This window comes from Zeugodacus cucurbitae, chromosome 4, assembly GCF_028554725.1.
Source record: "Zeugodacus cucurbitae isolate PBARC_wt_2022May chromosome 4, idZeuCucr1.2, whole genome shotgun sequence".
Taxonomy (NCBI): domain Eukaryota; kingdom Metazoa; phylum Arthropoda; class Insecta; order Diptera; family Tephritidae; genus Zeugodacus; species Zeugodacus cucurbitae.
In genome coordinates this window covers 70292163-70436341 of record NC_071669.1, presented here as the reverse complement: position 1 = coordinate 70436341, position 144179 = coordinate 70292163, and the positions used below count along the sequence as shown (strand labels likewise).

Genomic DNA, 144179 nt, shown 5'->3' with positions numbered 1-144179 from the left:
AATGCGGAAATTGTTCGCTACAGTTAATCGTGACACGTAGCCACTCAGCTGAACTCATTTCAAATGCGGAAATTAGCTAGCAACATTTGCGCTTGTGATACATGAACATACTTACATATGTATATCTGTACACTTCTAGTATGAAGATGTATCATTGTGTGTAGAACTAATCCGCTTGCTGCAACAAAATCTCATTAACATCTGCAGCGACCTCGAGAATTGTAACAGAATTTCGTTTAAATATGTATTAAGTGAAAAATAATCATTTCAAAATTTCAAATCATATGTTAGAGTTACCAACCAGCAAGAAAAAATATGATTTTTTGAAAACGCAGTAAAACAAAAAATCCCAAAATTTCTAGTAAAGGAATAAGTTAAGGAATATAAGCTTACTTTACCAAGAGTATTATAATATGCAATGTAAGTTAAAAAAATAACGGGAACTTGATCCAAAAGTCCAAATGTTTTTTTTTATTATGTTGATAAACGAGTACATGCCCCTGAAGTTTATTGAGCTTGGTGGTTTTCGTTTGTTATAGGCTCACATTTCGCAGCTTGTTCTTGAATTCTTGACCAAAACCAATACTGTAACGATGCTCCAGCCTCCATATTCGCCAGACATGGCTCCGTGTGACTTTTTCCTTTTTCAAGAAATAAAGACAGTCTTAAATGGCCGTCGTTTTACAAGAATACGATAAATTATTGAAAGAGCTAAAAGTTATACCAAAATTCGAGTTTAAGTCTTTCGACGATTGGAAGAAGCGCTGGCATATAAGTGTTTAATTTTGAAGGCGGCAACAATGATGTAGACGAATTTATAAATATCTGTTTTCAAAAAACGAGAATTCCATTATTTTGTCGAATAGACGGTTTCAGTTTAGAGATATAGTCTTTGAAAACCAAAGAACACATTTGAAAACCTTTCATGGCTGGTCGTCACTTGAAGGTCTCGGGCATTCATTTTGAGGACATCGCAGAGGACTGGCTCCTCTGGCTCCTAAGGCATATGAATCCGACCTCTAACCTAACCTAATGTAACTTGGGGTCTGGTTCGGGTCCTAAACTTGATTGTCTCTATAGATGATATATATTCAAAGCTATCTTTAGAAGACTTTTTCTGAAGTGGTTTGTAAAGTGCAATATTCGACGAGAATATATTTTTATCCCGAAATTCTTACCTTTCACTTTTTGGCAGTTTTTTTAATTGTAAGGAAGGTGGCCCATTTTAATTTTTTTTCTTGCCAAGCTTTGATACATTTACAATATTTGGTACTATACTCATTAAAGGCGTCCCTCGTACAAATATCCACATTCTCTTTCGCAACCATAACTCTCGTCATCACTTTTATTCCACTTTGCTGCTGTTTATCATAATGTCTTCAATAAGTTGCACAGCCTTTGCTCATAACAACGCAACGTTGCCGCGGTCCTCTTTGCCCACCAACAAATTTGTTGTTATTTTTGTAAATTTTTTATAAAGATAAAGATTTTATGGCATTTTAATTAACTTCATTTCTGCTTGAGTGTGAGATTTACGTGGAAATTTATGAGAACCAACACACACAAAATGTTAGCTCTTATGCTAGTAAAAGTTGGAATACAAAGGTAAATAATTTAAAAATATTTATAAATGTGTGTATTCTAGTGGAAGCCTGTGCATGTGTTCTACTTACTGATAAAATTTCATTAGTGCTTTGTTTGACGTCTGACATTTTGAAAGTGTTAATTAGAGGCAGTGATTATATTTATTTTTGGAAAATAAAAATTATACACAAACATATGGCAGAATAAACAAATTAATTATCATGAAAAAAATGCTTAGAAAATTTCGAAATATGCCAAGAAAGAAATTTTTAAGATATTCAATAAATTTCGAAAACATTCAAATCTTGCCGAATACGTAAAAAAAATAAGTTTTAATTAACAAATTTTCAATGTATGGCAACTCTATCACAGCATAAACGGAAAACTTTTCCATTAAATTTTAGTTTTTCATTTTTTGGATAGGTGGCAACACAATTTCAAATTATAATTATACTTTATATAGATTTATTATTATATATCTGATACCTAGACTGTAGGTAGTCACAAAAACCTTTTTTATACAAAAATTTCTTCTTAATTTCCTACTAAAAATACCGACTTTTTTCTTTCATTCCTTGAATGCGTATACTTTCCATGCAATCACATGCAATCAAACAATTAAAAAAGCAGCTACAACAACAAAAGAGGCAGCGGGCCTTATCAAATATTATTGACACAGTCAACAAAGCAGGAAAAGCGAACTCATAAAAATTCTTTTCAAATAATTGCTACTTTATTTTTTGCATTTTTATTTTCATTCCACTACATCTCGACTGCATGCCGGCAGTCATGCAATAACCAACAACAACTCACTTCCGTTTGTCATTCAAGTAATTTCTCTATTTTCAATTTGATGCCATTTGCTAACTTTCAAATTAGACTTTCGCTCTGTTTTGCTTGACATTTCTGGTATTTCATTTTGCTGTCTTTTTTCTCGCTTTTTTTGTGTTGTGTGCCGTTTGCTGCATAAAAGTTTCAATTAAGTTGAGTCATTTTCATAATTAGTTGGTAAACTGCGCTTCGGCACAAAGGTCATTTGGCACGGCGGCATGCAGCCGGACTTTGTTCCACTACTTTTTCTTCTTCTTCTCCGACTCTTTTGTGTGTTTGAGTGGCAAGTGACCAACGGCTGGTCTGCCGCAATTGCAGGCAGGTCGCCAGTAGTCCTGTATGTGTGCGTGTGTTTACCTATAAGTTAGGCGAATGTGCCAGTAGTTTTTCTACCTTTTCGAGAGCGAAATTCGTTAATATTTTAATTACGACTGCAAAGGTAAACGCTCAGGACAGTTTTGTGTGCAAACTTTAAGTGGAAGTGGACTCTCGAAAAGTTTATTCGAGTGTTAGGCAACAATTTCGGCAAATAAAGCCTGAAAAAGCTGACTGCTTTTTGAGTTGGAAATCTTTTTAAATTGTAATCAAGTATAATGAAACTAAAAATATATATTTTTTAGATAGTTAATTTCTTTTCACCTTAAGTGGTTATTTTTGCTCTAGCACTAGCAAATAATCGCAATTAGCTTTATAATGGTATGAATGTTAGAAGTTTATATGCTTACAGTATAAGGCTGAGTACACAGTGGTGCGAAGAGTAAGGCAATGAAAACAAGTAAGGAAGGTTAAGTTCGGGTGTAACCGAACATTTTATACTCTCGCAATTTATTTATTTAACTTTATTTATATTAATAGTACACAATTTGACCCGCATATTCGTCATATATAGTGCATAAAGTCCATTGAAAGTTGGAAACCATAGTATTAGGTTAGAAGCACCGAGACCCTCGTGTTCGATATATGGGGTCTTAAAAACCTATGGTCCGATTTTGGCGATTTTTAGAACGGGGCTGCCACACTATTAACATAGAATTTGTGCAAAGTTCTGCACCGATATCTTCACTACTGCTTACTTTATATATTGTAAAGTACACGATTCAGATCGACTTCAGAGTTTTGGTATATGGGAAGTAGGCGTGGTTGTGATCCGATTTGGACTATTTTCACAACATATCATTGGGATGTAAGGAAACTATTACAAACCAAGTTTCATTGAAATCGATTGAGTAGTTCCTGAGATATGGTTTTTGACCCATAAGTGGGCAACGCCACGCTCGTTTTCCATTTTGTAAAAAAATCTGAGTGCAGCTTTCATCTACCATTTCTTATGTGAAATTTAGTGTTTCTGACGTTTTTCCTTAGAGAGTTTACCCACTTTTAGTAATTTTCAACCTAATGGGAGGTGGGGATGGTTATGAACCGATTTCTTTCATTTTTGGACTGTATAAGGAAATGGCTAAAAAAAAGTACTGCAGAAAGTTTGGTTTATATAGCTCTATTGGTTTGCGAGATATTTACAAAAAACTTATTTGGGGGCGGGGCCACGCCCACTTCCCCAAAAAAATTACATCCAAATATACCTCTGCATAGTGCGATCCTTCACAATAAATTTTACTTCCATAGCTTTATTTATGGCTTAGTTATGACACTTTATGTGTTTTCAGTTTTCGCCATTTTGTGGGCGTGGCAGTGGTCCGATTTTGCTCATTTTCGAAAACCTTCCTATGGTGCCAAGAAGTAAGTGTGCCAAGTTTCATCAAGATATCTTAATTTTTACTCAAGTTACAGCTTGCACAGACGGACGGACGGACGGACAGACAGACAGACATTCGGATTTGAGCTCCACTCTTCACCCTGATCACTTTGGTATATATAACCCTATATCTAACTCGTTTAGTTTTGGGTGTTACAAACAACCGTTATGTGAATAAAACTATAATATTCTCTTTAGCAATTTTTGTTGCGAGAGTATAAAAATAGGGAGTAATTGTATTGTAAGTTGAATTCCAGGTATGCTATTTGTTTAATCTTACGTTGTTATTTAGTTCACTATATTCTTATCCTAAGTTTTCTTCGATCTACTACTAGATTCACTTAATTCACTCCATGAAGAGGAAGCAAATTTAGAGACAGAGAAACTTGGGAGAAGCTGTTATAGCAGTTTTTGATAAATTATAGTAAAATACAGCTTCTGGCTTATTAATATTTTAATACTAAATAATAAGTACACCCCTAATAAACCAATTTAGCTTAGCTTAGCATTTATAAAAATTAAAACAATTAAAGAGTCAGAAGATAGATATTGTATATAAGCTTACTTACTCTCTAACCACAACTTCAATGAAGCACACATTTATCAACTTGACATATTAATTACCAGAAGTGTCAGAAAAAATCGCTGACAAAAAAACAATTAAAAATTGTCAGATCATTTCAAATAACAAAACAGAGACGAGAACACACGATGTTCTCGCGCTCAAAGCAACAGTCACAAGACACTGCTTCCTTACATTTTTTTTATGTATTTTACGATTTTTGTATAAGCTTCCTCCGCAAACAATTCTACAATAATTATACTAGGAGCATCTTCCCTCTTTTTCTTGAGAATTTATCGCACAGCAAAAATGACGCAAAAGCTTCAGAAAACGTCATCGGCAACAGGAAATAATAAAAATTGCTGCAGTTTCTCGCTGGCAACCATAAATTCACAAAGGACGAGTAGCAGCGAGTATTCTTCTACTTGTTTGTGTTGTAATCATCGTTGGCAACAGTTAGGTAATGATAAATACCAGCCAGTTACAAGGCACAAATACCCACTTATGACAGCGACAATAGCAACAAGAACAATTGCTTGAGTAGCGTGTAAGACTCGCTCGCTACCTTTCTTTGAATAATGATTGCTGCAGTAATGAGTAAGAGCTTGTGCTATGTCCGTGCTTAATTTCCATTATTAGAAAAGCAAGTACCAGTAATGTAAGTTATGACATTCTCAATATTTGTAACATTGTATTTTCTTTTGTAGGAATACATTTAAATTTTTGATTCAAATATAGCGCTTTCCAGTCAGCCGATAAATCAAGACAATTTAGCTTTAAAACAATTAAAATTTATTAAATTTCGAAATATATGCAATGAAATATTATATAAAAATTTTTAAAGCATTACTTAAATGACCTCAGATTTCTTCTCTTTATTCAATCTTGGCATTTATGCGACATTTATTAGCAAGAACAACAACAAAGAGCTCCTGCAAACATTATGCGTCAACAATTTATTTACAGTTTCACACTTCCCACAAGCGGAATATCGCGTAAATGCAAACACGGGTATACACTTCGACCCCCAAGTGATGTTATGTTTAGACCCAGTAACAAAAATATAGAGGGTTTCAAATAGTAGTGATTCCAGAGTAATTCTTTCATTCATAATAATATTAGATTTCGTTCCGGGATCTCTAAAAATCACGAACTCCACTGATTCACAAAAACATTTAAGAAACTCTCTTCTGGATCCCGAAAAGTTTGAAAATTTTAAAAGCCCGCAAATCCATAATTATTCAGCTAATATGGGCTAAACGCAAATAATCTGGCGTAATATCTTTAAAGAATATACAAAATTAAATGAGCGCAATATAACAACAACAATATCAGGGAGAAAAAAAAAACAACACCAAAAGATGATTAAGTAATTTAATCTAATACAAGCAGCTTACCAGTCAAGTGTAAAGAGCATACATACATATAAGCCGACATAAAAACACATATAGAAAAACAAAATGTTGTAGAAGTCTACAAGGCCCTCAAACGCTTAACAATCGTAGGCCTGGCAAATTAATTTTTAAACGTTTTCTCCCAGCTACGAGTATATTGTTTGCTGGCAGTGCAACAATGTAAGCGACGGAAAGTGTAGCGTGTGTTGGATGCCACAAATTCCTGGCATATTTCTCACTTAATGTGTTCATTCGCTCAACCAACGCGGACGCATTGCTGCGAGCATCGTTTGCCCTCACACTATTACTCTGGCTCTTGCTGTTGCTTTGGCTGTTGTTATTTGCTCAGCCAGCTTAGCTTCACTGTTGCAAGTTGTTGTTCAACCAACTGCGTAACAGGAATTTGAAGCAATTCGCATTTTTCTTCAACAGCTTCATATTTGTCTTGTTAAGTGTGTTGGTGTTGTTTTACGTTTCCTCTTTAATTTTTTTCGCTTTTTTTTCTTGGTTATTGGCCTGGTAACGACACTCCATGGCGTTTCATGTGCATTTTTCTTGTTAACCGCTTGAACAAATATTTTTTTCATCTCCCGAGAAATTACAGTAAACAGTACAGTGGGGTGAAACGGAACTGTCGATAACATTTTATTGATAAGATAGACTTCATGTTGACAGTTGATCATTTTGAATATCAGGATTTTTCATGTTATTAAAAAGATAACTTCCTTTTCAAAATTTCTATGATGAAAAATGCTAAAAATGTTTGTTTAATTGTATTGAATATGTAGGAAACAATTTTCCAAAAAGGAGTTCTGTTATTAGGAGTTGATGGAATCACAAGTAGTCAATGAGATTCTCATATGTATGATTATCCAAATTAGAGCTCTCTCTACTTCAATTATCGCATTATTTTCCTTTACAAAGCTCATTTTCTCACAACTCTTCCTATGTATCGCTTTCTCTCTCTACCTACCTATGCCCCTCATCCTATTTAACTCTATCTAAATATCTCACTCTCACTATCTCTGTCCCTACTTATCTGTCTCTACCTATTTATTTCTCTATTTATCCCTATACACATCTCTTTCTCTCCCTGTCTCTACCCATTTATATTTCTCCCTCTATCTACATCTCTGTATTTTTTTCTTTCTCACTCTACCTGTCTGCTTTCTTTGTAAGACATATGCTCTCTCTTTTTTAAATGAGAGCATACCTAAACGAGAAACCACTATTACAAGGATCACTCAACCAACCTCTATCCAAAATACTTTCAAACTCTAACTATGAAAAAATATTTCTTCACTTCTTCAACCCACTAACGAAGTCAAACAATTAAGCGAAAATAACAATTTTCAAACTGTTCCATTCACAGCCTCAACCGGCTCTTGAGTTCACTGTCAATTTGAACGAAATGAAAAATGTGTCTCGTTAAGGCGCGATTTTTCATTCACACGCGTAAAAAATCGCAAAAACGTACGTTAATGGCGGCACGTACGTACTAAAAATAGCGAAAGGAGACGTTAACACCTTAACCTGTGTAAAAGCAAAAATAAAACCGACAAAAAAGATCCAAAAGTGTGTAAGCATAAGCCATCGAACAGGAAAACTGCACAGCGAGAGGGGGAGGCAGAGAAAATGAAATTATTTCACGCATTACAAATATACACGCGCCAAGACAGCAGCGCAAAAATCAAATCCCAAATATCCTAAATGAAAAGCACCGAAATGGGTTGCATGGGAGAATTTATAAAGATTATAAATGCAGAAGAGCAACAAACAGCCTGAAAGCTTACGAAGACAGCCAGCCAGCTAAAGGGATGAATGCCTCGGCGACTAAGCATTAAATGGGGTAAAGATGTAGACGCACTTAAGTGCCATACACCTCGCTTACTCGAGTATAGAATTTGAAAGCGCGCTCTGCTGGGAACCGAAATAACGAAAGGTGTAAATGCATGCAGACACAAGACGCTTGCGTGTGTTGGCGCGTCAGTTTACCAAACTGCCGTTGTGCCGATGCTTTTTAGCGAAAAGCTATTGCCAGACATTGAAGTGTGTGCCATGACGTAGAAGGTGGAACGCAGCGGTACGAGTAATCAGTTATGCAACATTGATTTTCGCCAACATTTGTCGCTTCGCTACACAAGCTTTACTCAACCGAGCCGTTCAGCTGTAGTGTACCGTTATTTTTGCTGGAAGGCATAGCAGAGCGAATTTGCATATGCACAGGTACAAATCTGCTTTGGAGGTTATGACGAGGCCCAATAAGGTAATTTCGAATTATGGGAGCTCTTTTACTAGCAAACATAATTACTTGAAGCCGCGTACCAAATAACGGCAAATATCTCTATAATCATATCTTCTTAAGAAAGAGCAACCCTAACCCACGATAAATACTTTTAAAAACAATTTTTCTACTATAACAGGGTTGCCACCATACAAAAAATCCATATCGCAGGAAGTTAATATTTTTTCATTATAAATCACATATTTTATGTAACACCATTCCGTCAGGATACTCTCCCTATAAATCATGGTTATTCTTGTTTGACTCAGGCGAATGTTTTGCCTAAGTAAATGCTCCGCAGAAGATCTTTGAGTGAGCTAAACTTTTTCGATTTGCTTTTTCTTTCTCACAGCACACATATATATATCCTTTCTTTTTTTGTAATTATTATTCTTACCGTTGGCTGTCTTGCGCAATTCACTTGGGGATTTTTCTGAAGACTACCAACGACAACAATGTTACCACACACACTAACATAAAACATTCAAACCTATATACATAACTACCTCCCAGCGATCGAACAATGCTGGCCTTAGTAGGAAGCGACGTAGCAAAACAATCTTACGCAAGAGTAGCCAAGAACAAAAAGAAGCGAATACTTGTGAAAGCAAGCAGCCGTACACATCAGCAAGGAGGAGGAGAGGATACAGTAAAAACGCAAGTGAAATACTGCAGCTAAATCAGAGCAGAAGTCGGTTTGGCACGAAAAGGTAGCACACAATGGCGGGCCGACACCTAAGGAGCGCGGCGTGTTGATACCAAGAATTGACGCCTTAAAGTATGCTTCGCACTGACGTCGATAGACGGCATTTTTGCTATAGTTTCCACACACACATTCTTATTTTAAATGATAGCACTTTCATTGACTGAGCGCTCTGGCTCACATCACTTTTCTTGTTAATGAAGCATAACGTCTCCAGTGTTCGCTTGCCTCCGGTGAGTGATGAAGCGTTGCGATAAGGATTCTCGGCGACAAAAAAAAAACAGAGGTAGCATAGCTTAAGCAAATGCAACTGGTAATCAGCGTAATGCAGTCGAGACGTCTCTACGAAGATTTCAATAAGATGAGTAGTATATATACTCTGATATAAATTTTTGTGTATTTATCAATGTGTGAGTATGAAGGTGGTTAGCTCAGTAAGTTCTTTGTTTAGTATCTATATAATAAATTAAAGCATACATTTGGGCGAATAAGTATTTTCAACAGAAGCTAGAGCTTTTTTTCGAAAGAAAGTGTAGTTAAATGAATTACGATCTCAAAAGGAGTTGTTGTTTGTATTAAGTAGGCGTGGTTGAAACTTGGGAACGACTTAAAATATTTTTGTTTTATTTAAATATAATATGTTAGAATTCGATGTCCAATTAGACTTTTTCAGTTAGTTCAGACTTGAACTCAGAATACCATTGAGGGCAGTAATCACCTCTTACAGCCAGCTTAAATTCAAATTTAATTAATTAAAGCTGTTTTCATGCTTTCTATCATGATTCTATTAAAATTTGTACTTCTAAAAGTAATATAAAATAAAAAACAAATTTTATTTCTTTACCAAATTCATATGCAAACTTTCGCAAATATTTCTTAATTAACTTTATTGAATGCAAGAACACAAAGCACCATTTAATAAAGCACTGCGAAGAAAGCAAGCAGCTCTCTGCATGGTGTTTATGCCGCCCAAAGGTATGCTAAATTAAATTTATTACTGCCTTTATCTGCTCTTTATCAAATAAGTTTTGCTTTCATTTTACGAATTTTTCATTGTGTGAATTTTTATTTAAATTATTTGTTGCTTCTTTTGTGTGTGAGAGCAATTATTTTGTGAATATTTGCTACAAATACAAAACAAAAGTGATTTCTATCTAAGTGAATTATTTATTTGCAGCAAACTTAACCACTCTAACTCTCACCATCTCTTGCACTGGTGTGATAAAAATGGCATTTTATTGTTTCCTTGTTGTTATTGCCTTGTTGCTGGTCACAACAGATCTTAGGGACGTTGCAGGTTAAAATTCGTTGTGGATTGTCATTTTTTATATTTTACTACACCGAGATTAAAGTGGATTTAGACAGGTATCTTTATGCTATGCTAGAAGACTACCAACTTTCTAAGTTTCAAAAAAAGCAGAAACTCTAAAAGCAAGTGTAACAAAAACTCCGCTTTACAACACTGACTGCCACACTTTCAATGGAAGCGCACTTTTTTCACCATTCAAGCGTGTTAGCATCAAGGAGGCCTCTGGGAGTTGCGCCCGCTAAATGTCAAAAATATTCAAATTTCAGTTCAAGTGTGAATTTTATGAAAGCAACGGGAAATTAAAGCGTACTCTCTCTCACACCAAGTGACTCTCTTTGGCGAATTTACGCACATTTTTTATGACACTTTCCATTGCCTTCGCTTTTGTGCTGCGCTTGACCACGTACAATATTTTATGTGTCTAGCCTTTTATGATGACTCCACCCAAACGCTTGCTGCCCGATAACTTTATGACAGCCAAAGGATATGGAAGCTTCTTTTTTTCTAATTCTAACCTCACTCTTCAACTCTTTGCGTGAGTAACTTTGCCATCGATGCCTGTCTACACCCTCGGGCGGTTGTCCTTCAGCGCTCGTTGTTGTCATACAACTTGTATAACTTGTAGCAACATCATGTAAATTTTCTACGTCAATTGTGGGTATTTATGCCACAGTATGTGTGTGTGTGTGTGTGTGCGTTTTGAGGCAGGCGTCTTTGCCACGTGTCTTCTTCAGGCGCCTGCCAACTACTCAGTGAAATTGTATCCTTAAGTTAAGCGTCTTGCTGAGGGCGATCTTTCTGGCCGCATGTATATACATATGTGTGTGTGTTCACTGGCTGCTTGATTTGGTATTCTGTGTGTAATCCAAGGCGCATACGCCTCCGACAATGTTTGACATAAGCAACATTTGTACATATGTAGTCACAACAACACAAGTATATATGCTAGTCTGAGTGTGTTTGTGCCGATTTGTTATTCAAGAATTGGTCAAAGATTAGTTTTGAGGGAAACATTGTATTTTAGAAAACTTTCATAGAAAGTGTCAACTCACACACACATTTATACTTACATACAAAGAAGAAGAAGAAGAAGAGTGAGGCAAGTAAATTGCTTTTGCGTGCAGAAAACACACATCCATATATGAGTATATAAGCACGTGTGTGAAAAAGTTAAAAAAGTGTTGCATAAATTTCGTTTTTCCGCATAACATTTAGGCGCATAATGGTCAATTTTCTAAATTGACAAGCAAATTGCCTTCGTTTTATGGTCAGCGTCAGCTAGCGTTGAAAACCAATATACATTCATTATAAGGAACGCAAATTTTCGAGGAGGAGTATTCACATTTTTTTTGTAGGTTTTATAACATAAATTTTATATTGTTTGCAAGTTTCCGATTTAAAGTATAATATAAAACATTCGAGGTGTGTTCAAAAAATAACGGGAATTTTAAAATTTCAACAAAAGTGCACTTGTCAAAATTTTCTTGTAACTTTTTCTCTTTCCAAAACTAAAGAGAACCTTAAAGAGCGATCGTATAACAAGCATATGAGAAATGGCTAAAGGCTATCCCAAACATCGAGTTTGAAAAGTGTTTCGACGATTGAAAGAAACTCTGGCACAAGTGCATAATATCGAGTAGGGACTATATTAAAGGCGACAACATTATTGTAGACAAATGAAAAAATATTTATTTCCAAAAACTAAATTTTTTGAACATACCTTGAATACATAAACTTAACAATAAAATCATTAATACCATGAATGCCGTCTTCTATATCATTTCAAAAGAGTATTGAATATAATATCCATTAAAATTATTAATCATCTCTATCATCATCACTATCACCATTCATTTTGGGAAAAAAATTACAAAAATCGTTAAAGTTGAATCTTTGAAAACGTGAAATATCTAAATTATAAATTTTTTTCAAAAATATTTTCCTTCACCCTTCACTTAAAATATTTTCTAAACTCAAAGCATTAGCCTGCCGTTTTTTGTGTGCGAGAAAACTTCACAGACTTGCAAAACTTTTGGCACTATTTTCGCAGACAGTTTGAAATGTGTCAGTGATTTATTAACTTCAACTGATTACGCTTGTAGTACATAAATATTAGCAATTTTCTGCTCGCTTTTGTATAATTTAGAAAACTTTTCAAACTATTCAAGCCATTCAATAATCACTACCTTTAACTGCAATGAGCAATCGTTAGCAATTCTGTGTTATTGAAATCAGCCATTTTGTTACTTCATGCAAATTTCAGTATTTATCTCCAGTGCTTTAGTATTACTACTTCGTTATACAAAAGCGAGATTTTATTTGCGGAAGTTGTGGTGCATTCAATTGTCGCAATAAATTACGTATACGACATGAGATATCCAGAGTAGCCACTATTCTTATAAAATAAGATAAAAATGGTCACTTATAACTAAGGATATGTAATAAAACGACTATGAAAGGTATTTATGTGTCAGTGGTGAATTCATGCAACGGATTTCATTTGAGTGAATTGTATTTTGTTCAAAAAAGCAGGTCAATCACATGAATGCGGTATTCTTTAACATTATTCTAAATGGTGCATGAAGCTTGTTCCACTTACCTCGAATGCCAACAATTGTTCAGGACTCAGTACAGCATTGGGATCCAAAAATAGACGTGGTTCGATGCTACGGCCAGTGGCATTGTTTGCTGTGGCGTTAAAACGATTCATTGCTTTAGCCAATTGGTAGCGAATGAATGTGGCGCGTTCTGGAAAAAAAAATGAAAATTAAACAGGTGAGGAAGGGCTAAGTTCGGGTGTAACCGAACATTTTATACTCTCGCAATTTATTTAACTTTATTTATATTATATAATACACAATTTGACCCACATATTCGTCATATATATTGTATAAAGTCCATTGAAAGTTGGAAACCATAATATTAGGTTAGAAGCACCGAGGTCCTCGTGTTCGATATATGGGGCCTTAAAACCCTATGGTCCGATTTCGGCGATTTTTAGAATGGGGCTGCCACACTATAAACATAGTAATTGTGCAAAGTTCTGCACCGATATCTTCACTAGTGCTTACTTTATATATTGTAAAGTAAACGATTCAGATCGTCTTCAAAGTTCTGGTATATAGGAAGTAGGCGTGGTTGTGAAGCGATTTGGCCTATTTTCACAACATATCATTGGGATGTAAAGAAACTATTACAAACCACGTTTCATTGAAATCGGTCGAGTAGTTCTTGAGATATGGTTTTTGACCTATAAGTAGGCGACGCCACGCCCATTTTCCATTTTGTAAAAAAATCTGAGTGCAGCTTTCATCAGCAATTTCTTATGTGAAATGTTGTGTTTCTGACGTTTTTCGTTAGTGAGTTAATCCACTTTTAGTAATTTTCAACCTAACCTTTGTAAGGGAGGTGGGCGTGGTTATTACCCGATTTCTTTCACTTTCTGTATAAAGAAGTGGCTAAAAAACACGACTGCAGAAAGTTTGGTTTATATAGCTTTATTGGTTTCCGAGATATGTACAAAAAATCTATTTGGGGGCGGTCACACGCCCACTTTCCCAAAAAATTTACATCCAAATATGCCCTTTCATAGTGCGATCCTTCATACCAAATTTTATTTCCATAGCTTTATTTATGGCTTAGTTATGATACTTTAAGTGTTTTCGGTTTTCGCCATTTTGTGGGCGTGGCAGTGGTTCGATTTTGCTCAGCAACCTGAAAGCAACCTTCCTATGGTGCCAAGAAATAAGTGTGCCAAGTTTCATCAAGATATCTTAATTTTTACTCAAGTTACAGCTTGCACAGACGGACGGACGGACGGACGAACAGACAGACATTCTGATTTGAACTCCACTCTTCACCCTGATCAGTTTGGTATATATAACCCTATATCTAACTCTTTGTTGCGAGAGTATAAAAAAAGAACAGTTTTATAAAATGAAATCACATTTGGAATTCTTCGAGGAGTAATATACGAAACTACAAGAAATAAATTATGTTCAAATTACTCCAATAGAGTTTTACAAATGACTCTCGATACACGAGTCTGAAAGCTAAATCGATTGAGCTTTCAAGAGCTTTTTATGCCTTCAATAGAAGATAATGAGAGTACAAAAAATCACATTTTGGAACTTCAAATCTTACGAAAAGCTCACCTAATTCGAATGAGCTTTCATGCGCTTTTTGCGATTCAAGAGTCGAAAATTTCGCTGTGTTAGAACGACGTACCTCAGTTGGAAGGCAATTTCTATCAGCATGAGCAAGAACTTCTTGAAAGAGAAGTTCCTAACAACTAAACACAAGAATAAATTCAGCTCCTCACCGACAGCCTTGAGCAACAGTGTCGTTAACCGACCAACTAAAGGCTTTTATTCTTGCACACTCAACAGCGCTTAAGCCAAAAACTCTATAGTTTTTGACCCAAAAACTGGCGAGAAAGTGCAAATCTAAGCTACAAATCACTTTCTTCACTGCACTTGCAACCAAATATGTGCGCAAGCCGAGAAGAACTGAGAAGCAAAACTGTGAAGATGTTTGTATAAATATTTTAATGACTGCACAGAACGTGTTGAAATATGTGGCAATTTGCTTGTGTAATGATGCCAAGAGTGAACTTGAGTAAAAATATAAATTCTCTTCAAGCTTAAAAATAGTAGAAATGCAAGCACACAAGAGATAGAAGAAGCCATCAACTTGTTGAGTTGTGGTGGTTGTTGTTGTTACTGTTGTTGCTGACAAAACATGTGCAACAACGAGCAATAAACATGCGTGGCAAAAATAATAGTTGCACTTTGCCACACTTGCAACACATGATGACAACAACGTGACGACCGCAACGGCACACGAGTGACAGGCGACAAATGACACTGTAACTGCAACTACATACTACCAACAACAACAACAACACATATATATGAATACATATTGCACACTAAACAAAAGTTGTTTGTGGTTATTGTTGTTGTTTTGAGTATAACATACATATAAATGAGTTGATGGAAGTGTGAGTGCGTGTGTTTGTGTGTGTGTGAAAGTAAGTCAAATGTATGGGGCGTGTCATTTCGCTGACGGCAGTGACATAAAATCTGAAGATGTGCTGCCACACCGCTGCCAACGGTATTGCACTTGAATGTTGCACAAGTGAGACATCAAGAAGCGGCATGCGACCGGAATGATTTTGGGTGAAAAGAAGCACGCGCTTCCTGCAACCGTTATAACGATGTTAGCATGAACAAACGCATGTGTGTGAGTGTGCGGCAAGCCATCAAAACAGCCGTAAAAGCAGCGGCAGTGGCGCCAGTGAAAGTGTCGGCAAGCGCGAAAATTTATTTTTGTTGTCGAAGTGATTGAGTTGAGTTGAAATGTGAACAAGCAGGCGTTGCAAGATCGCGCGCATCGTTACCATCTTCACTTGTCTTGTCTAGTGTCTCTTCTCGCTTGCCTAGTGGCGTGGCGACGCACGCACAATGGCATCTCAAGTGTGACAGCGCTTGCATAACGATTTGATGTGACGACAATTTGGTTTTCGCTAATGACTTTAACATTAACGGCACTCGTTTTCTGCGACAGCAAAGCGGCGTGCATAATTTTCGATGCTCAAGTTGATTTTATTATGCGCTGAAATTGCTGAGAAACAGTTAGAAAACTTAACTGACTTAACAGCTTGCTGCAAGTGGCGAGAGTTGAAGTGTTGACGCTTGAAATTTATGCAGATACAGCTGCATATCAAGCGAAAATAAAATATATGTGCTTTTAGCGGAAAGTACAATATTTAAAATAACTGAGCATATTTACATGAGCGTCAAATTATTTTTGGTTGGTGGAAAATGAAATTGCTGAATTGTGCTACTAGTTCTTTTTTTTTGACATTATGTTGAGTAGAAGAACACAGAAGACCATAAGTACTGCACAGAATTTGTGATATTCTTCGGCATCACAAGGCTGCGCATCAATCAGAAAGTCCTAATAATTGACAATACAATAGATCATCGACTACAAAATGGTTCGAAACAAGGAATATTCTTGATCGGCTTTTACAAAAGTTTCTTAGAACGACATAAGAAACTTGTGTTTCGAACAGCGATTACCCAAAAGTTGAAATAGGCACGGCTTGAGCAACTCAAAAACCGACCTTGAGAGAATATATTCAAATTTTTTCATATAGTAACTTTTTGTCAATACGGCTGTGCAAGTTGACGCTGAGTAACACCAAAAGCTCCGTCATGATTGGGAAGGACCTCTCCGAGCCGTTCGATACCAAACGAGGTTTCAGACAAGGTGACTCACTATCGTGTGACTTCTTTAACTTGATGCTGGAAAATATTATACGAGCTGCAGAGCTAAATAGAGAAGGTACAATCTTTTATAAGAGTGTACAGCTGCTGGCGTACGCCGATGATATTGATATCATCGGAAGCAACAACCGCGCCCGTTGTTCTGCTTTTTCCCGCATGGATAAGGAGGCGAAGCAAATGGGTCTGGAGGTGAATGAGGACAAGACGAAATATCTCCTGTCATCAAACAAACAGTCAGCGCATTCGCGTCTTGGTTCCCACGTCACTGTTGATAGCCATAACTTCGAAGTCGTAGATAATTTCGTATACCTTGGAACCAGTATCAACAACACCAACAATGTCAGCCTCGAAATCCAGCGCAGAATCACTCTTGCCAACAGGTGCTACTTTGGACTGAGTAGGCAAATGAAAAGTAAAGTCCTCTCTCGGCGAACCAAAATCAAACTCTGCAAATCGCTTTTCGATGCAGTACTCGCCGGAGGCGGAGGAAGCCGAGAAAGGGGAAGGCCTCCACTCCGTTGAAGGGACCAGGTGGAGAGCGACCTGGTTACACTTGGGATCTCCAACTGGCGACGAACTGTGAAGAAAAGAGACGAGTGGCGCGCTCTCATCGATTCTGCTATAACCGACTAAACGGTTCAACGCCAATCATATACATACAACTTTTTGTCAGGCAAAGAGATATTGTTTCTTCTTAATCTTATATGTTGCAAAAATTTATTTTTAGATTTCGCCCTTTTTGCAAGAAAGATCTGGTCGTAAACAAATTATTCTCATCATTAAAAGTTTGAAGTATGATTTAGGATCCCAAAACACTGACGCATGTCCCTACAGGGCCCCATTTCAATATGTTAATCTGACTAAAATTATATCAAATATTGTTGAACACATCATAGTTTCTACGAAAATCTTGAGAGGTCTCCAACGAATCTAAATTTACAAGCGACTCTGGAATATCACCTCGACAACATGCACCAAGCGTTAAGAACCAAGCAACGATTGCTGCAATATTCAATTTACATTAAGAGAGGTGATATGAAGTGCTCACCTATAAGGAGGGATTGTGTTTCGGGAGGCATTTCATTCTAGGCTTTACACATTTTTATTCAAATTTTTCAAATAACTGCCATTTTTTAAAGAAAAATGTGTGTGGTTTCATACAAGTGCATTCACACTTCTTTACTTTCACAGCATAAATTCTAATTAAATTGCATTTTTCTCCTACTACTTTACCTATTAGAAACACTTTCTCTGGCGGCAAAGAAATAATTTCCACTCAATGAAATCAATTATTTCGTTTTTTTATTTCTAATGGCATATTTCGTTGCAGGAGCAGCAGAAATAATTGGAGCAAGCCAGAGGTTGGTGAGGTAAATATCAATATTTAATTACTTCAAAGCGTAATCTGTGAAATATTTCATTAATTTCTCACACAATTTTTTCCTCACACACAAACAAGTCCATAACTTCCTCTCCCCATGCAAGCAGGTAATTCTACACAAAACAAATTCCATAAATATTTAATTGCAATAAATCACTTCGAAATCACTTTTAAATCACTTAATTGGATTAACTCAATGTCATCGAATCAGCGGCGCTTACCTGCCATGGGCACCGCATCGATGACGGCTTGTCCTCGTGATGAAGCCGCGTTCTCCGCGCCTTGCTTGGCGCTCGTAACAGCTGCCGTGTCATGTTCCTCTAACGGCATTTTAGCTGGTGTGACTGGCAATGCGGCGAATATGAGCAGAGCAAATGCAAACAAGTGCCGCAAGCGCAATGCAGCTGGTATGGCAACCATGGCGAATATTTGCGCTGTTGTAAGCTGCAAAAAATGAGACAAAAACAATATGAAAGCATTTTTTTTATAATTTTATTTTTAAGCGGATCATTTAGCAATAAGCTGATTTGTGGAACTAAGCATTTAACAATGAAATTGAAAGCCAAAATAATTTGCTTATAAATGCTTGAAATATTTTTCAATGAAATTTGATATTTATAATGTATAAGTATTTATTTCTACTATCAAATTAATTACTAATAAAGCGAAATTTGTTAAAATCTACTGCTGAGCTCCGCTGGCATTTTTCAATTAATTTTTTGTAATAAATGAGTGCGAAAAAATATTTATATTATTATTATAAAAAAAAAAATTAAACCACGCTCCAACACTTCCGGCTGCCAAGCGTTGAGCTCCTTGACATTCGCATTATCCTCGACAGTTAAAGTGGCGTCTACAAGTGCTACTCAACAGAAATTATAGCTAATAGAACGAGTAGCCGGGCATTGTTATGCCAACAACAATCACGGCTTGCCAACAACGGTGTGTTCAACGTGGAAATTGCTAGCACAGGTAGCAGCTAACGGATGTTTCACGTAAACTCAGTCAATCTTCTTGTCGAGCATTTGTTCTGTTGAAAGAAAGCGTACGTTTCTCAAGCAATCAGCGACGTCGAAACGTCAATGCAACTTGATTTGCTTTCACTAAAGTAATTGTAAGGATTAAATGCTTGTTGCTACTTTTCTGTTTTTGTTAATGGTAATTTTCTGTTTGCTGGTGGGTGCAATGCAACATTGTGCTCATTTTGAAAATTGTGAAATCGCAAATGCACGTGAACTCGATATGAATTTATTGGGGGAGGTTGATAGTAGGACACTACACGAGAGAATGTTGAGGGAAATGAGGAACAAGAAATATGACATATTATCAAAATTCCATCGAGTGTAGTCGCAGGAAGTTTAATATGAAAAAAAGAAAGAAGGACAAAAAGACAATTGGATGAAGCTTTCATCAAGATCCCATTGATACCTTGCCTAAATTTATCTCAGTTACTTCCACAACAAAGAACTTGGTAGCCTGTATTCTCATACTTTTAAAATAATATGATCACAGTATGATCCTACAGAAGTGAATGTTGCCTCTGATAACCAGAGTGAGTTCCGTTACAAAAAATATGGCTCTTTTTCCACAGAAAAGCTTAGAAATCATACAACCGTTTCTTCCAACTACATTCAGATTTAAGAACAATGCCTAAGGTACTTTCCAAAATACCTGTGCCGGTAAGTCAAAAAAATGCACATAAATCAACAAAATGTCACACACTTTCTTTCAATATTCTGTCCTCTAAATTGTCTAATAGTCACTTTAAGCAATTCCAAAAATGCATGAGACAATTCCATAGCTGTCTATAATTGAATGTGCAACGAAGCAATTCACATGCATTTCGAAGCAATACCAGGCATGCCAAGTTGAAGCGTACAGTCATGGAAGCATGTCAAATATATATTTATATGCCTCAAGGTAAATACATAAATCTACAAAATGCAGCAGACACAACTGCTAAAGACAGGAGGGATAATAAAAAGAGCATTGGTTCTATACTTAACAAAGAAGTGAAAGAATCTAAATAATTTATCAAACTCATAAATATATTTATTGCGTGTAAAGTTTATCCCCCAGCTATGAGTGAAATTGAGAATTGAGAATACTACATGGATCACATATATACATATTATATTTCTGTGCTGAATGGAAGATGATTATCCTATTTTCTTTCAAGCTTGCAAAGTTAGCTGTGTTATTTTTACTTAACGTAATTTTGATCGAATACAAATATTTATTAAACCACTCTTGCTCCACAATACTACCAAACGTTTTTGACGCAAGTAGCATATATTTATGAAAAAATTATAAAAAATTCCAAAAAAGTATTTTGCAACAAAATCTTACATTACACCCTGATATAACAAAAAAACATGCATACGAGCATTTATCAAGGTATGTTAACTTTTCTTTTGTCAATTGATATTTCTTATCTCAAAACTTTCTATTTTTTATTATATTTTTACCAATTTTGTATGCGATTTTAAAATATTTTTTCCATTTCATTGACATTAACTAATCTCAAACCTTTAAATTTCTGTGTAGGAAGTAACTTATATATAAAAATATTTATTGCAGTAAATGACAGATAACTGTAGTTTATTTAATTAGTTTCAGCACTTTCGTATAAATCACACGCGATGTCTGATGGGAGCATTAACGAACTTCAACTTTACTTAACTGACTGATTGGGCAATTCGCTTGGAGATACATGAAAGGTAATAGTTTTACGACAACAGCAACAAAATCGACAACATTCTCCCTTGTGACAGCACAGCAATCAATGTCACACAAGTCCGTTGCTGATAACAATTAAACGGTAATATCGATATGATGTGATGCTTCTTGAGTGCAAAACAGCAATTACAAGAACAAAAATAAAATATCTACATATATTGGTAATTGGTATGGGCGTGTTTTTGCGTTGCTAATATGATAAGTGGAAGAACGAAAATAGCAAATAACTAAGTAAATTAGATTTGTAGCAAATACGAAGCAATTAATAACTAGTAGAGTGGAGTGTGTGGTTGTGTTTTTGACTAAAATTTACGCATTTAAGTGTTTGTCCGTGCATTTGAATCTCTGTACCCATGAACTCATTTAAATAGATAGTAATGTGGTTTTTTCCTATCTTGAACTTTCTATAAATGTCTCTAAATTATAGATATCAATAATTTAATTTCCTTATCGAGCAATATAATCTCAAAATTTTAATTGAATTTTACTTTTCGCATATCTCAGGTAGTCCAAGTATGTTAAAGAGGATATGAAAAACGACATGCTCACAAATCAATGTATTGATTATGATGACGAAATTGCTTGAATTGTAAAACCATCATATTTTGCGAATGCTCGATGACTGCTAGTATTTTAAATGAATATTTATAATCTCGCAACAAAAGTTGCTAAAGAGAGTATTATAGTTTTGTTCACATAACGGTTGTTTGTAACACCCAAAACTAAACTAGTTAGATATAGGGTTAAATATACCAAAGTGATCAGGGTGAAGAGTGGAGTTCAAATCCGAATGTCTGTCTGTCCGTCCGTCCGTCCGTCCGTCCGTCTGTGCAAGCTGTAACTTGAGTAAAAATTAAAATATCTTGATGAAACTTGGCACACTTATTTCTTGGCACCATCGAAAATGAGCAAAATCGGACCACTGCCACGCCCACAAAATGGCGAAAACCGAAAATGAGGGGGCATATTTGGATGTTTTTTTGGGGAAGTGGGCGTGGACTCGCCCCCAAATCGGTTTTTCTCGCAAACCAATAGAGCTATATAAACCTAACTTTCTGCAGTCGTTTTTTCAGCCATTTCCTTATACAGTCCGAAAATGAAAGAAATCGGATAATAACCACGCCCCCCTCCCATACAAAGGTTAGGTTGAAAATTACTAAAAGTGGGTTAACTCCCTAACGAAAAACGTCAGAAACACTAAATTTCACATAAGAAATAGCAAATGGAAGCTACATTCAGATTTTTTTACAAAATGGAAAATGGGCGTGGGGTCGCCCACATATCTCAGGAACTACTCGACCGATTTCAATGAAACTTGGTTTGTAATAGTTTCCTAACATCCCAATGATATGTTGTGAAAATAGGCCAAATCGCTTCACAGCCGCGCCTACTTCCTATATACCAGAACTTTGAAGACTATCTGAATCGCTTACATTACAATATATAAAGTAAGCACTAGTGAAGATATCGGACCAGAGCTTTGCACAAATACTATGTCTATAGTGTGGCAGCCCCATTCTAAAAATCGCCGAAATCGGATTATAGGTTTTCAAGGCCCCATATATCGAACATGAGGACCTCGGTGCTTCTAACCTAATAATGGACTTTATACAATATATATGACGAATATGTGGGTCAAATTGTGTATTATATAACATAAATAAAGTTAAATAAATAAATTGCGAGAGTATAAAATGTTCGGTTACACCCGAACTTAGCCCTTCCTTACTTGTTTTTATTTCGATTAATGTTTTGGAATTTTGGCTACACGAGCCAGGTTTGTCTTGCGCATAATTCACATTACCACAGATAAGAATGTTCCTTGAGTCACTATCAACAACACCTTCTGGACTTTCGTTCTACTTTGCTTGCATATCGTTAGCAAATTTGCTGCTGCTGCTATCACATTATTTACTTTCAAAGAAGAAATGAAAATCACGCTAAATTGCAAAAAGCTAACATTTTAATCAAATTAGCATAATTTTCGATCGCCTCGAATGGTGTTTTCCTAAATAAAAGCACACTGTTTGGTTAAGTAAATAAGAACTTTGTACTTCATTTTGAATACTTCAGCATTTATTGATATTGGTATGTATAATATTTTTGCTAAAGAAATTTTATTTAAAAAAAATAAAATAAACAAATCCTATTGTTGTTGAAGGTACGAAAGAGCTTTGTACAGAGCCTTTGGAGTATTTCTCTATCAACTCATATATAATTAAAATAATTAAAAATAAGTAAAGCTTAGCAATATACCAACTAGAAAGGATGCTGATAAAATTTAAAAATATTGAAAGTCAATCATTACTATCGAAATTTTGTATATGGGTCGTTTGGGGCTGATATTTCTTTTAAAAGTAAACATTTAATTTTGAAAATGACGTCTAAGTGTAAGTAGTAATGAAGTAATCATTAAAAGACTCATTTTGTCGTTTTTGATATTCGCAGACCCTCACAAATAAGATGATTTAAAATCGGACATGGCGTATGAGTGATCGGTAATGTCCTTTGCTCGCAATCAAATATTACGTATACTCATCGTAGTACGTCACTTTACACAAAAATTATAGGAAATAATGAGAAACGATGAAAGCACAGAAAGTAAGTAAAAAATAAAATTAAGTGGAAAATAATTTTTAAATTAAAAATCAAATGCGTTACAAAATCCGATACCAAGTGTAGGAGAGGGTATAAAGTGCTCCAGAATTTCGTTAAAAATATCGTTTTATTATTAAAGTTGATATTTAGATTCTTTGCTGTAGACGATATTTGATTAGCTAAGAGAATTGTATTTTTTATTGTAACCTCGTTGTAAGAAAAATTCTTCTATATGTACATTTTCTAAAATAAATGAATAAATTAAATGAAATTAAAAATTAATTATTTGTAAAGTGTATATTTTCTTAATGTCTTCTTATAAGTATATATTAATCTCACATATAATTAATTCTTATTAAATGCAACAAGTCACATTCCTTTGTGAGTATTAAAGACATACTTTCTTAATAAATAATTTTCTCTTAAATTTCCAATAATAAAAATATCACTTAGTGCGTATGTATTTGACTAAATTACTATTATTAAATGCTGCTATGAGCTGTCATATCGATTAATACTTCATGCTGACATTAATTGACCAAATTTATAAATGACAGGCGGCAGCAACAAGAAAATGAAATCGATATATACACACACACATATGTGTTATATTTGGACTATGTGGTCATCCAAATTGTGGTAGAAACCGGTGAACATACTTCATTACAACCACAATGTTTCATTTGCAGTGAACTACATAATTATATGTATGTATTTAGTTCTGTATGTGCATAATTCGGGTGACCGCATAGACCATAGGCAATGGAGACTCATTTAAGGACTAAAGCCGCATGAGTGAATAGCGTTTGTGTATAGTAAAAATATACTTCCCACCAAAAAGCTTCTAATGACTAACTGTATATTAACGCTTAGTTCAAATGATGCGTGGCAATTGTGGCATTAATTCGTTTGCAATCATCGTAGTCCGACATACAAATTTATTAATTTATTACTAATGCATTATGCATGCAATAAAATCAATATTTAACAAATCGCATGCAATTTATTTGCTATGACTTATAAAAACTAAAAATAAATGATATAAAGTTAATTGAATTTGAATAAAATATTTTTTCAAATTTCTTTTTAAAAATTCAATGAATAAAAATATGAAAAAAAATGTTAGAAATGACTGGTTTTAGTTCAGTATGATGACTTCAAAAGCTTCCGGAGTACTCAAAATAAAAATTATAATTTTTTTTTTAGTTTAAAATAAACCAAAATCATTTTTATTAATTCTAAAATACAATAAAGGCAAGTTAAAGTCATTAGAATCTCTACACTCCAAACAATATCTACAAATTTCGATTATTATATAATTTTAATAAAATTATTCTTACTATAATATTTTTTACACATTTATTATGCTTTTTTGACTTTAATAAAAAATATTTTTTATTGAACTGCAGCATTGCATTTCACTAACCAAATTAGCAGAGACCGCAACCATTTCCCACGCACAGCCAACTTCGCGCCGCACACAGTTCAATGGCCGAACGGAAGCGCATAACGGATTCCCCACTGACAGCGCCATAACAGTTGGAGCACCAGCCATAAAGCCAATGATAAAGCAAATAATGTCGACTATGCAGTGCACGGTCGGCAATGGCGCCACCACACTGAGCTGTCACTTTGACGCAGTGCTAGTTTAGTACCCCATCGAAAAACGAAGTGTTCTGTGAATTCCAAAGCATAAGACACACAAAAATACATAAGGAATCAAGAAAATACGACATAAGTGACGAGAGAAGAGCAAAAATGAAACGATGGAAAATAACGCAACAGCAGTTAGTTAAGAAATTCTAAAGAATTTCAATCTACGCACGCAGTGAATGTGTCGAATTTGTGATTAATAAGTGAGAAAATTTAGAGTTCTGGCCAGAGCGAGCTAGCGAGCGAGCAAGCATTTAGAAGTGCCTATATAGGTAATTCGGTGAAAACGAAGTCGACCAAATAAGTAGCAGAGTAGCAAGTAGAAGAAGAAGCAGCAGCAGCAGCAGCACAGCGCACAACTAGAACAAGAGACTTAGTGAAGTGAAGTGAAACAAAGTGAGAGCAAGAAAAAAATAATAATAAAAGAAAATAAAGAACATCTAAAATCTAAAATGTGAAAACGCAAGTGAAATGAAATTTCCGAAGTTTTTTCCTACCAAAAACTATTTACAGTTAATTGCGCTAAACAACGACGACGTTGAACGAGGTGTACGTTGCCAAATGCGTTTAGGGCAAATATGTTTTGGGGGCTCGCAATACAATAGCAACAACATCCACAAAAACAACAACAACAACAGTGAATAACTGCAGTGGTCGTAAAGTTATCAGATTGGTACGGCGGAGGGGCGTCCACGGGGGCGAACTAGTGTGAGGATAGATGGATGTATAGGCGATAGAAGAAGAAGCACATCCGCAGTGCCAGAAGCAGAAAACGTCGACAGCCGTTTCTGCTCAAGCCAAAGTGCCGTATGCATGCATACATATGTGAATGTGCATTCTTCATTACAAACACACACACACACACACACACACACACACACATATATATAGAAATGCATACAAAGGCAAGTAGTTGTGTGTGACTGCGCATATGTTTGCTTGGCTGTACGTGTGAGGAATGCAAGAACAAAATTACATTCACAGTCAACTACAATATTCGTACAATAACAATTGAGGCTAGCAAGTAGCTGCAACCAAATCAAGCATAAATTGTTGGCACAGGCCATCAGCTAATAGCCATCAACGGCAGCAATAACCGCAGACCAAAAACAAAAACTCGATGGGGCGAAAGCAGTCAACAGCACCTTAAGCACACTCTCACTCACATATGTAGTGTGTGTGTGTGTTGTTGCTGTTGTTGTTGGCCTGTGACGTGCGAACAGCGAAAACGGGGTCGCCGCATACCGTTTAGCATTTAGACGCACTGTTGCTCAAACGCTCGACCAAAAACGCTCGCATTGTGGCCGTGTGGTCGGCGGGTCGGGCGCCCGTGTGGACGACGATCGGCCGGTCGAGCAGTGGCTGGCTGTCGCTCCTATGGTCTGCGCCACTGCGCGCCGTTAGTTTTATAAATAACGCAACTGCAATAACAAAACAAAAACAACAACAACTAAAGCGAACGCACTGCACTCGCTCGGTATTTGTTGCTTCTTGCCTCTTCATACTTTTTTTCTTTTCTTCTCTTTAATATTATTGTTATTATTATCGCTGTGCAGTTGCTGTTGTTGTTGTCATTACGCCGCCACAGTTGTTATTGTTGTTGTTATACATTTTTAAATATTCCACTGCAGTCTTCCAACGCAACGCAATAAGCAGCGTTGCGACCCACTGGCGAACGAGCACACGAACGCACTAACGAACAAGTGGCGTCAGCAGCACCGTTAGCTTCGACGTCAACGTCGGCAACCGCAATTGCATTTATGAGCGCGACTGCGTGTGCGTTGACTCCGCTTACGGCATACAAATTTTGGTATAAATGCAAGAAGTGCAGTGTTCTCTGCTGCTCTTCAACAGTCTCCTCCTCCACCTACTTCTTCTTCTGCCACTTCTTTCACTTGCCCACTTCTGCATATGCGGCCTGCTCGCTGCACTGTGAACGTAGCAACGCAAAGTTGTTGGTATTCAGTTGCGTGGAGAGCTGATAGCTTCGTCAACGGTGGCATCGTCTTTGTCATCGTCGGCACCGGCCGTGGCAGAAGGAGGTCACAGGAGCTTTCGGACACGAAAGTGTTCATGCGGCAAGCCGAAAGAAGACAATTTTAAAATCATATAAAATTTAGAAATGCGCTACAAAGGCGAGCGAAGAAGCGCTTAATTACATACATACAAACACAAGCGCATAAAGAATGCGAGAAGTGTGTTTGTGTGTGTAGTTGTACTGTGCTACGGACAGGTGCAAAGTAACAAATAGCGTGCAAAGCAGAATTAGAAAATGTACAATTGTTGCTATTACAGGTAAAAGCTGGTAAACAAAGCAGTGATTGTGGCGAAACAAAAGTAGCGGTGGAGCAATACAAAAGTGCGCAAAAGCAAAATAAATAAATAAATAATAGAGAAGAGTGTAAAAAGGCAAAGCGTAAAATATTTCAAGCTACACAAATAAGTGTATGTAAATAAAAATCACGAAAGAATAATTAAAGTTACTACAAAAGGCGAGAAGAATTGTTATAAAGAAGCGTGATAATATGAATTTCATTATGTTTGTGGTACTAAAAATTAAATAAAAAATTGAAAATTAGAAAAAATTTATATAAAATAAAATAAAAAAACAATAAAATATTTAAAATAAAAATTTAAATGCATAACAAAAATAAAACAAAAATGGCGCTCTAAAAATTTAATAAAAAATAGAAATTAGAAAAAAAATACAAAATAATTAAAAATAAAAAAAATTTAATAAAAAAATAAAAATTGAAATTGATTAAAAAAATAAAACAACAAAGCTTATAAAAAAAATTTAACTAAATAAATTTAAAAAATAAAATCATAAAAAATAAAACAAAATTAATAAATATAAAATCATAAAAATTTAAAATAATAATAAAAATAAAATTTAAAAAAATCCCTATAAAAATAAACACAAATTAAATTTAATAAAATATAAAAAATAAAAATATAGTATATTAAAAAAAACACACAAATTAAAAATAAAAGAATAAAAAATAAATTAAACAATAAAAATTTAAAAAAATCATAAAATATAAAAATAAATAAATGGACTCCAGTTGTCTAGTGCATAAAATAACTTAAAATTGTGTTGTATGCGTGATTACAAAAAATTATAAATATCAAAAAAATATGTGTAAAAAGCAAAAATCTTCAAGTGCTCCCAAAAATATCACTAAATCACCTACAACTATTAAATATAATTTTTATATATGCACATTTGTGTATACTGAACATACACATATGTGTATCTATAAGTGTTAAAGGGTTTTTAAGGGTTTTCTTCACACTTCTCAAAAATCACCGCGAATGTGAGTGCATAACGAAATCGAAATTAATTTATTTTATTTAAATATAAAAAGCAGGTTTGACAACAAAAGCGCAGACATCATCCAATACGACCAATGCGCGCATGTGAATTCTGATGAAATGAATGTCTTTGCGGTTGCTGTGAACGAGAAATGATTAAAGCAAACACTTATAAACACATATTAAGCAAAAAAATTCGTGGAAGATTATGAATATAAGCAAAACAATTGCGAAAATACGAATAAAATCTAAACAACTACAACAAAACAAGTGAACACGTCACCGTGAAGCGCAGCAAAGTACGAGTATAACAATTTGTGAATAACAACAATAGTGTAAAATACAGCAGCATTAAATAGTAAAAACTAAAACAATAATAATAATAATCAACAGGCGAGTGATCGAACAAGCAAGCAGTTTGAGTGTAAAATAATACAAAAACAAAAATAGAAAAAAATACTAATAAAATATAACAGAAAACAATCTTGTTTTATCAGTCATTACGCTCCGTACCGCGCCACATTTGCGTCCTCGTACCGCGTGCCGCCAAATACCGCATTGAAACTCGGCAGTAGTACCAAGCCGCGCGCATACACACACACACGCGCGCGCAATCGAAGCGCCATAACTAATACCAACAGCGGACCCCACAACAACACAACGCGCTCCAGCGCTTCGCATCTGAACGCCTTGCCGCGCACCGTTTCGTTGTCACCCAGTCGGCGTCGTGCCGTGTTGTCGCTTAACATTTGATTCTTATATTTAATAAGTATATTATTGCTTGCGCTTTGGTTTGTTTTATTTCTTTGCTGTGTACTTGTGTTTGCGCGCACACACACACACACACACACGCGCGCTCACCGCATTTTTTGCACGTTTTGCCTTTTGAACGCCGTTCGTGTCGCCAAGCGCGTTAGTGTAGAAAAAAGCGCGCGCGCCAATTTGTGAAAACGCCGTTTGAAAATTAAAGACGGAAAAGAAGGCGAGCACACAACGGAATTTCAATATTTAACTACCAGCGCAACACAACAAACTTATCGCAGCAACAGTTGTCAGCGCTGTAAAAATAACACTTTTACGAATATTCATATTTTAAGTGTAGCAGTGCTCTTGAAGTCGCAAGCTTCCATGTGAGTAACCACATACATACATACATACGAGTATATGCTCAGTGTTTTTCTAACTATTTGTTGGCATATAAACAGCTTCAACAGTCATCGCACCGCTTTTGCCATTTCACCCACGCATCATTAATTTTAATAGTCCAATATTTAATTTGTTTGTTCTTTGGTGTTGTTGGTGAAATGTGTTTTCCTAATTGCTTAGTAAAGCTGTCAATCGTTTAATGACTAACCCACATATATTATTTCACGAAACGTGATCAGCAGTTCTAGGTATTTTTCATAGACCTGCTAGCTTATTTCGTTTAAATACTGATTACCCTTGGCGGGTACTAATCATCTGAATCAATAAAGAAATCAAAAGGGAATATCGAAATCAATGACAGAATATAAAGGTTATGTAATTTGGAAATTGAAGAAAGAAGAGAACAGACAAAAGAGAAATATATGTATATATTTCAAGAAGAGGTATTGACTTATGATATGACCGAGATGATTAAATAATATCTTACCAAATCAGGGCCGAATTCATACTGTCAACTTCGAATATGTCTGTATATAACGGTGTACCTCATTTCGACGTTTTTAGTAATTTGTTTGACCTTAAAAGTGAGAACATTCTTTGAAGTGAGATCATTCTTATGTTATCAAACATAACTAGAAATCCCAAGTTGTTCTTATAGAGAGATCAAAGCTGTCAAATTATGTTTCTCCCGACTTCAAATATTTACAATCTAATGTTGTTTAGTTTCAGCCTTTTATAGATACCTTATTCATCTTTGATAGTATTCTGGAACATATCATTTGCGACACTCGACTTCTTGAATTTTTTTTTATACTAGACCAAAGCAAACTAAGTTTTTTGTTAGCCAAATCTTCATACAGTAATGAATATATGCCGCCAAAACTAATTTTCAAATCGGGCATAATCTCTCATATCGAACTTTTGCGACCAAATTAAGACAGAATCAATGTTTTTTGAACAAATTAACGATCTCGAACGACCCTAACGACCCTAACGATAGTCGTCCTATGATGAAATACCGTTAATTGCGTATTATAGAGTCAGCTGAGAGCGGTACGTCTAGTTATGGTTTTCCCTCCATCTTATAACGTCTCCAGCAACCTCACACCTTCACAGAGAGGCTAATAGGATGCCACTATCCATCGAAAGAGGATCTTCAATATCGAATAATCACAAGAGAGTATAAATTGTATTATTCATACAGAGAAATTGTTTTAAAAGAAGTTCGAAGTAATATCCTAAAAGTTCAAGTAGCGATTAATTGATCAACTTTTGCCTTGTTATTTCACAGCAACTCCCATGTTATTAACAGTATATTTTATTTATAATTATTGTAATAATTGCTTTAGTCTTACAGCTAATTTCAAAATGGCTGTATTTTCTCTGATACAAACCACAAATCCACAAAATTAAAACAAATTACTCACTGTTAACGGAAATCTCTTTGGTGATTTTTCGTCATAAAAATTTACAATTTACATTGAAATGTGCCAATTTCACTGCTCAAAATCTTATCGCCATTTAATGGCAGTACTGAGTGCAAAATTAGTGCGGGAATTCTACACTGTAACTTCTGATAACATGTATTACTCATGGAAATCTCCCTTTTTTACAGCGATTGAATTTTTAATTAGAATTTATAATTTGAAACTGAATATCAAATAATCACAAGAGAGAATAAAATGTATTATTCATACAGAGAAATTGTTAGTAATACGAACATTAAAAAAAATTAAATTAATGTAGGCATTTGCATTGCTTATGTGCTATAAATTGTATGTATCGGGTGGTCCAAATGTTGCTTATGAAATATATTTTACTTCATATTGACAGATATTTTGACATTTTTCGAATCCTCAGGAACAGACGAAGCACATTTTCATCTCGAACTCAATTGTAAGCGCAGAGTAGAACTTCTAAAATACAATACCTGACCAGAAACGAATGCATTTTCCAATAGGTTCATCACTGGTTCAGCCTCTCTGCTGTCAAATGTCATTTTTTTATCAAAAATATATATCATATTGGTTGAGAAGACAGAAATTTCTTATATTTTAATTATTAAATTGAAGTTAAACAGCCATATGGACCACCCTGTTTGTATTCATGAAAAAAGTATAATTGTTTAATCAGCAAACGGCTTTTTACAACAGCAACAAGCAAAGTGTGTGCAATTGCTTATTTTAACACGCCCTCCTCAGTCCACAGTTCACCTACCGCCTTCACCCTTTCTCTTTTCATTATCACAGCGGCATGAGTGTGTGAGTACGCGCAAAAGAATTCTTTGCGCTTATTTTTACCCAAATCCATCTATCAAATAGCAAGCCTATCTAAATTTAGCAAACTCTCTTGTGGCAAAACCTAAAATTGGCTCCTCAGCCGACGATTTGTTTATCGCACCCAGCCGCTTGGCCTGAACTCCGCGTATACATTTATACATACATACACTCGCATGCAGGCGAGTACAGCGCAAAGAGCAATAGCAAAATCGTGCTGCGAGCATTGCGCTTCCCCACTCCGCTGGGCTATCGCCTGCTCCGTTGATCTTTCGCCAAAGTGTTGAGTTGTTTTCGCGCGCCATTTCATATTTATTTAAATGAAATTACATTGACACTACTGCTGTTGTTTTTGTTGCTGTCATTAACTGCTTATTTGCGAAGTGTGCTGAAGTGTTGTTTCATATTTATTATTGGACTGCACTCTTTGACACAACAACAATAGCGAAAGAACTCAAGTTTTATATATAACGGTCACCGTGGATATGACCTCTCCCTCCAAGAGGCTTTATATACATATCTTGAAACCACGATGAGATCATTTCCTTTGAGGAAATCGAATCATAACCACATTTCCCTACCTTAGGGGAATAATGTTTGACACTACCAAAAGTTCAATATGCCCAAAGAATTACGTAAGTGACTTCAATTCTAACTGCGGATACTGATATCTCTCTCGTGTGGATATGTTAAACATTATACAATGGTCCACTTAGTGTACCATCTCCTCATAATCGGTTAAAATGCGACCCAGTAACGAATGTTGAATTCACTGACCAAATTAAAAAATAAATAAGAAACAAATAACATTTAATTTTTGGCTGCATCCGAAACTAGCTTTTCCTTATTTGTTTTATTTGTGTTTGATTTTTATTGTTTTTGGTATGTTATTTTCAATTGTGAGTTGTTGTTCTGCATATTGAAATAGTAGTTCAAAAGCGGCAAATGAACTTGTTTCTCTGATTCTGCATTTACCGTACGCGTTTGAACAACTGAGCCACGAAGTATTTGAATTTCTTAACAGCTTAGTTTAATGACGTCAAACGTGTCTTCTTCTTCTTCTTATGCTGCTTGAATGGCGTTCGACAATGAGCGTTGGTGCAGGTAGTGGAGAGTTTCCAGCGTTATTTTTGGATAAAGTAACTTTCGTTTGCCATCTTAATTTAGTTATTCAATAGAAACTTATTTTTGAAACCTGTTTCTAAAACGCAACATTTGGCACAAGAGACCTGAACACACATTCGTGTGAGTGTTTTGGCAAATCATTCTAATTTAGTATTTATATTTAGAAAAAATAAAAAGTGAGACGGGTTTGCTGTGAGCATAAGATAAAGAACACAAGAAGCTAGAAGTGAGTTTTAGTATTCTACAGACTTCATATTAGAGACGAAATATTTATGAAAGAAATAAAGAGTAAAATAACTAATGCCCGAAGCAACTAAAGTGCTGCTGGACCCACAAGCAAAGACTAAACAGTGAGATTTATAAATTAATGTTTCAAAATCCAGTCAAGAGTAATAAACTGCTGATAGGTTTGGTAGATAACAGCAGCTTGGGACTTATGTACCATCTGGACACTATATATAAAACCTGTCCTCACATCAGAGCTCAAGTTTCCTGAAGAAACTAAATGAACCCACGCGCAAATGAGTTCCGAGTAATTAAGTGGGTATCTAGCCTCGACCCTGAGATACTCTATGATACTGAGAACCTCTTTTTCTGAAAAGTAAAATCATTTCGGTTGTTTCGAATTGTCACTTTCTAAATGAAGAATATGCTGGTGAAAAAAGTAGGGCACGGGCAAAGGTAGACAATTGAGTACTTCTAAATAGAGATCTATATAGAATTAGAACTCTTAAAACTAAAGCAAAATTTCCAAAACTTTATTATGGATTATATAATATATATATATAAATATACATATACAGTATTAGAAGTACCATACTTCCAAACATATTCACCTATAATACGCCTCACAGTTTTCACCCAATATACACTCATATGAATAAACCAGTAGGCGAATGATAAGATCGTGTGTAGAAAACAGTGCCAGGAAATCATATCAACGCACACATACGTCTACACATATATTCCATATATTTCCCTCCAAAAATACGCATTTGCTTTAATTAATTGTTCCATTTGACTCATCTGCCTTATCAGTGTTACGGTTTATGGAAGTGAGTCGACATTAAAGCAGTAAAACATTATACAGATAATAAGTCGGTATACAAATGTACGTACGTACATACGTTTGTAGAGATATAGAGATATCAACATTGTATTGCTAAACATCTGAGGCGAAAAGCGAAGTACTTAACACCAAATTGCCGAAAGATTAGAAGTGAAAGAACCCAAAACAATTTAAAGGCAAACGTTTTTAGTTTTATGCCAGATGTGGAAATTTTTGGTAAAATAATGGGAATTTATTTGAGTAAATATCCATTGTTGCATAAACTCGGTATTCATGGACATTTTGGGGTTTAGCAATGATCACCAGAAGTAAAGACCGTATAAAATATGCCATTCGTAGACACAGAGTAGAGCTTTATTAATCGCTTCGACATTTCACCTCTTTATTTGAATCGAAATCAGCTTTCAGGCAGATAGTCACGTGACAATTAAATATTATATAAAGTACGAAAAGATAAGGCGTTGGTTCCTGAAGAGTAGTCTTGTGACTGGGTTACCACCTACTGTAGATAAGCTCTCAAATATTTACAAAATCTCATTCCAAACTTCACTACTTCTTTCTAACTGACCTCACACACGCATTTCTAAAAACAAAAGATTTTTCCATTCCACGCATTTCACAGCCACAGCTTTTTAAACATTTTTAATTAGGAATGTAAGCTCAGTACAAAATCTTATCACTTAACTGATAAAAGCTGCGAAAAGTTTAATCTTCGAACAAATCTCACAATAAACACAGCGCACACTCGTATTTACCAACAAACACTTATGTTTGAACCACACATAGATATACTATATACATTTATATATATAAGTAAATATATGTATGCTTAGCGAACTAACCAACTGTTCAGCTCTCAAGCGGCAGCCAACATGTCTGCCACACAACAAACAAAGAAATAATATAAAATACATATTAAAAGAAAAATTTCCAAAAAAACCACCAATCACGCGAAATTCTTTAGCAAATCTATACTATGCGCCTACATATATACGATACATATGTGTATACAGTATATAGAAAAGCATGTAAATATTGTTGCAACAAAAATGTAAGGAAAACACTGGCGTTGCGTGAATTTCCCAGCAACGCCAAATATTTGTGGCATTTATGCGCCTCGCTGCCTGCCCGTCCGTTGAATTGTTCACAGGCGGCAAAAGTGCCAGCGCAGTTACCCAGCTGACGCACACAGTCACACACCAACAGCAACAGCAACGCCACAACCACATCCGCAGCCGTAGCCGTTCGCAGAGTCAGCGGCACCATTTGTTGCCACGTGTGCGTGAAGCGAATGCATTGGCGTTGTGGGAGTTGCGTGCGCCTCACACGGCAAATGTATGCCAAATCTGTCCAGGCGAAAATTCCATTCAAGAGTTCTAAATGTGTGTCTGTATATGTCTTTGTGAGTGTGTATGACTGTGTGTTTATTTTCTTCTTGCTTTCAATTTCGGTGTGTGTGTATGTGGTGCATACTTAGAATTTTGAAGATGTGCACAAATCTAAATATAGCGGCACAGGGTTGACTAACCTTTTGTGTGTAAGTACTATCTGCATACATAAACACACATACATCTATAAATGATTGCATAGCTTTCTATGTACACATACTACTTTACATTCAGAAGTTGGGAAATAAGCAATCGATTGGTTAGTTGGATTTTTAAATGGCATTTTTTTCATCTATGTTTGTATAACATTTGCTACGCCAGCATAGTTTCGAGGTTATACACGCCGTCTTTAAGAACTGAGAGTCATCACGTTGCTTTCATTGATTATTTTTTACTCAATGGAATAGAAGAAGGAAATTGTTGGTGGATGTGCAGCTCGCTAAAGTTGAACAACGAGGTCACATCGTCATAAATTCGAAGTGAGGACATAGCGAAGATACTACTACAAATTAGCTCAATGAGCTATATTTGAATGAAGTTCGAGAGTTTTCGAATAGCTTTTAATCCAATAAGCCAAAGGTGAACGTTAGTATTTTCACTGACGTATCGAAAAGTTGGAACGCGGTTTGAGTGGGAGTTTTCTGTAAAGAGTTTTCCAAAAACATAATTTCGGAAAACCAGATCACTATAATGTCTCTGTGTCTTTCAAACAGAAGTGTCTGCAATTAAGGTAGTTGAAGTGTAGCCTCCTTCAGGGAGGTGGGTATCCACTCTAATAGTAAAGCGGCCCTGAACTCGCTGAATGTATGCATAAAGATAATTAGGGAAAGTTTAAGGTCAATATTCATAACATCAAGCTATTTCACTATCAGCGAAATCATTAGGAACTGCAGAGCGGAAGAGCTCGCTAGAAAAGGCAACCGTCCGAGCACTAGATCACAGAGTGGAAGGCAAGAGGTCGGCTAAACTACTTGCACTTAAAAATGTTGATGCAAATCGAGAGAATTTGTCTGAATGAACATTAACAGCCTCATAAAATTTCTGATACGGTTCAAAGCGCTTCGGCGATATATAAGTGTCTTCTTTGTGATCCATACTCAAGAGTCTTTTGACAACACAATGAGCCGGTGTCATTAGCTGTCCAATTTAAATACATAGCAACACCTGTCGCGACGGTCAGCCTTTGAACCTAACATACTTTATCTAAATCTGATAAAATGATAACTAACGGCATTTCACTTCTCTGTTAATTGTTCTATCCTTAAGTTTCTAGTTCAGAATTCCAGAATTTAAGCTTCACCACAAACTCGAGTTTAAGGTTTTGTGTTTACTACTGCCAAGGGTTCTCAATAGTGTGTATTCTGTATTTCAGATTAGAGTTTAATGATCAGCAATAATAGGTCCATAAATTGGGCTAAGTTGTACAAGACAGTTATTTTAACCATAAAATCCGCCCAATGAATCCAAAATGAATTTAATTTTACATTATAAAAATACGCAATATTTATAAAATCACGCACGCAAAATGCGTAGATACCTGTTTCCAACCGTGTTGCCTTGTACGAAACTCACGGCTTGAGCGAATATTTTACATAAAAACGTCATTTAATTAAAATACGAATAAATTCTTTGCCTTCTTTGACACCAATAAACGCACACAATACATACACACAAATGCGTATTTACATATATTAGCCAAAAATAGACACAGTAATAGCATTATTGCGGGGAACGGCTGAAGTATCCGCAACAGTTGCTAGGCCAAACAACGCCCGCCCGCCGCTCGCAAGCCATTTACAGACGCAGAATTTAATTATAAGTATTGTAACCTATTAAAATTTTAAGATTCTTTACACGGTCACAACCATATTGGGTTTAATTGTCGCTGCGCTTCCACATTTTATTCAACGCTTGCATTACTCATTTTCACCTTTGCCTCCATCATCATACTCACGAAAAACTTTCGCATTCTCCGTCTAATAAATTAATATTATTTTTGTTCTCTCTTTTACCTTTATCAACACTCTTCGCAATAACACACGACGAATATAAAAAATTTATTAAACAATGGAAATGCAAATCAAAATCACAACAACAACGCCACTACAATGATGAAAACAATACTCAAATTCATATGGATGTTTGATGAAACATTGTGCCGCCACCAACGCCGCATACACTTGTCGACGCCCTCGCACGAAACTCCCGCCGACGCACCAATACACCGTCGATATTCGTGGAATCTCCGATTTGCATGCTTCGCAATTTTCCATTGGCTCTTCGCATGGTTACGTTACGTATTGCGAACCGTGTGTTCGTTTTTGTTATCAATGCGTCGGTTGTTGTCGTGCGGTACGGATGTGCGGATGTGCTTGTGCGGCGTCGTCGGTCGGTCATTGTTCGCCTGCTGTCATCGAAACAAAACAACTTCGATCAACATTATGCCGGCTTCCGCACGTCTGGTATTGACGTTTTCACAAGCAGTACAACAGCGCAGACAAGTGGACCTAATCTAGTAGAGGGAAGCGGCACACGACAGACGCACGCGTTTGTCCCATAGCGGTAACGCCAACAACAACAGCAGCAGCTGCAGTAACAATATCCGCCGAGCTAACATAGCCAAAAGAGCCAACAACGACGACGACGACGACAAATCAGCAGTGAGCGAAGCATTAAAAACAATAACAACAACATGGCAAATCCGCGCAAATTTAGTGAGAAAATCGCATTACAGAAGCAGCGCCAGCAAGAGGGCACCGCTGAGTTCGAGCGTATTATGAAAGAGGTTTACGCAACCAAAATGGATGAGACCCAAGCGAATCAGAAGATATTGGAATGCTGTTTGGTAAATACTGACATCGGCAGCAATCACACCACCAATGCCAGTTTGGTAAGCGCCGCCGGTATAGGCGGAGGTGGCAGTGGTGGCGGAGGTGGAGGAGGCGGGGTAGTTAACACTGCGGATGGCGGTGCTGCCGGCAATAGTGGTGGCGCAGCAAATGCCACCGGCAGTGGCAGCGGTGGGGCCTCACCGGACGGCACACACAATACCAATTCACGTGAGTCTCGAGGGCGCAGCGTTGGCGTCGGACCGATGCGTCGTCCCTCCGAGCGCAAACAAGATCGTTCGCCATATGGCAGCAGCGCTGCCGTCGCTACCGGCATGAATGCGGGCATGAGCAACAACGCGTACCTTAGTCCGCCAATGGATAGCAGTTGGCGTCGCTCCAACTCGGACTCGGCTCTTCATCAGACGCTGAATATGGCAGTGGCGGCAGAGGGTGGCTTCGGTCCAGGCGGTGGCATGGGCGGTATGGGAGATATGAGCGCGCTGCACGCCAATTACCAGCATCACAATCAACGATCTCATTCGCCAAATATTGGCCGCAGCTTCAGTCCACAAGCACAAAGACGGAAAGGTCAGATGCTGCATCATCAGCAACAGCAACAGCAGCAGCAACAACACTTACACCATAGTCAGCAGCAACTACATTTGCAGCAGCAACATCAACAGTTGCAGCACAACTTTCAGCAGCAGCTGCAACAACAACATATGCATCAGCAACAAGCACAACAGCAACATGTCCAGCAGCACCATGCGCAACAGCCAGCGAGTAGCGTTAGCCAACAGCAACAGCAACATCCGCAACAATTCAATCCCAAGTATACTAACTGCAATATGCCAATAAATAGTCTATTCAAATCGCTGCAAGAGCAAACACTGGCGCTCGCCAACACCGGTTCGTTGCCAGACCTAACGTCATTGCATTACTCGCCCGCACAACAACAACTACTGCATCAGCAGCAACAGCAAACGCTATCGCCTATCCTGTCTCCGCACAACAATGGACGCGAGCGCGATCAGTCCTCGAGTCCCTTCAGTCCGACTGGTGGCAATGGCGTAGGTGGTGGCCCACCGTCGCCATACCAGCAGCAACAACACTCGCCTACGTCAGCCGCCAACACACCTACAGCAGCGCAAACGTCGCCGCATTTATCATTCACAAATCTCGCCGTTCAGTCGCCTACCGGCAACGGTTCCAATACACAAAATGCCGCACAAACCGGTACATTCACCAACCTGCCTACACTGGGTGGCGCCAGTTCGACGGGCAATCTTACCGAATATCGACAGCCATTGAATCCACCAAGTCCGGGCTCCTCACCTGGCTTGCTAACATCCGTCTCGGGCAATGATGTGGTACACATCAGCGCGCCAGCCAGTCCAATTCGGCATCCGCAGGCCGGCATGATCGGATCCAGTATGCAGCCCTACAATGAGAAGAATATGCAGACCTTCGATCGTTACTCACCTGCATTAGCTGGAGGTGCGCCAGAAAACGCCGGCTTCAATAGTCTCAACTCGTCGTTCCATAATCACTTTGAGCAGTTCACGCTAGGCGACAGTAATTCCTCACCCGAGCAGCAGCAGCAGTTACAGCAACACTTTCAGCAACAGCGTCAACAACAACAACAGCAGCAGCAACAGAATAGCTTTACCACAATAGATTTCGAAGATTTTGTCAGTGGTGGCAATGGATCGCCTTATTCGCAGTCCCTGACGCAGAGCAAACAATTGGACTTTAGCGATCTAACGGGTGTTTCAAGCTCTACGGCGACGACGACGACGCAAAGTAGTAGAGGTGGTAACACCAATAATGGCGGCAACACCAGCAATAACAACAACACACACCAAGCGACACGCATACTCTCACACCAAATGCTGAATAACAATGGTGCCGGTGTGGGCAACAATACCAACAGTAACCCAACAACAAATGGTCCCTGTCGCATCAGTAACAACAATGTGAATCTTACGCAAGCGAATGAAGTGAACTCTTCACCGATACCCTCACCGTTAGGCTGCCTGCCGTCACCGTCTTCACCGCTACCGATTCCTATAAATGCGCAATCGCCGCATCACCAACACCAACAGTTATCGCTATCGTTGCATTCACATTCGGCCCAACCATCACCGCATCACTCTCCCCTGCATTCGCCGCACCACGCCTCCCCATTATCATCCTCCTCACCGGGCATAACAACGCTGACGAGTGGAGTTTCGCCTGCGCAACATATGGGCGGTAATGGCACAAATAATGCGTCGGCGCATCACAACCAGCATCAGCAAGCGTCACAACACCATCAACAGTCGCAACACCAGCACCAGCACCATCACCACCCTCACCAACAGCATCACCATCATCATCAACAGAATCATGCCAATACACCGACCAACACCAATATACCGGCGATCATCTTCTCCGACTATTCGTCGCAAGAGATCTTCGATACGCTCGATTTGGATTTGAGTCAAATGGACCAGACTGCGCTAGATCTGCTAGGGGATCAGAACTCGATCATGATTGCCGATCCAACAATCGAGGACAGTTTTCGTAAAGACCTTAACTGATACTATGAGGAGGCTGTTGCAGCTATTGAGAGTGGCGTACTGCTCGACGATACCTTCGATCCGCTGGGGCCCATAGTCGACGTCGCTGATGTACTGGGCAATCCGCTGGCGGATACAACAAAGTGCAAAACAGAGGACGACACAACCGACACAGCTACAAATACAGCAACACTAACAACAACAGCAACGGCAACAGCAACAGCGACCACCGTCGAAGACGCAAACAACACCCTACCCATCACACTCAACCTCAGCGACCAAGACAATGTCGAAGACGAGCTGAACAATGTCGACGACAACATAAGCATCGGTCTCGGCATCGGTATCGGCTTGGGCATTGACGGTGACGACGATGGGAACAATGGTGATGTGGAAGACTTCTTCTTCTAAATTGCGCTAATTTAGACGACGGAGGTCAGGTGGTCAATAAGCGGGGTCCGTCACGAAGGTGGCCAAAGGCACAGTGAAAAAACAACCGTTTACAGCGTCCGTCGAATGGAATGACGCCGACAGCGGTTAACGGGAATGACGCACACAGTTAAACACAAAACACGCTCAAGCCGACATACAAACAACCATACATACACATACATATGTAGCGAGTGGTATGTTTGTATGCGTTGGATCTGAAGTACACGCGCAAGCAACAGTGGTAGCAACAGCTTTTAAATCTCTAAGCAGTAGTTAGGACTCTAAATGAAATATACAAACGTAAATACCTAAAAATATATATATACGTATATAAAGATATACATACATGCAAAGAAATGTGTTTACATACATTCAAATGTACATACATACATATGTAAAATAAAACAGTTTAAGTGGCTGCGGAGCATTTGTTGAAGACAAAGCAAAGTGCAAATTGAGTTGTAAGACAAAATTGAGTTACATAATGCCATTTGCCTTAGCCGGAGTGGGCGGTTTTTGAAGTTCAGGCTTTAGGAGTCGAGTCGGAGGCAGAAGCTTTCTGATTGCGTGTTACACTTTTAACGCGCTTAATGAGCTTTTAAGTTCACTTAACGGTTTTATTGAATTATTCTTTTTTTTTTTGAATTCCCTACCAGTGCTGTGGATATGATATAGGAGGCGTTGATTGGTTCGCCAGTTGGTTAGAGTGTGTTAAATTTACATTTTAGTATCTTAGTTATTTCTTATAAACAAAAAAAAAAAGGTATACCGAATCGTTTTATACACCTCGAAGCTTTTGAACAGTACCACAAGAGACGGCCAGTTTGATTTTCGTATACCATAAGGCAATCACGCCCGTCACGTGACATGTCAAATAGATCCATTGTTAACTCAACGCTACTATTAGCTGCTTAATTTGAGATTCTGGGTAAGAAAGGTGATGGAAAGCTTTGATTAATTTCTTAAATTCGAATAAATTTGAGCACTATGTAGCGTCTTCTGGGCACCTATTCTGTATCTCGATTCGAAAGTTAATTCTATTCGAATTTCATATTCGACTCGAATTGATTTTGGCATTCTGTAAAAAAATCGGATTTAGCTATTGAATATTCGAAAGTTCTACCACCCTGTGCCAGAATTTTTTAATGCTAAATGAAAAAATAAAATAGAGTAGTGTGGAAATTATTGACGAAAAGGATTGCTTCTTATCTATAGTATAATATGTTATAAAACTCATTAAAGTACCTAAATTTTTCAAAACATTTTCTTCCTACAACTCATAAGCTATCGAATATTTTATACGAAACTCGAGTACATTTGACAATTAAATTCGAACTACATAATTGCAAATATTCGTAATTCGGATTTGGATTCGGAAATGCGAAAATAGAGTTACCGAATACAAAAAATTCGAATTTGAGAAAATTCATTTTCGAATCGAGATATAGAATAGGGCCCCAGTTTTCAAAACAAAAGCAAAACTGTTTTTATAGGAGCACAGTTAGTCTGTCAAGATTATGTTACAATAGCCAAAATGAAATACATTTAGGAAAACGAATTCTTGCATACAAATATAAAGAAGATAAATCTCTTCAATGGAAAAGTTTCTTCCTCCTTAGATGGTCTTATTATCTTACTTCTGATTAGGTATTCTTATTGGGTATATATTGTTTTAGTTAGTATAAGGCTAAAACACAGTGAACTGCGGGACAGTTTAACATAATCGCGAGAGGACAAGCGTGCTCAAGAGATGACAGCATAAATGCTACATTCTCTCTTTTCTTTCAAACAGAAAATAATTAAGTTAACAGTTGAGACGCTAAAGAGACTAGAAAATTCAAGAAAAAATTCCTTAAAACTTAAAGCAACAACCAAAATTGTTAAGTGTCTTCAAATAATTAGCCCAATTAGTGCTCAACACCAATAAAAAATCCGCTTCACCACAATTATTACCAGTTTTTTGTTGTTGTTCCGTTGTAAGCAAACGTCAATCAAAGCGGAAATTGTCCAGCACACACGCGTCCTTGAAGGACCGCCAAACAGAAATACACATTTACAAGAATTAAGTGGTATTACTTAAGTAAATATGTATGTGTGCGTTCGTGTGCTGTCGCTGCAGGATGTTTCAAATGCGTACGAGCACAACAATTGACTGTCATACGCGGCAAGCGGCAAGCGACAGGCGACCGGCAAGCAAGGAAGCGTCGCAACATGAAAGAAACCGGAAACTCAATTAGTCGTACAACTCAATGCGACGGCTCACTCGTCCGGATGCTACCGACAAGCTCCCTTAAGTGTAGTTTTTATGTAATAAATAATAATATTTCGTTCTATGCCGATTTACGTTTCCATTTTACTTTTACCGACTGCAGGCGCCATTGTGTAGGGAATACAAAACAAATACATGACGCTTATGGTGATTAATTTCCATTTCAGACACACACATACAGTTATACAATAATAATGCTTTGCACTTATGATTACAAGTAATTGTCATTTCGACATTTATCTTCTAGATTTAATTTCGTTGTGCGTTTGCAGCATATTTTTTCGGGGTTTTTGTTATTTTTGCAATGCCTAGTGCGTAAGCGTGTAGAAATGTGACGCCTTTTTTTACTAGAAATTCACTTAAAGTGTCAAATTTGAAGTATTTTCGAATATGCAAAAACAAAATATGAATTTAAGTAAATATTGCACAATATTTTTGAATGCAACAATTGCTTACAAGTGTAGCGGTAATTTATTGCATGAATGCGTGATTAAGCTGTAGCGAAATATATAACTTTAACGGAGCAATAAGTGAAAAGCAGAAAATTCAAAAGTAAATCATAATTAAATCTAACCTCAAAAAATGTTAAAATAAGTGAATGAATTGAACTTCACAAGCAACAACCATACATATACAGCATACCCAAGTAATAAAAATGGAATAAATAAATATATATTGATATATATAGCGAAAATCAGCAGAGTACATACATACATATATACAATATTTACAAAGAATATCATATTAAAAACAATTTGAAAATCTCGCCGTTAGCAAATTATTACAAAAACAAAAAAAAATATATACAGCACCTACAACAACAATAACGTGTAATAAATATTTAAGCTACGATCTGTACTACAAACACACATACATACACATATATATATATTTGAAATCCGTGCACACAACTAATTGCATAATTACAATAATTCGAGTCATTTAATTAAAGCATGTTTATCTTGTGCCTCTCCACTACTATGCTCCCCTCCGCGCTCAATTAATTATACAAATTTAAAGCAAAACTCAAAAAAAACAAATGCAAAAAAACAAAAACAAAAAGTAATTACAATAAAATAATAGTAAAATAACTGTGACTTGCAGTTTAGCGCCAAAGCTTTTCGTTTCAATTATACTTACTTAGAAAAATATTTTTAAAAAATATTAAAAAAAAATTAGAAAAATAAAAAAAATAAATAAAAACGTACAGTGTTTATGTATAGAGCAAAAGACGTTAAACTTCGTACCCAAATCGCGCAAATATACACCACATACTGGCAGCGTTGTATAAATACACACACACACATGCATATTTAAATATTAAATATTTGTTAAAAAAATATAGTCTAACATGTCGTTGCAAGCAAATGGAATAATTACTTTTTGCAATAATTGTTCGTACTCTACAACTCCGCACTCCCGTAAGTGTTAAGTCAGCAAAACTTCTTAAGCCACACAGCGTGTATTCACTTAAATAACTGTCAGTGGTTTTTGTTGCAATTTTCGAATTATTTTTTTTTTCGTTTTTTGTTCTTCTCTAAACTTGTTCATATACTTAATACAGTGTAATAGATTTAACACTTTTTATTTTTAAATAAATTAGAAAATGTAATTTTTAAGCATATTTGACTACTTTACTAAAGTTTGAACAACATTTGATAGAGGAAAATATTTTTGAAATATTTTAATATTATTTTTTTTTATGAAATCATTTTGAAATATTTAATATTTTTTTCTAACATTTTTTTTTATAAAAAATTAATTTTTATAGATATTTTTTAATTTTATATATTTTTTCATAAAAAAAAAATATAAAAATAAACTTTTATGAGCACGTTTAAATTATAGTGCAGTTTTAAGTGATTTTATTAAGCGCCTTACTACTTGAAAGTTCTTAAATTATAATTCTTATTGACACTTGTTCCAAATCTTATGCAATCCAGAGCTTTCACTACTGTCCTGTCTTATACTAGGTGAATATAAAACAGCTGTAGACAATTACAGTTACTTTCGTATTACATTAACAATACCAGCTGTCTAACAGTTTTAACGCAAAGCTTTTATGAAAGCTTAAGCTGAGCTTTCACATAAATTTTGATTTTGGATTTTTGAAAATAAAAATATTTAATTTTTTTTCTAAAGAAACATCAAGCTTTTTTTACTAAACAATAAAAAAAAATCTAAGTAAGTTTTAGAAAAAAAAAAATTAAAAACTAAAATTTGAAAAACAGGTTTATTGAAAAATATGTTTTTTTGGAATTGTTGAAAAAAAAAATATTATTGAGTGTTTTTGAATTTTTTTTTCTAAAGCATAACATACCAGCTTTTTTACTAAACAATAAAAAAAATCTAAAAAAGTTTTACCAAACAAAATTTTAAAAACACGTTTATTGAAAAATATTTTTTTTGGAATTGTTGAAAAAAAAGATATTTTGAGTGTTCCAGGCGTAGAAACTATTCGGATTTCGAGTTTACATATTTTTTTGTGATTTTTCGAAATTAAAAAAAAAATTATTTTATGAATTAAAAAAAATATATATTTTGAGTGCTCTAGTCGTATGAAGTAAATAATAAAAAAAAAAAAGTTTCTTTAAAAATAATTAAAACAAAAAATGTATATTATATTTCTTTAAACTAGTCCAAAAACCAGTTATCAGCTTATAAATATGAGCTTTATAATTTTGTTTATCGGCCAGAAATACTTTATTATGGCCAATGTGCCTTTCAATTTAAAATTATTTTTTAATTAATAAAATTTTTTTTAATTTTAATTTCTTAATTAATTACTTTACTGCTGGCAAATGTTGTTCAAACCTTAGCTTGCACTCGATTTCGATAAGTAAAATTTAAGCAAATAAATATTTAAAAATTAAATAAAAATTAAGAAAAAGTAAAAAATAAAAATTCTTAAAATTAAACAAAAAGCCTGAAGTTAATTTATTACTAATTAATATATACATATACACATTATTATAATTATATAATTGTATAAATGGATATAAGCGACTTTTAAATTTTTTTATTAATTATACAAACGAAGCATGAAAAGAACGAGTTGAAACCCTAAATCAATTGATGTACCTAGCATTAAATTTTAAAACTTAAAAAAATATATATATACATATAATAATATAAATTTTGACTCACAAAAAGATTTAAATATGTTTAATGTAATGTAAAATGGTGGATTAGTAATAAAAACAACAACAAACCAAATGAACATAACTTGGGTATGCGCATAAGTTGCTAAAGTAATTGTTGCTAATAAAAATTATAATAAAAATTAAACAGTTATGTGAGTGTAAATGTTAAATGGAAACTGATCTGTTAGATAAATAAATGAGGAATACAAAGAGCCAACGCTGAATATATTTACATATGTCGATGGGGAATGCATATAGATTTGTGAAAGCAAAATATGTGCGTATGTATATAATATATGATATATATACATGTATATATATATGTAATAAATTTATAAAATTTAAAATTAAAATTACAAAAAAAAACTGAACTCTTTAAGAAGCAAACAAAATCTAAATTTACGGTATGTACCCTTAAATGTAAATGTAATAACACACCGTTATTTGTTTCAAATAAATCTTTAATTATATTTAAACAAAAAAATCTAAATGTAAATAAGTTGTGCTGAATCTACTTATTTGGTTTTGCTTTTTGCAGTGGCACGAAATGGTAAGTTAAATTAAAATTAAGTTTTAGGCCCATAGAAGTCTCAGTGCTGAAGAGGTGAGTACGTGCAACAGGCAGCTTATTAATTATTAAACGAGTAATTATATTAATTCAGGCAGTGGGTGTTAAGAGTTTCATTCGATCGATTTTTGCTTGCTCATACGCCACGTGCACCACCGCCAATCAACCAACCCACACTCGGGCATAAAATTATGCTAATACCAACTTAATTTACGAGAGTGTTATAAAAATCCAAAAAAAACGCCAATAAATGCTACTCAAATATAGTGTAGGGAGTGTAACTAACTCGCTGATATATGTACATAAGATAATAGCATAATTAAAATTATTGGTTTTAGCTGGACTTTTTTAGGTTATGTGTTAAATGTTAGAAGAATGTGTTTTACTAAAATATATTATACGTGAATAATTTGTAGAAATATTCGTAAAAATATGCATATATAGGCTGTTTTTCTAGAGATGAGACATTTCTTTGAAGTATAGCTGTCAAAACAACTGTCAAAATAAACACCTGTTTTTGACATTTAGTATATTCCGTTTACTTTGACAGGCTTACATACTAATGACAGCATCTTCAATGATGAGGGAGGTCTCAAAATTAACCCTGACGTAAATAGTTAAAATTTAGTTATTTTGAGAAACATCTGACAGATTCTGAAAAGATTCTCAAGCTTTCCTTTTAACCAGAAAAAGTTACCAATACTTTCTAATTTCTTTTTCTTTCGTCAATGATGAGCTCTATCAACAAATTCGAGTCGAGGACTTTTTGTTCGGCATGACAACATAAATCTTTTAAGGGGCACACCTAGTGTAATGGCCTAAAAAAAGGTGATTTTTGGCAATTTTTATTTTAAAAAAATACTTGATCAATTATTTCAAAATTTTAAGAATATATTTATACATGTTTCAAGAATACACAGTGAAATTTTTGAAGAAAAAAAATTAAATATTTTTTAAGTTATAGTCGATCTCCAACGGCACGAAAAAAAGGTCCTTCACTGCTGCTGTGATTCCGGCCTTCTCCGTGGATGAAATCTAAAAAAAAATTCTCGTTAAACTAGATAATATTGTCTGTACAATGACCTACGATAAAAAAATCAAAAATTGACAATATGTCGGCGTTTTAAAATAAATAGTCGAATTTTACCCAAAATTTTGGTCGTTTTTGGCCTGCCAAAATTCGATTTTTTTATAAGATCAAAAATCGATAGGTCATTGTACTATATATAGAACATGTAAAAAAATTCGATAGTGATCGGTTCATTTGTTTTTGAGTAATCACTGCAGCAAATTCGGAAAATGCTGTTTCGAGAAAAACGCGTCACAATGAGACTAAATGTGTCAGGCTCCGAAAATATTTTACATGGCCGTAAATGAAAAGTTTCTAGAAATTTCTAGAAATTATTATAATGATATATTTTAGTATACCTGAGAGCCAACAATAGAAACCGGAATAGGGGCTGAAAGGGACAGTAGATTCTAAACAATACCTCAGGTACGTCTCGTAGCTAATGAGACTCTCTAGCTGCCGAGCGGCTGCTCTTTAAATTGCTATAACTCAAAAACTATTTGAGATATCGATTTGAAATTATAATATGTTAATTTTAAAGGTGTAATCTACCGAAATATGTAAAATCGATATTTTTGAAATCTCACACTAGGTGTGCCCCTTAAGTGATATATGGTTCCAAATCATCACTTTATTGGAACTTTAGATTCTTTTGAGTTCAAATTATATCTAGAAATAGGTTTATCAATAGCTTATAGGATTTATATAGATTTTTTGTGAAAGTGTTCAATAATTTATTTGGGTTTATGTCATTCAGTATATGATTTTTTTATTAAGCATAACTATAATTTGAGAATCCTATATATCAACTGATATTTTATTTAACAAAAAACTTTACTTAGAAATCACTACCGTAAAAGAGAATTCAATTCAAGGGTCATTAAAAATCTGATAAAATATTAAGCAATCGATTAAAATTATTACAGTATCAATGGCTATTTAAGAGAGTTTTAGACCCTTTTTCTACATAAAATAATATTATAAATTCTTTAAGGGTGCATATGTAAATATATGAATTATGGAATAGAATAAGTCTGGCCCAAAGCCATAAAGGTATGCCACAATATTATTATTTATAACAAAAATAACTATGTATATTTATATATCTATTGGTAAATATATATAGGTGTATAGTATATATAATATATATTGTATGTTTGCTGATATGGCGCCATTGTGGGCAAAAACGTGATTTTACTAAATTTTTGCGATTACCTTTGCATTCAGCGAGGGGGCGTTGTTGGAAAATTAATATGTGCACACTCCTACGAACGCAGCTATACAAATATACCTAGATACATATACATATGTACGTGTATTTTGGTTGGTGAGCTGTGCATATCATACAGAACAATTGAAAAGGAATATTTATATATGGCATTATGACCTGTGTGGGGGGGAGTAATGAAGCGGAAAATTACATTAACTGCATAGATAAACAATAAGCAGTGTTATGTGTGGGTGTGTAAATATATATGGAGAAATAATATTATGTTATATGACAGGAAATAAAAAGACGATGAATTATTTTTATTATTTGTCTAAATTTGAGTTCTAATTAAATTATATTTATTATTTATGTCTGCATTATATACGATACTCAAATTTTTACTAAATCTACATATATATACACAAATAACTCTACAAATCCACTTATAATTTCTACAATCTACAACCAAAAGCGGAAGCTTCTTGAAAGGCACTTAATAAACTTGGACAAAGTTCCAACGCAGAACACAACTCGCGCCCAAATGAAAGGCATATTAGCTATAAAAATGTAAGTATATTATACTCTATATATATATATATAGTACATAAAATATATACATGCATACTAATATAAAATTATTTCTATCAAAAAAACAAACAAATTGCGTGCTAATAAAAATCTACTCTAACAATGCCAAACTAGTTTGAAGAGCTCGAGCTTTGCATCATCCTCAGCGAATAAAGCCATTGCCAAAGGTTAAGCGAAATATTTTAATTTCAAATCAAAACAGATTTAAGCAAATGAGCATCGCTTAGCCTATTATGTACAGTTAAAAGCGAGCAAATTAACTGCTTTGCGTTGATCTTCACCTAAACCAGTTGGCAGTCGCTGTGGTGGCTCATCAAATGTGAAAAACAAAAGTTGCGCGTGTTGATGCTGGAAACGTGGCTGTTGGAATTGGAATTCGTCAATGTAAGATGACGTCAAGAACGCGCAAGTCATTGGCGCCAATTTTTTTTTTTTTGCAAATATTTTAGTATAAAATTTATTAAGCCATTATTAACATGTGTAGGAAATATCAGACTTCATACCAGAGCTACTCAAAACATCATTAATCAGAAAATACTAACTGTGATAGATAGAAATTAGATTAGGATTGATCAGGTTCTAATTTTTTTACTATAAAGTAAGCAGTTAACGACATCAAAAGTAATAAGAGAGAAAGTTGCGATATGAGGTCTCGAAATTTTGAGATATTAGACGTCTCTCTCTCTCTCTCAAATCGATGGGTCCCTCACTATCGCTATCTCTCTCTCTCTCTCATAAGAGTTTTATAAGAGTGTATTTTTACCTCTGAGAAATATTCTAAGCTTTCTTCATCTATTATTGACTAAAAAGTGAGATTAGGAGGACTTGAGATAAATCTGTAAATTTGTATATTATTTTTGATATGTAGCCCTTATTTCTCTATCCAAAGATATAATATTATATACAATAATACTCTCCCAATATCTTTCAAATAGATACAAACTTCGAGCTGATGTAATAATAGACCACCTTAGAGAAATTTAAATCACAGGTACGTCGTATTTGAATGCAACAACTTACATATTATGGCTTTAGTACCGAAAATAAAATTAATGAAAGGGAAGAATAAATGTTTTCAAGCCATACTGAATACACTAATTAAGTGAATTTAGCGAATAATAGACTGAGAATAGATTATTAGTAGTTGATTGCGTCAAAAGAATCCTTTGAAAGCTTGAAAAAAGCAAATTTATAATTAGAGAGTATACAAATTTCCAAAGGGCTCAATTTGAAAAGCAATTGTAGTCAGAAACTTCTGCACGTGATTTCACGCACGAAGACTCATATATCTATGTTGAAACACCACAAAACACTTCAATAACACCTAGTAACAAAATATGAAATGTCTTGTCGACTATGATTAATTCCAACCAACTTTTTTTCTGCGCTTTGTTTTGCTTTCCTATACGAATAACACTTTATCGGTTGCCACGAACACCAACAAGGCGGCAATCCAACAAATCAGCAATCAAAACACACCACTCCAAAAATGTTGATATGCGCAAAAACAAAACAGATTCACTTTTCAAAGTGAACAACTTGCCGACGACGCTCGACGATAGAAAAAAAACGCAATAAACAAGACAAAACCGACACAGTACGAGCGTAAATAATATGCGCGTCTTGTGAATTAATAATTGTGTTAAGAAGTCAGCCGATCGGCTATGAGAGCTTTGCTGTTCTGTACTGTACACTTCCGCTCTATCGTCTATTGGGTAAATGGAGTGGTTCACAAGGTCTCTCCGCTTAACTGTCGCCAAGTAAGGAGGGAAATTCCAAAAATGGAAAAATATGCTGGTCACGATGATTTTGCTCAACTATGAACATTACTTCAAATGGGTTGGATCCAGTATTTTGGTAAGCCCAAACTAATTTGTTACTTCTTAGAAAATTTGGGTAGTTGTTTTTTGAGAGATTGCCGGATTACTGTTGGTTTTAGTAAAAGTGATAGTGTTCTCTCAATTTAAACACTGTTCTTCTTTCTGATAGCTAGCTGTTGCTAACAACAATAGAACTAAGCGGTCATTGCCTCCGTAAGATAACCCTAACTCTTTCTTTATCACTCTCTGTAATCACGACTAATTTATTGCATTGTGGGTCAGAGAGTTGTTAACCTCTAAAAGTTCTAGATGATGCTTTTTTTAACTTTCAAGGGAGAGAGCTTTCAATGACTTAAAGAACCAGCAGAGCGAACAAAATAGATTCTTTTGAAGCTAAAAAGAGCGTTTTGTTTTCTTTTTTAAACCATTCTATATGTTCCAATGGATTTTTAGTTTCATTTTTAGTTTAGTATTATATTTTACTTAGTACTCTAAATATTTTTTATGAACAAAGATGCTTGATATGTCCCACTGTGCTTTTGAGTATGAGCTATTTATAATTTCAATGAAAAGTAAAGTCATTAATTTTGTACCAATTAGATGTACACTTATCAGTGACGTCTATGACCTGCCTTTATGAATTACAGTTATGCGTGTATTGGTGTTGATCGCACAATTAGTTGACAATCTCACAAATGAATTACCAACGAACATTTCTTCACATGGGCGCTGAGTGATTTAGGTGAGCGTGATTTTGATTGGGTGTGAAAATAATTTAGATTTTTGGAAAAGTTTCAGCAATTTATAGTTTCATGGTAGAAATATATAATATGTATGTATGTCACTGGGTCTGTTCAACGGACATTTGAAATTCCAAGACGCGCTTGGTTGGAATAAAATTATTTTTGTGGCGAAATTGATACACGTAAAAAACACAATAACAAATAATATTTATTGTTATTGTTTTTTTGCAACATTCAAAACTATTAAATGTTATTCTTACACAAACATACACAGATGAGCTTTAGTCCTCACTCACTCGGTGCGAATAATTATGAATTATAGCGAGTAAACGCAAATACTATTTATGCATAACGCGTATTGACGTTGTAATTTAATTATCACTTCAAAGCGTATATATATACTATAATATATATAATATTTAAAAATAACTATGAATTGATAGCAACCGAAGCACTTTGAGTTTTAGTTGTTCTCGGGAAAGAACACTGCCCGCCAGTTCGGCTCACCAGTGAAACACTAGTGAGTTCACTACCTACCGGTAACCACCACTGGTTACCCCCCATAATACCAGCAATGCAATTCACTCATGAATTTAACACGGCGATGTCATTGACGGTAACCAGTTAACACTACTCACTAGTGATTTCATCACCTATACTTCGCTAGTTACTTCACCACATAGCGCTGAATATATTTCATTAGTTACCTCACTACATATATTCGGTTATAATTCACTACCTTTTTCATTACCTACCTTTATTTCAGTGGATACCATAAATAAATAAGAAACACAATATATTAAATGGCAATAAATTTAAAATATTAATTTTTATTATAATTTTTTGTTTACAATTTTTATTTACCATTTGTATTGTACTCTTGAAAAGCGTCGGCCAATGAGATTATTTACCCATCCTATTAGTTTGGAAAGATTTTATCTGAAAAAAGAAGATTGTTATTAAACATTTGTGTTTATTAAAAATTAATTAAATTGCATAACTTACTCCACGCTGTTCTCCACTTCCTAATGAGAATTTCAATATGATTGTCATTTTTGACCTCTAACTATAAAGAAGTATATATATTTAAATCGTATTAATGAATTCACATATGTATAATATAGTATGAATATATATTATATTCACTAAGTTGTAATATTTTTTTTTTTTGCGCTTGCAAGCACTCTCAACTTAAACATGTACATAGTTATATGCATTGAGTTTTGTGCCAGAATGATTTAATTCTTACCTCGCAAAGACTTATTTCCTTTCCTACTGCTGCCACGCTTCTCGTCATTTTCACTTTTTTGTTATTTTTGTTATCACAATTTATCCTTTTTTGTTTCTTAATTCTTTATTCACTTTTTTAATAATGAATATGTATATTAAAAAATCAAAACACACAACCGCGACGCGAAGTCAATTGAATAAATCACAAGACTGTTTGGTCGAAAAACTAAAGTTCCAAATTACATAGAAACCGCCGTTTTCTTATTTTTTTAATACAGTGAATCATGGTTTCAATGACCGATATGTAGTCAAAAACAATAATGTCCAATAATTATTCGCAACTTGTACATACTGTACCGGTTGCTCTGCCGTTATTATTCTGCGTTATTTTTGCTAAGATCTCTCAAATGTGCATTCCCACCCTTATTTGTCGCTGATATTTTACTGAGAGTACTTATTGAGAACAACGTACTCTAGATCGCGCTCTCTTCTCTCCCAATCTCGCTTATGTACTATTGCTTCTCTGCATTACCTTGTTGTCGTGAATTCTCTAGTTACTTGTAATATAAGAATTCACTAGTGCAATTCACAAATTCATACCGGCCGTACTGCAGGGTGGTTATTGCCCGGGTAACACACCAGCTCACATTAATACATATCACTTATATATATATGTATGTCTGTAGATGTGCAGATTTCGCACTATTTTAAGTACTACTACAAAACTCATTAGAGATTAAATTCTTGTGAGTGCACGAGTACTTTCGCAGGCCTTTTTGTTTGTGGAATCTGTTTCAGTAGTGAAAGTTTCGAGCACATGCATAGTTTGAGCTTCTAAAGAAGCGTGTACTTCTCTTAAGGAACTTGTACATCCGTCTATAAGTCGACCTTGAAAAAAATTGCGTGAAACTATTTCCCATTTAGAATCTCAGAAAACTGTTCAAGTAGAAACGGAGCCTAAGTGGTCCTACCTCTATGGCTTAACTAAAAATTATTGAATTTGGAGATAGGTGGAACACGAAAATGATATTAGTTTGGTTTCTTTCAAAACCATTAGATTTTGTATTATTATTTAAGATGCTGTAAGAAAAAGAAACACTTTTAGTTTTCAATATGTCAAATTAAATGACAATTTGACAGTTATTTTGACAGTATTATAATTTCAATATTTGTTTAAGTTTCCAATACTTTAAGAATATCAATTCTAATGACAAAGTGAACAAGTAAGAAAGGGCTAAGCTCGGGTGTAATCAAACGTTTTATACTCTCACTATTCTTTGATATAATTTTATTAAGATTCACACAATTTTACCCATATATTCGGCATAAGGTCCACTAAAATATCGAAAATCATTTCAATGTCACATATAGTGTAGAGTGCTGAGGTGATTTCTGAACCGATTTCATTAGTTATCAGCAACAAGGTACATTAAATCCAAGACGATACGCCCTCTTAATTTGTCTAAGATATTTCACACATTAACCGATTTATAAGGAATAACCGTATTTTTGTCAAACCTATAACTAGGTATAGTGGAGCTTGGGGAAATTATAACCCGATTTTAACCATTTTTGGTACAGAGACACGCTGTTAGAAGAAAACGATTTACTCTTAAGAACATTAAATTATCTGAGAGATTTACCGAAATTACCCTTACGCACTGAGTTCTTCATATTAGACAACCGGGGCCTTGAAAAGTTAAAGTCCGATTTCGACAATTTTTCCACAAGCGATGCCACAACACTAAAACAGTGTTTGTGCAAAGTTTTATTCCGCTATCTTTATTGGTTCCTAATGTCTAAATTTATAAAGGAAGGAATCGGATGGAATTCAAAATTTAGTTATATGGGGAGTAGTCGTGGTTGTGAACCGACTTCGTCCATATTGCACCCATATCAGGGTGTCAGGGCGGGGTCACGATCACTTTTGGGGGATGGAATGAGAAATTACGACAGTCTTGTCCCGTTTTTGTGTTTTTTTTTTTGCATGCGTTTGACGGAAACATGTTTTAGGTCGTAACCAAAGTAGAGGAATGTCTATGTTACTGTTTTTCATTCCTTCGCCTAAGATGTAATTGACGCTACATATCAAACCAATTTGACAATCGTTGTCATTAGTTTGACCATGATTGTCATTAAAATTGGCATAATGAAAACAGTAATAGATAGATAGATAAGATATTGAGGAAAGCACCACGACCAGTGGTCTATTGTGCCCTCTCTAAGTCTACAGCGACTCCATTAGACCCAGTACCCTGAAAAATTCCAGGATGGTGCTAGGACTAAGGGAGACGTTGCCACCCTCTGTTGGGATGGCCTGCTTCTGTGAAGCGCTACACAATCCAATAGTATGTGTAGGGGAGTTTCGTCCTCCATATCACAGAAGCGACAGGTCCGCGACGAGACCAAGCCCAGATTATTAAGGTATTAAGCCCAGATATTTAAGTACTCAAGTACTAAGTTTGTACTTTAACCAACATAAGCTCAAATTGATACTACATTATACTACAGGGGTTCCAAATATCCATAGCTTAATACTGAATATATAGTGTTCGTTCGGTTCGATTTTTTCTTGGATTATTTTCACATCTTACGATTTTATATTGCGAGAAACAGGTACAAACCACATGAAAAATAATATTAATGAAAGCCAAAGGCAATTCCAAAGAATTATACAAGAAAGTACCCGCAGCTCTGGAATGTGTGTATTGATTCAAAGGAATTTACTTTGAAGAACATTAAACACGAATGAATGAATAATTAACGAGTTTGCGAATATTTATTAATATATTTTATGGCAAATATTTAAAAATATATTTTATTTAAGAAACAGTGCCGTTACTTCTTATTCGCTCTTTATTTCACGCTCTCTGCTTGCCTCAACTCAACATTGCAAAAATAAAAACAAAAAAAAAATTGCAAAAATTTTAAAAATTTCCTTTTACTACGTATGCACGTTATCTGCTCGTATGCATGTATGTATGTATGTATATAAGACAAATATAAAATGTATTTACTCGCGTATTTTGTTTTGTCTCCGCAACGATGATTATTTGGTAATACGCGCATTTCCATGGGTGTGTCAAAGCTGATTTTCTAATTATAGAAATCAAATGCAAATGCACAGCAACAAATTACGTGCACTTGCACAAACATATGTACATAATTACAAATGTGTTTGCTTGTCGTATATTAAAAAATAGCATTTGCATAACCAACAATAATAATAAAAAAATATATTTCCTCAACAGCCACACTTTTAGGGGGAGTCAACAATGAATGGCGCTGATGATGAGTCGGATATGCATAAACAAATTTGTTTGTGATTTTCGATTTGGCACTAATATTTGAGAATTGCTAAGATTTTTTGAGAATATATAATTTATGGATGACTAACGGTAATTGACTATTTGGAATTTTTTTGCTTGTTTCACTTAAACCAATAAATATATAATGAGAGCAAACATTTCTTCGTTCCAAACGCAGCCTCGCACCACCGCAATTATTGAACTATATTTTATATACAGATGTTACGTGACAGCATAAGCAAATACCAGAAATAAAGCCTACGCTTAATTCATATGCAAAAGGCGCACAAAGAGCCGGCTTTGTCATATGCAGTCCATTGCGCAGGCTCAAACATAGATATGAGCGCATATGGAAAATGCGCAAACGCGCTAACCGATAAGCAGAGCAGCTGCGTTCCGTTTGACGGAAAGGAAGCCGTGATTAAGTTCTTGGAAAAACATATAAATGGATTATATATGTAAATAAAGAGGTGTTAAAGGCAAACAAGAGATATACATATGTGTGTGTGCCTGTCTATATAACTATAGCATTTTAAGTGTGAAAAGCGGGAAATTATGATTATTAGTTCGCAGTAAAGCTCATCAGCGCGTTTTATGCCTTTGTGTGTATGTATGTATGTATATATATTTCTAATTTAATGTGAAAAATACTCTCCATGAACACATATCTATGTATATTCACATTCTTATTTCAATAAAGGCACTCCTCTGTCAATATTATTGTTGTCCGAAAGCAATTAGTTAAATTATGACCACATTTAGCTGGAAATATAAACTGTGACCGGACTTGAGTGTATGCTGAATGCAGTGAGACCAGTATGCAAGTGAGCTGGTAGGCGCTCAAACGAAGAATTTTGTATGTAGCAAAGTGTAAACACGGAAATGCCTTAATTTTGAGCTTATAGAAAGCTTCGTTGTTGTGAAGCAAGCAATTTTGCAAAAAATCATATTAAAACCACATTGCGCAAATATTTGAATATCACACAAATGCTTTATCAGTACCAAATTAGAACTTAAAATGTTGATATGAGCAAACACATACATACATACATATATAGGTTTCATTTTTTTAATAATTTATGACTCAAAAATATTTTCTATATATTCATCTGAGCGTATTACCCCCTATGGGCGGCATATTTACGCCAACCATCAGCGTACAAAAACAACAATGATGTTAGCAGCAGAAAATCAGCAGATAATTATTGCTCGACGCAAATCAAATGAACCATATGCATTTGGCGTAGCCATGTGGGGTGCAACGGCACAAAGCAAGGCCTGCCTCCTTTCAAAAAGCCTATCTACCTGATAAGAACTGATAGATTTACAATTTATAGGAGGCTTGTGTGAGCTGGCGAAAATAAATATTGTTAGGATGGTACATATATAATAAATAAAGAAGAGTGCGAACAAAGCTTAGGAAAAGTTAAATGTCGAACAGAATTTACTAATTCAACTTCGATTAATACAAATAGATCCAATTTTGAGCTGAAAATATTTTAAATATCACTGTTGAGTAGCAAAAGTTAAAATAATATCATGGAAACGTCAACGAATCATATTTACAACATTTGGAATCTGAAAGTAATTGGAACCACCCTAATGAAAGCACTTTTTTATATATTTTTTAAATGTTTTACATATTTTTTGTAAACAGATTAATAGGTTGTATATTTAATGAAATCAAATATAAAAAACACCAGTAATTGTTATCAATTACCCTGAACGGACCCCTCTACTGATTTTACGATTACCATTAAAAAAATATATTTGTGGTGCGATTACAAAGCATTTTTTTGATTGAACAAAAGCGCTGATTACGTCAGTTACTTCAAATGCATTGATTCAGTAAAGATTCTAAGATTTTGTTAATATATATATTAAAATATAAGTATACATGCAAACAAATATTCTTTAATCACTTTTGTACCGAATTTATTTTAAAAGCTTTTTATTAAAAATTGAGGAGACATACAATTGAATTTAACAAACAATTGTCAATAATCGCAGGTCCATAAGAGTAGAAAAGAACTTATATAATACTTGATTTTTAGACACGGAAATAAGAATTAGGATTGACTATATACTCGTATACCAAAAAACTCCAAATTGAGGTAGTTTTATAAAGAAAATCGTTAATTAAAAACGTTTATATTTACAAAAACTCACACAACAAATTGTTTGATAATGTATTGACATCTGCAATTGCAATCATTTATGCAAATTACCACTATTGAACGTTGACTTGAGTACATATAAGTAGTTATGTTTGTAAATTCACTTAACTATTAAAATAAACACATTGAACTTAGCTAATAAACAAACGAATTTGCATAATTTTGCTAAATATGCTATATTCCTAATGGTCACTAAATTCTATTTGTTTCAAGGTAATCACTGTCTTCCTCTTCCACTACGCTATATGCAGACTTTCCGCTTTTTTTGCCAGCAGGTTTCTCCAAATGTGTATCGAAGAACTCATCGACGGTGTCTGTATTCCATTTTGTTATGGATAGCGTTTCTTGCACATTACCACGAGCGTCCAGTAGCTTAACTGTCGGATCAAGGCCACGCATGTATTTAATTTGTAAATTCGAATATTTCGCCGGTCTGCCACTCTTTATGAATGCTTCAATTTGTGGATAAGCACGGAATTTGCATGTACACACTTCGAGTATGGCTTTAGGCCAGCGGCGTTGTACAGCCGGCTGTTTATCGGTCGTGCAGCACTCCTTGCAATGTGGTCTACATACAGTACACGAGTTAATTTTATTTAAATCATTATGTAAAAGTATACTTACTTTATCGCATCCAAACCGAAATCATTTAGTTTTTCACAGGATGAGCACATTAATTGTGCCTTGTTAAATCCGAGTTCGCGGCAGTCCTGTGATGTGAACTCGGCAAATATGCTGCACTGCAACGACTCAACTTATTAAAAAGCACATTGGTAATTAATTTATTATACTTACGGCAGAAAAAGCCAGCAATATTATAATATACTTTAACATTTTGTAATTTTGATAAGAATATTTAATCGAATAAACAGAAAAGACACGTACAATTTGCTAATATGTTATGACAATACAATCAACGTTTATTAAACACAGCTTGCATATGACAGTTGATATGCACAAATCACAGGGTGTTAAATAACATAAAAAAATAGCTCAACTGATTACTCGGTATTCACTTATGCTTAAATAATTATTTTTTTATACTCGTATGATTATGTATTATTATATATATATATGTGTAACTAAATAGAATTGGTAAAAATATGTAACTTTAAATGTGTTTGTAACTGATTCTTTAGGTTACAACTTGTTATCATGAAAAACAGAATATTTCACATGTAAATCTTACTAAAGGTCTGTCGATAACGCAGTGCAATCGATTTCCTTGTATATACGAGAACTACACGGAAACTGCAATTTCAAGATGGCCGTTGATGACGTTTCGGGCTGGTTGCTTGGGATATTTAAAGTTTTTAAGGAGACTTAAATTGTATATATATAAAACTATCTAGAAAATCTGCCATAAGAGAACATCGCTAATTAACTGATAAAAGACACTTACAATTTCAGGACAATTTATAACGACAGGGTGTTAATAATGGTTACAAAATTCAAAAATGTGTATAAATACCCCATTTACCTTATCGACCATCAAATACGCTTTTAACGAATATTGTTAGATTATCACGTATTTATATACATGTATGTTGTATATTATTTATTGGTATTTGTAATAAAATATGTAAATATTTTACAATATAATACTCCTAAACTAATGGTCATACAAGTAATTTAGTCACCTTGTCCAAATAACGGAACTTAATGTCAAAAATGTAAACAAAGCATAGCCTGAAACTTTAAAATTTAGCTACTTCCAGGGTTATTTTATTTGTACGGGATCTTAAATCTCAATAAGTTGTTAATATCTACGCGCCAATTGATCGTAACCTAACGCAACGGAAGTGATAATTAAGTGACATAATCGTTAAATTATGAAAGTGCATTAAAAATTAGTTTTATGAGTTGTTAATTGTATATACATATGTGTTTTAATAATATTGTATTAATAATAAGTGTAAATTTTGAGTGAAACAAGAAAACTTTGCAAAGTCCAAAACTTAGCGTTCTCGGTGAGTTCATGTTGGTTTATGCCTACAAAAAATAAATAAAAAACCAATTAGTTCCGAAATTATACTTAAATGTAAGCATGTGTATTACTTAGAAAACAACTCAGCTACTGGTATAGGATGTTTAATAGTAACAGACTCTTTGCCAGCAGGAGTTTCATAATCGATGATCTCAGTTGGCTCAATGTCGGTTAACTGCTCTACGAGTGGTTCATTTATATGCTCTATAGCAGTATTGATATTTTGAGCCTCAGCAGGCTTATCTTGCTTTGGAATCGGTGTACTGTGTACTTCTAATTCCTCTTTATTAACTGTGGTGATTGAAGCTGTCTCCTGATGTTGACTTATGGGTACATTTTGTGCTTGGATCACTGGTGTCTTTTCTTTAGAGTCCTCCTTACTTTCATCACTTTCAACACTCTCGTTTGATTTATTATCACTCTCACCGCTCTTTGGTGACTCTTCAGGGTGGTGATATTTTGGCACTAAAGGAACTGGTATATCACGTTTCACTGGTGCTGCTACTTCAGCGCTTTCTGATTTAGGAGCTTCAGCGTCTTCACCAATTTCGGCTGCATGCGAATCTTCAGAATTTTTTTCATGCTGTGCCTCCTGCAACAGTAGTGGTGTCACTGCTACAGTAGAAGCTCCAATGAGATGGGGATCTACTTGACGGCGTTGTCGGGAATAGGGTAAATCGCGTGCTGGCGCTGGTACAGGTACAGCTGAGACTTTTGAACGCGAAGTTGTTGGTGTATTATGACTACGTGCATGATTGCGAGCCTCTTTCTTTACCACTGCTTTGCGCGATGGTACGGGTGAAGGTGTAGATACTTTTGTGGATTTTTTTGTTTCCTTAACTTGACCCTTTTCGCGCTTTTGACGATGATGAGTGGAATCAGCCTCCAAACTATGCTCGCTTGACTCTTGTGAATGTTTATTTTCTACTTGTTTGATAGGAAGAGCAGTGGGCGCAAAACGTGATATGTGATCATAAGGGTTGTCTTCAGCTTCACGTTTATGTTTCACAATCTCTTTTGGGTCGGTGATCTTAGTGATTTTCTCATCTGGCTTGGGATCACTGGGGACATCGGGATTTATAGGACTGGGACGTTGTAGCAAAAAATCGTGAACTTTATCTTCTGCAGAAGTTTGTTGTGATGTAGGAGCTGCAACGCAGCAAACCACTAAGCTGGCTAATATTATCTTAAAAGAAATTTAATTAGTCTGATGTAATAAAATATCTGTATTCATTACTCACAATCTGACGCATCGTATTATATCTGCTGCCTGAATCTTTGAAATATAAACCGATACTACTTTTGTAACCATGATATTTATGGCTTTTATAGATAAACACACAGTTAATATGCGAAATTGAAAATGGGAAAAATAAATAAAACGAGATAGAAGTGAGAAAAATTGTATGCATAGTCGGTGAGTGTTTACAGGAATTGTTAACCTTTCGATAATTTGTGCTAATTAAAGCGAATTTGAGGCACAAAACAGAGCAGTTATCAATTTATGTTATATTTTGGAAAGTAGTAATGCGAAGATCCTCACTCTTCATTTGTGTTCATAATAGTACGAGGCAATATCTGTACATATTTTGTTTTTATTTTGACCTGTTTATTAAAAAAAATACATAAATAAACGGTCTGCCCATTTTGTCTGGATTGTTCGCTTCATAAGTAAAAAATTAGCACTCTGTTCAATTTATTACAAACATCTCTACTTTGTTAGCGTGTAAAATATATTTATTTACAAATTTGCTTCAAGCTAACAATCAATTATGCAATGAATCACAACTTAGTGTATATTTGATAAAAACTACCTCGATTAATATGGATATGACTATGGACGCCATAAACACTAGGGTAGCTGGATTTAATTAAGAGAAAAGTATATTTATTTGAATAGAGAATAGAAGCTTCGAATACTGAAATATGTTGTTTTTGTATTTGTTGAATATTTTAAAACCCCAAAAAAGTGTACAAATAAAACTAACTAAAATCACTCCATAAATCAGACAGGAAATAGTCCTTCTATATTTGGATTTGAAAGCAACAGGTGTGAATACAATTGGAGTAGTTACATAAGTCATGGCATATCTTTAAACTTGTCACACATTTATAATATTGATAAAAAACATATTAAATATTTCATAAATATATTGCAACTTTTAAAGTGTTTGGAATAATGATTGAACTATCTAGTACATATGTAGGTCTCCACCTTAACCACACTGTCAAATTGGCTAAAACTTTAATTAAGTATTAAAAATAAAAAATTAACGAAATATTAATCCACCACTAACTTCCTTGGTTTTCTTGTGCTTCTTCACTATAACTTATTTGGTTGCTACCAAAATATGCATTTGTTTGAAATACTTGAACTGGTTGAAATTCACCGTCTTTTAAGTTACTTTGTGGTTGATCTGGCACATCAGAAGATATACCCGAAGCTTTGGCTTTAGCGAGGAGTGGTTTAATGAGTAAACCCTTTAAACTGTAATCTGTAACATTAAGCTCAAGCTCCGCAATATCAAGTGACTTTTCCACCTCATTGACGTTAGTGTTTACTCTGTCCACAAATTGTTCCAACTTGTCGATGCGTTGGCGCAGATTATCAAAACCATCACTAAAAGCTACTATGCCACTGACGTGATTTCCCAAAATGCTGTTGTTTTCGGCTCGCACCTGAGTAATAACTCGATTATTATCATATACAATACATTAATTTAACAACATGCTTACACTTGAAAGCAATGTTTCGAATTCGTCTAGTCGTGCCAACATATCCTCAATATTCACGCATATCGGATTAATCTGTGTGTATACAAATTTTAGATAGAGCAATATGTGCGATATTTTCGCTCACCTCTCGATCCAAATTAATGCTTTGCAAAATTTTTGCATAGTCCTCCGCAGCCTGTTCAACCATAATTTCCTTTTTGTTGTCAACAAATATTTCTACCTTATCAGCAAGGCGAAGCGAAAGCCAAACAGCTGTTTACTCCGTGATGTGTTTCATTAGCACATGCAGCAGAATGCCATATTTTGCCCACTAAACATATCTGAGACTGACTGTTTTCTTCTGACATTAAATTTCTCATCGATTTGACTTGTTTGACTGCTGTGTATATTTTAAGCGAAGAAAATTTATTTTCATTAGTTGATTTGTGCCAAGTAAATTGATAGAGTAAAAGTGTTATTACGAGCATGAGTAATTACCGAGGTATTGGCGGTGGTGGCTTTCCATATAAAGTGAACCAGAACCGCAATGTGGGTGCATCTATGAACGCAGTGCCTCCACCTTCATCGCTTAATAATCGTGGATCTCAGAGAGGAGGTAGTGCAGGCCGTGGGGCCGGCGGATCCGTAGGAGCCACTAAGTACGGCTATACATCCCTGGATTCGATAAGTCAGTTCACAGCTTCCCAAAATCTCATTGGTAAACGCAAATCACATACAGAAGATGAATATTTTGATGACGATGAGGACCAAACACCGGAACAAGCCTATATTCCTGCGCCTGGCTCACCCGGCTATGTGAATAAAAACAAGGCAGATAGTGAGTCTGATGAAGATCCGCTAGATCAGTTTATGGCCGGCATTGAACAGCAAGTACAGAAAGAAAAAGTGCGTAAAGAACGTGCAGTAGTTTCGCCAGTGGAAGAAGTACCCGGCCCAAAGAACGCAAAGGGCGTACGCGGCGACATAGATGACGAAGATGACGAGGAAAGTTATTATCGGTACATGGAAGAAAACCCCAATGCTGGTCTTCGTGATGACGGTTCCGATATCGAAATAGACTATGACGAAGATGGGAATCCAATTGCGCCACCCAAAAAGAAAGACATTGATCCTTTACCACCTATATACCACTCTGAAATTGAATATGAGCCATTTGAAAAGAACTTCTACACACAACATGAGGAAATTGGCAATCTCTCTGAAGATCAAGTACGTGAACTACGAAAAACATTGGGCGTCAAAGTAACTGGTCCAGAGCCACCAAAACCAGTGTCTTCGTTTGCGCATTTTGGCTTCGATGAAAGTCTAATGAAAGCCATCCGTCGTGCGGAATACACACAACCGACGCCTATACAAGCGCAGGCTGTGCCTACAGCTTTAGCTGGGCGCGACATAATAGGCATTGCAAAGACTGGATCTGGTAAAACTGCAGCTTTTGTATGGCCAATGCTGGTGCACATAATGGATCAGCGTGAGTTGCGACCAGGTGATGGTCCCATAGGGCTAATTTTAGCGCCGACGCGTGAGTTATCACTACAAATATACAATGAAGCTAAAAAATTTGGAAAGGTATACAATATCAATGTGGTGTGTTGTTATGGTGGTGGCTCGAAATGGGAGCAGAGTAAAGCACTTGAACAGGGCGCTGAACTTGTTGTGGCCACGCCGGGTCGAATGATTGATATGGTAAAGATGAAAGCAACCAATTTGCGTAGAGTAACGTTTCTAGTGCTGGATGAGGCAGATCGCATGTTCCACATGGGTTTTGAGCCGCAGGTATGCAACGAAATTGTAGGATTTTGTGTTTTTCGATTTCAACATATTTTTTTAACTACAGGTTCGGTCCATCTGTAATCATGTGCGTCCCGATCGTCAAACCTTACTTTTCTCAGCGACTTTCAAAAAGCGTATCGAACGTTTGGCACGCGATGTACTCAGCGATCCCGTGCGCATCGTGCAAGGCGACCTCAATGAAGCCAACCAAGACATTACCCAGTATGTGTACGTTTTCCCCAATCCACTGCAGAAGTGGAACTGGCTGCTTTGTCATTTGGTTAAGTTCCTATCGGAAGGCAGTGTGTTGGTGTTTGTCACCAAAAAAGCCGATGCCGAGACTGTGGCCAACAATCTAATGGTGAAAGAATACAACTGTTTGCTCTTGCACGGTGATCTAGATCAGGCTGATCGTAACAAAGTCATAACACAATTTAAGAAGAAGGAATGCGATATACTAGTAGCCACCGATGTGGCTGCACGTGGTCTGGACATACCACACATACGCAACGTCATTAATTACGACATCGCACGCGACATCGACACGCATACACATCGTATTGGTCGTACCGGACGTGCGGGTGAGAAAGGTACAGCCTACACGTTGGTCACCGACAAGGACAAAGAGTTCGCCGGTCATCTGGTGCGCAACTTGGAGGGTGCCGATCAGCAAGTACCTGACGATTTAATGGAATTGGCAATGAAGAGTTCGTGGTTCCGCAGTTCGCGCTTCAAACAGGGCAAGGGCAAGAAAATTGCCATTGGTGGCACCGGTTTAGGCTATCGCGAACGCAGCAGCGGCAGCAGTATAAAGTCAAATTCAGCAAATGAGTCCTCATCGTTTGCATCGATAAATAAATCAATATCGGCTGCGGGTCCAGCAACCGATCGCTATGCGGCAATGCGCGAAGCATACAAGGCACAATATTCATCACAATTTCGGGCTTCCACTGATCGCACATGGGAAAAGACTGTGCCTGAGACGGGTGTTTTTGCGGCGCCAGCGCCTGTGTTGCCTTCGATGCAGCCAACGTCCAGTGGCAACTCTGCTGGCAGTGGCGGTGTTGATGACAATGGAAAACCACGCAAAAAGAAGAGTCGTTGGGATTAAAACTGACCTCCAATTTAATGAAGGACCGCATATAACAAAATCATATTTTGCACTTTGACATAAACACATAAGAATAGTGGAAATGGCGTCCGCTGAAATTACATTTAAATCATTTTGCACATTCACATTTTTGCAACGTAAAACTAAAAAAAATTACATAAAAAATTAACTCATCATTAAAAATAAATGTTATAATTTATGGAACGTTGCAGCACATGCTCTTTTTGTGTTTTATGTTTTAATTTTTTCTGCAAATTATCATATGTATGCAGTAAGCTGTAAACGGTTAATATGGACGCTAAAGAATAAATAACAGTTATGCATTGCCTGTACATACATATGTATGTATGTATGTATATTCTACGGATTTATTTGTGAAGTTGTCGCTAAATGCATATTCCATGCTATGCGTGCGATTTTTATTTAAGTCAATTTATAAGCGACCTCTTTTTACTCACCTTGCTGTAATGTCAATAAAAATACGGAAAATAAAAAATAATAAAACGCATTCATAACTTTTTTCCGTAATTCTTTTATTTCCATCTCTTGCCGTTCTTATTATATATCGACACGCATTCTGCGCAATAATCAACATGCTGCCACTGACCTTATGCTCGCTTATGCTAAAATTTAATTTATTTATTTAAATATTCTGTTTTTAAATATGTACACAAATATGTTTTAAATACTTATTCGTTTTGTTTTTGTTGTTGTTCACATTCCTAACTCGGCTTAAACTCGTTAGTTTTTTGTTGTGTTTTTGTTTTTTTATTTTAACATAAATTTTGTAAATCGGCATATTGCTCGAAATCTCTGTGCATTTTTATTTAGAATAAAAATCACATTTTGCGCATTTTTGTTGCTTAATTCTTATATAAATATTTTAAATTGATTTTTTTTTTAGTTTTTTTATTAATTTTTTATTTTTAGTTTTTTTTTATTTTTTTTATTAATTTTTTTTTTTTGGTTTTTTACTTGTTTATTATTTTTATTTTTTTTATTTATTTTTTATTTATTTAAATAATTTTTTTTTATTTTAATTTGCTGCTATAAACACACATATAGTACCTAATGGCTTCTCCGCACCTAGCAAATCATAAACGCTGTGCTACGATTGTAGTAAGCATATTTTAGCAAAATTATATTTATTACTAAAATTACTTTATTTGTTTTTTTTTTGTTTTGTTGTATTTTTTGCTATGTAAATTACATTTTTTTGAGTTTTTCAGTTTTATTTTACATTGAAACCACTACTAAATTTTCAGTTAAATATTTTGTTGTTATTTTGGGTTCTTAAAAATTAATGAAATTATATTTTTTTTTATTTATTTATGAAATTTTTTAAATATTTTTTATTTTTATATTTTAATATAATTTATATATATATTTAATTTATTTTTTCAGTTATTTGTTTCTTCACTCTAATCACCAGTTTCATTTTCGTTTCAAGAGAAAAGTTAAGATTCATTTAACTACAGTAGAGTAATTATGTATGTTTTCTCATTGTTTTTTTTTTTGTTAATTAAATTTTTAATTTTGTTATGATTTTTTTCATTTGAATGAATTCTCAAGAGTATCAACAAATATTATTTACATTCGCGCATTTAAAAGTAGAATTTTTTTTTTTAATGAAAAGGGATTTTTTTTACTGTCCGAACAAAAAACAAAATATAAAATTAACTAACTAATAACAAAATTTTTAAATTTTTTTTTACTAAATTCGGATTTTCATTCATCAAAATTTTTTTTATGTACCCAGTTTTAGTTGAAAAAAATAATAAAATATTTCTTTATTCTGATCATTTTTAAAAAAATTATTTTTAAATATTAAAATTTGATTTTTTCTTAAAATAAATAATAAAATTTTAATTTGTGAAAATGCCAGAATCTTTTAATTATTCTTGTCTGAAAAAAAAAAAAAATTATTGTTGTTGTTGTAAAACAAACTAGATAAATTTCAGAGTTTTGTTTAAAAACCTTACAACAACAACAACAACTTTGTTGCCTTTGGTGCTTTTGTTGCCATTTTACACGCATTTCTGTTGCAATCTAACAAAACAAAAACGAAATTCCGTTAAAATTAATGCAAAATTCCGAAATTATGCAACAAAGTGCGCAATTTCACGCCTAGCAAGTGTTCATGCACCGATTTGTTGGTTAAAACATAAGTGGGGGAAATGAAAAGAAAAATCACAATTTGTTGTTGTTTTTAATACTTTTTTATTTTTGTGTACTTTGTATCAATTTCAATTCACTTTTTTTGTTTTTGTTTTAAATATATTTATATATGCCATCATTTTTTCACGCAAAATCATTTATGTATTTCTATTTACAATAATAGTTATGTTCTCATCAAATACCTGTGTATGTATGTATGCATAGCTATACATATGTATACATAATATGTATTTAAATACTTTAAGCATATCATTTAAGTTTTATTACATAGTTTCACTTTGTCACTATAAGGTTAGGGTTAATTAATAATGTATATATGTATATTTATATAGTTTAATTACTGCTTATAATTTTTTTACACACACATACATACTTGCATAACTTATTAGTTAGTTTTTTTTTCTGCGCTGCTTAAATGCCTAACACAAATTAAATTCAATATTCTTTTGCATACTTTTTGTTGTTGTGGGGATTTTATGATTTTTAAAATTTTTTATTTTCTTTTATGATTTTTTTTCGTCGTTTGCTTAGAGTCTACATTTAACGCTGCTTGATTGTTAGGATTTGAAGTAGAACTAAAATACATATTTATATTTATTTATATGCATACTATTTTGTAATATTTATCAATAATGTATGTATGTATGTATATAAATATGCATTTTGCTGTTATTTTTGCGCATTTACATACATACAAACATTCTTATAAGTTCCTTATTTACCGCTATACATATAACTATTTACAAAAGTATGCATATTTTTTATTAATATTTTTTATAAGCTTGTATGTGTGTATATATAGATTACTTTTAATGCTACAATTAATTAAAAAAATGTTTATTAAAATTATGCAACAATTGAATTTTTAATTTTTTGTTTTTGTTTTTTTTTTTGTCACCTACACGCTAAACTCACACGCTCGTCACTGTTCACACGTACACACACCAACACATACAGCAAATTGTTAAATTTATAATGTTATTAAGCTTATTTAAATATATTATTTAAATAGTTAAATATGCTGCTTGTATAGTGTCTGCACACCTTTTTATTTTTTTTTTTTTTAGAATTAAATTAAATTTTATTTATAATATACATGTAAATTAATTAGTTTTTATTTTAATAGTTACTTTTTTCGTTTTTTCTTTAAATTTTATTTTAATACTTTGTACAATAGAAACATTGAAAAATGTTTACCCTAACACATGCTTACATGAAGCAACACTATTTAACGTAAGAATTAAAAAAAAAATTAAAAAAATTGCCAAATATACATTTTTGTGTATAAAATAATTTAAAAAGCGAAATTTTGTGCATAAAAAACTTGAATTTGTATATACTGTTCAACAATTACATTTGTGTGTATAAAAAAGAATTGAAAACTTAATGTTTGCATTAATAAAAAAATAAAAAATTATGCAACAGTTGTTGTTTTTGTGTAAAATAACATGAACCTATTTTTATGTCAGGCGCTGTTATTTTATTCTTTTTTTTGTGTAAATCCAACATTTTGTAAAGCATGAAACTTTGTACATTTAAATTTTATAACGAAAAAGTTATTTTGTGTGTTCTATTTACGGTTTAAAATCACATTTCATTGTTTTTGAATTATTTCAGTTTTCATTTATTCATTGTAGTATGAATTTCAATTAATTTTTTATACTTTTTTCACACACCAAAAGCATTTTTTTGTTTATTCAGGCAAAGTGTGCTTTGCGCTTTCTTGCGTCGAAAGCTTTCACTATTGGAGCTTTCATACGCCGAGAGCTTACACTTATTGGAGCTTTCATAATTTTACAAACTTCATGCAAACATTGTATTTATGGGTGATTTTGGCAAAATGGTGCAGTTACTATACAAGGTTCTCTACCAAAAAAAAGCGCGCTAAAGGGTTCAATAGACTTTATTTACTTTGCAATTGCTTTTCTGCTGCATTTAAGTGTGTTAAGACATTAATAATACTAAGTATGTACAGCTCGAAAAGTAGCTTTCATAGATATTTTTAATTTTTTGTATTTTATTTTTGCAATTTTCGTCTATATATTTGTTGTTTCTTGTTGTTGCAGTTGTTCTTTCATAAAACATTTACCACGCGTTCATTTCTACTTAATTTTGTTAAAGTTTGATTTTCGTCGAGAGTTTAAAAAAAACAAAAATTAATATGGCAATTTCATCAAATTTTTAAGCAAATTTCTTCACAAAATTTTTAAACTTTGAATTTGTTCATTTTATTTTCACTCTTTTTTCGAAGAAACATCAAATGTTGTTTTATGCAATTACGCTCTTACAATATTCATTATAACAGTATGCCGTGGCATGTTTTTCATTTCGACATTCTTCGAAAGTAGAAATGTTACGCACTGCCGCCCGGTTTATTGACTTGATCCGTTCTTTTGTTACCCTGTTGCATCTTATGTATTCATGTCTGTATGTACACGAGTCACAATGCTTGTTTTGTATTGCTCGAATTCTCACACCTCAACGCTTTTACCAGAGTGTTTGCTTTGTTGTAGTTAAGTTTTTTTGTTGTGGTTTGACATTTCATTTACAACAACTCCTTCAGTAGATTGTCTCAATCGAATAACGTCGAGAGTATGTCATCATTGTTGTTGTTATTGCTGGAACCGCTCGATGGTGGCGTATTCAGATCGGGTTGTGGATCCAAGTACGACAGTATCTCCATGGGATCAACATCGGGTAACAACTGAAATGATTTAAGAAAAAATACATTAAATTATTAGGTTTTTAAGGTTGGCTTATTGAATAAAAGAGTCTAAATATATATTTGGACTTGACTCTGATAGAGAAATCTCATTTTTCAAGCCTCTATTTCAAAGTTTCTACTGAAAAGATTTCTACAGATTTTCAAAATCTCCTTCGTTGATAAAAACAATATCCCCATATTTAATGACGTCATATTTGTCTATAATTTCTTTACAAAAATTTAAAATTTAATTCCATATCTACCCAATGCAATTTGAGAGTTCGTAGAGATCTCTTTCAATAGAACGTATCTCTCCTTAAAGTCCCCAAAATCAACACCCAACAACATGAAATCCTTCAGACTTTGGTGGACACAAAAACATATCATAAAATTTAGGAAGAAATCAAAACTGGGCTTCTAGTACCCCTGAGTGCCATATTCGTTCCTACACATTATCAACCACCTGATCTACATCTTAATCATAGCAAATCATAGAAAATAATTCCACTTACACTCAAGTCGCCAGCTCCATCATTGTTGTCCATATTCAATTCCGCATTCAAATCCGTTTCGTTGAGATTCGACAAGCCGTTCGGCTGTGAGTTGATTAGTGAATTGATTATTTGCTCTTGCTGCGACTGCTGGACTGACTGTTGTGAATGCTGCTGCTGTTGGTGTGATTCATTCGATGCGCGATTTGAACCAGGACCGCCGGGCTGGCCGGGTGTGCCAGGTGTTTGTGGTGAGGAATTTGAGATATTCGCATTGGGTGTCGATGGCTCGTTATGCGCCGAGCTGACACTTGGTGGACCGCCGGGTGTCATCGGATGCATTGGTGTGTGCGGCGTGTGAGGCATCTGTTGAAGAATAGTATGTGATTTATTATTCAAGTTACAAAGTGTTGTGCTGAGAGTTGTTGTATTCCATTGATAGTTATGAAATACTATACTCACCTGATCTGTTAAGCTTTTCTCCATGGCGTTCAGCTGGTCCAGAGAATTGGCTGTATCACCTGCATGCTGATCGGAGACGCCAACATCACCACCGCCATACATATCAAAAGGACTGCGTCTGTAAAAGAGGAAAATAGTTTTCAGTTAAAACCACTGTGCTACGCTCAGTCGTTCAATAAATATACTTACATTTGCCCAGCGCCGGGTACATTAGGCGTGCCCGCATTCATGTCGTGTTGCATGTAAGGACTCATCGCCTGCGAGTTGTCCCATGGTGACATAACTTTTGATTGATCGTCGAAGGTATTTTCCTGTTTGATGGTCGGCACATTGGGGCCGCTCAGTTGACCAGCCATCTGACCAACCATCTGAGTACCCATTTGTCCGGGCATTTGATTAGCCATTTGACCGCCCATTTGACCGGGCATTTGACCTCCCACCATCTGACCCATTTGTCCTGGCATTTGAGCGCCCATTTGACCGGGCATCTGAGCACCCATCTGACCTGGCATCTGTCCGCCCATCTGGTTGGGTGCCTGACCGCCCATTTGTCCTGGCATCTGTCCGCCGGGCACTTGGCCAACCATCTGTCCTGCCATTGGGCTGGGCATTTGTGCCGACATCGCAGTGAGTGGAGAACCTTGATGAATACCTTGCGCCGCGCGCCAATTACCACTCGAATCGATAATGACCTCGTCCACATCCGTGTTATTCAGTTTATCCAAAATGGCCCACACGTACTGATCGATCTCTAAACTCTCGGTTAGCGCAGGTTTACTGTAATGAAAGTGAAGTTTTAGTGATGAGTTTTCGAAAGACGTATAAAGATCGTGAATTTTTTAATGGATTTAGAAGATACTCACTTGCATTCTGGACACCGCCAGGCGCCTCGTTCGCAATTCATAAGCAGATATGCCTCCAGATCGAAACACTGGATATGCTTGCACTCGTGTCCTCGCGCAGGCATACGTATTCGAGACTTCATGATCGGACATTTCAATGAGATCTTGGTGCATTTGGTCGCTTCCATGTTGCCAGCGCCGGGTTCCAGTGGACCGTTAGTCGTTGAGCAGACCATGAAGTTGCGTTTGATTTTGGCCACACAATGATCTACGGGTAAGCAGTTGCGTTTGTGCAGACTCTGGAGTACATGCCGCACGGAGGGTCGATGGACTAGCTGCAGCACGAATAAGTGGGACTGCAAGGAAGTAGAATAAAGATTAGATACATGTACATGAACATAAGGAGAGGTACAATTTGTGTGCAAAACTTACACAACAGCAGGAACTAGCAGTTAATTGCAGAGTATTGCGTCCGGGTTGGCATACCGCCTTGAGATATAGCGGCCGCAATGCTTGACCCGTCTTCTCGGAGCGTTCAATGGTGAGGGGCGTAGCATTGGCAGATACTGTTACCGTATGCGGCCAATTTGTGTTCATCTGTCGGTCATCTTGGTGGAAGCATTTCAACTGCAGCTCGAGATCGGAGCTATAAACAAAGAAACGAGTGGCCGATTAAGCTCTGAAGATGATTTATGTGCTCAGGCGAGATTGACTTACCGACACATGAGCGTATTGTAGACATTTTGCTTCAAGTGGAATACGTGGTTGCTGACGGAGAGATTGTGCAACAAACGGAACGGTGGAAGTATGATGCCATCACGGACGGGGAATGTCAGTCGCATCTCTTCGCCTATAAATCCAATATTAATACAGATGGTTCGATGGTATCAATGAACGTGTGTGTGTGTGTACAGAGGGTATAAAAAATAAAGAGAAAAAGAAATGCGTTAGAAAATATTCTCAACGTGATTTGAGGACTTTTTGTCGACTTACAGTTGTCCATAATTGGTTTGATATCCGGATTCGGACTGATGTATGGAACGCTGCAGGCGGGTGTTAATGGCGGCGTCGGATTACCAGGAACTGGGCTGTGTTGGTAATTTTGCTGGAAACTACACAGGGAAATAAGAATTCAATAAATCTTTATAAACTTGAAAGCCTATGGCTGGATAGCGGGAGAATTGGTAGTTTGGCATATAAGTAAACGTTGGACTATGGATGGAATGGACGAAGGTTGTGGATCAGAGGATTGAGGGAAATAATAATAATGGCATTATATTGCAATTTGTACTCACCCTTGATTCTGGTACATGGAACCGGTATTCGTTAGGGCGCCCGGACCAGCCGGACCCATGCCAGCACCACCAGCACCATTTACACCTGGATAGTATTGATTCTGTTGATGCGCCATAGCAGCACTATAACCGCCGGGACCTTGTGGCATACCACGTTGCATTGCACTCACACCGCCAGGACCCATACCGCCGGGACCCATAACGCTTGGGCACATACCACCCGGACCCATGCCACCGGGTCCCATACCACCGGGACCCATGCCACCAGGACCCATACCGCCGGGGCCCATACCACCAGGACCCATGCCACCTGGGCCCATGCCACCAGGACCCATACCGACTGGACCCATTGCATTGGCTCTGCCATAGCCACCCATTGGACCGCCACGAGCATAGGCGCCCGCTTGCATAGGTACTGGCACGCCGCTACCCGCTTGCGGATGCATCTGTTGTCCATAGTGTTGCATGCCCATTTGCGGAGGAACATTCTGCATTGACGGATTACCCATGGAGGTGTAGCTGGCACGCTTCTGCGCCGCATGCATTTGTGCGCTGGGATATGGTGTGCTGCGTCGCGCATAGCCACCATTCGCCATGCCCTGCATCTTTGCCATGGGACCAAGACCGCTCATCGCCTGCTGCTGCTGTTGGGGCGTCATTTGTGGACCGCCACCCATAGTCATATTCTGCATCTGATTCATTGGGTTCATCTGCAAAGAAGAGTTGTGATTTTAATTTTTTTGGTCGTTCAAGTGAAAATCAGCGAAGACTTATTTATATAACTAAAGACAGTTAGCTAAGTTTCAAAGACGCCTACGAGGAAGCTATGTTCACTGTTTATTTTCTGGGCATCAGCCATGTATTGATTTTGTGGAATGTCAAGTTCGGAGGACCAGGGACGCATGTGACTACACTGCGTGCCATCACATTCCTCAGTAAAAGGAGGAGGTTCCGTTGTATTATGATCAGCAAGCACTGCATGTAACGAATCTGAAGCTTCCGGTGCGTTCATAGGCGCATCGGTTGGTGTATTTTCGGCCTCATTGGTGGCCATTGTAAAAGTTCACTCGAAAAGCGTTTTCGGGGTCCAAAATAGTTTAACACAAATATACACTTATGATTTTAAGGTTTTGGAAAATTTGGCACGTTCTAACCAATTTTGACTCAATAAAAATGACAATTTCAAATGGGATGTTACACTGGAAATATTTACGAGTGATTACATTCGAAAATTTTTGATTTCGAAATCGAAATTACTTATGTGGAATGTGAATTTATGCTGGAGCGGAGGGAGTTTTTTTGTAACTGATGTAACGATCTATTTTTAAAGCAAACGCTACCATTATGAGTTCGTAAACACTTTTGTGGGAATGTATACATGTAGATTGGCTCATAGATACGTATTTATGTACAGCAATTACAAGCCTTCAATATACAACTGACAGCTGCAGTGAGTGTCCACATAACCTTCACTGTCCGGCGCGTGTGTCACCGCAAATCACGCTGCTCATCAGTAGCGCTTCCAAGGCGCAGCAACTGCGCATGCGGACACGTTTTCAGTGATTTTCTCTTATTTTATTGTAACAAAAAGCATTTGCGATTTATTTTCCCTTTTATTAATTGTAAATATTTGTTACAAAGTTAGCTTGGCATTTTTTGTTGTAATTTATTTTTTTTTTATTTTTTTTGTGTCTGTTGCCTTTTTGCTTTCTCTAAGTGAACTTGTGAGCATACACAGACACACAAATGTGCACGAGTGTTACTAAGCTTGTAAGTAGTAGTTGTTGTTGTTGTTGTCGCAGCAATGAATTTAATGCTTTTTATTTAATTATTTTCGCTCCAGCGTGTGCGAGCGTCCAGCGCGCTTGCGTGTCACCGCATTCACCAGCCATAGTCCGTCGTTTGGCGTTTAAAACAATTAAATTTGTTATTGAAATTAAAGGCGAATAGAAAAAAAAAACAACAAAAACAAAAACAAATGAAAGCAGCAAAAATCGTCGAAACGCCAATAATATTTAGAGAGGACTGAAAAAAAAAAAACAAAAAATGTCCGAATCGGTTTGTATGAGAAAAGTTGCAACTGCACAGCAATTGCACTGACGACATGCGATTTGCCAGCAATCATTGCTTCAAATGCAATAAATACAACGCAGTTACAAGTAAAATAAAAATTATTCAAAAAAAGCAGCAACAACAAACAATTATTGTAGCAAAAAACGTCTATATGAGCAGTTGTCGTCAATATGCGCTTTTTGCTGCTCGGTACACACAAGTCATTTGCATATTTAGTATAAATGCATGTTTGTGTGTGTGTGTGTGTGTGGCGCAAGTTCAAATGCATGCAGGAATGTGCTTGTGCACAAAATCGATGCGACAGTTGAGGCGTCTGAAGTTCAACTTACGACAAATGCACTTCGCACTCATCGGACGTTTTTACAAACTGACAGTAGTAGACTATGTAAATGTTGGCATAGGAAGGTGAGAAGTGCAGATGTCCATACATATACATATGTATGTATACACGATCGTATATGTATATGTGTACAGCTATATTACAAGGTGCTGTGGCACAGTGGGCTTAAGAGGTAAAAATTTGATTGAAATATTTAAAGTTTGAAAAGAGAAAAGGAAGTGTTTATAGTAAAAGGCAAAGGAAAATTGAAAATTTTAAAATAAAAAAATCCATAAAATAAATAAATAATTTGCATGAAAATTAAAAAAAAAATAAATAAAATTTAAAAATTATATTAAAAATAATATTAAAAAAATAATTTCATAAAAAAAAATAAACTTAAAAATATCAAAAATATTATAATATAATAAATTATTATAATACAAAATGAAATTGAAATTAAAAAAAAAATTTAAAAATACTTTAAAACTAAATTCAATAATATGAAAATAAAAATAAAACAATAAAAATGAGTAATAAGATGTTAATGCAATTTTAAAAAATATTAAAAAATAAAAAAAAAATAAATAAATGATAAAATTTAATAAAATTAGAATTTTAGAATTTTATGAAATATGTAAAAAAATAATTTAAAAATATTACAAACAAATGTTTTAAGAAACTATCAATTTAAATTTAACAAATGCCACTCTAATCTCAATTACTTTAACTCACTACCCACTCGCTCACTGTGCACATTTCAGCGCTCTGCACTGTCTACAAATCCCTGCAAGCCTTCACTAATCTTTACACTCATTACCCAAGTCTCAAAATATTTACATATATTTTATGGCACACCAGCGCACATATAATGATTATATTTACTGCTATTATTGAAATTACTTTACTAGCATGATTTTTCAGCTTTTGCATTCACGTGTTATTAATGCGAAACAATTGAAAATCTGCCGCGTGTGCTTTGTTACTTGCACAAGTGAGCAATAATAATGACAATAAATATATTTGCACAATATTTTAAAAATAAAATATTTTAAATGCATACAATATCTAGTAAATGCACACACTCATAGACATGCAAATGCGGCTTATTCTGCGCCTCTGGCACTCGAAATGAGTGTCAACAATATCAATGTTAAATATAACAAATATAATGACAGCAATTATTCGACTAATTTCGCTACAAATTGTAGACGCAGCAAAGCTAGTGAAATCAAACACTTAAAACAACAACTCAAAAGCTCAGCCTGTGACGCCTTAAGCGTTGTTGTTGTGCACAGAATCGATTTGCATTGGAATGAAATTTGTGCTCAGCTAAAATGCATGCATTTACAAAACGAACAGACGCGCACAAGTGTTTCTTCGATTCGAAATCATAGTTATGTGTAGCTTATGTAAGACTTTTTAGCTACTAATGTGTGTCTGGCTGCCACAATCTATTATTGATAGTTAATGATTCGAGCAATTTGATTGCTATTACTATTTTATTCTTTTTGTTTTAAGCGAAATTGTTTTTGGATTATGACTGCATTGGCTGGCGATGCCTTTGGCGGCTTTGCGGTTTGATATTCGTGTTATTTGCATTAATTGTGTCATTGATCGTTTTAATTGTGAGTTGAGGTGTTGAAGTTTTCAATGATGAGTTAATGCGAACAGCAAATACATTTGCCATGATTAAATGCACAATTTTGTTGTTGTTTTTTTATTTGAGCAGAGACTTGATATTAATCAACATTTGCCATGATTAAGTGCACAATTTTGTTATTTTTTTTATTTGAGGAGCGACTTGACATTAATCTCAATAATACCTTTATTTCAATAATAATTGAGCTGTGTCGATCTGTTTCAGCTGTTTTATAAAATTTTTCTTCACACCATTTCTAAAGAATTGTTCCACTTTGTCTAATTTTGCTGAAATTCGCCGCATTTTAAAGCCAACTTTTAGGCGCTTTACAACGGCTGATTGATTCTGCAAGGACCACACACAAAAGTGACCTTAATATAATATTGTACCGCAGTGCTCATGCCTTGATGCGCATTCAAGGATAATAAAAATGAAGCACTTAAATTAAAATGTAGGCAACAACAACAAAAGCACATCCACTACAAGCCACATGCTGCGCTTGCTGCTTAGTTAGTTAGTTATGCTCATATCCGGCGCCTCTTTGCCTTCACTGTAGTGCTACAATACAACCTCACTCGTCCTTGTAACTCGAAAGGGTCAAAGAAACACTTTTTTGTTTTTTGTTTGTGCAAAAACTCTCAATACTTACTTGATGCCTAGATGGCGCTATATTGGGATTGCCATTGGGACCAACACCACCGCTGCCGCCGCCGCCGCCGCCATTGTATGCATTCATATGACCCATTTGCATGTTGGCGCCGCCATTCATGTTAACATTTGGATTACTGGCCACTTGAGAGGCACCAGCACCGCCGCCAATGCCGCCAGCGCTATTCATATTGGTCGCACTCGGACTGCCGCTGCCGGTAGCGCCGATGTTGCCATTCATGTAGAGATTTTGCACATTGCCACCATGCATTTGATTGGCACTCATCTGTAAATAAGGCGAGGAAAAGAGTTTAAAATTACAGTGAAGATATAAACTTAGCATTTCTGTGATTTTTCTCGAGTGAGAAATATTAAAAATCGTTTTGGAATTCGGAAAATATATATCTATGTAGGAACAGTGAGTGATATTACTTATGGAATTTTAAGTATTTCCGTTGACCAACCTCGTTAAATAATCACATTTATACTAGTATAACCTAAATATGCAAAGCCTCAACGCCTAAAAGCATGCATTCCATATTTGAATGTGTCCAAACAAAAACGTGACATACTTTTAGGCGCATATTTACATAGCCATTTTCCACGATATCCATTTGTACAAACAGAAATTCTCTACACAATAACAAATATAGCCGCTTTGAATTAGAAGACCTACTTTGTAACGTGCACGTGCGCCTAAAAGCACGCAACCATATTTTTTCCCCCCAAGTCAACTAATCTATCAGTATAGTTCGCTTGTATATTCTCATTCTACCTATTTTCCTCCGAACTCACCAATTTTCTTCAAACTATAACCGCCATGCTTACCTGCCCATATCCACCGGCCATGCCACTCATATTATCCATCTGTTGTTGCTGCTGCAGACCACCACCATTGGCCGTTACCATATTACTATAGTTGCCGTAGCCGCTTGTTGTAAATTCGGAATTCGGGCCAAATGTATTCTTCAGTGTGCGCAATGTATCGGGCTCACCCATGGAATATTGACCGATTGGTGGTGTGATGCCATTCTGTGCGCCCGGTGAGTTATAGATGGGTGGATAGTTGCCGTATGTATTGTTATTTTGTTGTTGCTGTTGTTGTTGATGTTGTAACTGTTGTTGTTGCGCTTGCTGTTGTTGTTGTTGTTGCTGCTGCTGCTGCTGCGTTTGTACGTCGGGTAGTTGTGGTGATATTTGGCTCCCGGAGGCTGGCGCCCTCGAGGAGCCGTTGCCGGCGTTCATTTCATCATTTTTTCTGCAAAGAAGAAGAAGAAGAGAGGACGTTAGAAATTTGCGATATATGAAAGTGTTAAATAAAGGTGAAATATTATAAAAAATAATTGTTCAGTCTCCTTGCTTAGGTTGATGTCAAAACTTCTCGTGCTCTGCACTTCTAAGCCTTCGCATTTCCGCTGTGCCACATAAAGAAAATAAAAAAATTTCATTCTTCACGTTCTATTTTCAGCTTATGCAAATTGGGTAAAGGCGCAAAATATCATTGACGACATTGACAGGAAGCGAGTATTTGAGATGCTAAATAGCTGTCAAATTGTATGAACCCATTAGGAAATCGGTTGATTATGAATTGTTTATTTTTTTAAAGCGCATTGAAATTTTACGAAAATAGGCGAATTTTAGTTAAAGAAAAATCAGTTTTTTGTGTAGTGTATTTTACTTTCTGAGATGAACACTTTCCTACAGGGTACTTTCAAGTAGGCTGAGAACACCAATTTTGAATAAATACATATTGAAATAAATTTATTTTTTTTTATTTTTGAGTATATTATGTACCTATAGAAAGGTGTAATTGCCCAAAAAAGCAACAAAAGACACACACGTATGTACACTCAGACCGTTCTACAGCACCTGTCCTTCGCTGTGTTTCCTGTATGTTAGCTACATAGTTACTTACTTATATGCGTATATTAAGCATGCAGATGCCTAAAAATGTAGTGCCGTTATATATTATATAGATACATATGTATATAAACACTTGTATATAGACACATATGTATATTTGTGAAAAATTCGTTAGCAACACATATACATATAATTTTACGCCGCATTGTTGTTGTTTTTGTTTCGCTACAAAATATTTTGTTGTCGCCTTTCTGTTAGCCTGTATTTAGTATTTATCTCAAGGATGAGTTATCGCATGAAATTGTTGAAGCAAGCAAGCGGCAGACAAGGTGGATGAGCGCAAAGAAGCCAGCAAAAAGACAGCCGAAAATAGGTGCAGGTATTCAAAACACAAAAACAAAGCGCAGAAAAATATGAAGCAAATAAAACAAAGAGACGAGTGTAAGCTGTACTTGTAAATATCTGTAGCTACAAAGTTGGACTTGTTCGCATGTAGGCACTTGCACACAGCTACATAAATGGCGCGTGTGCCTGTTGACAATGCAAACACAGTGAAGAAGCGGCAGTGAAGGAGACTACAACGACTAACATACACACGCTTTAGTGCATGCACTTACGACACATATGTATTGCAATAAATTCGGTCTATATGGTTGCCTGTGCATCTGCTAAGCGAAATTTTGTTTTTTTTTTTTTTTTGCATTCTCGTCGCTGTATATTTATTTATTTATGACAAATATATACTCGTATGTACGTAAATATTTAAGCATACAAGTGACTGCGCAAAGGTGCACACACAGGAAGTTCATGCTCCTTTTATGGCTTAAGCATTCAAACATGTGGATCAGCGCCAACAAAGCAGTTGCTAGCAATGCAAGTGAAAAAATGGCAGCTGCAGAGATGTGTCGGGTTTACAGGAAAAGGTTTTTTTTTCTTAAAAATTCAAAATTTTTGCTTAAACCTACAATTAAGCGTATGTAATGCTTGTGTTGAGAAATATACATATTTTTGAATTATTATATATAATGGCGAGACTATTATTTTTGGTTTATACTTCTTATAAAATTACTTTAATTTCAAATATTTCAATTGTTGCAATAATCTAAGTTGAAATGCTAAAATTGTTACTAGTTACAAACTAGTGAAAAACGAACTAGTTAAAATTTTATGAAAGCGACGAGTTTGAGTACTTAATTTGTTAATTTAAATAAAAAATAAAATAAAATTGCAACTAGTTACAAACTAGTTCATAATGGACCAGTTGTTCTTATAAGTGTATGTAATACCATAATAGTTATTTTTTTCGAAAATTATTTAAAACGTGATTATATGAGTTTAAAACCGACATTATCCAACTTTATTAACTAGAAACACCGCTCAGTTAGCCACCTTTAGTATATCTGGTATACATTTTTCCATGAACACACACTTGTTTGTGCTTTACATTCCAACAAACCCACGCGTGCAACACATTTAAAGAGTCCTTTTTGCGCCACAAGCATAGCACTTTAATAATTATTATTTTTATTTTTTTGCTTTTGCTTTTTAGCCACCCACAAGCATTTCGCTCGTCGCTCTTTAAACAAGCTTCATGGCTGTCAATTGAGTTGCTACAATAAATGCCAAATACATAAACATATACAAGCATCAGCAAACATACACACACATAGTTTGTATGTGTTGGTGAGAAGGTCAACAGCGGCGCGGCTATTTGAGGCGGTGGGCGTTTGTTAGCAGAAAGCTCCTTGCGCTATGGACTTTGAATTCCGTTTTTATTTAATTTTACTTGTAGCGCGCAACAAGGCAGGCAGGCAGTCAAGGCGCCAATGCGCACTTTACGTGAACCGTTAAATAGTCAGTTAGTTGGGTGAGAGCGTCCATTAACTGGCTGGCGAAGGAGACAGTTAGTCGGTGGCGAAGTTTGCTGGTGCGGGACCACCTTGACATAATTTGTGTCTTTTGTGTAAACTGTATACTCTTACATACATACATACGTGTGTATGAGTGTGGCAGCGGGAAGAGATGGCAAGTGGCGTTAAAAATGGCTCAGTGCCACATTGAAGTGTGGCAGCAGCAACAACAACACATATTACAATGCTTTGCATATGGCTGTGTGTTTGTATGTGTATTTATGTATGCTATATTAGGGACGCTTGTGTTGTATGCTCTCGTTTGTGTCGTAAAGGTCATAAGGACACCGACTGCTTGCTATTGCTGACATTGCTGTTGTCATTGTTGCTGTGTTTTATTGATTACAGTTGTATACAGTCAGTTAACCGTCTTTAGGTATGCCAATAGCTAACATGCAGTTACATAATGACAAAGCTTTGCTTTTGTATGTGTGTGAGTGTGGTTTAAAAGAAAATTAATCAATTAAACCCATAGTAGACCAATACAGACGTAAATCAGTAATTAATGGCATTCATTGCTTAGTCTGATCAACTGGTATTAAACCCATTACTAGACATATTTTCATACATTGCTGAACACTTCAATACATATAAGCATACATACGAGTACATATGTATGTTTAGTAAGCCAGCCAAGTCACCGCACCGCAACTGATAACTATATTATGTCTGCCAGAAGTGAGTGCACAGTGGGCGCCGCCGCAGAGTGGGTGGCAATATGGATGGATGACTACGAGTTGACGCAACAACAACAACCATATAAATATGCAAAAATTCAGCACGTATGTTTATTGAATACATATACATATATCAATATGTATGCAGCAAAGCTTTTGTTTAACAGCATTCTGTGCTGCTGCTGTTGTTGTGTGTGTGGTTAGACAGTGGTTGACATCAGTATTTATGCGAAGCTTTGTTTAAAATAACTGTGTTTACTTAGGAACCACTTTGCTTTTGCGTCAAGCGTGAAATTTGCACATCAACATACATGAATACATACATATGTACATATGTTTATATGCAACTCTAATTGCGGAAATTTGCTATAAATTTGTACTATTAACTGGAATAATCCGGTAAAGAAGGTTTTTCATAGAACAGTCATTGAAAAGTGTTGCGAAATGAGTCAAGTTGGAAATGGTGCAAATTTTTTATATTATAAATTATATGATTTTGTAATATAAATAATACACAAACTATTAGACCAAAAATATTAAAAAAAAAAATTAAAAGGAATTAAAATAATAGTAATAAAAAATATAAAAAAAGAAAAAAAATTTAAAAATTGTAATAAAAAATAAAAAACAAAAATGAAAAAATATTTTTAATTTTCAAATTTTTTTAATTATTGTATGTAATTTTATTTTATACAAATTATTAAATTTTTTTATTTAAATATTTTTTTTGTTTTAATTTTAGCGATATTTTTGGATGTATTTTATCTAAATTTTTAGTTATTATTGTAAATTATTATATTAAGTGTATTCATACAACAAAATTTCTATTTTATAAAAATAATTAAAATAATAGTAATAAAAAATATATAAAAAAAATATAAAAAAAAACATAAAAAAAAATTTGAAAAATTTTAATAAAAAATAAAAAAATATTCAAAAAAAAAAAAATAAAAAAATATTTTTAAATTTCAAATTTTTTTAATTATTGTATGTAATTTTATTTTATAAAAATTATTAAATTTTTTTATTTAAATAATTTTTTTTTAATATTAGCGATATTTTTGGATGTATTTCATCCAAATTTTTAATTATTATTGTAAATTATTATATTTAGTTTATTCATACAACAAAATTTCTATTTTATAATAAATACTAATTAACACAAATATTTTTAAATGTTTTATGTATGAAAGAAAATCTCATACCAATTGAACGGTCCCCTATTATATTTTCGAAAAAGCATTTAAGCCAAATTAATACACAATAAATTGCTTTAGCCAGCTCTCAAGTTAATCCACTATTCAAAATTTAACGCAAACAAATCTGCAAACAAATGTAAATGTGCGCAGCATTAAAGATTTACGATTGTATCCAAAGACTTATTTCATTTCATAAAAATGTCTACGAAAAGTCTTAATGTCGCATGCTAACAACAAAAGCAATACAAAAACAATAGCAAATATGCGAAAAATTAAACGCGCGTCACATACGATAAAATAAAATATATATTAGCACACGGCTCACCTCAACAAAGGCAACAACGATAACGAGGCGAAACAAATCACAGAACACCGAAGAAATATTCTTGCAAGCAAGTACTTTGCGGGCATAAATTCGCAAATACATTCGAGTATATATGTACATATATATAAATGGTTGGCGAATTAATTTGACGTATAACGAGTCAACGTAAACGTATACAAAAATGTATATAAATAAAAGCGACAACAATAAAAACAAAGCAAGTGTGTGTGTGTGTTAAATGAGAGCAATGGGGTTGTGTTGTGGTTTGGTGAGCCGATAAACGATCGCAAACGGACAAGTAAATTCAAGCGTTGATTTCGCCATATCATATGCAAATACAGACATATACATATAGACATACAAATATATATCTATGTATACAGATGTGATTGCGTATGTATGTTTGTGCTGTTGGTTGTTGTTGTGAAGTAAAGGTAGAAATAATTAAGCATAACAAAAGCAATGAGACTGACGAGTGAATATATGTATGTATGTAAAAAAAATAAATAAAATGAAAATATGTAGCAGCATAAAGCAAAAAATTAAGAAAAATAAAATTTGTATAAAAAAAATAAAATTTTTTTTAAGTAAAAAGCAATATAGACGCTGTGCAATAAGCGCAAAATGGGCACATGACATATGAACATAGATATTAGCATACTTTTTCATATATTTTTGTATGTTTGTATGTCTAAAAAGTATGATGAAAAGAACGTTGTGTGAGTGTGCAGAAAAAAGGCAGCGACTCAAATGAGAGCAACGGCACTGCGCGTATAAGCATAAGCAGCAAATAATAATAATAATAACAACAACCACAAGCTAAGCGACTACTAAAATGGTGACGAAAAATAATAATAAAACTGCCAATTGTTTCGAGTCGGCATTAAAACAATGAAAGCAATGGCGGTATACTTACAGATGGACACACACACACATACACTTATACATATGTATGTATATATATGTAAGTATGGCAAAAATAAATAGCTGAAGAAATATATGAATAAATAAGGCCGGAAAGCGTGTGGAATGACGGCACAAAAGCAATGCGTACAAGCGACTACAGCAAAAGCAAAAACAACTACAGTGGAAACACAGTAAGTTATTGAAAAAAAGTAGTAGAAACGAAAAACAAGAAAAAGAAGAAGCAGAAGAAGTGGAGGAGAATGAAGCGTAAAGAGTGTTGCGAAAACAGACTTCAGCAAACTAACTGTAAGTCGCATGCAAATATAAGTATATTAAACGTTAAATATGTAAAAACAACAACAACAACCACTGTAAACAGTTAACCATATTTGTGTTGTTGTAAGGGCATAACAGTACAGCCACAAGCGCAATGAGCGCATAAATAAGTCAGCGGTAAGCACAAGAAAAAGAAGAAATAACGGCAACAACACTAAAAAACACGCAACAACAGCAATAGTTATGAGCACACACACACACACACACGCAGAGGCATTCATAGAGCGCTTTTAGCCGCAGTCAACCGCAAATAGAGCAGCTGTGCGCTCCAAAAAGTTGAAAATGGAGCATTTAACAGTGTAATTACAATATGCGAATACAAATACAACAAAAACACACACACGCGCAAGCAGCCAGCAGATGAAACGACTTGTATGCAAAAATCAGTAAGCAATAGCAACAAATAAGGGCAACGCGAAGCAAGTTGCAGCTTTGTAATGCCAACTACAATAACAATAACAATAATAACAACAACAACTGTGTGACGACCATTGACCAGCCGCCGCTTAAGGCATTATGTTGGGTCCATGCCCGCACTTTAGCACCGATAATGCTCAATATGCGTGTGCTTTACGCGCGTGGATGTGTGTGTGTGTGTGCATATTTCGCTTGAAAGCGAAGTGATTGGCCGTTTGGAGACGGCGAAAAATTCATTTGCCCCATAATATGTACACTGCTGTGAACTGCATTGAACTGAATTATGGCGTATAAGTGAAATATTTATAAGCAAAATACAGATGCATGGTTGTGTGTCTGTACGTATGTATTTGCAACTGTGCGTTGAACAAGCAGTGATATGCTTTAAACGCTCGAAATAGCAAAGAACTCGCGTTTCGCGGCGTATGAGTAATCAGCGACAGACTGTGTGTAAACACAAGAATGCGCAAAATAACTTCATAAATTATTAAGGAAATAAAATAAAAAAATTAAAAAAAGAAAAATTTAATAAAAAAAAAATTATATAAAAAAATAATAAAAAAAAATTTAATTAAACAAAAAAATAAAAATAAAAATAAAAATGAAAATAAAACTATACAAGTTCAGATTTTATATATATTTTTTGTTGTATATTGAAAAATCCGAGCAACCTTAGTATGTGATATCGCTTAATATTTCTTTGTAGTCTACCAGCTATTCGCGAAAATAAAAAATACGGCTGAAGGCCTAGTAGCCAGTGCTGCGATTTCATGTATTTATATAATAAATACTTTATTGTATAAATGATTATAAAAAAAAAGACATGGAAATTAATGAAATAAATATCCAATTTATCCACAATTATGGTACGCAAAAGCTCTTCGTACTGATTTGTTTATTTGTACTTATCTATTATGTACTTATGTATGTAGGTTTGTATACAGCATAAGGTAAATTATCGACTAACTGCGCGATTTGAGAGTGTGCGTGTGTGTATATTAACGCAAATATATGGTTTAATAAGCTATGACGCTGTGATTGTTTGTATGTATGTATAGAAAAAAAGTAAATATATTAGCATTTATCTACAAATACCTGCAGATATGAAAAAAATTGTTTTAAATCAGATAAATTTTCGTAAAAATATTTGCTGATAAATATACGAACACCATTTTTTTATATGTAAATATGTGAGTTTGTACATATTTTTCAGAGATAATGCGTTTCTAGCTGTGATTGAATCGAAAAACATTAATATTTGCCATCAAGGAATTTATTTCATTTACAATATTTAATTATTTTTAATATTTAATTTTTTTTTTTTAATTAAAATTTAAAAAAAAAAATATTATTTTTTTTAATTTTTTCTTTAAATTTTAATATTTTTTCGTAAATTAAATTTCACTAGCAAATATAATTTTTCCAAAGATTAAATTTTTTCTTACACTTTTTTAGCTACTTATTTACATATTTCGTTAAGCGTTTAATGTGCTGTGACTTAGCACTTTCAGCGGCTACACATGTGCGTATGAGTGTGTGTGTGTTCAAAACGCTATTTATTTATATATGGGCACTTGCGTACGTCTGACCATTTTGGTGATCGATTTGATTTTCTCAAAACGCTTTTTTTTTTGCAATTCATTACCATATAATATTATTTTGCTGTCGACAAGTCAACACGTACAAAATGCGCTGTGACAAAGTCACATACATACGTACAAACGTACAAACGTAAGTACGTAAGCACACATAAGTATATGCATGCGTACAAAGCGCGAAATGTTAAGTATATGTATTTAGACGACATAAGTGAATGGCCGCTTGGTCGGGGTTAAAATGGAGGTGAGTAAGCGCGCCGCGCATGCGCTTGTCACTTGGCGGCCTCAAACGACCTCCCTTAAGCGTACAGAAAATGCTACTGGCTTTGCGATAAATTGAAAAATAATACTATTTTTTGTTGTTGTATTATTTATGAAGATGCAATAAATAATAATAAAAATACAACACTGCTGCTCGGCTGCCTATAATTCTTAAGTTTGTTTTCTGTTTTTGTATTAAGTTATCAAGTAATTATATGGCCTTTATTTGGTCAACCGCAGCTTGCGCAATTAAATGAAGGCACACACACATACTTGCCTATGCAAATGCCTTAATGTATGATTGACTACCTCACTAGTTATCCGAGTGGATGGCATGCCATATGGCCGATTGACCTTATTTGTCGTTGTTTTTGCTACTGCTATTTTCACTGCTGGTTCGCATTTTTGCAGTTGCAGTTGCTATGAAATAAATAATTATTGCATTTATGCATCGTACTTAATCTTAAGGCGTGTTCTTGTTTAATGGACATCACTTGTGTAGCACGCTTTTAGGCGGAATGCATTTATAAAGTGCTGTAGGAGCTTTTAAACTTTTGTGAATTTGTATGGCGCCTCAATGTCAATTATTTTTTCAAAACTAAAGCTATAAAGTAGATTTTTTACATATGAAAATGTACAATTGAGCTTTCAAGCTTTCATTGGTACATCATGTGAGCTTTTAAGCTTTCACTAAATTAAATATGTGAAGATTTAACTCAAAATTTAATAATTGTGTAAAAAAGTGTGCTTTTTAAACAAAGCTTTGTATGAGCTTTTTAACAGCTTTTAGGCGGAAACACAAGGGGACCTTCAGACATGTTGCAGCCTTGTATAGACATGTAAAAAGTAATAAAATTCGTAAAATAAAATACCCTAACCTCATATAGACGCTATTAAGCTGCGTAAAGCGTTGTTCTGCGCAGTCATTAACTCAAGCGCTTTTCTAATAAAATAATTTGACATGAAATTATAAATTCATAAGCTATCATATATTAATTGATTTACGCACATTTTGAGTTATACCATGGCATGGGAACCGGAATAATAAATCAATTTTCGGAGATGCTCATAGAGCTTGAGTGTTGATGGTTTGTTGTTGTTTTTATTTTGATTTATTGAAAGTGCGAATAAGAAATCAAGAAGTAAATACTTTGCTTGAATACAAATGTGTGAATACATACACAAACAGTTTTATAAATTTATATATAAGTTGTATGTACGTGTGTATGTATGTATATAAGTACATTGGAAATCATTGCTGGAGAATAATTAACATAAACAAAAGCGACGAACGCACAGCTTGACACAACGACATGCCGACAAATCAGCGCATTGACAAATGAACATGTGAGAAATTCTACTGGAATACATACATATATATGAATATAGGTACATATGTATATGTATGTAGATGTATATGTAGTGCGCAGATTGTTTCTGTTAGATCAGCAATCAGTCAGTCAGTCACTGACTAAGTAGAATAGCTGTCAGCGCTTCAATGTCAAATTGCGCGCTCACTCCGAAGCTGCTAATATTTCTATATATAAACATACACACATACAAACATACATATTTACATATATAATAGATGTGTTATTATACATACATATATATTCGTACTTTTATCATTTGAATATGCTAGTCGGTATTTATGTACATAAATACGTAATTTTTTGTTTTTGAATTATTTAATTGGGCGCCTGTGTGTTTGTATGTTTGTTTATATGTGCGCGCCAATTCATATATACGCGGTGGGGTGATCGCTTGAGCGGTGTACGTGATCGCACACTTGATCGCTGCTGCGTCTTATTAAGTAAAAACAAATTCACCTTAAAATAAAAATTACTTAGACAACGAAAATCAAATCAAATCTAAGCGAATGAAAGCAATAATAAAGCAGAGTACAACGCAAATATGTTATGTGTGGATGTACATATGTATTGGTTATATACTTATGTATATATTTCGGAAATTTTTAAAAATATGTAAATATAAATGTGTAAACAGTAACAAGGTGCGAATTTTAAAATTAGCAAATTAGCAGCGCAACGGCGTTGTGGACAATCTAACAAAAAAAAAAATAAAAATAATAAATTACTAACCTAAAAAATGATAAAAAAAATGTATTTTGTTATGGCACAATTTGATAATTTTTTTTTATTTTTTATTTTTTTAGATCAGTTCCACAGAATTAGCAAAATTTCATTTGAAAAGGAGTTTTTATTTTGCTCTTAGCAGTTCTCGGAAAATGTCAGCCTTAGTGAGCAAACAGTTTACGCTTAATAAACAAAGTATATTTTGAAATAAACGTTTTTTTTTTGTAAAATAAATAAGCTGATAAGCACGGAATTAGCGCAAACTGCTATCACGCTTAACACCAGAAAAAAATGTTCAAGTAAATTAAAAAAAAAAAAAAATTTACTTTGGTCACAAAAATATTTCAAATTTTATTACAAATAGTTTATTTCTATAAAATTTTATTTAAAAAAAATTTTATTTTTAAAAATTTAAATTTTTTTTTTTTTTAATTTTATAAAATTTTTTTGCCGTGTATTTTTCACCTGCATTTGCGCAATTCATATCTACGTACGCAAAAACAAAACATGGAACAACTACAACAAAAAAGCACGAAAGTTTCCGGCTTTTTACACTATATCAACTATCAAGGCGCATTAAACTAGTCCAAATGACAGTGGCGACGGCGACGGTGGCGGCAAATGCGACGTAACGCGCTCATGTGCAAAACGAGCGAAGGTGTTCGCGTTGACGTTCATATAGGGAAAACACAAACACACACTCATACACACCTGTTTTAGGTAGTACATAGACACATACAGATACACAGCATTTTTTTGATTAGATATAAATTTCTTCATTGATTAGATAAATTTCAACTGAGGGCAAAGATAAATAAACAAATAAATACATGTGGGAATGTACCTGCGCATACATACAGACATATGTACATACATACATATATATATACATATTCGTTCGAGATGAGTCTAGTTATCGTTGCTTAGTACAGGTTATTATTATACATATTTATTGTCGAGCAAATATTAACATTCGTTGTGAGCAAAACACAAGTGAAGCGAAATTCGAAATTAAAAAATAAAGAAAAAAACATTTGCACATTTGTTTGCTTGTAAATTCAGATTGAGCAAAGCATTGGTGGAAAACAAGCTTTTTTCACGCTGATAAGTTAATATGAAGGCAAAATCTATTGCATGAACAAATAATTGTTGTCGGTGCAATGACGACAAATGCGCGAAATGCGCTAACACAAATAAATCTACACATATACAGCTGCATACATATAAATAAATACAGTTGCATGTGCTACCCTGTATATAATATACTTGTGTACATAAAAATATTGCATGCATCAATGTACATTTCACTTATTTCCAACTTTTTGCTAAGTGAAAATGAGAAAAAATATTTTTGCCATTTTTTTGTAATTTCTTTGCTGCTAGCTAGTCGCTTGCTAAATTTTGTTGTTGCAGTTGTTTTTGCATTTTGTGATTTTTGCAAAATAAATGTATAAATAACTGCAAAGTCAATATTAGCAATTAGCACTTTGCGCCCGCTCAGCCGATCACCGGTGTGATATATTTATATAAGCGCAGGCGAATAAAAATTGAAATGAGAAAAATTTCAAATGAAATAGGTTATTTGAAATAAATGATTGGCTGTTAGTAAAATATTAATGTCGAAATTTTAAGATTTTAGTGCCGTCATGTGGAAGTTTTTGATGCAAAATAATAGAAATAGAGACATATTGATTATTTTTATAATTGTATTAAATGTTCAAACACATTATTTTTTTCTAATTTCGATTTTTTTTGTTTACGAAATTCGAAAACTTTTGAAATTTTTTATTTTTTATAATTTTTTTTTTTGTATAAAAAAAATTGGAAAACATATCAATTTTATTTCTAGTTATTTGAAACAAAAAAATTATTTAAAAACTATTTGTAGAAAAGAAAATTTTTGAAAAAAAAAATTTTTTTTTGGTATATGTATTTAGAAAAATAATTTATTTAGAAAAAATTTTGAAAAAAATATTTTTTTTTTATTTCTATCAAAAGGTGAAATAATTTTATTTAGTCAAATTAACCAAATGTGTACTTAGAACAACAAATTTTCAGATGTTTACCATTTTTTTCAATAGTTAAGTCGAATTTGTACATTGTTACTTCCAGTTCACTTTAATAATTTTGTTATTTAGTAAACAAAGTAAGCTCACACGAGAAACGCACGCGATAGAGCAAATTAATATTTGTTTGTTACTCATACGCAGTGGTGTACCCTTCAACCCTGCCGCAGCTAAATAATTTAATAACTAATTGTTTGCGCTACAAGCGCATGTCTCTCTGTGTGTGTGTGTGTGTGTGTGTAGAAAAATATTTATTTGCTTCGTGTATGCATAGCGGAAAAGTATTGCGTGATAAATTGCGACGCAAATCAAACAAATTGAACGAAATTTTGTGTAATCACAAATGGGAATGGAAATGCATACTAAGTTATTGTCGCGCATAATAACAGAGATACTAAATGTATGCGGCAATTAGCAGCGTAGTAGTAGCATTAGTATTAACAACAACAACATATGAGTGGCATTAATTAATTGATATTTATATAAATCCATTTGCTCTTACATATATTTTATATTTTATATAGAAAACCCGTTATCCATGCGTTTAGTTATGATTGCAATTATCTCTTTTTATTGCTTAATTGTGCTGAGCACGTCAGTTCATACATTTAAACTTCTAGACACCACTTGAGCAACGCTGCGTTATCACAATATTGATTCAAGGCACTCGAAGCGCCGCCAATTACTTTAAGTATATTGACATGCAATTTGATTTCATTTTAGTTAACCTCCGTTAAGTTCTTGCCTGTTGTGTTTAAAACAAACACTTCAGCTGCTGGCAAAGCTTCTTTTTTGGAAAGTAAAGAAAACAAACTCTTAACCACAGAGGTCTCAAAATCTATCGCCACAAGAACATAATGACATATGCAAATATTTTGAGAAACAAATTAATTTACATACGCGTGCGAAAATTCAACCCTTCATATGACAGTTTGTATCAATCAACAAAAAATAGCAAACACGCGTTGACACGCCGGAAAACTACCACAAAGCGTAACAGTGGCAGACAGTGGTGACAAAAAGACGACTTAGAGGGCAGGGCGGGGAGTGGTGGCAATGATAGCAGGAAGTGCGTGAAAGCTTGTGGAGCGGGTGTAAATGTCGAGCAGATATTTATTGCGTAATTGCGTAAACACGTGGCTAGCAGCAGCCATGCTGCAAGGAGTGCGAAGAAAGGGATCAATTTGATGTAGGCGCAGATGGGATCGCGAGGCGTTTAATATTGTTATGCATGAATTCTTATAAGTTTTATTGATTTTTTTTGGTTTCGCTGTCTCATAGCTTAGTCATTTCTGTATTTAAATTCGCTCTTTATCACAAATTTCGTGCACATTGTTTGGCTATTGTTAAATGCTCAGCATAAATGAGTCATATTTGCATGTAGCAGAGCCTGTACGCGTACTTTTTGCAGCGCATGTATGTAACTTTGAAGCAGGAAATAGATAAAGATAACGGAAACTTTAGCAAAAGCACACATACACATGTACTCTAAATGATGTGTTGTTGCTAATTGTATTCAGTTTGTATACTCGTGTGCGCTTTAACTGTTAATTTAGATGTTATGTTCGGAAAAAATATACCGAACTCATAGAATTAATGCTAAGTTCCGATTTTTTTAAGTTTAATATTGGTAACTCCCCGCTGTTCCGTTGCTATGAAATTAAATGTTGAAAAAAAAAAATTTAATAAAAATAATGCCATCGTGTGGCAGCATTGTAAGCGGAAAATTCGATTTTTTTTAATAAACAATCATTGCTGGGATTCGGGCTTTTAATTATTTTTGTTCGAAGGGGTGTAGGTTGAGCTACGAGGTGTTGATGCGACACGTTTTGCTGTGTGTTGTAAGGTTCTTACACTGCAGATGTAACGGTAAATCAAGATTCTTAACGTGTTACGTTGGTGGTGGTTCGGCTGTTGTTGCTTAGCATTTGTGAAATGAAAATTATTTGAAATCTGTTAAGCGCAATTTAGTTTACAACTTGAAAGATTAAAGATTAGCAGTTTTTTAATGAAAAACAAAAACGTGTCAAATCATTTTGGATTTAGATTTTGTCGATATGAGATTGCGCGAAATATAGGGTGAGTGTGCGTTGGTGTTGTTGTTATGAAGTTTGTAGCTTATTGTATATATTGTATATGAATTGGAAGTTTTGCAATAAGTTTTTTTGTCAAAAGCGTTTTTTAAATTTTTTTAATTTTTAAAAAGTTTTAAATCTGTTTTTTAGTTTTTTTTTGAGTATTAAATTGTTTTTTAATTTTTTTCCAAAATTTTTTGATTTTTATTTTTCAAAATTTTTAAAATTTTTAAAATTTTTTTATTCCTTTTTTATTTATTTTTTAATAATGTTTACCAAACAAATTTATAACTAATTCTACGCATTTCCATATAAAACTATGCTTCTACATTCATTCGCATTCACATTTCCCTATTCGTAAACAACCGTCTAAGCAAAAAAATTCCAGTCAGCGAAATGCGATTTAATTAAATTGTGAAAATCGTTGATGGCAGCAGGCAGGCAATGACACTCTCCGTTTTATTGCTATTCAATTTTTAATTTTTTTACTACTTCATTACTGGTTTTGCAATATTATTGTTGGCCATTGTTGTTGTTGTTGGTGGTGGTGGTGGTGGTAGTGAATTGCAATTTCATATTTCACATTTCACCACTTTCCAAGTAGTCAATCGAAGTGAAGCAGATGAGCTACATTTGAAAGCGATGATTGATGCAAATAAATACGCGCTCGTGTGTTGTTGTTGTATGTCGTCTCTTTAGTTTTATTTATTTATACAGCTTGCTTTTTTGTTGTTTTTATTTTTCACATTGCTTATGCTGTTGTTGTTGCAGTTTCGCGCATGAATGGCGTTATGCCATCACGAACTTTGCCAGCAACCACCAGCAGCAGCAACAGCACGATTGAGCGACTGAGCGCCTGAGCGACCGTCCGACCACCTTTCACCTCATCAACCAGCCAAGTGTTTGAGGAACGCGCTTAATTGTTGGTTTTGGATTTTATGATTTTATGCGATATTTTGTTTGTTTGCATTTTTTATGCGCCTTTATAATTTCAATTTCGATTTCCAATTATATGTGTGTGTGTGTGTGTGGCGTTGGTTGTGATTTGACGTGCAATTGCTTGTTGAAGTGTCGACGGTGGTGGTGGTGGTGTTCATTGAAGCGGATTTACAGTCGATAATGATGATGACTTTTGCCAAGGCGCACACATACGCGCTGATGAAGTCTTCAACGCTGTTGGTAGTGGTTGATTATTGATTTTTTTGGTTTTTTTTATTTTTTACTTCTTAATTCTGATTTCTTAGCTGCTTTTGCTGCTAGAAACGCGCTCCCACAATGAATTCCAACAAAATGTAAATAAGCAAAGACGAATATAAACTCATACTCCGCTTTAACAGCGCTTCGCCACCTCAGCAGCCCGCACACTCACTCACCAGCCTCATCGGTTTAGCCGGCTGCCGTTGCCTTTGACGCTTTTGCCGCTTCAATTGCTTGCAGCTTTCACGCCGTCGCATGAAATGAAAGTCAAACCCCCGTTCAGCCTTTGCACAAATAAAGAAGTAAGAAAAATAACAACAACAAATTTGTTGAAATGTGAAAACAAAAGCGAAAAAGTAGAAAAATAATTTTATAGAGCGGATAATGCGGCGCATTTGCACACTGCCAACAACAATAACTCGCACAGTCGTGTCACATGCCAGCTTCTCACTTCCAACCCAGCAATCAACCCTCCCAACTGCTTATAGAAGTCGAGTATGCACACAACCGTTAGCCAACAATTGCACGCGCACTTACATACATACACACATCGCTCGCTCGTACGAGTCGGACTTTGTCGCCCTTGTCCGTCGGGCGCTTGATGCGTCCCCTTGCTTTAGTCCAATCAGCCATGTAACCACTCAACCGCCCCAAACTGCTGCTTAACATTGTTTGTGCTGGGCGTTTTTTGCTCGCCACTGTGCGCATACACGCACACATGAATTTACTTTTACATTTGCAAACAAAAAAATTATAAATTTCTATAAATGTCTGTATGCTTGGCTATTTTCATCTGCCTTCACATTGCAAGTCGATTTTATGACTGCGAATAAATGCATGGATGTCTGTATGTATGTGTGTGTGTGTGTATGCATATTTGTCTACGAGTTTATAGTATTTTCATAGGCTTTGCGTGTGTGCATATTTAAATATACTTTCCCCACTGTCCACAAATATTTTTCGCTTTTTATAATGCATGTGCGATTTGACGCGTTCGTGTGTGTATGTGTATATGGGTGTGAGGGTGTGCGTGCTTGGACGTCTATTTGCTTGTCTTTATTGTTTTCACATTAATTTTTCCGCCCTTGATGTGTTGTGGAGCGCCGTATTTGATGATGATTTTTTTTTTGCTAAATATTATTTGCTTAGCTCTCATCACACATCGTACGATTGTCAACCACGACAGATACATACATATACAAATAAGGTAAATGAAAATGCATCTGTGTGTGTATGTAAGCGAATAGTTGGTAGCAGTATAAAAAATTATCTAACTTAAAGTTTCAAATATTTCAGTTTTATCAGTATTTCGGGATCCCGAAATTAAAATTAAATTAAAAATTTAAAAAAAGAATAAATAAATAAATAATTCAAAAAAATTTTCTAAATTTTTCAAAAACATATTATTAAAAAAGAAAAATAATAATTCATGAATTAAAATTTTTATAAATTTTTCGGGATCCCGAAAATTTCGGGACTGCTACTTTTTTGATTCCCCTACTCTTCTAATAATGAATTATGAATGAATAATGAACACATTAATTGTGATTGTTGATAAAAAATATAATTTTTTCTACTATTTTAGTAGTTTTTACTGGTAAATAATTTAGTGGCGAATAGGTTATAGAAGAAGGAACTGTGGAAGGTACAATATAGTACATTAAATTTTTGTGATTATTGATTTTGTGAATTATAATCTACCCTAATGTAATAAATACCAATTTATCTTCATAAAATATCGTAATCCCGAAAATACAAATTTCAATCCCGAAATTTCGGGACTTAATTTTATTTTTTTTTATTTCAATATATAAATTCCCCATCGAAAGCGGAAAGTATTATATTAAATTTCTGAATTTCCATTTAACACTTGAAAGAAGCGCAAAGATTAAGAGTGCGCAATACAACAGGGTTGCTTCAAAAAACTTTTTTTTTTGCATTTTTTAAAACCGAATTTTTTATAAATCACATATGTACTTCAATAATTCGTAGGTGTATACACCGCAAACAATTTCTTCTTACACACGCGTGATGAATCTTATTTATGCGAATATTCGCATTTAAAATTTTCATTTAATTTCGGCTGACTGTCGGTGACATTGACTTTTGTCTGTTTGCTTAAAGCGTACACTTCCCGTTTCCACTGTCTGTCCATATACATATTTACTGGTAACCCACGTCAACACACCTCTACATAAATATATTTTATTTGGTCATCCTGTCAACGACAGCGGGCAATAGCAATGACCAACAGTTAAATAAGCAAACAAACAAGTAAAATAAAATCGTAAAAACGGATAAAGGGACGCACGTGTGCGTATGTACATATGCGCTTAAATACATGCATGCATGTGGCTGTTGATGACAGTCTCAGTCTTCTCGGCGGCTTATTGTGTATGGGTGTGTGTGCAACCAGTGTGTTTGTTTAATGTAATTAAAGCGCCAAATATATATGCACAATTTTTTTCTGTTTGTGTATACAAAAGTAGACAAGTCAAGCGTTTAGCAGCAATGGCTGATGAAAGCAGGCGAGAAATGCAGCCATTTATCTATACAAAATGCGAAAGCACACTCCTACTCTCACACACACATGCACTCGCGTAAAGACACTCAAATGTGTGTGTAAAAGCGACGCTGGCATTTTGTGGCGCTTTAATAAATAAAACGTTGAAAATTATTTTTCATTTCGATTTAAATGCTTTTTCACTTAAAAAATTCGCAAAAATGTATACTTTGTTAATAAATAGGCAAATATTTTGCGCTTGTGTGCGGGGAAAAAATTTGTTATAAAATGCAGCAAATTGATGGACTCTATGACATTAGCGTATTTCGCTTGCATATTTCGCCGGAAAATTTATGCGTTCAGCCGTTCTATAAAATACACGGAATGCTATAACATATGCAAAATTAATGTGTTTGCTGCCACAATTTGAGTTTTTTTTTACAAAATTTGTTTACTCAAATATTTAATCTGTTAGCTGCTGCGCTAGATAAGCGCAGAGTTCATTTAAATTTAATTTTTTTTATAAAATAAATAATAAAAAAAAATTTAAAAATATTTATTTTCACTAATTTTTAAATTTAGCGCATTTTGATGAAAAAATGTTTTCCTAAAAATATTTGAAAATAAAAAAAATATTTTTTTGCGTATATAAATAACAAAGCATAAATAATAAAAGCGCAGAAAAAACCACAAAACATACAACAATATTGTTTGTTGGCCTGCAGGTGGAAAAATATAAAAAATACAAACTACACATCGCTGCATGTATGTATGTATTTGAATATCTATAAAATGCATATTTGTATTTTGTTTACTGCCAACAATGCCAACGCCATATTTTCACGAATTATTTTTACCGACAATTTTTGCGCATTTTGTTGTACAATTTTGTAGTGTGTCTGCAACAAAAACACAAAAAAAAAATAAAAAGAAGTGCAAAAAAGTTCCAAAAAACTGTTGCTCCATAAAACTTGCATACAAACACACACTCATATACATACATACACACATATTTACCTACAAACATTGCATATGCAAACGTTTAGAGCGCTTAAAGAGAAAACCAAAAAAATTTTATTACCGTTTTATGCGCATACCCATAGCATTTGAAGTGCAAAGTTTGGTTTTTTGTTTTTTCATTAATAAAAACTAGTAAAATTCAGTTGGGAAAATATTAACTTGAAAATGGCGAAAAATCAAATTAAAAATAATAACCGTAAAAGCGAAAACTTTCGCGCTTAACAAAATCGCCCATTTCACCGCTACGCTAACATCATGTGGCGCACATACTCACACACACACACATACACCATTTCATTTAGCTAACTGCTGAGCAACAACTGATTTAACGCTTTGCTGTAGTTTATTCCATTAAATTTTATATTCTACGTCAAATATAGGCACTTGCTACTATTTTGTTGTTGTTGTTGTTTGTGTGTTTTTAATTTGTTTAGCTTTAAAATTAATGGAAAAATTGTTTGGGTAATTAAAAATATGTCGCATCACTGCATTTAGCACCACCACACCAGCCACTACGGTGTGTGCAACATTGTCGCTGAGCTATAAATATGAGTACGAATTTGTTGTTGTAAAGCAATTGTTATGTCAGAAAGTTGCTTGTTTGTTTTGGAAAATCAACAAATTAACGCGAAAAGTTTTAAACGTTTCATTGAAAAGCTGTTGTGTATTCAATTTTTGGTATAATTTTATTTATGATTTTTATTTTTAAATAAATAGTTTTTTTTTTAATTTTATTAATACATTTTATTTGTAAATAAATAGTTTTTTTTTAAGTAAGATTTTTTAATCAAAATGTATTTTTCTGAATTTTTATTTTTTTTTTAATTTTATAATTTTAGAAAATAGCTTTAAATCCATTTATTAATTTCAGAAAAAAATTTGAATTTTAAAATTTATCACTTGAAAATATTTATTTTAAAAAATTTTGATTTTTCGAAATTTTTATTTTTTTTTATCAATGTTGTGTTCTTAGAAAAAAATTTTTAATCCATTTAATTAAAAATTAAAAATTTATTATTTGGAAATATAAACTTTTTATATACTCATATATTTCTTTATTCATTTTTCAAATTTATTTTTTGTAAAAAAGTTCAAAAATATTGAGATTTTAAATGAAGTACAAAAAATATTTTAAAATTTTATTTAGTAATTTTAATATTACAATTTAAGATTTATGAATTAATACAAAAAATCTCTTTCTATTTTTCTCAATACCCTCACCGATCATTCTTTAAAGGTGTTGAACTCCGCTAAATTCATCCAAGTTTCACACCGAACTGTTTTGCACATAAACTTTGCGCCACGAAAAAAATAAAACAAATTAAAACCCAAAAACAACAACAGCAAAAACATAAAACTAATATTGCACGCAGAAAATGGCAACAAAAAGAAATCGAAAATATCATACAGTGACTGCGGCCGCCGACTTACACTAATCAAGCAACCGATCAACTAGTAAAGCAAGCAAGCTACCCCTAAAACGAAAACAACAACAACAAAACCATAACTGAAAGTTTGGCAGATGAAATTGCAAATGTTGTAAATGCGCATAACAACAACAACAACAAAAACAAATGGCAACAACTAACAAAGCACAACAGAGACCTTCAGCTGTAACAGCTGAGCAGCAATACCAGCAACAATAACAAAAACAAACAGCAGTTGAAAAAAGATGATGCTGCAATACTCGTATTCCATTGCAAAAAGGCGACGAAGGGTACATATGCGAATATGTGTGGCATAAGCAAATAGAGAAACCGAAAAATCCATCGTATACAAAGCGAAAATCTTTAACTGGTCAATAAATGCGTTTGGCAGTCGTTTTTTGCAACAAACAATGCATTATATTTACTTGTTTGTGTGTGTGTGTGTGTTAGTGCTTGCCACACACACACACACTCATATGAACGCCGCTGTGCCGTGATGCATGCAACATATTTGCACGTTTTAAGGGAAGGAAATCATTGACGACTCCGGTCTGCCTTTTTTCCAGCTTGGATTTCTGTAGGCTCATGGAGGATATTTGCGTTTTTTTATTATTATTATTATTATTCCTTTTTTTGTGTGTATGAGTTTTCAATTTATGCGCGCCAAATGAAAGGAAAAAATCACAAGCAACAGCAACAACACAACTGGCAGGCAGGCGGTTGAAACAGCCCTCACGTCGTAGTCACAAACAATGGCGGCGGCAGCGGCGCAACAATGCAAATAAAAATCGTTCAATCCATATCCGGATGCAATTGAGTTGTTGAGTTGAGTTGAGCTATGTAGGGTGTAGAGTAGCGTTGAGTATGAGTATAGGTTTGCGGTGAACTGGGGGGTGGGTGGTTGCTGCTTCGCGTGCGCTGAGTTGTTGGCATGCTTTCGGTTCGGTTTTGTATGGCAAGCACATATTGCATTGCTTCAGTTGTTGTTGTTGTTATTATTGTTGTTGTAGCTTAAGCTGCGCTCTGCGATGGCGAAACCACTTTACCCGCTGCGCTGCACTATATGTTACATGCATTATTGTTGTTGTTATATTTTGTGCTTTGTGCCGACTTGCGACAATTTCCGCTTTTTTGTGCATGGCGAAAAGGGAAGTGGGCAAGTAGAAAACAGTTGGAAAAAAATGCTTAAAAATAGCGCTTATTTCTCCACTTTTTTATTATTTCATTTCAATTTTTCCGCGCTTTCGTCATAAAACAAAGTGGTTTGAGTTGAGTGCTTTTAATATAGTTGTATTTGTGTGTGTTTGTGCTTTTTTTTTGAGGAAGTATAGTAACCTGTACCTTACGTTAAAAGCGCGAAATGCGCAAAAACGCTTTCATTCGCAACTCATTGGGGATGCGATACAGCCGTTGGTTGTTTTTCGCTGAAAAAAATGCTGCAAACTATTCAACAGTATTTTTTGATGCTTTTACTTATTTCCTGAATTTATTTTGTATTTGCCTCAGATCGAGGTGAAAATATCGGAAATAAATGGAATTGAGATATGAAAAAATACGAGTGAATGGAAATTCGGTGGAAAGGAATTTATATGGAAGTTGTCTCTATATGCTGAAGTATGTATATAGAGATATGTTTTATTGCTGGAAACTATTTTTTGCGCCTTAAACTAGACTTTATATTACATATTTTAAGTTTATGTACCAGTTTGTAACTAGTTACGAACTAGTCGAAATACACTAGTCTACAATTTTATTTCAGAAAATGCATAAACTTGCTTCGTTGTGCAAAATAACACTTACACATTACATTTTGTGCTAAAATTAAACTGGATCCAAACTAGTTACACACTAACCCATAGCAATATTTAACTTCGTTGCAGTCCGTAAGTGAAATTTTGAATTATTTAGGCTGAAAATAATTGGAAAAATGTTTGAACTGCATCTTTTTTCATGCAAAAACTTTTTAGGTCCACACTTTTCCCATATTTACAAACATATGTATACACATATCCCCGCCAAGGGTATGCATATGCGATTGCCATCGAAGTATAAATATTTTTTGCTGCTGGTGAGTGCAGTGAGTGAAAATATTGAAATTTTTAGTGATATTGAACATTGATTTTTTCAGCAAACAAATAGACAGAGTGCAATATGCTGCAATACTAACACACATACTCGTACACATTTACTCGCTGCCAAAAGCAGCGCGCATTTATTCACTTCATTTTTTCGGCAAATGTTTTTATACACCATTTTTTTCTGTAGTCTTTTATAATTTTTTTCATGCATTTCATTTTTTTTCAAACATTTTTTCAGTTCTCGTTCATTGCTTTCCATTTGCATGCGCGCCGTTTTTTTCGCATATTACAAGAACAACCCACCTAAAAAGGGCGACTATTTCGGTGACTACGAACTGCAAGGACAGTTGCTATACGTTTGGGTTTGTATGTGTTGTTGACTGCTTTCAGCATGATTTGCCTTTTGCGTCACATACATGCAAGCAAATAAGAAAATCGCTGCGCTGTTATATTGAATTACAAACTGTATTTGTTTCTTTTTTTGTTGCCTCAACGCCCTTGCCCTGACCATCAACTCTGGCTGCCGAGGACTGCTTGTAATTCCTTTGAGTTTGTTACCAAATCACCCTGTTTCACATTTAAGGCAATTTGCTTGCTCTTTATTCGTATGTGTGTGTGTGTGTGCGTGCTTTGATGACGACACACTCACATTTCCACATCTTTACAAGCATTATTGGCTGATTTATTTGTATTAGCTTTTATTGCGTGTCGCTCTGCTCGGAAATTTGTGTTTAAAATGTAAAATACCTCAATTTGTGGCATTATTCTAAACGCATTATTTGAGTGTAAGCGCATAAGTGGTGAGTGTACACGCCTTTGTGTTGTTGTATGCTACATTCTGCTTGATTGACGAACTTATTTGAAGTGGATTTACAAGCAGGACCAACAGATGTTTATAAGTGCGCTTAAATTGATTACAATTTATATTTTGAAATATATATGTATGCTTGTATGTTATGTCTCGAGTATTATTAAGCTTTGATTTCTTTGTTTTAAATAACGACAAAATATTTTACTATATTTATAAATGCATTTGATATTATTTTTCTTTATTTCTAGCGAGATAAACGGATGATTCGTGCTGCAGCAGTTGAAATAAATTGAATGGGTAAGTGCATTTTTTATAAATAATTAATTAAAAAAAAACTCATAATGAACAAAAATATATTTTTCCATGTCTAAAGTTTTTTTCTAAAATAATTTGATTCGATTATAATTTTTAATAGAGTATTGCTCAAAATTATATCGGTTTCTATAATAATGAACATTGAAAAGATACATAAATTTATAATTTTAATGTTTAACGTTATAATTTATAAATTTCACTTGATTTTAGTATTTTTGTTTCGATAAAATTTATCGATATTTTTTTAAATAATTTATCGATTTTTATATTTATCGATATTTAGTAATATTATTTATAATATATAATTTTTTTTATCGCAAACAGTAACAAATATAGTAAAAAAATTGTTGTTGATAATAAACATTTATTTATCGATTAAAATCGATGAACAGCGTTTTAAAGTTTTTTATAATATTAAAAAAGTGATACTAAATTAAATTGATTTATGAGCACAATGCATATTAATACTATTTGCGTGCATATATTCTCAGAACTAATCCAAATTAAAGCATATTTGTAAGCAATAGTGGCAGTTAACCTAAGCCTTTCCAAGTACTCAACAATTGCAATTGTTCCACTCAATCGAAACATTTTTTTTTTTCATAAAAAATTTATTTATTTTTCTCGCAATTATTTGCACTACAAATGTAATATAATAATTTGAATAATAGCTATTTGTTAAATGCGCCGCGCTTGTGCAGCTATTTGTGTTGCACACGGCAACAGCTTCCTTGAAAAGGGTGTTAGCTGAGAATACTTTTATTTGTTATATTTTATTTATTTAAATAATTTTTTTTTCATTTTCCATTTATTGTGTAATACCAACAACTACTTCAGCGTAAAAGCACAAGTACTATATTAAAGTGAAAAATGTTAATAGTAAATACGAAAATAAATAAGTAAACAATAAAATAAAATGATTACCCAATCATTTGGGCGCGCATTGATTACGTGATTGAGAGATGAGCTGTGCTCGGTTGACTATGTGACTGATGTGATGTGAGCGCATGTCACTTGACTAGTGAATGCACTAAACATTCATATACACACAGCCATATACGTGCACTTACAGCGCAAATTGCAACTGCGTGCTCCACGGCGTATACGTAACCAACTGACGGATATGAAAAGTCTATCGGACGCTTATCAGCCAATGCTTAGATAAGTGGCGGTGGTGGTGGTGGTGGCGTGCTAATGCAAAAATTAAACAATACAGTTAGAACAATTAAACAAAACTATGTCTGGCTGTTGATGTTGTTGTTGTTGTTGCTACTGCTTGAGTTGGCATAATTTGCACTCGACGCTTGCCAAGCTAGAAAGTTCGTTCAAAAAGCGATTTATTGCTGCTTCAAGTGGCGCAGGGTAATAAAAATACACGAATATATACAAATATAATACGAGTATATAATATATGAATTGTTGTTGCGCGCAGCGTTGGTAGGCGGGTGAAAGATGCGGCATATGCAATGTGACGTTGTGTTTGGCGCAATTGCTAAGCAAGCGCAGGTGAAAAAAAAATTAAAATAAAAAAATTAAGCAAAAAGCAAATTATTAGCGTAGAGTATAGTCGCTAATGCTAAGAAAAATATATTGTCACTGCATTTTTTTCCGTTTCACTAAAACTTGTTTAGGGTGGCGCAAAACGCATTGGCATTAATCATAAATGTGAAGTTTATTATTTATTTAGGGTGGTTCTTAAAGCTCTACTCACTTCTTTATTTATTTATTTTCAATGATTATTCGATTGTCAATTGCTTCCTAATTATATTTTCCCCTATTTTTTCGAAAACTTCCCATGTAAATATCATAAATATGATATGTGTATATTGTGGGAATCGGTGTTTTATGGCATCTAATTGCCGCTATAACTGTGCATTCCCCCATTAAACTAACTACTAAATAATGGCATATTGATTTATTGACAATACTGAAGCGCTGCGGTTTTATGGATCGAGCGCCGAAATTTCGAAAAATCAAAACAAAGTAATCAAAAACGGCATTTTTTGTACTTTGCAGCGCTGTAAAATTAAAATTAGAAAATATATAATACCAAGTATATTTAGCGGTACATAGCGTTGCTGTTGTGAATTAGCCTATTTGGATTTCTATTTTCATACACAAATAAGTGCGGCCATAAAATTACTGAAGTTTTTCAAATAATAGCAATTCTAATGAACACATGTACATATATGTATGTTTGTATGTAATACAGTACGGCCATACAAATATTTATTAGCGCTGATAAGATAAAGCTGTGGGTATCACAACTTTTGTGTGTGTTAGAGCGAGCGCGCAATAGTGGGAGTGCTCATTAAAAAGACTAAAACAATATTCGTTATTAGCTAGAACTTTGTCAATAAAATTGTATAATAAAAAAACTATAGCACAGAGGCGACAGTTAGTCCAAGCTAATGAAGGTTAAAATCAGTACAAATATATGCATGTATTTATAGAATGTAAGTATGTATGTAAAATGCTGTTTTTATATAAGCGGCAATTGGCAGTGACAACACTTAAACATACAGTTATATTCATACATAGTTGTATATATGTCTGTGGCGGTCGCAGGTGTGGGGCTGGCTTACACAAGTGCGCGTGTCAAATCTTTATCAAATCAATTTCATAATTATTATTAGTAGCAATATTTAATAATGCATACAAAGCAAATACATAATCGCAATGACGAACATGTTTAGGAATTTGTAGTCATATGATTATGAGTGAGTTGTAAATCAAAAGCGTAGCCAGAAAATGGCATAATTGGTAAGGGAAATGTAAGCAAATATAATTAATATTTAAAAAAACATATTTTTTATGATTTCAATTATTTTTATAATTCATATTACTTAAAATATTTTTAAAAATTTTCATACGATTTGTTTTATTTAATTTCAAAATATTTGTTTTTGAAAAAAAATTGAAAAACTTTTTATATGGAATTAAAATTTTTAATATTGGCAGCATCAACTTCATTCGAAATATTTATAAATCAACTTCATGCGAAAGCTCCACGCTACAAACATTACTCTAATTCGCTCACCCAACGGAAAGCTCCCACTACACAACTACTACCTCCGCGCGCTCTGCAATTCTAGGTAATCAATAACTGATTGCTGTTACTATTTCATTTCATTACATTGTTTTGTTTATTTCTTTATTTAGTTTAGCGTGTGGCTGTACTTGACTGTCTGTGCTGTAGCTAATATTCTTTTCAATATAGTTTGTACTTTTCCGTCTTTATTGTTGACTTCTTATTTGCCAAGTTATTTTGCTTTTGCTTTTATTTTTTTGCCTTTTTTATTCTGTTACCATTGCCGTTAACACATTTTCATTTGTTTGCAGTCTACGTTTCGTGTCCGCATTCCAAAAAATTGCTATCTCATATGTATGTAAAAATGGGTATGTGTCAGCTGATATTTATTTACTTAGCATATATTTCAATATGTATGTAGAGTTGTAGTTATAACTACTTACTGGTCTTGTTATGATTGCTATTTTCTGTTATCTATGACTACGCATATACGTAAATATGGGAATTTCATTCAATAGATGAGCTAGTGTAGGCAGGATGTGGCATCATTTGAATACAGTTATGCTAATAGAGCTTTCAAAGCTTTCAGGCGTCGCGTTTGAAGCTTTCACCACGATTGTTATAAATAAAGATATATAATTAAAATGAAATTAAGATGAGTTTCATATGAAATGAAAATTAAAGCTTCAAAGACTGCCAAATTTAAAAGCTTTGCTAGCTGGTAGTTGAATTTTTTATATGTTCGTACACTTTTTAAAGTTTCGCACAAAATGTTTATTTAATATTTATTATACGCTATTTGGCGCTTTCATGTTAAATCAATATCGCAAGACAAAAAATCAAAAGCTTTCCAAGCTTACATAAAACTTGTGAAGCTTTGAAAAACTAGCTTTTAAGTATGTATGCAAACTAACTTTTAGTTCAATATATTAATATTCAAAGCATTCTAGTATAATAGAGAGCTTTCATGCAATTTCAAAAGCTTTTTATAAATTCATAAATATATATATAGCCCCACAAATATGACTTAATAAACCACAACGCAACTTCGATGCGCTATAATGTACCGTGACTAACGCAGAGAAAACGTTAATTAATTGGGTTGTTAAAATAAGTTCAAAGCTTATCACGTGGTTACGAACTACATATATTTTATAAATACATACGTATGCATGTACATATTTACCGAGTAACGCAACGTTTTACATTTGTACAGCGGCACAAGCGACTGCGGAGATATGAAAATGTCTCAAGGCAATCTGTTGGGCCAATACAATGGAGACACTGAACAAGTGCGAAGGGCGTTCGATATAGACAAATATTCATAAGCACATAGCTACATAGTTATGCGGGTCGCATACATATTTATATATATACAGATATATAACTATACCACCGACAAGTGTAGTTAATTTCATTTTCTTCCGCGATATATGCGCCGTGTTCTATCTGCCTATCTATCTATCGGTATATTTATAATTACGTGCATACGAATATATCTAAGTATCTTCAAACGAACCGAGTACAAATTGGTTATCATTGGTGACGGGCGCTGATTTTTCTCCCGCATAGCGCTTTCCGCACTCCACGTGCGTATCTATTTCCGTTGGCCTAACCCAGCGTTAATAGTTGTTGTTGTTGCGCACACAAACATACAGACACAATTCACTTAGTTGCAAATCAAATATTATTATTATTTCTAAGTTTATCTTACTACGCACAGTCAGTCGCTTCGCTTAGATAGCGCAGCAATCGATAGATACCAAATGTTTAGTTAAAGCTTTAATGCTTAATAAATATATTTATTTACAGACAATTTTTATGAGGACATATGATTTTTATATTTTTATTAATACGTTTATAAGTAGTGTGTGTTTCAATATATTTTGTATGCGTACTTCTGTATGTATGTATAGTATATCTGCGTACTTGATTGGGTAACCGGTTTGAAGTGGTTTTAAGAGTCTATTGATTATTTGATCACCATCAATTTATCGATTACGATTAGATTGGTTGGTATTTCATGTGATATCTTAAATTGTAGCTATTTCTCCAAGTACTCTGTACAACAAAAGTGGAAGCGTTTGAAATGCAATTGAATTCAAAAATATATATTTATTATTTGTAATTAAAGTGGTTTAATATTTAAAATTGCATACATTTCATTGCATGACCAAAAAGCGCTTTCACTACTTAGTCGAAAGCTCAAGCTTCAGCAAAAGCTTTTGCTATACTTTCATGGTTTTCAAACCGTGTTTTTGATTTCTTATAAGAAACATTGGAGCTTATGAAACTGCTAAGCTTTCACAAATGGCATTCATGCAAATAAAAACTGTTAAGCTCAAATTTAAAAACCTTCAATTATTAAAAGCTTTTAATTTATAATTTTATATGTATTTGAATAGAACAAAAGCTTATACTTTTTCTATATTTTGGATAAGAGTTCTATTAAAGCTTTCACTTAACTTTTTATAAGCTTACGCTACTTTAGTTGTAAGCCAATACTTAGTGGTAATATTCCATATTCAACTGCGCACATAAGTAAGTAGAAATCATTCTACTTAACGATTCGTACACTTCCCACTTCAAACTAATAAACAAATGATTAATTTAATTACGCTTTAATCACGTTAATGGTTTGATGACTTGCGCACGCTTACATAATTAAAACCATACACATGACTTAATAAATGGGTGTGTGTGTGTGTTCAAAAGTCATGCTGTCATACTGTCTTGGAATTAAAAGTCAAGCCAAAGCATTTAGATTTCGACTTTAGCCTCTTCAATGGCTGTCAGCATTCTCTGCTCATAAAATTAACCACAAATCTCCCTTCTGATATCCAGCTGTGTTTACGTGACTTTGCTGCATACGGAAGTCCGCATGCTTAACCATATCTTGGTCATAATCAAATTCAAACTGTCAAATCTGTCAAATGTCATAAGCACTTTGGAAACTTGCTCAATATACAAATGGATTTATGTGTATTCGAGTGTAATGTTATTCTTAACATAATTGCAGAGTGAAGTATGAAAGCACATTCGATTCACAATCCAAAATTTGTAACTCGAAAAAAGTACCACAGCTCAAATGCGATACTTAAGTACGTGACGTACGCGCTTAACTAATTTAAAGCGGAATTGCAACTGGTAAATGGTGATGTGAGACGCTCATTTTAGGAAAAAAAAAGATCAAATGTTGTGAGAATAGTTTGTATTTACTAGAATTGTTTGTTCGAATCTTCAACTATTAAAATCAATCGAGATTTTTTTGATTTTACTAAGGCTGTGTTCACACCAAACCACAAACTTAACTTATGAAGTGTGAACCTGGTCTAATAAACTATAATTTTATTTCAATTAAAACTACCTCTATTCGAACTACCTCGACAATTGAGTGTAAATTATATACGCATATTTCTCGCTGTCCTCCTTCAAACCAAAATAACACAATGGACAAAGGAAAGGCGTAAAGGTGGTAGAAATTAAGGTATTTAAGTTTCGATGCCTATATTTGTTTCAGTTCATATATACATTTTATATATTTATTAATTGTATGTGTGTACTCTTACGTATTTAACCCTTATAGCCGCAATAACTCGCCAGCGATTACTTTTGCCTTAAGTGAATAATGGGGTGTTACAGGGTGTTACATATGTAACGCATCAGAGTTCAAGCGCGCCCTCATTAGGACGCGATTTCTTGACGCATGGCTGACTGAAGGGTTGAAATTTGTTATTTGATGTTTTTATTAATCACGGGAAATATACACGAAGCATATTAGTTTAATGGGGTTGACAGGGTTGTTGTTTAATTTTACTCCATTTCAATAGCGACGGCGACCAATATGTGAATTTTGGTGAGGTTGGTATACTTGAAAAGTAATAATAACTGAAAATCATATTAATAAGTTAAAACATATATACTGAAGCGCTCGTTTAAGTTATAACGCAAATTGTATTTCAAATGTGAAATACATTTATTAGGGGTTTGAAGCAGAAATATTGACGGGAGGTATGACATTGTCGTGGAAGAGAGAGTGTGAGAGCGGGAGATTGTGATGTGCACAGTTACTACTAGAGCGCATTTAGAGTTTAGTCGTTGACATTTCAAGGCTGTTGAGAGTGTGAGGTCACTACGCTAAAATGAGTGGTAGAGAGTGTGAGCGCCGTGAGCATGACAGCGCCGACAACAACGCTTGTAATCAACATAAGTTTGTTGAGCATTTGTGACTTATGTGGAAATTGCGCTAATATGTACTATGCCCCTGAAGCGGCCACAAAATGTGCTGCTAACGTTGTGTCTACAAAGACAAAGCGGACGAGTTACGAGCATTATGTTGCGTGCGACTTTGGTGTTAGATCACCCCTTATGCTTTAGCTGCTTAACTCTTGAGTCTTTTCAGACAGCGCGTCCGACTACACTAAAATACAATTCATCAGTCCGGCTTCTCAACAGATATTTGACTGATATTTAAGGGTTGCTCCCGCTGCCTTCGTTTTATGCGCGCCCTTCCACACATCCGATACGTAGCATTTCATGAGGTGTACTCGAAATGTACCTGCCGCATAGGTACAAATGCATTTGGCTGGATGGATATCTGTCAGCCTGAAGACGAACTTAAGGAGTATTAGCGATGCAAATGCGCGTTGTCTAAATACTTGACTGTGCCGCCACTCAGTCGGGATTTCCGGGATTCTCTTGAATTATGGGCAATTGTTAACATTGTATGCATTGTTGGGTTGCTTATTGCTATGCTCATTGTGTTGTTCTTGTTGTTTGGTATGCTTGTCATTGCCTGGTTGCTTACTTTGTGGCAAGTGATGCCATGCCGCCTGTGTCTAGTGGTTGATGTACGGTGATTTTTGTGTGTTGGTGGTGGTGGTTACGGTGTTTGCATGTTCACAAGTATGTTAGCTTGTGTTATGCTTTGACGAATGTACAGCCGTGACGCTGGCGAGAAATTCCCGTGTGAAACAAGTCAATATTTGTGTTCTGAAGGCTTCTTTTCGCGCATATTACCGCTGTACAACAATGTTAGTTAGGTATTTACTGTGTTTTTTTGTTGTTGTTGTTATTGGTTTTACATGGGTATACACTTGGAGACCGTGTTGTTAGGTAGCGAACGTTTATGCGCATCATTTGTTAATATTTTTGTCGAATTAATTGAAGGTAAAAGGGATCATCGACTCAGCGCAATTTAAAGCTAAAGAGGATCAGTGATAAATGAACCAATTTGGGGATGCTGATTATAGCATGAGCACTTACAGGAGTAAATATGTAATGCACATGTATTGAGACAAATTCTAATACAGGGTATTGTATATATATTTTTTTTAATTTTAAGTGGGATACTGTTCATATAAGCATATTTTTGTATAAACATTATTTTATTCGACTAGTTACCAACTAGTTACTTTCAGTCCAGTTCATTTTACGTTACATTTGTAACTAGATTGCTTTAGTAATAAATCTTTTCACACAGTTACTTCAAGTATGTGTGCGTTTCCGTCACATCAAGAGCACAAAACTGACATGCTGAATGCCTGCTGATGATTTGTTTATTTGCTTGCTCAGGTAAATTGGATTTGAAGCGTTTCAATATACATAAATACATAAGCGAGCGTGTTCATACATTAGTGTAAAATCACGGCAGTTTACCCCCGATCACATACATACATATTTATACATTGTAGTGTGTTAAAGGCATACAAAGTTAATTGAGGCTGTACTTTTCTGATTTCTAATAGTCTGTTTTTAATAAACCTCACAAGTACACATCACAATAATGCTGTGTGCCTCATGACGGCATTTAAAGGTTGGCATTTTTTTCACATTTCATTTAAATAATTTCAATTGAAGGGTGAAACAATTTTGTATTCTTTTCAAAACCATAAAAGCACACACACACACATATAAACATGTGTGTGTGAGGACTGTGTGAACTTTGCTTCATTTGACTGCCTTTCTTGTGTGCTGTGTGTGCTTACGCTTGAGGTTTGCGATAGAAATCAGCGGTTTTTAAGTGTTATAAGCAGACAAAAAGTCGCATAATTCTCACATAATTGTTGTGCGTATTTAAAAATGCGTAAGAAGCTACAAGTTGCCACAGGCAAATGCTTCTTTATTGTTGAGTTCGCTTTTGCTGTATTTATATTTCATTTTGCTATTGTTTTCGGCAAGTCATTGGCTGTGTGATTTGGTTTTGATAGTAAAGCGCGCTTCGGAGCAATTTCAGATTGCTACCGGCGATAAGTGTGAAGTACAGTAGTTGCCGTGAATTTGTTGTGGAATTTACGAATTTTGAATTTAGTTGACATCTGAAGTCAAACCAGCAAGGTATGTGGTATATAATGCTTATGTTTGTTGTAATAAATACTAATTTAGGGATTGCGCTTGTCGTCTGGTTGAAAAAATATATATATACTTTGTATTCAGAAGTTATTTGCCAGTCTCATATTATAAAATCAAATATCTCACGCCTTATCACCGAAAAGAAGCATACTTTCAGCGGTTCGATGAGAAAAGAAATCTTCAAAAATATTTTTTTTCCTATTTAACGTTCAAAAGTATACTCGAAATGTTCTTAGGTGCAACGTAAACTGCTATCATATTTGCAGCTGCCTTCTGCTCTTTCACACACACACACATACACGCGACCAAATGAACCCATTTAATGTGTGTGTAAATAATAATTTCCTCAATTAGCAGCCCACAAACGGGCTACTTATCCCAAAAATAGGTACACGCATACAAGCAGAGATGTACATATATAGTATCTATATATATTTCTATATACATCTATGCAACAATGCATTTTCATGCCGCTGGCTCAGCTCACCTGCCTGCCTAAACGCATTGCGGCACTACGCCTACGTACGCACGTGCTAAAATGCAGACGCAGCTGTATTTTGTTTGTTGCATATGGCAGTGGCAAGCAGTTTAGTGAATGGAGAGCAAGAATACAGTAGAAGCAGAAAGCAGAAGTGGCAGCGTACGCTCTCAACTTGTATAGATAATTTTCTGGAAAATTCAGGCTGCTTACGATTATACGCTCGCATACACAAACATATCGTATTAGTGGCTATTGATGATCGAACGATGCTGCTCAGCATGAACTTCCTGTTTGTATGTATATAAATAACGGTACATAATATGTGTTCATAGCATAAAGATATACATACATACATGGTTGTAGTGAAAAGTAATTTTTGGTAGAAAACAACTTTCATACAACAAAAAATTAAATGTTATTGAAAATAATTACAGGCTAAGTTGCAATATTTACACAACTGGTTTAAATCGAACTAGTTATGTAACTAGTTGCTTTGTAACTACTTGTTGAAAATCTTAGAAATGCATTAATTTGTTAATTTTAATCAAATTATATCAACTGGTTGTTTTCGGACCAGTTTGTAACTAGTTACTAAAGAGTAAGTTAGTGTTAGCAATGCTTTGTTTATGTTAGTAATGAGCAAAAAAGCGTTTGAAATTAAAATATGAGTCTTAAATATAAATATTACTAAAGAGCGAATGAGTATTGGGCTTTTTGGTATAAAAAGTACTCAAAAGCCTTGTATGGAGTATTTATAGTCGTATAACATTTGAAACCGACGTATATATGCACAAAAAAAAACATATATAACCACATAACTGAGACCAAAAAGTGGCATTAAGATTAATTAGTACAAAATATATATAAATATTTAAGCCGTTTGGACCATGAAAATTTAAGCGCTTCAAAACAAAAAAAATGTCCATAAAAATAAGTGGCAACAATTGTACTATAACAGTACAACGACCGCAATGCCAATGCTGCTATTCCAGCGCCACAAACAACAAGATGTTTCGACATACAAACATACAAGCATCTAAGTATTTCTAGATGGCAGTAAATAGCGCGAGCAACGAGACGAAAATGAGTGTGGGCAGCAGTGAACACAGCAGATGCGCCAACAAGCGAATAATAATAGGAAATTTCAAAAAAACAAAAACAACAAGAGCATTGTCTTTACAAAGACCTAGATAACGGCAAACTTCCAAAAAACCAAGAAAAAAAAGTACTGAAATAGCTGACTGTTGAAATTTTCTACGATTCCAAGCAGCAATACATGCAGCGGATATTTTAGATACATAGCTATCTATGTGAGTATGTATGTATGTCTATGGTTACTTACTACCTTCTATATTTTCATTGTTATGCACCTTTTTCATTTTGGGTCTTGGGAAAAATATTTTATTTGGCCAAAGTGTCCAAAAGACAAACGGTTGATAGCTACTCATACACATATTTATATACACAGTAGATATGTACGTAGGTATTTATGTACACACAAATAGATACTTAAGCCAAGAAAGGCAATGAGTTTGATGGAATTGCGAAAAGCCAAAAAACACAAGCTGACAGCGCAGCGTCACGGAGTTGCCGTGGAGGTAGCCAGAGAGTGAGATTGGCTAGATGTTGAAAAAAAATTACAAAATTATACAAAATACATGAATGATCGTTACCGCAACTGCATAGATACATTTATAAATACACAAGTAAGTATCTAGTATATGTATGTTTGAGTGTCTGAAAGAATGCATTTTGTATGTATTCGCAGCCTCCTCAAATCGAACGAGAGTAGCAGCTATGAATAACGAAATGCACAAAAATATATTTGGAAGCCCTAAAAAAGAATGCAAGCATCTTAAAGAAACTGCCTGAGAAGGCATAAAGACGCTGCAAGCACACTCACACACATGTATATATGTATGTATGTACTGAGCATTGCCTTTGTGTGAATGCCCACATGCAACCGTCAACTCTTCCAGTAAGGGCGGCGCGCATTCGAAAGGAAATGGTCTAATGGCTGAGTGCGCAGCATTGCCCAAGCGATTGTTGACTGGTGAGGCAGCAGCAGCACCACAAACATACCTACATACATACAAAACAGTGTGTGTACAAACATACAGCAGTTGTGATCGACATGGGAGCACACAGCAGTGATGCCTAAACATGGAAAATGCTAACAAAAACACACACAGCCAAGTAAATAGAAGAAAATACCAGAGTACAAATGCTTGAGTGTGTGTTTGTGTGCTGGTGATGTGAATGATCTGCCAATCGGTCGTTTCGTTTGCGCGCTTGCCGCTTCAGCTGCCACACACACAAACATTCACAAATGCCAAGACACACACATGAGAGAAAAACCAAAAGAAAGTGCCAGCCAAATGAATTGCGCTGCGCTGAGTAGTGCACAACTACATATAATAGTGGAGTTACAATAGAAATGTAATGCAACAACAACAAACAATGTCAGAAGAGGGGGAAAAACAAAGCAAAGTAAGTATTATAACAATTCTTTCTTGCTTCAACTCTTAAACTCGAAGTGAGTGAATGAGGAAAAATCAGCAGAAATTCTTGCTGACTTGCCTTGCATGTCAGGCGCTGAGGGAAATATGAGGGTAGTGGAAATGTTCTGGAACTATTTTTTTAGTTTTTTTTTTTTTCTTTTTAATATTTTTCGTTGATTTGTTGATTGCGCAGTGAGAACGGCGAATATTTGAACTCGTCTAATGCAAATGAAAATGTTATGGGATTTTATGGTATATATATAAGAAAAATGTTGCTCAAAATGTTGCCAAGGTTGTACTCTAAAAATATATGTGTCTTTATATATTTAATTCTTTTTTTATTAAAATGGAAAGCGCTTCTCAACGAAATTCGATTAAAAAATTGAAAATATTTCTCTCAAAACAACAAAAAGAAATGCCAGTTTTCAAAGCTTCGGCGAAGTCTTTATGAATGAAAATGTGCCATTGAACATTTCAAAAACCCAAGAAAACAACAAAAAACTGCTGCGTAACAGGAAATCTACTTCGATAGTTATTAAATACAAAAGCCTTTTATCTATAAGTTAGCAACAAAGTGCCTTTATATATTATTTATATACATACATATGTACATTAAAAATAATTTTTCCACTGCCGTGAATACCCTTGCTGTTGTTTTTAATTTGTGTATTTTCAACTCTTTTTTTTCAATTTATTTCATACACTTTGCAACACACGCTGCAACTCACTTACATTTAACTGTAAACAATTTTATCGGGGGATGGGGTCATATGTAGAAGTTCACGCAAGTGAGGAAAGTTTCTGATTGCCATTCACTTGGGGGTGGCCAGGAACGATTCTTTTGCATATGACTCAAGCAGCTCACGACTTCCGGTTTTAGACCAAGTATCCCCTGGGTAGCTAACAGACATCCGTTTGGAGGCGAGCTAAAGTGAGAAGGCGAAGCCCGCTTGTGCGGTTGTGCGTAGGGCTTGGGACCCACCACATAAAAAAATCTCCCCAATGAAAACAAACACCGAGCCTCGGATGAGAAACTCCCCTTTTGATGACGACCCCTGCAAACGTACTAAGGATCATGATTTGAGGGCATGCACCTGGAATGTCCGGACTCTTAATTGGGAAGGTGCCTCTGCCCAGCTGGTTGATGTCCTCATACAACTAAAGGCTGACATCACCGCCGTCCAAGAAGTGCGATGGACGGGACAAGGACGGAAGAAGGTGGGTCCTTGTGACATCTACTACAGCGGCCATATAAAGGAGCGCAAATTTGGTGTTGGATTTGTGGTGGGAGAGAGACTCCGTCGCCGAGTCCTGGCATTCACCCCGGTGGATGAACGTCTAGCCACAATCCGCATAAAAGCGAGGTTCTTCAACATATCGCTGATTTGCGCCCACGCCCCAACGGAAGAGAAGGACGATGTGACCAAAGACGCTTTCTATGAGCGCCTAGAACGCACCTATGAGCGCTGCCCCCGCCACGATGTCAAAATCGTGCTTGGCGATTTTAACGCCAGGGTGGGTAAAGAAGGTGTCTTTGGCACAACAGTCGGAAAATTCAGCCTCCATGACGAAACATCGCCAAACGGCCTGAGGCTGATCGACTTCGCTGGGGCCCGAAATATGGTTGTCTGTAGTACCAGATTCCAGCATAAAAAAATTCATCAAGCAACGTGGCTGTCCCCTGATCGAAACACGCGCAACCAAATCGATCACGTTGTGATAGACGGAAGACATGTCTCCAGTGTTTTAGACGTGCGTACGCTCCGAGGACCAAACATTGACTCGGACCATTATCTAGTAGCAGCAAAGATACGCACTCGCCTCTGTGCAGCAAAGAACGCCCGTCAACAAACACAAGGAAGGTTCGCCGTCGAAAAGCTGCAATCACAACCGACAGCCGAACGATTTTCTACTCGACTTGCACTCCTGCTCTCTGAGAGCACTCATCAGCATCTCGATATAAGGGAGCTGTGGAACGGCATCTCAAACTCATTGCATACCGCTGCAGCCGAAACAATTGGTCTACGGCAACGCCAAAAAACCAGTTGGTACGATGAGAATTGTCGTTCCGCAGTGGAGAGAAAACAGACTGCCTACCTCGCAACGTTGCGATCGACCACAACACGTTCGGGGTGGGATAGATATCGAGAACTGAAGAGGGAAGCGAGACGCATTTGCAGACGTAAAAAGAAAGAGGCCGAAATGCGTGAGTATGAAAAGCTTGAAAAGCTGGCCGACATGGGTAATGCTCGAAAATTTTATGAAAAGATGAGGCGATTAACAGAAGGTTTCAAGACCGGAGCATTATCATGTAGGGACCGAGAAGGTAATCTGGTAGCGGATGTCCAGAGCACACTGGGATTATGGAGGGAACACTTCTCCGACCTGCTCAATGGCAGTGAAAGTACAACACCAGGAGATGGCGAACCCGATTCCCCAATCGATGACGATGGAATAGATGTTCCATTACCCGACCATGAAGAAATTCGAATAGCAATTACCCGCTTGAAGAACAACAAAGCGGCGGGGGCCGATGGATTACCGGCCGAGCTATTCAAATACGGCGGCGAAGAACTGATAAGGTGCATGCATCAGCTTCTTTGTAGAATATGGTCGGAAGAAAGCATGCCTGACGATTGGAATCTTAGTGTGCTCTGCCCAATCCATAAGAAGGGAGACCCCACAATCTGCGCCAACTACCGTGGTATAAGTCTCCTCAATATCGCATATAAGGTGTTGTCGAGCGTATTGTGTGAAAGACTAAAGCCCACCGTCAACGAACTGATTGGACCTTATCAGTGTGGCTTTAGACCTGGAAAATCCACAATGGACCAGATATTCACCATGCGCCAAATCTTGGAAAAGACCCGAGAGAGAAGAATCGATACTCACCATCTTTTTATCGATTTTAAAGCTGCCTTCGATAGCACGAAAAGGAGCTGCCTTTATGCCGCGATGTCTGAATTTGGTATCCCTGCAAAACTAATACGGCTATGTAAGCTGACGTTGAGCAACACCAAAAGCTCCGTCAGGATCGGGAAGGACCTCTCCGAGCCGTTCGATACCAAACGAGGCTTCAGACAGGGTGACTCACTATCGTGCGACTTCTTCAATCTATTGCTGGAAAAAATAATACGAGCTGCAGAACTAAATAGAGAGGGTACAATCTTCTACAAGAGTGTACAGCTCCTGGCGTATGCCGATGATATTGATATCATCGGAAGCAACAACCGCGCCGTTTGTTCTGCGTTTTCCAGACTAGATAAAGAAGCGAAGCGTATGGGTCTGGTGGTGAATGAGGACAAGACGAAATATCTCCTGTCATCAAACAAACAGTCGGCGCACTCGCGTCTTGGCTCCCACGTCACTGTTGACAGTCATAACTTTGAAGTTGTAGATAATTTCGTTTATCTGGGAACCAGCATTAACAACACCAACAATGTCAGCCTTGAAATCCAACGCAGAATCACTCTTGCCAACAGGTGCTACTTTGGACTGAGTAGGCAATTGAAAAGTAAAGTCCTCTCTCGACGAACCAAAATCAAACTCTATAAGTCGCTCATTATTCCCGTCCTGATGTATGGCGCTGAAGCGTGGACGATGACAACATCCGATGAGACGACTCTTGGGGTTTTCGAGAGAAAGGTTTTGCGCAAGATTTTTGGTCCTCTAAACATTGGCAACGGCGAATATCGCAGGCGATGGAACGATGAGCTGTACGATTTATACGACGACATTGACATAGTTCAGCGAATAAAAAGACAGCGGCTACGCTGGCTAGGTCATGTTGTACGGATGGAAGAAAACACTCCAGCTCTGAAAGTATTCGATGCAGTACCCGCTGGAGGAAGCCGCGGAAGAGGACGACCTCCACTCCGGTGGAAAGACCAAGTGCAAAGTGACCTGGCTTCACTTGGTGTTTCCAATTGGCGCCAAAAAGCAAAAAGGAGGAATGAGTGGCGCGCTCTGGTGGATTCGGCTATAATCGCTTAAAGCGGTTCCTACGCCAAATATATATATATATATGTACATACATGCTGTACATAGGTACAAATGAAGGTAAAATTTGACCTAAAAAATTATCACAGTGCGCTGTTTTGCACACACCACAAAAAAACCAAAAATAAAACGGTAAAAAGACAACAACATATTTGGTAGATAAGCGTGGTCGACAGTTAATTTTCGATTTTTTTTTTAAAAACACTTTTTGGTTTTTATCAATTCAAATGAAATACGCAACAGCGTAACAGGTAGATAGGCATGTGTGTGTGTGTGTGGATAATAATAGAAAACTATATAAATATGTATGTAGGTATGTATGTGTAATATCAGAAGTCTGCAAAACAACATGCGATTTACAATAACAAAAAGTACAGTTGTAAACAAAAATATTTGTTAACTATTTATAAGCGTTAGTGGGTGATGTGTGCGTGTTTTAAAAAATAAAAGTTATAAAAATTTTATTTTTGAAATATTTGCAAAAAAAGCACGAAAAAATGTTTTATGCAGATTTAGTTTGCATTTATAATGTTTTAAGCATTTAAGCAATTTTGATGGACTAAGCTTTATTTAATCCTTTTGGCATTTTTCGAACTCAAAATAAATTTATTTTAGGTTTTATTAAGTTTTAAACATCGCTTTGCTGTCATAGCGAGGGTTTAAAGGGTTGTATGTTACATTTAGAGTTCAATAAAGAGACTTGCTTTGAAAAATAAAGCCTTGTGTGTGGCCTCAGGCACCACTCAAAAGAAAAAATCAATGTCCCGAAGCCAGTATTTGACAATGAAAATGTCTTTAAGCCAAATTTCTCACGATCACACATAGTTAGAGAAACACTTTCACACACACTTTCCACGATTCCCCATTTGGCCCCACTACTCACCGCGTAAATAAACTTTTAATTTTCCTCAAACCAGTTGCATAGAAGAACTTTGCCATTTTTTTTCTACGCGAACACCTTTTGAACAACTCCGCGCCACCTTTTGCCCTTTTGACTTTCTCGCCCATTGCCGCCAGTTCCGCATCGCACATATCCACAATGCGAGTGTAAGTACAAGAACAAGATTCGGTTATTGTCGTTTCATATTCAATGTAGGTCACCGAATTTGTATGCATATTGTGGTTTAGAATGCTTCTTTTTTTTCGAGTACTGCTATTTTTTTTTGCTTTTCGAATTTGGAGCAAAAGCGAAATTATTTGAAACCACGACGTAGTGCTCTTGCGGCAGTTTGAAGCGCGTTTGTTTTTGTTATATTGCTTGCTTTATGGTGTCATGTCACAGAGGAAAGTTGTTTGGAAAATGAGAAATTTTTTCGGAATAAAAAATTAATTCGAAATGTCTACAAAAGAAACCTGATAGAACAGTCAAACAAATATATCGAGGTTGTAGTTGGGTTTCAAGCGACTAAATAGGTTCTTGCATTATTATTAAGTAAAAAATTTCTCAGTTTTTTCACCAATCCTTTTATTTTTATTGTTTTAAATGCTGAAGCCTTTTCTTTTCAAACTGTCCATGTATTTGATTTCACCCAAACTCTCTCTTTTTTCGTCGAATCAGTCCTCTGTTTTGTTTTTGAACTCATTTCCTTTCTTTGCATCATAATTTCCGCTGAGATCTATACTTTATATTTTCTTTCCTTCTTCTTGCTCCTTTTTTCTTCTTCTTTCTTTCTCTTTTCACTTTCGTCAGTTTGCTCTTTGTTTTTAAGTATTTTGTTTTCAGTATTAATATCTTTGTCTCTAAGCAGTTTGTTTGGTTGGTTACAGTTGTCTGGAATACTCGTATTCCGTTTCATCTTCTTAGAGGACCTTTCTTCCAAATTTATACTCTCCTTAGTTCGATGCTCTTTCCGGTTTCGCGAACTAATTCCCGCAGCCATTTGATTTAACGTTGGATCATAACTGGATTCATATTTTATATCGTCTTGCGATGACTTTTGGCTTACCATTGTATTGTTTTTATTTCGATCATTTAGTGGACCTTGCAAAGTGCTTTGATTTAAAAATTCCTCTCTTTCTTCCGACTCACTATCCATTGATTTATATTGCTTTGGTCTTTTACGTGTTGAAGTTTTAGAAGGCTCCCAATGAGGGAGCTCTGCTTGGAGCAAAGTTTGTGTCTGCTTCGATCGTAAGGCTCTTGGTCTTGGGGTCACCAATTTGATCATTGGCTGACATTGTATGGGTATTTCGCATACGCATGTTGGATACTTAAATGGTCTTAAAAGTCGAGTATCGAAATCACTTCCTTCTCTATATTCATTTAAATCTATAGCTCCAGATGCGTCCCGACCTCTCCTCATACTCGTAGATTTATAGTCAATGTTTTCTTGCTGATTTCGATGTGTTTGGCTTCTTGAGTTCTCCACCTCGAACTGTTCACTATCGATACTTTCGAGAATACAGCTGAGCGCGGGACTGCGGCTAGTTATGGGATGCTCAATTGGGTTAAAACTTGGTGGTAAGGCATGTCTCGTTTTGTGTGATTTTCTACTGCCATGTGTCTTTCTTTCTGACACATCTAAGTCATCTTCTCCATTTACAATGGGTGTATATTCATAGAGGTGAAGACTTTGCATTTTCTGTTCATATAATTCTGTTTTTTCTAATAATTTTCCTTCCATATAACTTCTCTTGGCTTGCTCGAATATCATCTTTAAGGAGTCAGTTAGTTGGCAATTTTCGCTGTCTAATTCTCCATCAGATAGCAATTGACTACTTTCATTGCATAGTTGTTTCTTTTGTTCATCGTCTGTGTCTGAGGAGAGTGAATTTTGCTCAATTCCAATTTTAAGTGACAGATCGTTCCCATTTGAGTTTTCGTTTGCATTAATCTTTTCATCTGCATTAGATATCGCTAATGCATTTGATAGTTTTTTGTTTTGAATTGACGAGCGATAATTTCTGAAATGCTCATACTCTTTCATCTCTTCCTCGAAATCAATGTCAGTCCCTCCACCTTGATCGTTATTCAGTTCTAACATGTCTTCAGTCAAATGTTCAGATGAAGCCACATCGGGTGGGTGTTCTTGCACTATTTGAAAGCAATCTTGCAGATTTGGTTCAACTGAATCGCTCTTTATTATGGGGATAAATGAGCATTTAACGGAAGTTTTATGTTCGTCCAACTGTGGAATGCTTACTGAAGAATCGGTACATTCGTATCTCTGCTGATCTTTTATTGAGTCTGTTTCTTCAGAGTGTTTTCTGGTCACCTTAGTCACTTTCGACGTGTCTTGCGCTTTCAAGTATTGCTTTGAGTCAACCTTTTGAATGTTTATATGATCGTGTGAAAATTTTGAAACATTAATTGACTCGACCACTTCACATTTGCTTTCCAATGAATGTGAACTTGATCGCATACATATACTGTGCTCAGATCCTTGTGAATGAGTGCCACTCTCTTGACTTCTTACCGTTAGCCCGCGTATTGATGTTTTGCTCAGAGACTCGGCTGCTTGCTCTAGTGTAGAATGCTTGATTGGTGGGGTATTTAGGGATTTTTGTTCTAAATCGAATTTCTGTAAAGAGTTTTGGTTCTCTTCATATATATCTTTGTTGCTCTCACCCTGTAGTAACGATTGAGTTTCTTTTAAATTTATAGACTTATTTGATGTTGGTTTTGGCTTTATCGGGGGTGGGGGCTTCGTTTTCTTATTGTTTTGGTTAGATTTAATCGTCGATACTTTATGTCCCTGTCTTTCAACTTTTGAATGCTTTCCTTCGACACTGCTTAGGCTTGTATTGGATGCTGTGCTTATCTCGGGCGCTTTTACTAATTTGTATTCTGAAACACTTTCTATAAATGTAGATGGTTTGACAATTTCTACTTCTTGACTACTGTTTGAAGTTGTTGCTTCCGATACAGTTTTTGTATGCCACCGTTTCAGCACCGGTATCAGTGAGGCCCTAACATTTTTTCCTTTTGCTTCTGTTGCGGGTTTCTCATATGTATAGCGACTTTCTAACTCGCTTCCCTCACACCTTGAAAGCCTTTGCTGTTGAGAGTGTTCTGAGGAGCTAATTTCCGGCACTTTTGTGTGAGTTCTTTTCTTATTTGACTCGCTCATTTGAGTCTTTCTTGCAGTTATTGTAGCATCTGCTACACTCTCTGTAGTTATTTTCGAATCCGGGCGATTTAAAGACCCCGCTAATTTGGGAGAAGTTCTTAGATTTGTATTACTTGAAGTCGTCTGTTCTGGCAGGTAGTGCTCCATACGTTTTCGCTCCATATGTTTTTTAAGCGCATACGCGTTTGATGTAGAGGGTTCTTGTGTTATTGATTCTTGATTCTCGAACTCTTTTTCATAGTTTCTATTCGGTGAAGGGGAGCTCTTTTCTGTGGTTTTGGATCTCTTTTGCTTTTTGAGTGTTTTTTGTGCTGTCTTCTGTTCAATCTTTTTGTCATCGTCACATTTACAAGGGTGAGACTCAGATTTCATACGTAATACCTTACGTTCTTTAACACGCAACACTTCTAATTGTGGATTTTGTACTCTCTTCGGTGTTTGGAATTGTGCCTGACAATACTCACATAGAAACGGGATGTCGTGGCAACAGGGCTTTTCCATAGTGGGTTTTATTATAGCGCTGTAATTTTTACAGAGAGCAGCGTTTAATTCGAGCTATTTTCCGTTCTCTTGCCACGAACACCACTTCTTCCTTTAATTTCTTGGAATTTGCATGAAAAAATACGGACTTTCAAGGATTTTGATTTTTTCATTTGAGAAAAAGTAAATGAAAATATTTACCGAACCTGTCAGGACTAATAAAACTAATCGATTTGTCTATTTGATTTAGTATACTTTTTTTATGAAAAACTTTGCAGGTGTTTTGCGGTTATGCGAGAGAAGAGAGGTACGAGTAAAGGTGGGCAGAGGTGTGAGGATGGCATAGTTATTGTCATTAAGACGTATATATATTTTTTTTATTTCTTGAGATTTTAATGAATATAATACATTTCATAGAATAGTTTCAAAAAATATTTTGAAAAAGAGTATTTTAAAAAATGATTGTTATACAAAATTCATAACATGCAATTTAAATTTTTTCCAATTTTATTTTATAATAGGTCTTAAATACACACCAATTGTATCACAATACTCACAACAACAAAAATCAATATACAACAAACAACAATAGCCGTAAAAATGCTTTTTTTCACTACAACAAATTTCACATTTAATTGTTGAAATAATTTTTCAATTGACAATATTTTTAATAATCACGCCAACATAAAATAAAAACACCAAAAATTTTCCGATACATTTTTTAAAAATATTTTTTTTTTTTAAGTTACACAAAAGTAAGAAATTAGAAATTTGTACTCAAAAAAATATTTTTAATATATTTAAAACACACACAACAACAACAATAAAACATATTTGAAATTTTGTCAGAAAAAGGTAGCAGCATTCCAAAATTAGCTAACAAAAATTTACTTTCTAAAAATTCACAACAAAAAAAATTAATTTTATTTAACACAGAATTAATTAATTTAATTGACATTTAAAAAGTACGAAAAAACAGCTATTAAGGTGGGCAAATTCAATCAATGAATGTGTATTACCTAAATGTCAATTAACAAATCCATGGATGGAGCTGTAACAATTCAATTGTTGTTGTTGTTTTGTGAATAGCAAAAACGACTGCTGTTGTTGTTGTGCTGATTGCCGAAATTAGAACTTATTGTTGTTATAACGAGTTGTTGTTTTTGTTGTTGTTTTTGTTGTTGTTTAAATTTCGTTCAATTTTATTAAGTACGAAATTTTAGATTTTTAACGGTACTTTGCGTGCCAACCGTGGCACTTCACAAATTTCACAGACTCACAGAAGAAATTTAGAGTATTTTTATTTAAGTTTCGAATTTTCGAAATTTGTCAATTATTCTATTTCGAGTACTTATCTTCTTATTGCTAACGGCACAGTAATGCAAAGTATTTTGCAATTAAAATATTATAATTAATAATTTTTTTTTTTGTTTATTGTGTACAAACTTACTTTTTGGAATTGCGTTTCGTTGTTTGTTTCGAAAACATGGGAATTTTGTCAACAATCAGTTGCATCGCTCGAAAAACACACACATTAACACTGGCTTTGCTGCGGCCCGCTTGCACTAACCAAAATCAACGGACACACAACAGAAATTATTTTTCTTGCTTTACTTTTGTTGTTGTTGTTGGGTTTTTAACAGTTTGTTGTTTTTGTTTTTGTTCTTCACAATTTATTTGCAGCACAAACAATGTATACTCGCTTCGTACACGTTTAATAATTAGGAATATGTGTTGTTGTTGTAATTACTTTAATTTTTTTTTAATTTGTTTATTTGTTGTTTTGCAATAATACTGTTAGAGTGTTGAAAATCCTTGCGAATTACATTTATGTTTGAGGAACTTGGAATTGGTAAGTTGTTATTTCTTTGACTTTTCACATACAGACACTTAACTTCTTTCACTTTACACTAGTTTGTGTTGTTGTTGGTGCTGTTTACATTTTATGGCTTATCGGCTGTTGGTTGCTGCTGCTGCTCGCTCTATAATCAGCTTGCACGTGTTCTTTTGTTGCTTGCAACTTATCGCTCACACAGTCACTGCTTGGTTGCGTGTGTGTATGTGTGCGTGTTAGCGTTCGTTGCGGAATTCTTGCCAAACATTTACTTTGCTCACGCACCACTTTTTTGTCAATTATTTTTTGAAAATAATTTTTTTAAATTTTTTTTTTTTTGCAAAAAAAAATTTTTTGTTCACAATTTTTGTTTTTGTATTTAATAAATAATTATATATTTCTGCCACAATTTCAGTGCTTGTATTTAATCTTTTTCGATTTTCCAACAATCTTAATTATGCGCATTTTTTGTTGTTGTTTAAAAGTTGTTGTTGCTTGCGCTGGCACTGGCACTAGCTTAAGTTTTAGTTTCGGCTCAAGTGTAATCACTTAGAACACAATTCACTCACTTTGTATGGCGTGTGCCTGGCTGCAGATTTGGCTTATCAGCGTAAATTGTGCGTTGTTGTTGTTGTTGAGTTAATATTTCAACGAATTTCTGATTTTTGTGTTTTCAACAAACTTTTGTAAGCTCACGATTATTTGGAAATTTTTTGTATAAATAATTTGTTGTTTTTTTCCAATAATTTTACGCAGCACTTTTTATCACACTGCTCCAAATATTCGCAGCAACTGGCTTTTTTGCGCTACTATTGTTAGAGATTTCTTAGCTTTCGTCAAACAAATTTCACCGCTGTCACTTGCGCGACAAACAAACAGTCCACCAGTTGTTGTTGTATTTTGTTGTTGTGCAAATCACTCGACACACACTAACCGGTTGGCTTTAAAAATTCAATTTGTTTTTGTAACAATTCTGTTGACGGCTGCAATTTTTTTTGTTTTTGGTCACTTGCACTTAATTTGAATTAAGATTTCTTTGCTTTTCGCTTTGTGCATTCAAAACTTTCACAATTTTGTTTTTCATTTATTTTTCCTTAGTGTATTTGCACTGCACATTAGTTTGTGATTTTTTGAATTTTTGGAAAAATATTTTTTTATTTCCAAAATATGTTGTTATCAATCGCTGCTGGCACGAAATGCTGCATACAGCTGTCAGAACGCTCCAAAAATTAATTTCTTAATTAACTTGAAGCAATTGGCATTTAATTGAATTAAGCAATGCTTGAATTGTTGTTATTGCTGCTTAATTAATATTTTTGTATTTTTTATCAGTCAAACGCCGTTAATCCAATGTGTGCTAGCGTTGACAGCGCGTCTTAATTGTTTCACTTAAATTTTATTTTTTGTTCCAAATTTTTATTAATTTTCCATTCAATTAATTCAATTTATTGTTTTGTAAATTTTCACGAAAATTTTCTTCTTCACTTATTTCACGTCTTTCACAAAAATGATTTGTTTGCTGTTTGCAAATTACTGCTTGGATTTTGTGTTTTGTTGTTGATTGCCGCGTCGCGCGTACGTTCAAGAAAACATGACGACATTTGACAGCAGCCAGAAAGGAACTAAACTTCAATTTGCGGCCGAACTAACAGCGACAGCACAAAACTCGAAACTAAAAACTGCTTCTGCTAAATGTATATCGCTTGGCCGTAGTACTGCTGGCTGGCTGGCAAGCCATTCGTGCGCTACACATTCGGTTGCTCGTACGTTCGGTTTGGTTTGCTCGTTGCCTGCCTAAGCGCTACGCCGCCGCGACGGCTGGCTGCCTCCATCAAGGTACGACGCTATGTATGTACGTCGTTGATTGTGGGGTGCTGTGCGCTCGTTTGCGCGTCTCGGCAGCGCTCGCTACATTTTCAATGTACACACACACACACACACATTTATATATATATGTATGTATAAATGTGTGCGCGCATACCGAATGTAGCATTTGCTGCTGCTAGCGCGTCACAGCCGCTAACCGCGCTCCCTAAACACCTTTCCGCACGCTGAGCGCCCCTTTTGCTACAGCGTCAACGAAGACAGGCAATATAAAAAATTAAAAATAAAAATATTGTGAGAGCGCATATCGTCGCGTCACATTGTTGTTGCATACGATTTGAGTTTTTGCCTTTGCTTTGACTGTGTGTCTCTCACAGATATGTAGCGCTCACGTATATACACACACTAGCGCACCGCTGGTTTACCTTTCCAATGTATACGCGCGCGCAACGAAATTTCATGCGTCAGTGTGTGCGTCGTTTAACGAGCGTAAAGCGCCAATACAACCGCAGCGCGTTCCGAGCCAACGCGTGTTCATGCGTTTGTGTTCGACTGCCGCGCTGCTTGTGCCTTTGCATATCTACTCATATGTAGGTGTGCGCGCGTTGTGTATGTTTTTTTCTCATGTGAAATGTTCGTTGGCCCTGTGACGGTGCCGACGACTTCGGCGCTCGCGTCGCTTTGCGACAGTAATGACGGCACTCGCGTGCACACACACACCGTCAAGCGCGCATAGCAACCATGTCAGCGCGGCGCTGTTGGCGTTGCGCGCGCGTTACAAACCTGTAAGCGCCTTCAACCCTCTAGCCGCTGGCGCTATATTATTGTCGCTGTTGGTGTTGACTCTGCGCGCACACACTCCCCCAACAGCGCGCCGCCGCTGCTCTCACGCGCTTTACATTTAGCTCTTCATAACTTTTGCGCTGGTTTTTATATGTCATACATACTATTTGGCTGGCTGCTGACAACGGGCGCGCTCATATGCTATCGACGCGCTGCACCGCGCCGCGTTACCATCTGTTGGCAGCGCTGAGTTCTCGCTGTGTCGCTGTTTGTTGAGTTTTTATTAGCGTAGTAGCGCGCTATGTTGTTTTTTGTTTTTGCTTTTGCCTCTGCTGCTGCTCATATCTCGGCCGCCGCTTTTGTCTTCTGCGCGTTGGCCTCTGCTGCGTTGTGTTGATTTATTTTGAAAACGTTTGTTTGCTGGCTGCATATTATGTTTTCCTGTGTTGTTGTTGTTGTTTTCGATTTGTTATATTTTATGCTCTGCTTCTTTGCCTTTTCTTTGCCATAAGCGCTGTGCGATAGCAGTCAGTCAGTCAGTCAGCCACTCAGTCGCACGGGCGTCGTTTTGGGCAGCATTACTCACAGTCATCAAACCTTCGCTGGCGCACGCACACACTCACACTCATACATATTGGTATATTTATGTTAAACCATTGTGCGCCCCTCTTGCCCAAGTTGCTTATCGTCATTTCGTTCGTATTGATGTGTTGTTGTGTATTTGCGTATCATTTTTGTTGCTTATCCGCCGCCCCATTACACACACTGTATTTACAACGTCACGCACACACACATACACCTTCGTTTATACATACATGTGTAAGTACATCGCCTCTATCAATTGTCACCGCTCCTGTCGGCGCTACTAAAACGCCTGGCCTTCCTGTCGCTCCCAATTTTTCGCCTGCTCACACTCTCGCGCCGCGCTCTCTTTTTGCGGTCGTTCATCCCCCACCGTCCGCTCATCAACGACAGCGTGTCACTTCCATTTCTGCTTAATGTAATAATTACACATGCATATGTCAATTTGTTTGGGTTTTATTTTTGACACATTAAATGGCTCTCACACACATTTCCTCCTTTTGCCATTGCTCTCTTCAATTTTTTTCCATTAATTTCGTTTTTTTCTTATTAATACAGTTTTTCTTCTTCTTCTTCTTCATCGTATGGCATTCTTTGGCTGTAATGCTTACTATTTTTGGCATTTATGTATACGTTTATCCAGCCCTCTGTATGCCACCCCTCGCGCGCCCCTCTCTCCATCACTCATACTCTCACCCTGCTTGTGAAGCGCACTCTTCCTCTCAGCACCTTTGGTGAATTTCTCGTCAGCATTTTTGTGGCACATTGTTGCCACTTTTTCATTGCTTCACATTGTTGTTTTTGTATTTATTTTTTGTTGTTATTGTAATTTTTTTGTTATTCGCCTGTGTTGTAAGTTGTTGGCTTTGTTGGTTTATACATTTGGTTTGATGGCGCTCATACTTTGTTACAATAAACACACACTAGCATATTGTTGTTGTTGTTGCGCTCGCGCCTTTGTATTTGTGTGTGTGTGTGTGTGTAGATTTGAATAAAATTAAATGTTGATTTACGCTTTTTAAGTGGCAAACTGACAGGGTGGCATGTTAAGTAGCGTTTGGCGTTGATAGGGGCGGATTTTTAGCATAATTTTGTTTGCATGCCATTGTTGTTGTTGTTGTTCGTTCGCTTGTTTGTTTGTATTCGCTCCTTTACTGAAGTGTACTATGAGTGAGTATATTGTTCTACACGCAATATTTGATACAGTCCCATGTTCGTGGTGTGTAAAAAGTAAGTGCGAAAGCCAAGTTAATGATTAATAAGTGAACTTTTGGGGGCAGTTTTGTGGCATCGGTGTTGTGATTAGCATTGTGGGATATATTAATAGTAATGACACTTGGTTTGAGTAGTGTTTCTTGGTTTGAAACATTTTGAACTTAATTAAAGCGTTACATTAATGATGGACGTTGGTTGAGACTAGAAAGTAGAGTTCTTCTACTTGGATCTACTTTGATCAGAAAGGTGGTCACTCTTGAGGTTTAAAATGAATTATGGTTGCTTTATTCAGTACTATCGGTTTCTTAAATTGTTTTTCACAGCATTCATAAGACTTTGGTAGGCGTTCTTGTTATAAACGATAGTAAGAATCTTTCATTTTTCGATTTCGGAATCGAAGAAGCTTATAAAAACTGTTGTTTCATCATTTGTCGGAAAAGTTACCTTAATTATAAGGGAATTTATTGAATTCGTCTCATAAATTTAAAATATTATAACGGTATATGCTTTCGTAAAAATATATTTTTAATAAATCATTGGAAAATAGATACAGTTATACGGAAAAAATTTTAATTTTCAACTTTCTCGTTTTTTTGAAATATGCTTAAAAATTAGTAATAAAAAAAATTAGACTATAAAAGAAAAAAATATTTTCATTTAATTTGTACAACAAAATTAATACTATGAATGAGTTTTCAATATTCTTTTTATTGCGTTTTTTATGTGTTCAATTGTCTACGTTAAATTATGTAATAATTTAACTTAAGAAATATTATAGAAACAAAAGTAATAATATGGCTGTTATGTTGACTATTAGTCACCAAAAATCCAAAATTATCGAACAAAATATTTTTGAGATACTGAATTATCTCATTTTGAGATAAATTTCTGGTACAATAAAATTAGACCAAACACTTAAGAACAAAATCAGCTGATGAAAAGCGTAATTTCACAATTAAAATCAAGTGCTAAAAATGGGTTTGTTTCGCAATGACTAACACTAACTATTTATTATCTAATAATTTTTGCCTCTAAGTCTATATTTTGCTATTTTCGTTTCGCATGAGTCATGGGAATCAATCAGAAATTATCGCCATAACAAGTTAATTAAGAAGTAAAACGCCTAAAAATCACAACGACAAAATCAACTGATAAAGTCATATACACGCTATTCAAAAGTGACATATAATTAATTTGAGCAAATTAAAACACTTCAAAAGTGAAATGTTTTTTTAATTTTTTTGCTTTATTTTTCATAATGTAGAATCTACTTCAAAAAATGTAAAGCATATAAATAAAACATTTATTAATTACCCACTTAATTATCGCTCAATTACTTAAAAGCGCATCGAATTACCAAATAACACACGAAACAACAACAACAACAACAACAACATAACTGAAAATACAAATCAACAACAGCAACAAAGAAATCAAGATACACAATCTACCACTCGGTATAACACCACACACAATGCGAAGCCAAACAGTGTAGAAGAGTAGAGCCACTCAACACAACATTAAACATTATTTATCGCCTCTTTTGTATGCGCGCTGATACGCGACACAGCCATACAAACAGACAGACATACACAGAGGCAGGCTGGCAGTCGTCAGACGTACAGCCGTTTAGACAGGCCAACAAACCGAATCGAACAGATTTGTGCCTACTTGCGCTCACGGCTGCGTCTGTAGTTAGGCAAGCAAACAATTATGCGGAGAGCTACATATTTGCTGGTTTGCTGGGCAGACAGACAGGCTGAAAGCCAGCAAGGTGAGCAGCACAGCGCGCACACAGCGAGCAAAGACCAAAGTCGTCAGAAAGGCCGTTGACAAAAATCGCACGCAAAAACAGGCGGAGAACATTTCAAAATCCCTTTTCAATGTACAAAACACACGAAACGGAAAAAATCCAACATCAAATTCAAAAAGCGAGCGCACTCACGCGCCTCTAAAGCCATACGTCCAGCCGTCCGTCCAACCATACAACCGATCAACCAACCGTCCAAACTGCCATGCACCTAACCAACCAACCAAGTATCAAGTAGTAACACGCTCTCACTCTCCGCTTGCCAACGCTGTGACCATTTCTGACCCACAACAAACACACACACACACAAACAAGGAGATATATATATATGTGTGTGTGTGTGTTGACTGTCCGCAATTGAATATCTTTTTTCCGCTTTAGTTTAATTCTCCTTTAATAATAACATTAAACAATTTAATCTGTAAGCATATCAGTTGCTAACACCAACATTAACAGCAGCAATACAAGCAACAACAACAATGCGCGCGCACACACCAATACATGCATACGCACCTTAAAGGCATATTGTTGTTGGTAGAGTGTTAGTTACAATGTTGTTGTTGTTATTGCTGTTGGTGGTGGTGGTTGCAAGCAGCCACTGTTGTATGTGTCACACGTAGTCGGTGGGTATGAATGTATGTCGTACATATCATCAACCGAATCGGATACAAAACCAAAAGTGCACAAAAATCCACTCCCAATTTATCACTCAATTAGCACGCAAAAATGTAGTAAATTTACTACCATTTGACATGAAGAGTCACACAGTCAGTCAGTTAGTTGCTTGCTTGTTGGTTGTTGGAGTGTAAAAGCCAAAAACAAAATGCTGCAAATGAATGACAGAAAAAAAAGCAGAGAAGCAGATTGAACCAACGACAGCATAAGCATAAGGCAGAGAGAGAGAGAGATTTTAGCAGAGAGCGTTATATATTTAGAGAAATAGCTATGTAATTGTCGTAATATTTTTTACTACGGCCATAAACGTAAACGACAGTTAGCACGTTGCTCTCTCCAGCGCTCGTTAAATGCCGTCAAAAGTCGGGCGCTTGAGGCGAGAGATCTAGATTAACTAAGTTTCTCGCCTTCAAATACAATTCATTTCGTCAGCTAGTGAATGACGTAGCACAGACGATTTGTAACCAGGTTTCATAAGCAAGAAGAGCGCCAGCGAGAGCGTATAGTTAGTAATGAAAAAGAGTAGTATCATTTGAGTAAAAAAGTAGTAAAAACCTGCGAAGGTAGCAGATAGTAGTGAGTGTATAGTACATTGTAGTAAAAATGTACACAACCAAGTTTCTCATATTGAATTGCGAGTTGACACTCTCTTCGCTCTCAATGCAGAGTTGCACTGCAAGCTGATAGCAGCGCTTTGTGCGCTTATCAACACACGTTCGCATTGACAATAACAACAATAGCAGCAGCAGCAGCTGTTCGCCACCACCGCACTGCAGAGGCTGCACTCAAGCACTACCACCACCGCTGCTGCTGCTGAGCAGGAGCTAAATCGCCGAGTCGAATATCGGCCACAAAAGCAGATGTGCTTTCGGTTCTTTGTGTGACGCTGAAGAGATTTTGACATACTGTTTATTGTGTTGCTTTTTTCTCGCGCTCGGCTACCGTGCGGGGGTGCGATGCGGTTGCAGGCTCGGCTCAACAGTGAGCGCTGCCATAAGTGAGCGTTCATAATCGACTAGTAACTCCCGTTTCTGCTCTGCTCCTGTGCCGGCGCTCTTTACCTACTTCCGCACACCGCCTGCCGCTCAGTCAGAAATGCATTGCACTCATTGCTCCCTACCAGTGTCCACGCTCATCATCTCTGCCAGCTTTGTGTGCGTGCCTGCGGGGTGGAAATTATGTTTTATTATTTGTCGCTTGAACCGTCAACTGTTCTCTGGGTCGAGTGTTTTGCCACATGCATATCTAGTTCGCTGCTGTTGAGTCCTGCGCAACGCATTGAGCGTCGTTTAATGTAGATAATGTGTTGCTGTTGTTAGAGTTCTTGTTGTTGCAGTTGCTGTGAGCTTATTGTCATACGCTTCTCTTGGTCGCTCTCGGTTTTACAAACGTTAAACAGCGCGAAAAAAGGATAATACAAAAAAAATACTTTGGAAAAAACTCATCGCTGCTGCACGATGACTTGGCCATATTTTGCGCGACAGCTGTTGTTTTTGTTTTTATTTAACTGATATCTCCCTTTATGCGTACTTATGCGTCCATTGTTGCGTTTGCTACTGCGATTATGACGTTGATGAAAATGCGTTGCACGCCGGTGGAGGTGTGGATTATGAAATGTTGTCCACACAATCGTGTAACACGCATTAGGGTGGGTCATAATTAAGATTTTTTGTAGTATAAAGTTCAGTAGAGGAGCTCTTTGCCTTGATTTTGAAAGAAAGATTCATAAAAAGTGTCATTAGAGGATTCAGCCTTAATCTGTCTCTTCTTTGGATGGAAAGTTACTTGTTGAAAGATCAGTTCAGAATATATTTGAGTCAGAGGCTAAACTACTAATGGTCTGAGTCTGTGAGCAGTAGCTATTTCTACAGAGAACTGTAAACTTTTTTCTATCTACCGAATTAGTGAGGTTCTATGTTCCACCTTGGAACAACGGGAAAATATATTTAAATACTTTGCAAATTCAGAGTCGAGCAGTTAAAGTAGGTAACTCAAATTAATCAGTATTGATATTTATAAGAGGTATGAGATGGTGAGTCTTCAGGAAATTTTAGTGAGGAATTTTTACCGAAATATACCATTCAAATTCATATATTTGGATCTTTTTTAGTGAATACTGAAAATGAAATTCAGGGTTGGAAGTTTTCTCCAATATTTTAAGATTTTTATTATTTAGACAACAAGACATTGATAATTAATATATTTGTCTCTATTGCTTAACTTTATCTTATTAAAAGCTTAAATGTAGCCTACAATTAGGAGCTCTACAATTATATTAAATATTTTTTAGCCCAGATACACACCGAACCCGGCGATAAAGGAGTAATCGAGGCTAAGTTATAATTCCATAAAAAATTCCAATTAAGCTAGAAAAAAATAGATTGCGAAAAAATGTATATAAAATTATAAAAAAAAATTGTTTAACTTAAAAAAAATATTATAAAAAAATTGTTTAACTTAAAAAAATTACTTTATATTTAGAACCTAGAAATTTGATATCTATCTTTACTAATGTATTCAAAGAAATTGTCGCTATACTAAGCATTCATTCGTTATATTCCATCCCTCTGTGGGTGGTTCTGACGAAATCGATGATGTTTATTAAACACTGTTATTGCTGTTGGTACACTGAAAACAGTTGATTTTTATATCACGAATCTCGTGTTCCTCGAAAGTAAATTCGTATAAACTCGTTGTATGGCAAAAAAAAATAAAAAGTAAAAACAAAAAAGATAAAGAAATAATAAAAACAAATTTCATCAAAACTTTTACTACACTCTCTCTCTTTCAGATTTTCCTTCACCTCCAAGTACGACCCTACACTTTTGCTCCTCTACCCACAATCGCTCGTCCTTTCGTGTCGTTGCTCGCCTCTTCGCTTTATTTGCCACGTCTATCTGATATTTGATTTTGTTTTGTTTTCAGATTTTATTTAAAATTTTCGCTCAACACTCTCTGCATTGTTGTTGTTTGCTTGAGTTTTGTTTTCTCTGTACACACAAATGTTTTAATGCCACCACACACACACACGCATACACACAAGTGATTACGTTGACAGCAGCAGTTGCTGATAGAGGAAGTACCACATCCCTTTCGCTTTAGCGGAGGAAGAAATCGTTTTCACTCGGTAATATGATTTTCTGCGACACGTTTTGTTTGTATGTCGATTGCGCTATGCTTTCACATATACATACATACAATAAATATGTATGTGTGTGAAGCTGTGTATATGTTTATATGTAGGCATGTTGTCACTTTAGAATGCCACATAAATATGGAAAATATTTGGTTATGCCCTAGGGGTTGTTATGATGGCATAACTGCATGCAAACATATACAACATAGATGTATCTGTGTGTGTGCATCTCATTTTCGACTAAACGCTTGCCAACTTTTCCTTAATGGGGTTGTTGGTGTTGGGTGACTTTTACATATAAGCATGGGGTTCCCCTTGCTTTGCTACCATGATTTGCCAATGTACAAGTGCGATTTATTCCTCTTGGAGTTTGTATTTTTGTGGATTATTTTATTTGTTGTGAAACCATATTAAGTGTTGAATATTACAAAAGCGTTTTTTTTTCTTCTGCTTCTGTATATAAATTCAAATGAAAGCATATCTCTGTTTGCTGTCACTTGTCGCTTGCTACTGGATTTCTTTTGTGTGGCGGGTGTTCGGTTCCAGGTGTGTTATACCGTTTTACGGTATGGTTTTTGAGAGTTGTGGGTAATTCTGCTCCACGGTTGCCGTTGCTGTTTCTACAGTCAGAGTGTGGTGTATGTATATCAGGTTGATATAAAAGTTTTGAGTATTTTATCAGCAAAAAATACCAAATTATTTTATTTTATGTTTTAATTAATTTAATTTTATTTTATTTTATTTTATTTTATTTTAATCTATTCTTATTCTTATTTTTATTTTTATTTTTATTTTTATTTTTATTTTTATTTTATTTTTATTTTATTTTATTTTATTTTATTTTATTTTTTTTATTTTATTTTATTCTACTCTTATTTTTATTTTATTTTATTCTATTCTTATTTGTATTTTTATTTTTATTTTTATTTTTATTTTTATTTTTATTTTATCTTATTTTATTCTATTCTTATTTTTATTTTTATTTTTATTTTATTTTATTTTATTCTATTCTTATTTTTATTTTTATTTTTATTTTATTTTATTTTATTCTATTATTATTTTTATTTTTATTTTTATTTTATTTTATTTTATTTTATTTTATTCTATTCTTATTTTTATTTTTTTTTTATTTTATTTTATTTTTATTTTATTTTATTTTATTTTATTCTTATTTTTATTTTTATTTTATTTTATTTTATTTTATTTTATTCTTATTTTTATTTTTATTTTTATTTTTATTTTATTTTATTTTATTTTATTTTATTTTATTCTATTCTTATTTTTATTTTTATTTTTATTTTTATTTTTATTTTATTTTATTTTATTTTATTTTATTTTATTTTATTTTATTCTATTCTATTCTTATTTTTATTTTTATTTTATTTTATTCTATTCTTATTTTTATTTTTATTTTTATTTTATTTTATTTTATTTCATTTTTTTTTATTTTAATTTATATTTTACTTTATTTACTTTTAATCAAAATTGTTACTCATACGCCCTGTCAACTGAAATGGTTGAACCATATGGAAATGTGCATTTGAGCAATAAAATTCCTCACATATGCTAGCATCTTAATACTTCTTCAGACTAACAACGAAGAAGTAGAGCAACATTAATCCAATAAAAAGAACAAAAGCAACTCTAATGGAAAGGGCCTCAGATGGCAACAACTACACGAAACACCGACTATAAGCCAATTGCTACGTCAAACAAACACATGTCAAAGCAGAAGGAAATACACACAAAGAACATAAGGATAAGCTAAACTGAAGGGCGATTGAAGAGCGACAACAAAATACTCGTAAATAAACATGCGAGTATGTATGCGCATAAGTAGCATAAAATCACTGTTACTAAAGCTCAACACCCGAATCAATTATTGCATGGGAATGAATATGGCAAATAGCGCGCATTAAACACTAATACACACGAAATTAAGAGCCAACGGGAGGCAACACACATATTTACTTTTGCATAGTAATATTGAGAGAGCGCCAAGTGCTGCAGAGAGAGTGAGTATGCCGAAGGAAGAGTTGGGAGAGTAAGCCACACGAAAGCGCTTCTGGAATCCGGTTATCATTGCTGAATTGAGGCAAACACACACACCCACACGGCAGTGGAAGAGTGTAGGTATGTATATGACTGCCAGCAATGAGATAACTTGTGGCAAGTTGAAGGATATTTGACCAAACGAAATGCGTTGATAAGGTTTATGACCCCCACACACAGATTTGTAGTTGCTGAAAAGGGACACCGAAGAAATGCCAACAAGCATTGATACCGAAAGAGAAGTTAGTTATTCATATGAGTGGTTTTGTTTACGACATACATATGTTTCTATGTTTGAATTAGTACACTATGCACTTACATGTACATATATATATGTATGTATATGTATATGAAGTTAGTAAGTATCTCCTGTGAGTCCACTCAGTCGTTAGGAGGCAGTGAGAGTATGTTAGTTTAGAGTATTATGCTAAGCTTCGGAATGGTATTGTAATTGAGCCTTATGACCGCTTTCAACAAGAAAAGGTGTGCAATTCACCAACAACAACAAATTTCTGAAGTTATTAGATTAGAATCAAGTTCACGTTATTTAAGCGGAGTCAAGTGGTGTTGTGTACAGTGTTAAGTTGTACAAATTTTTAGAAATAAAATGTCCAAAATATATAAATATTTTTAGATTTTTAGTTAGAGGAAAATTTTCGAAGGTTAGTGCTGCCACCTGATTATGACATTTTTACAAATTTAAGTATGAGCAAAAAAAATTTCTTAAAATGTCATTAAAGAGTTGCCATATTTATAAAAAAAAATTTAATTTCTTTAAAATTGAATAATATATCTATAGTAGAATAAAGACCAACAAATTTTCACTCTAGTAGTTGAGTTGAGATGAAATTTTATTATGTAACTATTTTTATAATTTTTCACAAAAGATACATATTTATTTACTGACATGTGCTTCTTTCTACGGTTGAAAGTGACAAACATTAGCAAAAAAAACTTTTATTTACAATATACATACATACATACATACATACATATAAGTACTGATGTAATAATGTGTTAACGTTTAAATAAAGGGTGAGTTGCAAGTTGAGATTAGAAAATGATTCTTAAAGATTATTGAAAGTAAATTTATTTTTGAATTTTTATTTTCTCTATATTTAAGTTAAAATATTTTTAATATATTTTTTAAAGTTCATTTACAGTTATAAACTCAAGTATTTTCACATTCACAATCTTCAAAGCTTTTTAATTAAAAATGCCTGCAATTATCGTGTCACCCATTAGATTGGTTTCCATGCATTTATAGTTTCACATTTCTCCTTGTGGCTGTTGCAATTTTTCGCTGCTAATTTTTATTTATTTTACTTTTATTTATTTTTTAGTTTATTTTTTTTTAGTTTTTTTCTATTTGCTTTTACAGCTGTTCTTACAAATTCTAATTGCAGTTGTTGCTAAGCATTTGTGCGCTGTTTTATTGTATTTGCACGTAACAGTTGTTTTTGTATGCACCAATATGTAATGGTTAAACAATTGCATGTGCGAACAAACAAACACACACACACACACACTCAAATACACAACCAAATGCATGTGTTTACCTTTATTTTTTTTTTATGAACCTCGCTAAATTGCGCGGCAATCCAGCAATTTCTCCGCGATTTCTCAAATGCATTCACATTTATTATTATTGCATTTCAGTTTTTCTATTTGCTATTCGCGAGTAATTTCTTTTTAGTTTTTTTACGATAATTGTTTTGTTTGCTTCTCCTTTGCGTTTGTCACATTTACGTATTAATACTTCAAAATCAGCGGCTAGCAAGCTATTACTCGATCGATAGCTTAGTAGCCGAGCGTCTTTTTAGATTTCTAACGACACACATATGCACTTTGAGGCGACAATTGAACTGAAGGTGCACTGATAAGCTGCCAATGATTGTAAACTTCGGTTGGCTATAAACTTAATTCGTTGACAGTGAAGCGCACTGGGTTATGGTGGGAATAGAAACCCAAAGGTAAACACTTTGCTTTATAATCTATTATCTAATTTTGCTTAATTGTCGCCGCTTCAGATTGTTTTTTGATTAGATCATTTAGCACCTAGTTATGCAATGATTTGGAGATATAAGAGTGTAACTACATATAATGAAAGCCATATTCCCTATATCTAGGCAGGAACTTTGGTAGTTATATTTTAAATGCCGTTTTGTTAAACATAGTTTTATTATTTCAGTTTTCCATTCACGCTTACGTGTGTATCACTACGTAAACTAATTAAAATGTGTTGATTTACAATCCGGTTATATTAATTTTTCCGCTTGAAACTAGCGTTAGATAATAGTTATCGTTTCAATAAAATACGTACTTCATGTGCAGATGTATATAGGATTGGGTTCAGTAAGTATAATTAGATAGTTTAAATACCAGACACAATTTCAATAGGCAACTAAACTCATTTTCTTAATAACACACAAGATAAAAATATGATAGAAATATATATAAATAGACATTACTAAAAATAAAATATATAAGAAAACATTTTCTAGAGATCTTCTAATATTATATATGTCAAATTATTTGTATGGAAAATTAAAAAAAAAATATATAAATGTATGTCTACCTAAGTCAGATGTAAATAAAAGATAACAGACAAATTCGTTCAATCATTCTCATATAAATTAAAGTAAAAATTTGAAATTTGTTCTCATTCAGTTATTGCAGAGTATTCTTAGTTAATAAGGTTTAAAAATAAGATGAGAGAAAGCTGTTTTAGTTTTGAGATTTAGTCAATATAAATATTTTTTTTAATAAATATTAAATTTATTGAAATCATGTTGTCACTTAATTAAAAAATATAAAATCATTTAAAATGCCTGTAGATTTTAAAACAAATTGAAATATTAATTATAACTAAATTATTGTTTTCAAGTAGAAGCGCTGCCGTTTGCATATAAAAGGAAAATACATAAATAAATGATAAATAAGTATCAAGGTTATAACTAAATTTTGTATTTGTTTTTGTTAAATTATAATATAAATTTTCTTGTTGTAGATTAACATTAAGGTGATCAAGTTTGTGAACATTTTTTTGTATGAAAATGGCATTCAATTGTTTCAGCTTTTCTTGTGTTTTTTATATATTTATCTATATAAGAATCGTATAGCCTTTTCGCACAGCCATATTAATTTAATACATTAAGAATGTAATTGAGAAAACAGTTTTTGCCCTTCGCACAGCCGGCTACTCCATTAACGATCAGTTGACGTACATTTTAATTTTCATAAGAAGTTGATAACTTTCATCAGGTAATCGCTATTTCATCAAAAATTACAGTCAAATTAACAGCGTAGTCAAAACCCTGCCGAGCTTCATTCCAGTTTCAACTTAATTTATATTCGATTTAAAACACAGGTCCACAAAAAAAAATTGATGAGAGGTTCCTTTGACCAAACATAGTGTATGATATGTATTTTGGGCCGCTGAAACCGAATCTGAAGACCGTTTTGCTCCATCGCGTCAGGATTTTTTACTAACCTCAAAATACATGACGGATTTTAGTTGACAGAAAAAAAATTGGCAAATTAAGCAAAGCCCGCTTAATTGATCAGTTAACTGCTGTGAAAAGAAATGAAATGAAATGAAAAGGCTATAAACTATAAAATTAGATAGATATGTATATCTTATATATTCCGATATTTTTTTTAGAAAAATCCATATTATTTATTTAGAAAAAAAAATTTATTTGCTTGAATTAGTTTTGGAATTTGGTGTTCGATTTTTTTTTCAATAAAAAATAGTATAATTTATTTTATTATTATTTTATGAATATTTTTATTTATTTATATGTTTTTCAATTTTAAAATCCCATATATTTTATTTTTTTATGTCCAAACCCATTTGTTTTAATTGAAATTTAATTGACTTCAATGCAATCGTAGTATAAACACCAATAAGGAAACCGCATATAAGTCCAATAAATAAATCAATTGAAGTAATTAGTATAATAACAAGATTAATATTATAGATTTAATGATAATGATATGAATGCAAAATGATTTCAATAATTGAATATTCTTATAAAATATAAAAAAAGCTTCATTATCTCACATCTGCATGTCACCCTAATGTATTTACATGCTACCGTTGCTGCTGCTGCCACCACCTTACTGCTTACATCAGCCATTCATTGCTATACATTTATCGATTTATTAAATCCAATATATAGTGATATAATAAAAATGCGCACACAATTATACACACATATACATATATATATGGACATTTGTATGTATTTAAGTTCGTGTGTGTGTGTGTGTGTGTATATGCAGGCATTCAAACACTTTTATCGACCTATCGAAATATTCATATTTACACAATCAGCCGTCAACTTAGCCCGGCTAGCAGAAAAATGCTTCCTCAACTACACGCTGCCGTCGCCGCACGTTATTCCATCTCTATTCCATCATACAATTCATCACCCTTTCGCACCGCCCCATTGCAGCGGTTTAGCACACAGCACACAGCGCACTTGTAAGCAGCTATCCATTCACTCAAACGCTTACGCTTGCATATTCATACATAATCGCTTGTTTATATATATGCATGTATGTATGTATGTTTGTCGGTTGCAGTGTGCGTGTGTGTGTGTGTGTGTGTGCGCGCAAGTGTATAAATAAAACGTAAGCATAATAATATTTTATTGA

General features: G+C 34.9%; 6 protein-coding genes and 2 long non-coding RNA genes across 12 annotated transcripts in view; 3 read left to right on the top strand and 5 right to left on the bottom strand.

Moving 5' to 3' along the window:
• Sfum_2137 (uncharacterized) overlaps nucleotides 1-20793 on the bottom strand; it is a 24313-nt gene extending 3520 nt beyond the window's left edge. Inside the window, exons 1-3 of the mRNA XM_011185627.3 lie at nucleotides 20624-20793; nucleotides 18316-18538; nucleotides 13020-13168 (exon numbers count right to left, since the gene is read on the bottom strand). Of these exons, the coding sequence (XP_011183929.1) occupies nucleotides 13020-13168; nucleotides 18316-18514 (348 nt within the window). The 5' untranslated portion in view covers nucleotides 18515-18538; nucleotides 20624-20793. The remainder of the gene's footprint in view (nucleotides 1-13019; nucleotides 13169-18315; nucleotides 18539-20623) is intronic.
• A 4260-nt stretch (nucleotides 20794-25053) lies between these two features.
• On the top strand, nucleotides 25054-47129 carry LOC105213088 (neurogenic protein mastermind). The gene is made up of 3 exons (XM_054228567.1): nucleotides 25054-25480; nucleotides 28453-29529; nucleotides 37888-47129. Exon 3 carries the CDS (start codon nucleotides 38096-38098, stop codon nucleotides 40814-40816), a length of 2721 nt encoding a protein of 906 aa, XP_054084542.1. The 5' UTR covers nucleotides 25054-25480; nucleotides 28453-29529; nucleotides 37888-38095; the 3' UTR covers nucleotides 40817-47129.
• A 6307-nt stretch (nucleotides 47130-53436) lies between these two features.
• On the bottom strand, nucleotides 53437-54470 carry LOC128921400 (uncharacterized). The gene is made up of 3 exons (XR_008470863.1): nucleotides 53887-54470; nucleotides 53643-53703; nucleotides 53437-53576 (listed from the first exon to the last, which is right to left on the bottom strand). It is a non-coding gene; the product is annotated as an uncharacterized LOC128921400 (long non-coding RNA).
• Nucleotides 54471-59284: 4814 nt separating this feature from the next.
• On the bottom strand, nucleotides 59285-60304 carry LOC105213093 (selenoprotein F). The gene is made up of 3 exons (XM_011185652.3): nucleotides 60148-60304; nucleotides 59977-60092; nucleotides 59285-59920 (listed from the first exon to the last, which is right to left on the bottom strand). The coding sequence occupies exons 1-3, from the start codon at nucleotides 60184-60186 to the stop codon at nucleotides 59545-59547; spliced, it is 531 nt and encodes a 176-aa protein (XP_011183954.2). The 5' UTR covers nucleotides 60187-60304; the 3' UTR covers nucleotides 59285-59544.
• Nucleotides 60305-60865: 561 nt separating this feature from the next.
• On the bottom strand, nucleotides 60866-64341 carry LOC105213108 (neurofilament heavy polypeptide). 2 transcript variants are annotated; one of them, XR_008470804.1, is made up of 4 exons: nucleotides 64200-64341; nucleotides 64076-64147; nucleotides 62581-64018; nucleotides 62425-62525 (listed from the first exon to the last, which is right to left on the bottom strand). XR_008470804.1 is itself a non-coding variant. In XM_011185666.3 (3 exons), exons 1-3 carry the CDS (start codon nucleotides 62590-62592, stop codon nucleotides 61329-61331), a joined length of 1143 nt encoding a protein of 380 aa, XP_011183968.3. In that variant the 5' UTR covers nucleotides 62593-62736; the 3' UTR covers nucleotides 60866-61328. The 2 variants fall into 2 exon arrangements, 1 of the variants encoding a protein (XP_011183968.3); XM_011185666.3 differs by lacking the exons at nucleotides 64076-64147; nucleotides 64200-64341 and adding an exon at nucleotides 60866-61344 and having other exon boundaries at nucleotides 61411-62525; nucleotides 62581-62736.
• Nucleotides 64342-64528: 187 nt separating this feature from the next.
• LOC105213116 (ATP-dependent RNA helicase DDX42) lies at nucleotides 64529-67479 on the top strand. Its single transcript, XM_011185689.3, has 2 exons — nucleotides 64529-65851; nucleotides 65913-67479. Exons 1-2 carry the CDS (start codon nucleotides 64541-64543, stop codon nucleotides 66957-66959), a joined length of 2358 nt encoding a protein of 785 aa, XP_011183991.2. The 5' UTR covers nucleotides 64529-64540; the 3' UTR covers nucleotides 66960-67479.
• A 3157-nt stretch (nucleotides 67480-70636) lies between these two features.
• Nucleotides 70637-129175, bottom strand: LOC105213128 (zinc finger MIZ domain-containing protein 1). Of its 4 annotated transcripts, none has more exons than XM_011185717.3 (12): nucleotides 127057-129175; nucleotides 80442-80871; nucleotides 79615-79899; nucleotides 74932-75641; nucleotides 74630-74748; nucleotides 74354-74486; nucleotides 74069-74282; nucleotides 73658-73992; nucleotides 72984-73571; nucleotides 72795-72912; nucleotides 72354-72698; nucleotides 70637-71841 (listed from the first exon to the last, which is right to left on the bottom strand). In XM_011185717.3, the coding sequence occupies exons 1-12, from the start codon at nucleotides 127119-127121 to the stop codon at nucleotides 71710-71712; spliced, it is 3474 nt and encodes a 1157-aa protein (XP_011184019.2). In that variant the 5' UTR covers nucleotides 127122-129175; the 3' UTR covers nucleotides 70637-71709. The 4 variants fall into 4 exon arrangements, with proteins under 4 accessions (XP_011184019.2, XP_054086013.1, XP_011184002.2 ...); XM_054230038.1 differs by lacking the exon at nucleotides 127057-129175 and adding an exon at nucleotides 126626-126771; XM_011185700.3 differs by lacking the exon at nucleotides 127057-129175 and adding an exon at nucleotides 121940-122385.
• Nucleotides 76601-76891, top strand: LOC114804246 (uncharacterized). The gene is made up of 2 exons (XR_003752483.2): nucleotides 76601-76701; nucleotides 76775-76891. It is a non-coding gene; the product is annotated as an uncharacterized LOC114804246 (long non-coding RNA).
• Nucleotides 129176-144179: the final 15004 nt, after the last annotated feature.

Bases quoted from the DNA above. Each gene is read 5' to 3' on its own strand.
- LOC105213093 (XM_011185652.3), bottom strand. From the start codon at position 60,186: ATGTTAAAGTATATTATAATATTGCTGGCTTTTTCTGCC. The intron at 60,093-60,147 runs GTAAGTATAATA...GAGTCGTTGCAG, and splicing joins TATTGCTGGCTTTTTCTGCC to TGCAGCATATTTGCCGAGTT. The intron at 59,921-59,976 runs GTAAGTATACTT...TACTGTATGTAG, and splicing joins TTCGGTTTGGATGCGATAAA to ACCACATTGCAAGGAGTGCT.
- LOC105213116 (XM_011185689.3), top strand. From the start codon at position 64,541: ATGAGTAATTACCGAGGTATTGGCGGTGGTGGCTTTCCATATAAAGTG. The intron at 65,852-65,912 runs GTATGCAACGAA...TTTTAACTACAG, and splicing joins ACATGGGTTTTGAGCCGCAG to GTTCGGTCCATCTGTAATCA.
- LOC105213088 (XM_054228567.1), top strand. From the start codon at position 38,096: ATGGCAAATCCGCGCAAATTTAGTGAGAAAATCGCATTACAGAAGCAG.
- LOC105213128 (XM_011185700.3), bottom strand. From the start codon at position 122,172: ATGCATACAAATTCGGTGACCTACATTGAATATGAAACGACAATAACC. The intron at 73,993-74,068 runs GTAAGTTTTGCA...ACTTCCTTGCAG, and splicing joins CTGCTAGTTCCTGCTGTTGT to TCCCACTTATTCGTGCTGCA. The intron at 73,572-73,657 runs GTGAGTATCTTC...CTTTCATTACAG, and splicing joins TGGCGGTGTCCAGAATGCAA to TAAACCTGCGCTAACCGAGA.